This window comes from Panthera onca, chromosome B4, assembly GCF_046562875.1.
Source record: "Panthera onca isolate mPanOnc1 chromosome B4, mPanOnc1 haplotype 2, whole genome shotgun sequence".
Classification (NCBI taxonomy): domain Eukaryota; kingdom Metazoa; phylum Chordata; class Mammalia; order Carnivora; family Felidae; genus Panthera; species Panthera onca.
In genome coordinates, this window is record NC_138345.1 from 776,847 (window position 1) to 921,025 (window position 144,179).

The 144,179-nt window shown below is 48.7% G+C and overlaps 2 protein-coding genes and 2 long non-coding RNA genes across 9 annotated transcripts; 2 read left to right on the forward strand and 2 right to left on the reverse strand.

Annotated features, from left to right (window-relative positions):
• Nucleotides 1-10,125: 10,125 nt before the first annotated feature.
• On the forward strand, nt 10,126-22,038 carry LOC132674626 (uncharacterized). 4 transcript variants are annotated; one of them, XR_014137886.1, is made up of 4 exons: nt 10,126-10,639; nt 11,044-11,331; nt 12,895-17,535; nt 18,402-19,862. It is a non-coding gene; the product is annotated as an uncharacterized LOC132674626 (long non-coding RNA). The 4 variants fall into 4 exon arrangements; XR_013556999.2 differs by lacking the exon at nt 18,402-19,862 and adding an exon at nt 20,223-22,038 and having other exon boundaries at nt 10,132-10,639; nt 12,895-13,194; XR_013556997.2 differs by having other exon boundaries at nt 10,132-10,639; nt 12,895-13,194; nt 17,401-19,866.
• A 4,676-nt stretch (nt 22,039-26,714) lies between these two features.
• LARP4B (La ribonucleoprotein 4B) lies at nt 26,715-120,384 on the reverse strand. Of its 3 annotated transcripts, none has more exons than XM_078450504.2 (18): nt 120,111-120,384; nt 95,147-95,281; nt 94,445-94,504; nt 77,996-78,146; nt 77,593-77,733; nt 64,631-64,709; nt 62,907-63,043; nt 57,055-57,158; nt 53,188-53,298; nt 51,670-51,723; nt 51,376-51,585; nt 48,757-48,863; nt 47,982-48,233; nt 43,812-43,857; nt 36,080-36,244; nt 33,816-33,940; nt 33,616-33,724; nt 26,715-31,109 (listed from the first exon to the last, which is right to left on the reverse strand). In XM_078450504.2, the coding sequence occupies exons 2-18, from the start codon at nt 95,225-95,227 to the stop codon at nt 30,837-30,839; spliced, it is 2,205 nt and encodes a 734-aa protein (XP_078306630.1). In that variant the 5' UTR covers nt 95,228-95,281; nt 120,111-120,384; the 3' UTR covers nt 26,715-30,836. The 3 variants fall into 3 exon arrangements, with proteins under 3 accessions (XP_078306630.1, XP_078306631.1, XP_078306629.2); XM_078450505.2 differs by lacking the exon at nt 120,111-120,384 and adding an exon at nt 119,243-119,374; XM_078450503.2 differs by lacking the exon at nt 120,111-120,384 and adding an exon at nt 82,018-83,686 and having other exon boundaries at nt 95,147-95,200.
• Nucleotides 31,702-32,476, forward strand: LOC132695169 (deoxyuridine 5'-triphosphate nucleotidohydrolase-like). The gene is made up of 2 exons (XM_060659417.3): nt 31,702-32,063; nt 32,282-32,476. Exons 1-2 carry the CDS (start codon nt 31,702-31,704, stop codon nt 32,409-32,411), a joined length of 492 nt encoding a protein of 163 aa, XP_060515400.2. The 3' UTR covers nt 32,412-32,476.
• Nucleotides 120,385-128,527: 8,143 nt separating the features above from the next.
• Nucleotides 128,528-132,657, reverse strand: LOC132660405 (uncharacterized). The gene is made up of 3 exons (XR_013556994.2): nt 132,425-132,657; nt 129,454-129,568; nt 128,528-128,895 (listed from the first exon to the last, which is right to left on the reverse strand). It is a non-coding gene; the product is annotated as an uncharacterized LOC132660405 (long non-coding RNA).
• Between the last annotated feature and the right edge of the window lie 11,522 nt (nt 132,658-144,179).

Genomic DNA, 144,179 nt, shown 5'->3' on the forward strand with positions numbered 1-144,179 from the left:
AAAAACAAAACCAAAACAAAACAAAACAAAAAACAACAAAAAACAAAAAAGTTAAAAGTTGGCATTTTACCTAATATTTTTGTACTTCCTTTGTTTTCCCCATAATGTGGGTATTTCCCCTCTAAAAATGTTTTAAATGGATCGTGGTAAGAGCACATACGCAAGATCTACCCTCTCAGCAGATGCAGGTGACAACGACACAATATTGTCACCTACACGTGGTGCAGCCGACAGAGAAACCGGAGCCCTTGAACAGCGTTCAGTGTGGGAACACACACTGGTGGTGTTTCTTAGGATACTTTGAGTGGATTTGGAAACCCAACTTTTTCTCAGGGTGGAAGGTGTCATCCGCGCTTTTTAAACAGTTACCCGGCCGCTCCTGCGGGAACGGGAAGGAGGGAAAGTGGAGGATGGACGCAGGGCTGCCCCAGGGCCCTGCTGGCCTCCTGGCCCCGCCCGGCGCCCCGAGGCACCCAGGGCATAGGCCTCCCGGCATTCCCCGGGCCTCATCCTCAGCGGGCAGGCGTGCCCTGCCCAGGTGCCGGTGACTCACGGCCCTTGGCCGTGCTGTGCAGGGGGGGCTGACAAAGCCCGCTGTCACTCGGCAGACCCCCACCTCTCGGGGGCAGGTGAGGCGTGCGAGGTGCCTGCCCTGGGGCTCCGGCGGTCCTCACCTGCCCCCTGTGCACACAGAGCGGGAGCCAGAGCAGACCTGCTAGAGGGCGGCCCTGGCGTGGACGGCGGGTCAGAGCCCTGACTGCAGAGCCTCGGGCCTGGCAGGGGTGGCAGGTGGGGGAGGGGTCAGAGCCGGGGAGGCGTGGCTTAGGCGGCAGGTGTGCGGGGCGGGCACAGCGAGGTCGAGCGCCCGAGTGCAGCAGTCTGACGTGACAGGAGCCGCTGGTGGAAGACACACCCGGTTTCCACGACTTTGTGCAAAGAGCAAAGGACATGAATCGTCTCGTTAATAGTTCAGGGCTGAGGGGCGCCCGGGGCCCAGTCGGGGGAGGGTGCAACTCCGGCTCAGGTCGTGATCTCAGTGTCCCTGGGTTCGAGCCCCAGTCGGGCTCTGTGCTGCTTGGAGCCTGGAGCCTGCTTCAGATTCTGTGTCTCCTCTCTCTCTACTCCCCTCCCCTGCCCTGCTCGTGCTCTGTCTCCCTCCTCTCAAAAATAAACATTAAAAATATTTTTTAAAATTCCGTCTTGATTCCAAGTTGAGATGATGTTACGAATATGGTGTGCGAATCAAATATTTCAGGTTAATTTTACCTTCTTTGTGCGTCCTCAATGTGTCTACTAGGAAACCTGAGGCGGCCCACGGGGCCCACATTCTGTTAGCATTGGGCAGCAGGCTGGCTGGTGATTAAGGGCCGGCAGTGCATGTCGGGCGGCCTGGGCCTGCGCCAGGTGTGCTCAGGTAACGGTGTCTGAGCCCAGTGACAGAGAACACCCCAGGGCCCGTCAGGTCAGGACCTGAGCCAAGGCCAGCCTGCTCCACTGACGAATCTCGGACGGGATCCTGATGAGCTGGAGACCCTGGACCGGGGGCACTTACTTCTGTCTGAAGTGAGCTTCTGTGCCGAGGCACCCTGGCCGGCACAGATGCGAGCGGGGGAGGCCTGGGGGTGCTCACTCCATGGGGGGGGGGGGGTCACTAGGGATCCTTGGTGGTGACGGAAAGTATCTGCTGCTCATTGACTGAGTGACCACCGGCCCGTCGGGTCAGGAGCCTGGTGCGCAAGCAGGACACTGGGGGCCCGGGCCTTTCCCAGGCGTGACGTCTGAGGCCGGCCAGGTGCCCCGCATTGCTGAGGGCGTTTAGGGTGTGATCTCCCCATCTCACGGGGCTCCCCCGCCACAGACCCGGATCTGTAGGCAGGAATCATTAAAGGCCAGTCGTGAGCTGCCCCCAGGAGGAACACAGCATCAGGCTCTCGAATCAGAGACCAGAGACGCGCCTCAGGACAGCCACGGCTCCAGCTCGGCCGAGCACCGGGACCTCCACCTTCCACACGATTCTGGCATCTACAAAAAAGCATCGGTTTCCAAATGGTTTTTCAAACACCTGGGCAAACCTGATCTACAATCGACTTGCATTTAAAAATCTCAGGAAAAAGGGCGCCTGGGCTTCTCAGTCCAGTCCGTTGGGCGTCTGACTTCAGCTCAGGTCATGATCTCGTGGCTTGTGAGTTTGAGCCCCACATTGGGCTCTGTGCTGACAGCTCAGAGCCTGGAGCCTGCTTCGGATTCTGTGTCTCCCTCTCTCTCTGCCCCTCCCCTGCTTGTGCTCTCTCTCTCTCTCTCAAAATAAATAATTTTTTTAAAAATCTCAGGAAACATTCAGTCCCCGTAGGTTCAGCTGGAAACTCTGTGAAGACAGAGGTGATCAGGGGATGGCTGGAGAGGCAGGTGAAGGGATGCTTGGCTGTGGCGTCAGTCTTTCTGTGCAATTCCCGGATCCCCTTTCCATGGCTGGTCCCCACCAAGCTCTTCCCATCAGATGGTGGATGGGAGCGGCGAGTTCCCAGTTTCTGGACTGTCTCCTCTAAACTCGGTTCCTTGGTGTCGCGACGGCCACTGGGCCCCGGTGCCGCCCCAGACCCCGCCAGGAAGGCGTCGGGCGGAAGTCCAAGCCGGATGTGAGGGTCGGGTGTCTGGGAACTCTAGGAGCTGGGCGGCGTGGGCACCGTCAGCAGTGCCGCCGGCAGCAGGCGTTTGTGTTCCCTGCTCCCCCAAACCTCAGGCTCACGCTTACACTGCGCCCGGGTGTCAGGTGCCATCTACACCGTAGGCACTGCTGCACAGAAACAGACATCGCCTCCACTTCCAGGCCTGGGTTTCGGTCCTGTGGTAACTGTGCTCTGCAGAGCTGTCCCCCTGCGAACCTGCGTGGCACGTGGGCCCCCATGCGGTCCCCCCCCACCCCGGACTTGGGGGGTGGGGGGCTGCGATGGCAGAGTGAGATGGAAAGTTCCAGATGGGCAGAGGCCACTCTGCTGTAAGGGTCCCACCACGGGGAAGGCAACAGCTGTGCATCGCGTCTGGGGGCCCTAACCCCACCCTGCGCCCTGCGCGCAGGGAGGTGCGGTCGCGCACATTCCTGCCCCGGCAGAGGTGACCTGACGTGTGGCAGGTGGAGGAACCCGCCCGTTCGCGGCGTGCCAGCCAGCCCTGGACACCCCAGCGCCCCGTCCAAGATGGGCTCTGCTCCACCTGAACCCTCGCCCACAAAACCGCTAGAACAATGGCTGTTTCATGCCGCTCGGTTTTGCAGGTGGATGTTATGTAACAATAGGTTACAGCGGCAAGTCTGGCGGTAGAGATAAGTAAAAACTAGTCCGTGGCAAACGTAACAGGTGATCTCGCTAATCATGCAGAAGAGCAGAAGAGGATCCTCTGGGCACGTAAAGTGGAGGTGCCCCTAGTCAGAGAGATCAGGGAAGCCTTCCTGAAAGAAGGGACGTTTGAGATGAAATCTGAAACCGGCAAAGAGGGACATAAGGGGAGAAAACAGCAGGCGCAAAGACCCTGCAATCGGAGACGCCATCGGGTTGGAAAGGTCCTTCTGGTGCAGGAGCTGGGGGCTCAGAGTAACAGCACACCAACACTCTGGGTCACATCTTAGCAGCTGGTGGGGCCTCTCAAGACAGAAGGAACCGAGACGCACAGCCACCCTCCCGGCAGGGCCCTCGGTACATCTCACCCGGGGCCTGTGTCGGCGATTCCTCGTAAAGAAGCACACATAAAAATGGAGGCCAAGTGCTTCTTGGGAAGCACCCCTGCAGCAGCCCCACCTGCCACTGAACAGACACCGTCCTGCAGCGTCCCCAGAGGACCCCGTGCTGGGACAGCTACCCTCCCCCGGGGGCGCCTACCTGCAAGCTGGAGGCTTCCAGAACCGCAAGCAGGTGGGCTCACTCCCAGGTCCAATTTCAATCTGGCTCTGCCGGTGTCATCAGGGTCCCTTCAGAAGGGATCGTCTTACGCGGTGACAGTGTCAGGATGTAAGGAAGGCTCGCGCCCCGGAACCTTCTGCCGCCTAGCCTGGAGTCCCCTTATCTGGTGTGAGTGATGGCAGGTCTGAGAGCCCCCTGGGCTCAGAGGCAGCACGTGAGGCTTGGGTTTCCCTCCAGCTGCGTCCACTTATGCCCAGCTGCAGCGGGTGCACCACACCTACGTCACAGGACCCTCGTGAGGGCTCAGCGAGACAGTGCCTGAAAAAGATGCGGGAAGGTGTCTTCCTCGCTCAGGGGCAGGAAGACGCCAGACCAGCCATGGACCCCGGAAAGGGTGGCGGCCGGGTGGAGCCGGGAGGGCTGGGAGCCAGCGGCCAGCACGGCCAGACCAGCCCAGGGCACGTGGTGCTGACCTGCTCTGCCCAGACGTGCTTTGGGGAGGCGCTTCTGGTGCCCTGGCTTCCCCGTCCAGCCTTTAAAGGGGAAGCTGGCCACGACGGAGACTGCCTGGCTGGCCCGGGGGCTTGAGGGCTACCCCTACCCATAGTTCAAGAGCCTACGGTGGCATCTCCATGGGGGACCCCCACGAGCAGGCCCCGGGGCACAGGGGGCATCTTTAAGCCTCTGATTGAGCCCCGATTCTGATTTTTGGCTCCTTCCTAAAGCAGCGTGTGTGTGTTATAGAGGGTGTTTTTGTACCCTCCTCTCAGAGGATGGCCCGCGCTCCCAGCTCCAGGTGCCCCGGCGGCCGCTTAGCCCTCGAGCCAGGCCTTCCGGAAATAGCCCAGGAACGTGCATCTCAGGGAGCTCTCCCCTGGATTCGAGCGGATCTTCGGCCAGAGCTCCTCACCTGGAATCGGCTTTTTGCCCTCAACTTCGCTCCACGGCAGCAGCCACCCGTCTGGGGCCAGGAGATCCGAGTGGCTCTCCGAGAACCCAGAGCACTCAGCCAGCCAAGTGCTCCCTGCAAGGGGAGGCCCTCCTCTGGGATTACTTTTAAGTCAGGGTGCATGCAACCATCCGGGCCTCAGCAGAGGCTCGCACAGGCCTGGCCAGCAGCCAGGGGGGTACTCGGCCCCCCTCCGTCCACCGCCCAGGGCCGCCGGGGAGGCCGGACGCCCGGAACCTGTCTCACTGGGGAAGGCGGCTGTCAGCCTACGTAAGCCACACGCCCTTCAGAGCCGGCCCCCGCCTCGGCATGCGGACCTGTGGCGTGGGCGGTTTCCTACACTCTTCCTCCGGTTTATTCTCGGGGATCGGCCCCTGGCGCTGCTCAGACACCTTGCTGTGTGGACTCAGGTCAGCAAGCACCTTCTTGTTGCCCAATGGGAAGGAAGGACTGTCTGACCTGAGGGCTGCTGTGATGGCCGAAAGGCACAGATGGACACCGTGTGGCCACCTGGGTCCTATCTCCCACCTGGCATCTCCCTCTGCTCACTCAAGGAGGGGCTCCGACGTGGGGTCGTGGGTAATACCTGGGTAATACCTACCACTGTCCGGGACTGGACAAAGCTCCTGGGGCCTGCTGTCCCCTTCCTGGCTCCCTGACTGGCTCTTCCAGAACCATCTCCCACATAAACCACTCACACTCAAATGTCAACCCCAGCTCTTCTTAGGGGGAGGCCCCAGCCCAAGTCCTGAGAGAGATTTCGGCTCCCTGGCACCCCCAGGGCCGGCTGGCAGGCAGGCCAGCAGCAGGACCGGGGCCCTACAGCTGGGTTGGGCACCTGACCAGCGCATGGGCTGAGGCCGGGGAAGAGCCCGGGGCCTTGCTGAGTGGGACTGGCACCCTAGACACCCCAAGCGTGTCCCTGACCTTTTGGTCAAAGGTGGTGCCCTCTCTGTGACACAGATCAAGGGGTAGCCATGCAGGGAGGGGTGGGCAGGCATGCCAGCCCCTGGAGGCTGGCTGACTGACGGGAGAGGTGTGCTCCTGCCTCTTACCTGGCGCAGGTACCCTGAGTCCGTCCCTCCTGTGAGGCAGGGACACCAGTCCTACATGTTCCCGTCTCAGGGTCGCCCCCACTCAGGACCAGCTCGGACCTGGACTCCGCCTCCCAAGTTAGGTCAGAGGACCTTTCCAGCTCTGTGTGGGAGGGTGAGTCATTCCTTCCTCCATGGCAGGGACAAACCTACCAAATGCCTCCCAACCACTGACTCAGTGCTCCGAAAAGCCGTTTTTGGAGCCTCACTGAGGGCTCGGTGCCAGTGAATCAGAAGTTCCACTATGGAAATAGAAATTGCAGAAGCACTATTTCCCAGCAGGCAGAGCAGGAAGGGAAGGTGCCCACATGCACAGACGAGGCCGCCCACGCAGGCCCTGCCAGCCTGAGGCTCCTCTGAGAGAGGGTCAGGTCCTGCCCCACACCTGGAGCCCAGTCAGCAAAGGAGCATCTCATCCAGACAGGACCTGGGTCTGTAATGGGGGGTCTGCACGGGGGCAGGACCCAGGTCAATAAAAGGGGGTCTACACGGGGACAGGGCCCAGGTCAGTATTAGGGGGTCTGCACGGGGACAGGACCCAGGTCAGTATTAGGGGATCTGCATGGGGACAGGACCCAGGTCAGTATTAGGGGGTCTAAATGGGGACAGGACCCAGGTCAGTAATAGGGGGTCTACATGGGGACATTACCCAGGTCAGTATAATGGGGTCTGTGTAGGGACAGGACCCAGGTCAGTATTAGGGGGGTCTGCACAGGGACAGGACCCAGGTGAGTGTTAGGGAGTCTGCACAGGGACAGGACCCAAGTCAGTAAAAGGGGGTCTACATGGGGACAGGGCCCAGGTCAATAAAAGGGTGTCTACACGGGGACAGGGCCCAGGTCAGTATTAGGGGGTCTGCACAGGGACAGGACCCAGGTCAGTATTAGGGGATCTGCACGGGGACAGGACCCAGGTCAGTATTAGGGGGTCTACATGGGGACAGGACCCAGGTCAGTATTAGGGGATCTGCACGGGGACAGGACCCAGGTCAGTATTAGGGGGTCTACATGGGGACAGGACCCAGGTCAGTGATGGGGGGTCTGCACGCAACAGGACCCAGATCTAAACTAGGCCTGAGCCTGCTTTGAGTGGTGTCTGTACCCCAGGTGAGGAAACACATTGCTTCCCAACAACAAAATCCAGCCTGAGGCCGGATCACCCCTGGGGGTCAGGCCCTGCATCCTGGGCAGCCAGCTGGTGGGGGTGGCTTGTCTGCGTCTCACACGGCAGTTCTTCACTGACCCAGGGATGCCCTGGCTTAGAGACGTGCTCTGCCCCCATCTAAGGCCCTATTCCCCCAAAATGTTACTGAAGTGTGGACAGGTTCCGAGGCGGGAACCCCCCCCCCCCTCAGGGCAGGCATGGGACGGCATGTGAACAGGCGGAGGAGGGTCCTGAGTGGGTGGCTGCTGACCCAGGGACCATCTCTGGAGAAAAGCCGGGGCTCCCTCAGGTGGCCCTAGAAGCACACACCTCCCCGGGAAAAGCAGCAGCGCCGAGGGGACTGCAGATGGCCTCCGCGTCTCTTCCCGCAGAGGGTGACCCCGATCCGGTTTAACTGCAGTACACGCTGCGAACCCCGCAGACGTGCCTGGCGCCAGGTCTGGGCCCCACATGACCCTGTCTGATGCCCCGGTTTGCTCTGAGAAGCTGACAGAAGGAAGCCTCGGCCCCTTGCAGAGCCCACCTGTCACTGCCAGGCCCCCATCACGGGCGTGGGCGTGGGCGCCAGGGCTGGGTGGGCACCTCTGTCCCGGAGACCATTCTGGAACATTCCACCTGAGATCCTCGGTGTCTTGCTGGCCTGTTTCTCACCCCCTCCAGCTAGTGGCAGGTGCCAGCCTCCCTTTCTGGCCAGCTGCTTCGCTGTGGGAGGTGTCTGGGGCCGAGCAGGCAGAGAGCATCTACTGCCAAGGACAAAGTCCGGGGTCAGGATCCGGTTGCATGGGCTTCAGGTGCCCCCAGAAGTCACACCTCGACCGGGAAGAACGCAGGTGATGGTCGCAGTGGCCACGTCCTGCTGGGTAACAAACAGCCCTTCACTCAGCAGCTCCACAGCACAGCCTCTGTGGTGTCTGTGTCTGGGCGTGGCTCAGCCAGGAGCTCTGACCTGGGGGCTGCTGGCCTCTCAGAGGCCTCCCCGCAGGCAGCGTGGAGGGCCCTTGGTGACCTCATCTTGGAAACGATATCCCCGCTCTCTGCTGCGTCTATTTCCTACTCGGGAAGAAGAGCCGCCAGGTCTAGCCCACACCAGGTGGGAGGCCACAGGGCCCCCCCAGGGGCTGCCAGCCACAGCCTGACTTACACCGACAGACCCGCCCTTCGCCTCTGGCCCCGTGCGCGCTTGTCAGGACGCCCAGGGGCCTCACTTCCCCATTCAGGAGAGGAGGAGGGAGGCCCGGTGAGTCGCCGGGGATGCAGCGGGGCTTGCCAAAACCTTCTGCTGCAGACGGGTGTGCAGAGCCTGGACAGGAGGATGGGCTGACCGGGCTCAGTGTAGCCAGGGTGTGGCTCACACCGGGCGTGGCGGGTGGTATGGACAGGAGTCCCTGTGAGTCAGGCAGGGGGCCCAGCTCCCTGTCATACCAGGAGCAAGACTGCGGGCCCCGGCTATGGGGCAGCGGTGGGTCCCTGGCTGGGGTCTCGAGAGGGCTCACTTCCCTTCCGTGGGCTGTGGCCTGTCATACCTGTGCCCAGTCTCAGGGCTCTCGGTGGACGTGGAAACCACTCATGCCACTTAGGCAGAATCTGTAAGCTCGCAGGAGCATCTCATCAACGCAAGGGTAGGGGTACCACCAGGTCTCACAAGGGGCTAGACCAAGACGGACCATCCGGAACCCGGGCCAGACCCTTGCCCGGCCTTTCCCAGGTCTCTCTGTTTCTTCTGTCTCCCTGCCTCTCTTTGTCCTCTGCCTCAGGTGACACATAACCAGAGGTGGCCACTGGGGCACAGCCGGAGAGGTGGGAAGGACAGGGAATTCTCAGAGAAGAAGGGGTGTGTTTGGTGGGCTCTCAGCATTGGTCCCTGTGTGGATCTGGGGGATGACAGACCCTTGGGGACTGGCTGAGCCCGATGGCACATGGGGCAGAGAGGGTGGCCGGGCTCCGGGCTGGGTAGTCCTGGGAGGCCAGGTCAGCCCCTCGTGGTTCTGAGCTCCCAGAACCGAGGCAAGGGAGCCTTGCTCTCACTGCACACAGGGTCCTCCTAGGTCCTGGCCTTAGCATTTTCATGCATGATTTCCTTTCAAAACACCCAGCAGATAGGTTTTACTTCCTCCATTTATCATGAGTTAACAGAGGCTCAGAGAGGTTAGGTGACATGCCCAAGGTCACACCGCTTTTAAATGACAAAGCAGAAGTGGAACTTGCATCACCGGGGCTCCCCAGGCGGGCGGGAGCGGGACAACACACCCGTGCCCCCAGAGCCGGCCACTGCCCTCGGGCTTCTCCCGAAGGAGGTGGGCTGGTGCTCAACCCTGGAGCTTCGCTGTCCCTGTGTCGGCGGAAAGGACTCGGCTCCGGTGGTCCACTCAGGGGTGTGCGGGGAGCCCCTGGGAGCCGGGAGGTCCTGGCCGGCAGCCGCCCCTCTGCGCCCCGGCGCCTCCGGTGCGTCTGCAGCAACATGGGGCATCCATCGGTAAGCTTTGGTATCATCTCTTGAAATGGCAATATTTTTGGATGTGTTGAGTAAATAAGCTATATTAAAATTAACTCAGCCTGCTTCTTTGGTTTACTTTTATAACGTGACTAGTAGTAAATTTAAAATTACTTGTGCGCCTCGCATTCCGTTTCCAGCGGCAGCGCTGCCTCCGCAGACCGGGATCCTCCCGCAGGAGGGCGCTGCCGGCGGAGGACTCGCCTCCACGCCAGTGTGGACGCTTCCGCAGGAAGCGGTTGGGGGGTGGGGGGGGACTGCTCTCCCCGCCCCTCCCCCCTCCCCTGCATAACTGCCCCCCACCCAGGGGGCAGCAGCCACGCCCGCCCCCCCACCCCGGGGCAGATCCAGGGCTCCGGAATCACGGAGTGTGTCCTCGACGCCGAGAGGCGCTTAGAGATGCGGGAGCCACGCGCGTCTGTGCAGGAACGCTGGCGGGCGAGGAGCACCTGCCGCCGCACCTCTGACCCCGGCCGGCAGAGCCCCGCCTGCAGGGGTGCGCGTCACCGGGACACGGCGCGTCACCGGGACACGGCGCCTCCCAGGCCAGGGGCGGGGCGGAGCGGGACGAAGGGGCCGAATCACCAGCGGCCCGCGTTGCCGGGCCGGGGCTCTCGGGCCGCGGTGGACGCCGCGCCGCCTGCACGCGGGCGCATGCGCCGCTGCCTCGGGCCGCGCGTGGGCTCGCTCGCGCGTGCGCCGCTCCCTCCGGCCGCGCGTGGGCTCGCTCGCGCGCCTTCCTCCCGGCGCAGAGTTTCCCGCAGGACCGCAGGAAGCGCGCATGTGCGGCCTCGCTCTGCCCGCAAGCTCTGCACGGGGCAAACTGTGTTCCTTTCCACTTCGGGACTGCAGGGGCTGGTTCGGTTCACGGAACTCGGAGGTTTTCCCCGCCCAGAGCTGATGCGCACAGTTGAACAAGAGCAACTCACGGAAGAGGTTGTTTTTATAATTCGTTGCTGATCCCTTTTCTCCTCATTCTGTGGGATTTACCCAGCTGCTAGCCCCACTGAGCACCCGGCGATAGCTGGCAAACGTCATCTACAGCCGGGTAAGTGGGGACGAGGCGCTGTGGGCGCGGGAAAGCCGGTGGCGGGGGGGGGGGGGGGGGGGGGGCGTGGCCTCCAGAACCGCACCTGACGGCGGGAGCGCACGGAGCCGAGGGGCAGCTGCAGGGGGCCGCGCACACTCCCGGGGCAGCCTGCTTCCCGCCGGCTTCTGCGGTCTTGCGCCGGCTTCTGCGGTCTTGCGGGGCCACAAACCCAGAGCTACAAACGCACTGGCCGCATTCCTGCGCGGTCAGACCTGGCCAGTCTGGACACCGGGAGCCCGGTGTCCGGAAGGCTCCCAGGAGCCAAGCCGTCACCAGCCTTGCAGTCCTGCCCCCGCCCCCACCCCACAACAATGGACGTCTGTGCTGTCCTTCCCGGCCCTCCCCTCCCTCCTTCCTGCCAGGAGCATCACCTCGAAGGGGGCAGGAGGGCTCCAGGTCAGAGACACCTCGGGGAGACCGCCTCTGTGTGCTGTCAGGACGGACTGGCTGTGCTGTGTAACACACACGCCCAAACCCGGAGGCTCACACAAGTCGCCTGCGGTGGCCTCCGACCCCCACGGGCCTCATACCTGGCGCCTGGTCTCAGGCAGGCCGCGGGTCCAGTCGGGAAGAAAGAACGCGGAGGATCAGGAACCGGCTTTTCAGTGTTCGCCCTTGGGTGACACATGGCCCTTCAGATGAAGGTCGCGGTGAGGCGCGTGCCTGCTTCCTTTCAAGGGGGCGGGGGAGCAGACGCTGTGTCACAACTGAAGCAGAAAGGTGCGGGGCCGGGGCTGGGGGCTTCGGCCACGGAGGAGCACGCTCTGACCCTAGAAGGCACGGCGCGGGCGGCAGCTTGCAGTGGTTAAGGAGCCGCGGCGGTATTTGGGGCGGACGCTCATACTGCCCCACAGACGAGGACCCTGAAGCAGGGCGAGACCCCTCGGCCTCGACCAGATTCGATGCCTGGGCTTCCCTTGTGATGGAGACGGTGGAGGAGCTGGGGATGTGGGCGGGTGGGGAGAGCTGGGCTCTGGGCCTGGTGACATCTGGTCAGTGAGGTTGGCTGGAGGCAGCAAGGACACACAAAGGAGGGCAGGAGGGTGAGAGCCAGCAGAGGAGTAACTCCATTCGTGCGACTGGATAACATTTCTCAGATTCTTCCTTTTTAAAAGTGAAGCGGGGGGCGCCTGGGTGGCGCAGTCGGTTAAGCGTCCGACTTCAGCCAGGTCACGATCTCGCGGTCTGTGAGTTCGAGCCCCGCGTCAGGCTCTGGGCTGATGGCTCGGAGCCTGGAGCCTGTTTCCGATTCTGTGTCTCCCTCTCTCTCTGCCCCTCCCCCATTCATGCTCTGTCTCTCTCTGTCCCAAAAGTAAATAAAAAACGTTGAAAAAAAATTTAAAAAAAAAAAAAAAAAAAAAAAAGTGAAGCGGAATGCAATTGATTTTATTTTTATAGGCAAGAAATGTGCACGGCTCCGAGGACCCCAGAGTACCACCTGGTGCTCAGCGAGACGCACAGGTCAGGGTCCATCCCTGATCCTAACCACAGACTCAGCTTTTGCCAAGTCCTCCTGGTCCTGCGGGTGTTGGTCCCATCAGGAATGAGTTTGGACAGCAAGAAAGAGGCCGGCCTTTTTTTCCGTGAGCTCGGTGACTCTTGTCCCGTGCAGGATCTGTTCACACCACACTCGTCCCTCTGGCCCATCACCTGCACCCAGCCTGGGCTGGTCCAGGCTCAGCTTCCGTGTCTCTGGAGCCTGGCCCAGGATGAGGGAGCCAAGGTGTGGTTCCCCAGGTCCCCCGTGCCAGGGACACAGGGCTACGCTCCCCTGGGGGGTCTGGCCCCAGATCAGGAGGACGGGGGGGTGGTTCCCCATGCCCCCCACACCCCAAGAAAGGACACAGGGCTCCACTCCCTGGAGACTGGCCCAGGACCTGGAGGAGGGGGGTGTTCCCCATGCTGACCCACTGGAAGGTGACCCCGCGTGTGTGCTCCGAAGGGCCCTGCCATCTGCAGTGGAGATGGGTGTGCACAGACCCGTACCGACACTTCCCGTTGGCCCTGCTCTGTCATGCTCTGTTGGGACCTCGTGTCCTCCTGCGGACCCAGCGGACCTGTCCCGAGTGCGGGTGTGCTCCCGCCCTTCCCCATGCTTCGCAGACCCCCACTCTCCACCCGCGGCTCACAGCTCCCCTGGTGGCCCCCATGCCCTCTCTGCACCAAATCCAGCCCCCCACACACTGCCTTCCTGACTTCCTCCCTTTTCCCAGCCTCTTTCACCATCCGTCCATCCAAGTGGCAGTGGCCTCCTAAGTGTAAGCCAGTGACATCCAGCTGCATCTGGAAACTCAGCCCCGGGACAAAGTCCAGATCCCCTCAGAGGACCCAGCAGAGGACCCGCCAGCCGGCAGGGCTCCCCGTTTCTCCTGGACACTCTTCCCTCCGCCGCCGACCCTGCCTCCCTACGTCTCCCTCCACCCAGTCAGCGCCTTCCTATTTCCACCGCGGTTGAATGAATACGGCCCCCACAGCCACATCTAGAGATGATGCAGCAGGGAGCGTCTGTGGAGGTAACCGGGGCTAAGGGAGCCAATGGGGGGACCCGCGTCCTCGTGAGAAGACAGACACACAGAGCTCCCCCCCACCCCCACCCCCGGGCACAGGGGAGGCGGGGAGAAGGCACTGTCCCAAGTGACAGCACTCACTTCCGGGACCTGGCCCTGCCCCTCGCCTCAGGTCCCACCTCTGGTCCTGAGAAGTGTGTGGGCTCTGCTGGCTGCACTCCCGAGCACCGAGCACCGTGCAGGTACCTGTGGGGCTGGGAGCTTCAGGGAAACCACACCTCTGCGTGTGTTCTAGGGGGGCCGGGGAAGTGACAGCTGGAGAGAAGCCCCCCACCCAGGGTGTGGCCTGGGTGGGGCGGGGGGGGGGATCGAGGAGGGAAGCCAGAGATGAAGCTGGATGTTGTGTAGAACGAGAGAGGGGAGACACAAAGTGGAGGAATTGTTGAGGGAGAAGGACTTGGAGATTTGGAACATTTGAGAAACTGTGTCCCGGAGGGAACACTGAGCAGGTGGCTGGGCGTCCACGGAGCCAGGGGCAGGCAGGGCTGTGCTGGCAGCCGCGGGTTCACTAAAGGGACACGCAGGTGACACAAAGGGAGGCTACCAGGTCCCCAGACTCTCCGGGTCGGTCGATGGGTACCCTGCTGCCACCATGCCTCACCCTTCAAGCAGAGACTGACCCTGATCTGTGGGTCCTCTGGCGTGGCCACCCCCACTCTTCCTGGACCACGGACACTCCCACATGTGGCTCCATCTACCTCCTCGAGCTGCAGGCCCAGAACAGCACCCACGGCCTCTGGGGGCCCACTGGGCCGAGGGTTGGGGACCCCAGAGACCGAGCCCCGGGGCCTGCGCAGGAAGACACCAAGGAGGCCCTGTGGGGGCAGGGGCCATCTGTGGCTGAGCCCGCCCTCACCGGTTACAGGGAAAGAGGACCGGAGAAATTGAAACAAAAACGTGCCACCAACCCATGGGAGAGGGGAAGGAAAATAAAAAAAAAGAGGTTAGAGTGGAAGAGAGCCAAAGCATAAGAGACTCTTAAAAACTGAGAACAAACTGAGGGTTGATGGGGGGTGGGAGGGAGGGGAGGGTGGCTGATGGGTATTGAGGAGGGCACCTTTTGGGATGAGCACTGGGTGTTGTATGGAAACCAATTTGACAATAAACTTCATATATTGAAAAAAACAAAAAACAAAACGTGCCACCAGCATTTCGGGCAGGCTGTGTTTGGTGAGCACAGGCTGGCCAGCCCTCCGCGGTGTCCAGGCCACTGCTGCCCATAGCTGCCCGGCCAGGATCCACATTACCTGGAAGCTGATTTCCAAACTAGCAGAGCGGCCTGAGCAGGCCATGGCCCCGGGCACGAAGGCCCTGAGGGACTGATGGGGCCCAGGGGCCCACAAGGATAAAGCTGAGACTTGATTCTGTTCCCAGGACGTTGGAGGCCGTGCTACAAAACCTGCAGCCTTCAAGTCTTTCCACCGCCCTCTGGCGCCCTCTGGTGACAGAGTGCAGACGCCCACTTGAGGCCAAACCCCTTTCCTGTTTTGGAGTGAAGACTGACCTGGCCCAGCAGGAGCTGACGTCCTGAGAGGAGGGGCGGGGAGGGGGCACTGTCACTCAGGCCGGGACCGGACCAGGGCAATCGCTGAGTACATGTGCTGGGGGCCAAGTGGAGCTGAGCCCCTGTGGGGGAAGCGACCCTGGCTGGCCCTACTGGGTGGGGCTTCCCCTCCATTGGATGCTCCCCTTTCCTTTGCTGACGCTCAAACATGGCTGCCTGCCCCCCACCCCTCAGCAGCCCGCTCGGTCCCCCAGAAGAGACTGCGTCCACCTCTGCACCTCCTTCCAGCCTCAGCGATATAACAGCCAGAGGGACTGACTCAGAAGTCCATGGAGCAGTCCAGGCCACTGGCTTCAGAGAATCCAGATAAGCTTAGAACCTGTCAGCACACTTGAAAATCACTTAGAAGACTGACGCATGAGGAAATAGACGCTCTGAATACCAGTTACTAGTAAGGAGATTGGCTCAGGGATCAAAAACCTCCAGCAGACAAAAGTCCAGAACCAGATGGCCTCACCGGGGAATTCCACCGAACATCAAAGGAGGGATTAACACCAATCTTTCTCAAAATCTTCCAAAAAATAGAAGAAGGGGTGGGGGGAACACTTAAAAATCCATTCTGAGTCCAGCATTACCCTCATACCAAAGCCAGACAAGGACGCGAGAAGAAAAGAATCCCACAGGCCAGGGTTTCTGAACATAGATTTTAAAAAATCCTCAAATGGTCAGCAAACAAAATTGAGCAACACTTTCAAAGGATCACACACCATGATCAAGTGGGATTATCCCTGGAATGCACGGATAGTTCAACATCTGCAAATCAACATGATACATTAACTAAATGAAGGTTAAAAATCACATCATCATCTCAATACATGTTGCAGAAAAAGCATTTGATGAAACTCAACATCCGTGCATGATAAAAATTTTCAACAAAGTGAGAATAGAGGGGACACACAGCATAATAAAGGCCATGTATGAGAAAGCCACAGCTAATGTCACGCTCAGCTGTGAAAAGCTGAGAGCTCTTCCTCGAAGATCAGGAATAAGACTGGGATATCTGGTCTCAACACTCCTGTTCAATGCACTACTGGAAGTCCTAGCCACAGTAATCAGGCCATATGAAACACACAAGGCATCAAAATTGGAAAGGAAGAAGTAAAACTGTCACTGTTTGCAAATGACATGATACTTATATAGGATACCCTGAAGACGCCCACCCCAAAACCGTTAGACCTAATCAACAAATTCAGTGGTGTTGCAGGTTACAAAATCAATACACACAAATCTGTTGTTTCCATATACTGATATGATAAACAATCGGAAGAAAAATTAACTGTCATTTACAATTGCATGAAAAACAATAAGATACTCAGGAATAAATTTAACCAAGGAGGTGAGATATCTGTACGTGAAAAGCGATAAGACATTGATAAAAAAAAATTGAAGACACAAATGAAAAGCTATACCACATTTTTGCATTGAAAGAATTAATATTGTTAAAATGTCCATATTATCTAAAGCAGTCTACAGATTTGATGCAATCCCTATCAAAATTCAAAGGACATTCTTCACAGAAATAAAACAGACCGTCCTAAAATTTGTATGGAACCACTTAAGGCCCCAAATAGCCAAAGTAATCTTGAGGAAGAAGAAGCAAGCTGGAGGCATCACATTCCCCAATTTCAATCTGTATTACAAAGCTACAGCAATGAAAATAGTATGGTACTGGCATAAAAGTAGACACATAGATCAATGGAATAGAATAGAGATCCCAGAAATAAACTCACACATATACAGTGAATTCACGACAAAGGAGGCAAGAACACATGATGGGGGAAAGGTCAGTCTCTTCAGTAAATGGTGCTGGGAAATTGGACAACTGCATGGAAAAGAATGAACCTAAGACCCCTATCTTCCCCCATACACAAAAATTCACTTGAAATCGATCAAAGACTTGAAAGTAATACCTGAAACCATAAAACTCCTAAAAGAAAACATAGGTGGTAAGCTCCTTGACATTGTTATCTTGGATTTTCTGGATTTGACACTAACAGCAAAAACGACAACAAAATAAACAAGGGGACCACATCAAACTAAAAAGCTTCCGCCGAGCAGAGGAAACCATCAACCATCAACCTACAAAATGGGGGGAAAAAATACTTGTAAATCATGTGTCCAATAAGGGGCTGACATCCAAAATGTGTAAAGAACTTATAAAACCTAATAGCGAGGAAACAAAAATTCGATTAAAACATGGACAGAGGAACTAAACAGACATTTTCTAAAGAAGACATCCAGATGCCAACAAGCACATGAAAAGATGCTCAACATCACTGATCATGAGGGACGTATAAATCAAAACCACAAGGAGGCACCACTTCACACCCGTCAGAATGGCTAAACTCAACAGCACAAGAAACAACAGGTGTTGGTGAGGATGTGGAGAAAGGAGAACCCTCTTGCCCTGCTGGTGGGAATGCAAACTGGTGCAGCCACTCTGGGAAACAGCGTGGAGGTTCCTCAGAATATTAAAAATAGAACTACCCTACAACCCAGCAATTGCACTACGGGGTATTTATTTGAAGAAAACAGTAACAGTAACTCAAAAAGATGCCTGACTCCTCTGTTCACTGCACTATTTACAGTAGCCAAGATATGGAAGCAGCCCAAGTGCCCGCTGACAGAAGAATGGATAAAGAAGATGCAGTGTGTATATACACATACAAACCTAAAAAGAATGACATCTTGCCATTTGCAACGACATGGAGGGGACCTTGAAGGTATTACGCTAAGCGAAATAAGTCAGACAAAGACAAATACTGCATGATCTCACTTCTCTGTGGAATCTAAAAAAATAAAGTAAAATAAACTCATAGATACTGAGAACAGATTGGTGGTTACAAGAGACGGGGGCTGGGAGTAGGCAAAATGGGTGAAGACCATCAGATGGTACAAAACTTCCAGTTATGAGAGAAATAAGTCCTAGGGACGCCATGGTGACTGCAGGTGGTAACACCGTATTGTATATTTGAAAGCTGCTAAGAGAATAGACCTTAAATGTTGTCATCACAAAAACAAATGGTCACCGTGTGCCCAGTGAGGGATGGTAAATAAACTTAGCGGTGGTTATTTCACATATTTCAAATCATTATGTTGTACACTAACTGATACAACGTTTTAGGTCAGTTACTTCGCAGAATGATTTAGCTCCACCTTAAGAAATGTTAGGGCGGGGCGCCTGGGGGGCTCAGTTGTTTAAGCTACCGACTTCAGCTCAGGTCATGATCTCACAGTTCTTGAGTTCGAGCCCCGCGTCAGGCTCCGTGCTGACAGCTCAGAGCCTGAAGCCGGCTTCAGATTCTGTGTCTCCCTCTCTGTCTGCCTCTCCCCCACTTGCACTCTGTCTCTCTCTCAAAAGTAAATAAACATTTAAAAAAAATTTTTTTAAGAAATATAAGGGCTCCAGGAAACTAACGGCATCGCAGACGTGAGTTAGTAGGGGGCGGCTGCAGCCAGGGTGCAGGCTCCTTCTTACCGTGAGCACCACCGGCTCTCGCTGCAACACAGAGCTCGCCCCCGTGCCTCACACGGCAATCTCAAATATGATGCCAGCTCCCCTCACTTTCCTCAACTTTCTCTTCTCCAGGCTGACTCACTGGGCCCCTCCCTTCTGGGGAGACCAGGATTTGGGGGCCTGGGCTGCCCTGAGGCCAGCCCACCGTGGAGAGTGCTCCACAGCCATCCTGTGCCCATTCGGAGTGCATTGTCAGAAGCCCTCGAAAGTAACATTTGCCCCAAGATGGCTCCTTCCTCACCGGCAATGGCGTCTGCATCATCTGGCACCAGACACGGCTCTCGTGGGCCCTGGGAGCCAGGATCCCTGGGGGTCTCAGAAGATGTGCACTTCTCAGCGAGGCTCGGAATCGCTGCCAGGAGGGATTAGCCCTCGGATCCATCTGCGAAGAGCGTTTGTCCTGTTGACCTTCAGTGTGATTGCTGGAGGCACAGGTCACTGGGCCCACCCCCAGGCCCTACCCAGCTGGCCTTGGAAAGCCTGAGAACCTGCATTTTGACAAGTTCCTGGGGACCCTGCTCTGAGAAGGACTGGACGCGGACTCGTGAGGGTCTCACGGTGGGATAAGGGTGTGGCCAGGACTGAGCTCAGCAGGTCAGGAGAGCAGCCAGAGAGGAGGTCCCGGAGGCCCCACCTGGACGGATTCAGGAGGCTCCCTCGTGCAGCCCGGCTCCAAAGTAACCCCAGCTGATTCCTGTCAACCTTGCTGCGCTCAGACTCAGAATTAGATGATCGTGTGTATCGCTGTGTACGTGCACGTGTGCGCAGGCAGTTTTGCTGGGTCACACCTCCTGTGGACGATACCGTGCTGAACAACGTGCCTAAACCTCCACGTTTCCTGCAGCTGTGTTTCCCCGAGTTCCTGATTCCGCTGAGGCTGACATTGGACGGTCCCGGCCAGAACCCCAGGACGCCGCCCTCACTGCACGACCCTATTCAGAAAGCGGGAACACGTGTGGTCCTCGGGCAGGCGGGGCCCCAGACTGGCAGGTTGGGGCATGCCCACCCACTGCCTGACGTGTAGAAAAAACAGAAATGTGTTCTACATACTTAACAATTAATTTAAAAGTTTAAACTTTCGGGAAGCCTGGGTGGCTCAGTCGGTTGGGCGACCGACTTCAGCTCAGGTCACGATCTCATGGTCTGTGGGTTCGAGCCCCACATCGGGCTCTGTGCTGACAGCTGGAACCCTGGAGCCTGCTTCAGATTCTGTGTCTTCCTTTCCCTCTTCTTCTCCCCACTGTGTTCTATCAAAAATAAATAAACATTAAAAAAAAAACCCCAAAGTTTAAACTTCCGTGTTTATAGCTGCAGAGAGCTGCCCAGGGCCCAGGCTCCAGGTTGCTCTGGCGGGCGAATGGGGGCCGCTGTATGATGACAGCCCATGCCACGTCTCAGGACTCACGGGGTGGACATGATACGTGTATTTCCCTCCAGGGCTCCCACGTGGCCCCACTGTCTATGGTTCTCCCTGAAAGTGAATGAGCCTGAGGCGGGGGGAGCCGTGCAACCCAGGGTTTCTGGGCTTTAAACTGTGTGTTTGAATATTTTTAATCTTTTTGTTTTTGTTTTAGAGAGAGAGTTGTGGGGGGGAGGGGCAGAGGGAGAGAGAATCAAAAACAGTCAGTAGGTAGGCACTGGGGGGGGGGGGCAGCGGGGGAGGGGGAGGACCCTCGAGGCCCTGAGGATGCAGGTCTGCACTGATCGCCGTGCTGCCGTCCTGGAGGCTGGCTGGCCTCCATCTGCCTGTGAACAAGCCAAGTCTACACGGGAACAAGGACAGGCAGGAGTGTGGACCCTTGGAAATGAAGGCCACAGGGAGCCCAGGGGTCCAGCCAGTAGGGGCGTCAAAGCAAACCCTCCTGCTGGCATAACGGGCTCTCTCTGGTTCAGTTCCACAGAGTGAGCGAGTCAGCTTAGATGTCTCCAAATACAGAGGTGGGGACAGCGATGCCAGGACCCCTACCTCGGTGTGCCCGCAAGCTGTGGGCCTGGAGCTCTGAGAAGAAGCCCTGGCACCTCGCAGGGAAGAAGGCGGACCTGAGCGGGCGGCCTGAACTAAAATGCATCCAAGTTAGTTGCACCTGTTTCCTTTCATGCTTTTACCTGGCTACCAGGACGCTCACAATGGCAGGCGGGCTCACGCTGCATTTCCGCTGGACAGCACCCAGCTGGGCCCACAGGGGCGTTGGTGGGCTTGCTGAAAAAGGGCCAAGGATGAGGAGAGAAGCCCCGGACCCCTCGGTCCCCGCCGCACACAGGCCGGCACTGAGGCGGAGGACAGGCCTCCCCTGTGACGCCGCTGCAGCCCCGGCTCGTGTGTCCCATCGGGAGAATCAGGATGGACAGCCCTGTGGCCGCGGGCCTCCAGCCCAGCCTGTCGGGGCTCGTGGTCGGGTGTGTGTCCCCCCTGCCAGACTGCAGGACGGACAGCCAGGGAACCCAAGACCGCCGCCCACAGACAGTGGAGAAGGGATCCAAGAGGGAGGGGGCAGGGGAAGGGCCGGCCCACCACAGCCCACCAACCCCTTCGCCCTCGCGATGCTTCTCACGCTGTCAGCCTGGCGGCCTCCTGGAGGAAGCGGGGCCACCCTGTACCCTGAGACCCCACCAGCGCTGCGGCCTGGACCCTCCTAGACCGGCTGTCGCCACACAGGGGCTCCAGGACGGCTCGCTCACCTCCCGCAGGCCTGTGGCGCCCCCCCCCCCCCCCCCCCGCGTCCGCACCCTGTGAGCTGGGCTCCCCCACCCCCCGCAGCCCCGGCGCTCAAGCCGCGGTTCTCCCAGCCTCTGCCCCTCCAGCCCCGCTCCACTTCTCGCGAGGCGGCAAAGCGCGGCTCCTGAAAACGTGAACTGCCTCGCTCAGCGTGTTTGCGGGACGTACCGCCCAGCACGCTCTGCACAGTCCCGGCGCCGGGCAGACAGCGTTAGGCAAAGGGGAACCCCGAGCCGCCCCAGCGCCGCGCCCTCGAGGCCAGGCCATCGACGGCGGGCCTGTCGGGCGGCGACCGGGGCCTCAAGGGCAGCAACGCCGCCCGGGGCTGGAGCCACACGCGACTCCCAGCGACGCGGAGCAGAAGCCGGCAGGTAGGCCTCGCGCGTGAATCCGGGGGAGGTGGGCCCCGGGGCCGGAGAGGGGACCCTGGTGACGCCTGGGGGCGATGAGCCTCCCCGACGTGGGCCGGCCGCGGGCCGAGGAGTGGACCGAGGGCCAGGGCAGCCGCGGAAGCACCTCGAGGGCGTGAGTCGGCCGGTGGCGCCGCGTGGGGTTCACAGCCACGGCGGTGGCCGGCCGGGGCTTCGGAGACAGGGATGGGGCGTGTGGAACGTGAGGTGTGAGGGGTCCGGACACGTGTCCCCAGGGTCCCAGCGGCCGTCTCCCTAGGAGCGTCCCCGTGCGTCCAGGGCCACCCCGCAGGCCCTCTCCAGAGCCTGGGGGGAGGCCCGCTGGTGTGACAGTCGCTGCTCCAGAACGGAGGCGACCGCCAACTCTGGCCGGCGAGGTGAGAACTACCCAGGCGGCTCTGACATTGTGCTAGCACCCGGCGGTAACGTGGGTGCCCACGGTCCTCTGCCCCGCATGAGGAGGTGGGCCCTGATGGGGGGCGTGGACCCCTCGAGGGCACCCTGGGGACACCTTGAGCTCGGCACCGCCCGCTCAGCCCCAGGGACTATGTGTGTCTCCAGCACGTGGAGCCCCGACAGTGACAGTGCGGTCCGGCGGGGGGGCGGGTGGGAAGCCTCGGAAGGGACGGTGGAGGCTCCCGGAGCGCAGAGGTCACCGTGACCTGCCAACACTGAGACCCGATCTGCCCAGCGGCCCCTCCACCCGCACTCATGACCCCTGCGCTCCGTAAAAGCCACCAAACGCCCCCCCCCCTGCCCCCCGCTTTGGTCTGGGCAGCTTTGGGTGGAACCCGCACACGCTGCCCACAGAGGCTGCCGGGACAGCACACGGAACAGCCAGACCCTGCTCCCGGGACAGGTGGGGACACCGGGATGCGGTTCTCCAGGTACAGGATCCTGGTGGCCAGGACCCTATGGACAGACCGGCCGCCTCACATCTGGGTGGTTTCAGGTCACCCACAAGTCTCTCTTAAGACACCTGGGTAGTCACATGTCTACACTGTCCCCCCTGTACACACCGTCCACCCTCAGACACCCAGCTGGTCACTCATCTACACCATCCATCCTCAGACACCCGACTGGCCACTCGTCTACACCGTCCACCCTCAGACACCCAGCTGGTCACTCGTCTACACCGTCCACCCTCAGACACCCAGCTGGTCACTCGTCTACACCGTCCACCCTTAGACACCCAGCTGGTCACTTGTCTACACCGTCCACCCTTAGACACCCAGCTGGTCACTCGTCTACACCGTCCACCCTCAGACACTTGGATGGTTACTCGTCCACACCATCCACTCCCTCAGACGCCTGGACAGTCACTCGTCTACACAGTCCACCCTCAGGCACCCTTGTGGTCACTCATCCACACTGTCCTCCCTCTGTCAGCTGATGGTCATCATCCACACTGTCCACCCTCAATCAGCTGGATGGTCACTCGTTGACTGTCCACGAAACCAGGTCCATGCAATCTCTGGGCTGTCTTGTGTTCTCCCGACCCTGCCCCTATCTCGGACCCGTCCCCCCGACAGTTCCCAAGGGCAGCTGGCTCCGCCTCACGTCTTCTCCCAAAACCATCCACCAGGCCGTGGCTCCTCACTCACCTGCACCCAGCACACGGGCCCCCTGAACTGAACACGGTGGCCGCGGCTCCACGCGCCATGCTTGGTTCCAGCCAACAGGGACATCCCGGGACCCGGAACGTGGGATCAGGCCGCCCGCACCTGCTGGTAGCAGAGGGACGACGTGCCAGGGAACCTGGCCGCCGCTGGCTGGGTCCGGGGCTCAGGCGCTGGCGGTACCACTTCAAGTGCTCGCCGCGTCTTCGTCATCGCGGTATGAGGCGGGCACCATGAAAATCCACTAAGCCGAACGGACCAGGGGCACCGATTAACCTGCTGGTTACCTGTGAGAAGAGACTCCGGAAGAGACCACTCTGGCCAACATACCTGCGGCCACGGAGGCACTGATGTCCTTGAAACGGCCTGTGACCTGGACCTTAAGCAGCCAGCAGGTTAGAAGCCCTGGAAGGCAAGGAGAAAAGGAACAGAGGAGCTCACGGAAAGCACACAGCCCCAGCGCACAGATTCTTTTGTGTGTGAATGTTCTGCGTGCACCAGGTCACAGCCGGGACTGGCAGCTGTGAGCCGAGATAAAGGTGCACCTCACCGGCATTATGGGAAACGAAAAGCAGGAACGGTACACCAACGTCCAATAAAGTAAAATGTCGGAGCCTGGGAACCAAGAGGGAGATTACTGAATGGTCACAGGACAGATCCCACGAGGAGACACGCAATCCTGAAGTGCCCAAACACAGGTGCCCCAAGTACCCCGACCGAGCGCCACCGGAGCTGGAAGGCGCGAGCCCCCGGGAGCAGGTGTGCAGACAGGTGCACCCCTACAGCTGGGGAGGATCCGAGGGCGCCTCCCTGCGCTCTCCTCCAGGCCCCGAGGACGGTCCCGCGGCAGACCGCCGCCAGGTCGCCCATGTCGTACGGTGTTCTCTGACCACAATGGAACCAGACCAGGAGCCGGTGACACAGAGACAACGGGAAACTGCCCCACCACCTGGAGCGAAAGGACACACTTGTACATACTCACCTGGTCAAAGAATGTAAAAGTACAAAGAGCTGGGACTCAGCTCACAGGGACGTTTACAGCAGGGAGCACCTGCCTCAGAAGGGACTATAAATCAACCACCTTCGATCCTAAGGAACGGGAAGAGAAGAGCAAATCAAAGCCAAGCAGGAGGAAGGACAGGTGCAGCGTTACTGACCTACAGTCGTGCCCACCTGACTTGGGCACCGGTCCTGGGGCTTCTTGCGTGTCTGCCTGCTTTTCCCTCGTGACCTGACTGCCCATCACCCACAAGCACCTTTTGACCATGAATTCTCGACAACGACCCTCTGCGTCCTTACCACCCCCCACCCTGAACCCCAAGTTCATGGCAGGAGAGTCAGTAGGAAGAAATCTTCATTTGACTTTGCAGATCAGGCCCAAGCTATCAGAACCTTGTCCCAGGATGAAGTGACTCCTGGTGTGGCTTTCAGCGGCACGGGGCACTCCTGCGGCAGCCTGGTCTCCAGTCTAGCGGCCAGGGGCTGGGATGCCGCCTTTGCCAGGAGGCCACCCAGGGTCCCTCAGAGCCACAGTGTGGGCAGGTGCCGCCAGCCCTGAGGGCCAGACCTAACCCCCCACGTTCCTGCCCTCGCTGTGGCTGCAGGGAGCAGACCTGCAGTCACTAACAAAAGGTGCTACTCTAGCGCTGTGGACCATGGACAGCACTGCTGCCCTGAAACCTTGGCCACGTTTGGCGCTGACGCCCCGCCTGGTGCTGCCTCTCACATCCATTCCTACACTTGGACGTGGCGACTCCAGTCTTTTTGTGAGAGATGCGTGGCAGGCTACGGGGGAGGCCCTTCTCCAGCGTCATTGCTGCTGCAGGCAGCGTCATTGCGTCATTGCCCGGGACAGGCTCTTTATCCTTTTGGTGGCTCCCAATTGTCTGGGAGCCTGAGACCCAGCAATCTGGGCCACACAGCTGGGCCTCTTCAGAAGCCCCGATGCTGCTGGCGCTGTGTGCGTACTGGGCACGCGTCCTACGTCCTGTGGCTGGGGCGGAAGGGCCAGTGCTCTGCGAGACGAATGGCCGCCCCCGGGGGGCACCCGCTTTGCTTCTCAATGTTCTGGAGGGTCCTCGCACACTGCCCCCGGAGTGCGGAGCCTCTGTACTGACGGGGTCATTGCAATGACGAGTCATGAGTTTCAGCTAGGCAAGGTGGCCACCGTGGCTCAGAGAAAATCTGGTTTAGGAGGAATCCAGGCATTGGGGGCCCTTGCCATGCCAGGGACACCCCCTGATGGCTGCATCTCCCCATCTCCTGGACACACAATTGCCAGCCCCTGCTATGGAAAGCCTTTCCTCCCTCGGTCAGCTAGCAGGCGGCCTCTCCTGGTACCACCACCCGAACCCTGAGGGCCCAAGTGACCGCCCTTTCCTTGTGACTCCCCGGCCCCCTTCAGCTCAGAGCAGGACTGTGGGGGCACGGGGGCCAGGCCCACCTGGCGAACACCCAACGCACTAGCCACGCCCCACAGCCTCCGGTTCCGCAAACACGCAGAACCTGAGGGGGGAGGCGGTTGTTCTATTTTCCGTTTCCTCCTCTCTGCCTCTGCATGGTGGGCCAGGAACAGTGTGTCAGAGGGAGGGGCCCCAGAGAGCCCGGTGTAAGACCACGACAGGCCACTAGGCAAAAACAGGGCTCACAGCTCGTCAGGCCCCACAACCTGTGGCCATCTGCTGGTGGCACTTCTTCACCCGTCACTTTTACTCCACGATTCAGGACAACACAGGACTTTAATGTTAGTAAGAGATGTGGATGTACCAAGGAACACAATGCAACAACTTCAACTTCTTGGGGAAGGAGGGCTTAAATGCTGGGGCCCAGCTCTTGCCCCCTCCCACAGCCATGAAAGCACAGGCCTCGGCTGGCCTGCTGGCCCAGGTGAGCAGCACGTGGTGACGAGGTCTGTGTACCCCCCACACATCCACGAGCAAGTATGGCGAGGGTCGGCAGAGACGCTGGGAGGAACCTACATCAGCCAATCCTGATGTGTGATTGTCATTTCAAACCATTGGGTTTTGGGGGGCTAAATGGAAACAGCAAAGCAACTCATTGCCCTATTTCTTCCAAGTTTTCTAGGCCAGTGCTGTGCACAAAGAATACATACTCAATAAATATTTTGTCAATTTAACAGACATTTATTGAGCATCTATTATGTTGCAGACAGTGTACTAAGAACAGAGGGTACAGAGGTGGTCAGGATGGGCTCACTTTCTGCCTTCGTGGAGCACATTCAATCACTGCTGCAAGGAGTTCCATGAAAGCAATTCCTAGCAATGCCGAATGATGGCTGAACGAAACCCTATGGTGTTAGCAAAGAAACAGAACTATAGACAGTGAAGGACAGAGCGCCTGGACAACACGCATGCACCTGCAGGGCTTCTCTAAATAACAAGACTGGCATCACACATCACGGAGGATAACGAGTGACACGGAGAAAAGATACTCTCCGTATGGCGAAAGCAGAATTAGGTTCTTACCCCAGACCATACACACACACACACACACAGGCCAGCAATTCCAAACAGATTGGGCACACGCGCACGCACACATGCACACGCGCACACGCACACAGATTATCCTTACGCCTGCAGAGTAGGGAAATACTTCATAAACAAGACCAAGACGCTAGAACTGTAAAGGAGAAGATTGATAAATTTTACTACATGATAATTAAAAACTGTAAGATAAAACATACTCTAAAAAAGTTAAGACAACTGGTAGAGATTGAGGGGAAAAATTTGTAACATACATAACAGACAAAGAATTAATAGCCAGAACAGATCGAGAACACCACGTCAGTAAGAAAAAGGTAACGCCGCAGAAAAATGGGAAAAGGATATGAACAGGCAGTTCACAGACGAGGAAAATCAGTCCATTAACATCTAAGTAGACCTGTGTGCATCAACTCGGTAATATACTAACACGTTCGTCCATTCAGCCTTGAGCAGCGCTGGCATCACCGGTATTTAGGGATAAGTCAATTACTTTGTTTCTGAGGCTCACATCTGATTTGAGAACCACAAGGACCCATCATCAAGCAACTCTATGGGAACACCTCAGGGGAGACAGGCCATTTAACAAGAAACAAAAGATCCCGACATAGGGTATTTACCTTTGTGGCAAATCTTGGGTTTAATACTCCCCCAAGTGCCTTAAACCACTGCATCTGGGGGTACCCTCACGCTGCAGACGCTCAGTGTGCGAGGCACCATGATGACCCAAACACAAGTTGGAGGCAACCAACCATGTTTCATTCTCTATATATACACTAATGGGAAGACACAAAAAGTATTTCTTAAAAAGATGTATTCTTGAAGAAATTTTTAATTAAAAAAAAATCAAAAGAAAAATTGAACAGTGCCTAAATCTTTATTTTTCATAACCTACATTTTTCAAATTAGACAGTTTTACACTGAATGACACAAAAGGAAACTTAAATTACCAATAGTTTACATGTAAGCTTGATTCCAGTCTTAATGAAAAGTAGAACAAAAACAAAAGCCCTCAAGAAAGCTTCCGTATTACATCCCGCTCTGCTCCTGACTTGGATTGTCTGCTGCGCTCCGGGTGACAGGCCACCAAGTGCACGAGAGCACGACTGCAGCTCGCAGGCGGCAGGCACAGACGTGCACCTTCCTCACCCGCTGCCCTCGGAACAAACGGAGCCGGTGTTTAAATGTAAACCTTGTGCTCCTGGCTAATCCAGCAACAGGAAACATTTCCTGCCACCCGCTAGTGACAATCAGTGATGCGGGGACAGGAGGGCCAGACCAGGAACATCAGGACACCAACTCTTAAAAAGCAACTACTCTACTTGAAATTCATGTCTGGTGAAATGGGGCCAGATTCTCATCCCTCTATTTCCAAATTAGAAGCATCCTCACACAATTTTACAAGTTAAAACGTCATTTGTGATTGCCGTATCTGACTCTACACCCTGAGGTACTGCTGAGGAAAGGAAAGAGTGACGTTTCTAAAAATGGACAAAAGCCTCAGACTGCTGGCTGCTTGCGCCAGAGCGGCCGCCCCCCCGTGCTGCGTCCCAGCCTCCCCTTGTGTGGGCTCCCCTCCTTTTCTGTGAGTGTAAGATCTCACAAGGATCTCAGAAAGATGGGCTTTTTTGGACATAATATAGCTATTTGGCATATCATCTTTGCTTAATTAAAGAGTGCTATAAAAGTAACACTAGAGCGAGGTTGCAAATCTGGATGCGACAGACTCTGGCCACGAGGACAAGAGCTGCAGTACGGTGCAGGCATGGGTGCAGTGGGACGGCCGCCACACTGGCTAGCCGTGCCCCGTTGCTGTCACGAGTGACCACCTCCGTCCCGTGTGCAGTAGATGGCTACAGCTGGCTCTAGCACACACACCCCCCCCGGCCGGGGGAAGGACACGGCACTCCTGAAAACCAGTGTCTCAGCTCCACAGGTCCGCGGCTCGGGGATGATGAAGGCTGACGGCATCCGCTCCCTCCTCCAGCAAAGACCGCTCAGTGTGGACCTCCTGTGGCTCGCCTTTCCAACTCTTCTCACAGTACTCATTAGCTGGGGTGTCAGAGGTCAATTCTTCCTGATTTTTTAAGTCCACAATCCCTCAACTACAAAAAAACGAATCCCCATGTTCCTTTTACAGGCATCTGCAACATACTAGCACTGTTTTTTCTAAGTAAAATCTGAGTACTGGCAGCTTCTCTGAAGGACACGGTCAAGCTCACCAGGGCGTGTTTTCCTCTGGCAGGGCGAATCGCGCGTAGCTATTTATGATTTTAAGTAGATTATCTTTTACGTTCTCCTGAAGATCCTGCCAGTTTCTGCTTCCTACATTATGCTTTCACATTAGCTATGATTAGTACATATTTACAGACTTTTAAGAAGAGCATGAAGACATCGGAAGGCTTTAACAGGACTTTCCGTTTCCCTTCTGCAGCAGCAAAGAGGAGAATCAGTCCAACACACCAGCATAAGAGGAAAAGAAAAACACCTCAACAAATTAAAATAATATTCAAACCACAACATTTAGTTTTATCTACATCCAGCTCAATAGCAACATTTATAATATATCAATAATTTTTATCAGATTTTTCTCTTTAGGGTACCTTTTTAATATGTTCTGATTATTTACAACTGTACAAGCAAAGCACACACTCCCAAGTGCACATATTTAATACAGTATCGACTATTTGCATTTACAGGATTTCTCAACAATCTGAGAAAGGTCAACTGTTGCAGATCTTCAGGGTACATCACAGACACCGCTGCCAGCCCAGCTCCCACACTACGGAGCGCTCACTCAGAAACCCCGGCGGCGGCGGCCCCACGTGACAGAGCGGCTCTGGAGCCCACTCGCGCCCACCCAGGGGCCGGTCTCCGCCAACTCTAAGCTGTCTTCTACAAAAGTTAAGGCAAAGTCATTTTCAAGTTTAAATAAAATTCAAGTCTTTAAATATTGGATGGAAATAATTTTAAAAAAAAAAACACCTCAGTCTTGTTAAATAACATTTTGTGGAATAAACTGTATGGTTACATTTAGCAGGAAATATTTTAATGTCTGCTGCTTAGAATACTTAAAGAAAGAATTTAGGCATTTTAAAACAAAATAATTTATATTGAACTTTATTATCCACTGCTAGCGCTAGTGCATGCGTGTTCTTCAGAGTGCAGCACTTCCGGAAGGGAGTCAGTGAGACCCTCGTCTCGGAGGGAACTGTTGGCCTCACCGCCACGGGCACCGCACACACCTCTCTCACGACTTAAGTAACACTTCCACTGTGTGCCGACACGGAGGTACGGGGGGGCTCCCACGGAGCTAATGCGGGGGAGCCGCGGGAGCCACGGCAAGAGCCACGGTGGCTCCCGAGCCCTCCGGGCCAGCTCGCAGGAGCAAGACAACATCAGGGTACAATTTCGCGGTGATGCGTCGGTGGGCAACCAGGTTTACGTTTTCATGTAGGTTCTATTCACAATGTGCTTTGACTCTATCTTACACAACAGCCACGGAGTCTGGATTGAGAGGCTGGTTACTTGCTTGCAGCACATAAAAACTCACGGTTTCAGGGCTCTCTTGGGTGCATCTTGCCCAGTAGGTCAAAAACAGGCTATACTTAAAAAAAAAAAAAAAAAAAAAGCCAAAAAAAAAAAAAAAAAAAAAAAAAACCAGAAAAAAAAAAAAAACCAAAAAACCCCAAACAACTGCTAGCGTCACTTGCTAAGATTCTGAATGAAGTACAACTCCCATGCCAGCGAGGGCACCACCTGACCCCACCCCTTCTCCAGGCCACACTGACTGTGTTGCCTCCAACCTCGATCCCAGCCGTCTGCAGCCCACCCGTCGGTCTGGACATCTCAGAGATATGCACTTGCTAACCAGTTATTTTAAAAAATGAAGTAGCATAGTTCCGCTTAATTTAGAAAAACTCACTATATATAGAGCTTGCATTCATAGCCACATGGAGGCTTAATAAAAATATCAATTTGTTAGGATAAATGCATTTACTATCCTGAAAAAAATCAGACTTATGCATCACCTCCAGTTAAGCACCAACCTAAAATAAGGTTTATATTAATTAAATCCTGAAAAATAGATTTTTTTTCAAGAGGGGGGAAAATCCGACTCACGGAAGAAACACCACTTGCAGGCACCTCAGCGGCCCGTCTACGCTGCAAGCTCCTAACCAGCGGCTCACTCTCGGCCCCGAGTGGGACAGTGCTGAGTTGTGGCGACCTCAGTTCCTCACAGCCCTCCCAGACCTCGGCGCTCACTGAGGGGACTTGGGAGGGGTGCTCTGTTCTCTGTGTGGACGCTTCCCGGCTGCTGGGGGCGAGGGCCGGCGGCCTGGCGGCCTCCTCTGGTCTTTGGGCGGTCCCGGGTTGGACTTGGGGGCACAGGGCTCTCTCTCGGCGAGCTTCTTTTCTTCCTTCCCACAACCAACAGCATTTGGCTTTTGTTCTTTCGGGGGCTGCAACGGGGAAGACGGAGGCTCTCTACTCGTCCTCTGACAAATTTCCGCATAGCTGGGTTTTCGCAATTCCTGGGAAACAGACACAACAACGCTGGGATTAGGCGCACAAAATGACGTCTCCAAACATGTGAAAACAAGGTCTACTTCAGGTAAAAGTGAACAAAGTTTTCAGCAGTAGCCAAATTCCACATTCAAAAGTACCGTCACCGGTAAAGGTTCATAAACATCAACAACTTCTATTTTCCCGCAACACAGGGTTCCCTCCGAGACACTCTAGAAACATCCTGTAAAAATGGGTAAAACCAGAAAAGGTGCTCAGACACACAGTACTGGCCTCTGCACACTCTCTCGCCATACGGAAGCCTCCAAGGGGGTGTGAGAAACGGTGCCCCTGGAAACAGGCAGGAGCAGCACCTGCTTTCTCTGCCCACGTTTCCTTCCAAGCACGGCACTGCGCATGGCACGGGCTTCCTGGAACACCTGTAAGTGATGCAGCCCATCACTCACCAAGGAACGTCAAATAACGTCTGTGCCCATTTCAAACTACTAGAGGCTGGTGGTGTGGTTTTGGATTCAGGAAAGGTGAAGACAGAGTTAAAAACTTTCTAGAGGCGTCCGCTTGTTCCCTTGGCAGCTGTCTTTTCTCTCGTTCTGCTCTGCCATGCCCTGCTCTGAAGCGACACCCACCATCTCCCCCAGCAAGTGGGCTCGGCCTGCGGAGGACGCCATGCGGCTCTGCTTTGTCTGGCTCTCGGAGCCCGCCACCGCCCCGAGCAAGCGGTCCGTGCAGGCCATGGGCTACGACCTGTACAATGCCTATGATCACACAGTACCACCTATGGAAAAAGCCCTTGTGAAAATGGACATTCAGATAGCTCTTCCTTCTGGGTGCTATGGAAGAGGAGCTCCCTGTTCTGGCTTGGCTGCAAAACACCTCATAGATGTAGGAGCTGGCATCATAGGTGAAGATTATAGAGGAAATGTGGGTGTTCTACTAAATTTTGGCAAAGAAGGGGCGCCCGGGTGGCTCAGTCGGTTGAGCGTCCGACTTTGGTTCAGGTCATGATCTCGCGGTCCGTGAGTTTGAGCCCCGCATCGGGCTCTGTGCTGACAGCTCAGAGCCTGGAGCCTGTTTTGGATTCTGTGTCTCCCTCTCTCTGCCCCTTCCCCGCTCATGCTCTGTCTCTGTCTCTCAAAAATGAATAAACGTTAAAAAAATTTTTTTTTTAATTTTGGCAAAGTTTGAGAAAAGGTGATCGAATTGCACTGCTCATTTGTGAACGGATTTTTTATCCAGAAATAGAGAAAGTTCAGGTTTTGGATGACACTGAAAGGGGTTCAGGAGGTTTGGGTTCTACTGGGAAGAATTAAAATTTATGCCAAGAATAGAAAATGAGAAAACATACTTTTCTTAAAAATAAAGTGTCTCTGCTTAAGCTGTTTTGGTGTTTTGTACTTCTGTAAACTTACTGGTGTTAGCTTCTAAAACTGATTGTTTTAGGATTAAAGAAAAGATACCTCAGTTGGGGTCACAAAGGAACTTACTTCCTCATGTTTTTATATATTTGAAAGTAGTATAAATCAGTGTGGTGACCTAATACAAAGTGTTTCCTTTTTTTAATAGAATGTATATCAATTACAGATCCAAAACTCCCTGTATTATTTAATTCACTAAATGCTGCCTCTCAACTTACTAAATTGCTTTGTAAATTACAAAAAAAAAAAAAAAAAAAGAAAAAAAAAAGAAAACCTTTCTAGAAAGGGGAGTCTGGGTGCCTCAGTCAGTTGAGCGTCAGACTCCTGATTTTGGCTCTTTTGGCTCAGGTCGTGAGCCCAGGGTCATGGGATTGAGCCCCGCATCAGGAACGTGGGGCCCGCCTGGGATTCGCTCTCCTCCTCTCTGCCCCTCCCCCAGCTCACTCTCTTATCTCTCAAAATAAATAAAGTTAAACAAAAAAAACTTTTTAAAAAAAGTTAATTTTTCAGCTTTTGAAGGCTAAATAGTAGAAAAGAAACTTAAAACTATTTCACGTCCATAAGCCATTTACTAACTTAAAAATAATTACAATCTGTAAAAGTTTTTTCTTTAAAGATTCAACCCTGTAGACCTAAGGATTTAACTCTCAAACGTCAATGGCAGAAGTTCACCCAAGATCACACTGAGGACAACACAGATGAGAACAAACAGGGCGAGCGCACCAAGGGCAAAGCAGCAGGGAGAGGAGCTGCAGGGGCCCGTGGCCAGGACAGAGCTGCCCTGGGTGGGGGTAGGGGCAGGGGCGGCCGTGCTTCTGCTTGGTGTCTGCTGTGACAGCAGCGGTCTGAGTGAGCAGAATCCGCAGAGAAGGCGGGGCAACGGTCCAGAGACTTGCAGACAACCTCGCTCAACCAACAGAGAAACAGAAAGGTCCCGGGACAGTGGCAATGAGAAAGAAGCAGGACACTTGGTTGAAAGTTAGTAGCCAATACACAAGGTATTTGGTACAGAAAGCACAAATCAGACTTCACGGCAGATAAGCTGGATAAGACAGACAAGATGCAGGAAAGGAACCATCTTCTCCCCACATCAACGTACCGTGGCAGCGCCATTCACTTGCACCGATTTACTCGCTGTTGTAGTGAGGGCAGAAGGAAGTCTGTCCACATTCGAGGTCTCCCTCTGCTTCTCCACCACCTTGGGATCCCTGCAAAAACGCCACCCACGGTGTGAATCTCCCACACACGACAGGCAAGGGCATCTGACGGCATGGAGGCCTGGCGGCAGGTGGTACTTACTCAGGCAGGTGGGAGGGGGAGGGGGAGCGCCCATAGGCTGCAGACAGGGTGCAGGCAGCTGGCGCTAAGGGCTCTCTGGGGCTCACTGCGGGGAGCGTGTTCGTGCTTGCATCCGCATTCAGGCCCTGAAAACCAAGGGATGACAGTTTAAATTGGGTGAAGAAGCCCTCACAGCTCTCTCAGAATGACCTTAAAATACCAGTAACAGTTCCTGGTCTGAACGACAAGGAGGCTTGCTGCCTTCCTCCCCAGGACCCAGGGTCATTCCACCTGAGCTGAACATACAGCCTCCACACAGGGGAGCGGCTGGAAGACACGCCATCCAGCAGCCAAAGAAGCAAAGCCCTGTCCTCCAGGGAGCCCCCGCTCTGGCCACAAACACCTCTTCACTCCTGTGACATGGGCCACCCTTGGGCTTCTACTTCTCCACAAGCTCCTTTTCTCCAAGGAATAAATATCAGAGGCATCCTATTCCTGACACGCCAGTGCCTAGCACAGCCTGGCACATGATGAACACTCGAGTTCCCACCTAATTCCCACATGGCTCATTTTTGTAACTAAAACCAAGAAAATCAACACTTTAGTACAGATAGAAGCCCGAGGGCCTTGTGGTGAGAGGTGGGTGTGGGCACACTTCCCGCTCGAATGCACAAACCGTCCCCTGGAAGGAGGTGTGTGAATTCCCAATTGAACAGGCGAGGAAACCAAGGTCTGGAACAATTACATTAATTTGTGCGCAATCATGGGGCAAAGACGTGAATAACGCTAGATGCTCTTACTCCAGCCAGTGACCACACACAGCGACACTTCACAAATGCACAGTCTCCCTCCCACTGTGTGACGAGTACGTAATTGGAAGTGAGATTAAGCGCAAATATAACGTTTTCTTATGATTCTATTTTCATAGCAGATTAAAGGTTCAGCAGTGGACTGAACTGAGAGCATGTGGGGGGGCAAGGCGAGCAGGGCAGTGCTGCGGCCCCTGCCGGAGTCCCCACTGCTCTCACACATAGGCACCAGGGCACAGAGAGGGACGCTGCAGGGGCTCCACCTGGGTGTGGCACCCGGCCAAGACTTTTTACAAGTAGCCATTCTTTCTTCAAAAAATAAATGATACAGGGGTGCCTGGGTGGCTCAATCGGTTCCACATCCAACTCTTCATTTCAGCTTAGGTCATGATCTCACAGTTCATGGGATCGAGCCCCTCATTGGGCTGGCTGCTGTCAGTGCAAAGCCCATATCGGATCCCATCTCTGTCTCTCTGCCCCTTGCCCACATGGTCTCTCTCTTTCTCAAAAATAAAATAAACATTTAAAATACATATGTATAAATAATATAAACATTCAGGGGGGAAAAAATAGGAGCAGTTATCATGCAGCAACAGGACAAGGACTGAACATGGGGCTCTGTAAGTCCTGCCCTGAGCCCTGGCCTGGTAACTGAGGGACTCTGTGGTGGCCCTGCAAGTGTCCACAGTCTGGACGTGGCTGCAAGGCGGTGCCTGCCCCAATCCAGAGGCCTTCCATCTGAGGCAGTAGGTGGGGAGATTTCCATTGGAAAAAGACATAACGAGACCGGTGGAGAGCCAGGCAGACAACTCGCAAGAGGACAAATGCTACCATGGCAACTTGACAGCTGTTCCTGCCTCGACCCGGCTAAGCGCTCACCCAGGCACCACACATCACTCCCAGCACAGACCCTCCAAACCTCATTAACAATCGAAGAACCCAGAAGGAGCACTGCAGACTAACACTCTCTGACTTCGGTAGCTCCCCTCATTCTTGGGCCTGCAAACAGCACCGAAGAGTGAGGGCAACTGGTGTGGTAGCCCGTGGAGCTGGCCAAAGCCACTGGAATTACAGTAAAATCATTCTCGGCTTCTCCTTAGTGATATCGATTACTAAAAACGATATCACTTCTGTTATAATTCAGGTTTTTGTTTTATTTTGTGGACTTGTGAAATAAAGTCAGGTCCTGAATAATAACCATAAAAGTGCAATCTGAGTCTGCAGCGAGAGAGAGAGTCTGTGTGGCACACGACACAGGTTTCCACCTCTGACCTTGGCAGGCAGCGAGGGAATGCACTGAGAGGGTCTAGTCGTACGTTCAACTCTGACCCGACTACTCCAAATCCACGTGGCCTCCACAAACCACTTACCCTCTCTGAACCTCTTCCACATGCACACACCTGCCTGTGTGAAGCACCTGGAGAAGCACTGGACTGAAACTCAGCACTAAGCAAACATCAGCAATACGGATCTTACCCTTTCTTTTGATGATCCAATTAAGAAGCTAGACAGCCTGTTTTCAAACAGGTCCTCAGTCTTCAGGTGGCCTGCCGCTCCTGGCAGCGGAGGGAAGTTGGACAGTCCTAATTCAAAGCTCGGGGATGGGGGCTTTGGTGGCGTTGGAGACTGAGTTTGACTCCTCTGAAAGAGAACAACACTGTCATGCTGCAGAAGCTCAGACTGTAAGATATGAAGACACGCAGCAGAAAAGTAAGGCAAACAATCCGTTCCCTAGCCTTCTGATTTCCCCCTCTGCCTGAAAACAACACAGGTCATCCAACCATCACAACACTTCGTCACCTAGTCAAAGATCATTTGTTAGGCAGCAGCAACCATCAGGAGCACAGCTGTGAAGCTCGACCCTCCTGAGGCTGTCATTGGCCGTACAGCCACTTCTCTGAGATTCCCAGACTGTCCACTTCCTGGCCCACAGTCAGCCGACCAGGTGGACACAAGCGTGCAGCTGAGGAAAGCATGGAGACGGTGACAGACAAGAGAGAGCACTGTGAAACAACTTGACCCCACCGATCGAATATCACAATAGCCTGAGTATAGCCCCTGACCTTAGTCCTTTCCAGACAAGGTCTGGGTTATTACAGGAGAGCCTATCCTCTAAATTATAAACAAGATAGTGAAAGAAATAAACCAAAAAATGTCACTTTGAACTCTCTGAAACTTATGTACGAATTTTACACAGATTTCCATTGAAAATGGTTTAACAAGGCAGAAGGGGCTTCAGTTATCTGAAAACTTGATTTACTCAGTTTATATTTTATAATCACTACGGAAAAACATGGTATTTGATGACAGATTTTTATCAGATTCTTTGACTTCAAGAAAATAAACTCAGAATAATATAATTTATAAACCCAAGACCCCGGGAGAAAGGCAATGATGTATTTTTATTGAAAAATTATCAAAGCAACTTGCTTTAACAGGCTAGAAGTCATTCTGTGGGTGTCCAGTCCCTTGGCTGAAGAAGACAGGGAGGAGAACGGGGATAGGAGTTCAGGTGGGAGGTAAGCGTCTTTGGGTAAATATGGGCTACTCTGACTGGAAGCAATGCTTTCATGGGCTCACATAGCTGGAAAGGGCCAACACTGCCCAGCAACTTACAGCAACAGAAAGATTACTCCCTATAGAGACAGAATCTAGACAAAATCTGGTAGAACTCAAGAGACAGCAAGTTAAAGAGTGAAAAGGGACCCACACTGATAAAAATCCCACCCTCTCTCACAGGAATTCATCCCAAATGACAAAACAAGATAAGGCCATGGCCAGAGATGTAAGCAAAACAGATCTGAGTAACATACCTACCTGATGGAGAATTCAAAGCAACAATCATAAGGATACTCACTGGGCTTGATAAAAAAAGGTATCAGGGAGACCCTTACCACAGAGATAAAAGAGTTAAAAAAGAATCAATTGGAGACAAAGAATGTAAAAACTGAGATAGGAAACAGGCTTGATGCAATGAACACAAGGCTGGAATAAACAAAGGAACGAATTAGTGACAAAGAAGACTAAATAATGGAAAATCATGAAGATGAACAAAATAGATTTAGGGGACTCAGTGACTCCATCAAACATAAAAACATTCACATTATAAGAGTCCCCAAAGAAGAGAGAAAAGGGGCAGAAAATTTATTTGAGGAAGGAACAGCTGAAAACTTCCCTAATCTGGGAAAGGAACCAGATGTCCATATCCAGGAAGCACAGAGAACTCCCCTAAAAATCAACAAAAGCAGGCCAACACCAAGACATATTGTAGTTAAATTTGCAAGATACAGAGATAAAGAAAAAAATCTTAAAGGCAGCAAGACAAAAGATGTCCCTAGCTTACAAGGGAAAACACAAAAGGCTAGTTGGAGATTTCTCAACAGAAACTTGGCAGGCCAGAAAGGATATATTCTGAATGAGAACAATCTGCAGCCAAGAATTCTCTACCCAGCAAGGCTATCATTCAGAATAAAAGGAGAGATAGCAAGAGTTTCCCAAACAAAATCAAAAGGAGTTCGTGACCACTAAACCAGCTCTGCAAGAAATATTAAAGAGGACTCTGAATGGAAAGACCAAAAGTGACAAAGACAAGAGAGGATCAGAAAAATCTCCAGAAACAATGAAACAAGTAATAAGACAGCACTAAATACGTATCTCTCGATAATTACTTTGAATATAAATGGAATAAACACTCCAATCAAAAGACATTATCAGAATGGATTAAAAAAAAATCTATATGCTGCCTGCAGCAGACTCATTTCAGACTGAAATGACACCTGGCAGATTGAAAGTGAGGGGATGGAGGGGCGCCTGGGTGGTTCAGTAGGTTGAGCGTCTGACTTTGGCTCAGGTCATGATCTTGCAATTTGTTGAGTTTGAGCCCCATGTTGGGCTCTGTGCTGACAGCTTGGAGCCTGGAGCCTGGAGCCTGTTTCGGGTTCTGTGTCTCCCTCTCCTGCTCGTGCTCTGTCTCTGTCTCTCAAAAATAAATAAAACGTTAAAAACATTAAAAAAAAAAAAAAAAAAAAGGTGAGGAGATGGAGAACCATCTATCATGCTAATGGACGTCAAAAGAAAGCCAGCGTAGCCAAGCTTGTATCAGACAAACTACATCTTAAACCAAAGACTAACAAGACATGAAGAAGGGCACTGTATCATAATAAAGGGGTCTCTCCAACAAGAAGAGCTAAATCAATTAATAACAAACAAAAAGGGACTAATCGATAATAATATAGTAATAATAGGAGACTTTAACACCCAACCTACAGCAACGGACAAATCATCTAAGCAGAAAACCAACCAGGAAACAGTAGCCTTAAATGACCTACTCACCAAATGGACTTAATAGACACATTGACAACATTCCATCCTAAAGCAGCAGAATACACATTCTTTTTAAGTGCACACAGGACATTCTCCAAAATACATTACATACTGGGTCACAAATCAGGATTCAACAAAAACAAAAACAACAAATACAAATACCATGCATATTTTCAGACCACACTATGAAACTAGGAAGTCAACCACAAGAAAAAAATTAGAAAGCTCTCAAATACATGGAGGTTAAAGAACATGCTACTAAAGAATGCATGGGTTTACCAGGAAATCAAAGAAATTAAACACACACACACACACATAGAAATAAATGAAAATGAAAACAACGGTCCAAAACCTTTGGGATGCAGCAAAAGTGGTTTAAAACAGTTAAGTATGTAGCGATACAGGGCTACATCAAGAAGCAAGCAAAATCTCTAATAAACATCTAACCTGACACCTAAGAGAGCTAGAAAAAGAACATACAAAGCCTCAAGCCTGCAGAAGGAGGAAAATAATAAAGATTAGAGCAGAAATAAATGATATAGAAGCTTAAAAAAAAAAAACAGATCAATGAAACAAGGAGCTGGTTCTTTGAAAAAATTAACAAAATGGATAAACCCCCCAGAGTTATCAAAAAAAAGAGAAAGGACCCCAAAAAATAAATTCACAAATGAGAAAGGAGAAATACCAACCAACATCACAGTGATGTTATGAAAAACTATACGCCACGGCTCCTGGATGGCTCAGCTGGTCGAATGTCTGACTTTTGATTTTGGCTCAGGTCATGATCTCACGGTCAGGAGATCAAACCCCGCGTTGGGCTCCATCTTAGTATTTTCTATCTCCCTTTCTTCCCCTTCCCTGATCACAGGTACATGCTGTCTCTCTCGAAAGGGAAAGGGAAAGGGAAAGGGAAAGGGAAAGGGAAAGGGAAAGGGAAAGGGAAAGGGAAAGGGAAAGGGAAAGGGAAAGGGAAGGAAAAGAGAGAGAGAGAGAAAAGAAAGAAAGAAAGAAAGAAAGAAAGAAAGAGAAGAAAAGAAAAGGAAAACTTGTGTTGCCTGAATCGATCAGTCGGTTAAGTGTCCAACTCTCAGTTTCAGCTCAAGTTCGTAAGATTAAGCCCCACACTGGGCTCCGCACTGACTGCAGAGCCCGCTTGGGATTCTCTCTCTCCCTCTCTGTCTGCCCCTTCCCTGCTTGCCTACACGCTTTCCCTCAAAATAAACATTAAAAATGGTGCACCTGGTTGGCTCCATTGGTTAAGCATCCTACTTCGGCTCAGATCATGATCTCGTGGTTCACAACTTTGAGCCCCGTGTCGGGCTCTGTGCTGACAGCGCAGAGCCTGGAGCCTTCTTCGGATTCTGTGTCTCCCTCTCTCTCTGCCCCTCGCCTACTCATACTCTCTCTCAAAAATAAAACCATTTAAAAACAATTTTTTAAAAAACCAAACATTAAAAAAACACCACAAATGCACCAAAAACAGTAAGATACCTAGGAATAAACCTAGCCAAAGAGGTGTAAGACCTACACTCTGAAAATTATAAAACACTGGTGAGACAAACTGAAAAGGACACAAAGAAATGGAAAGACATCCCATGCTCGTGGGTCAGAATACTGTTAAAATGTCCAAGCTACCCAAAGCAATCTACACATTTGATTAAACCACTGTCAAAATAACAGAGCTAGAACAAACAAGCCTAAAATTTATATGGAACCACAAAAGACCCCGAATAGCCAAAGCAACCTTGAAAAAGAAAAGCTAAGCTAGAGGCATCACAATTCTGGACTTCAAGTTATATTACAAAGCTATAGTAATCAAGAGAGTATGGTATTTGGCACATAAACAGACACAGAGATCAAAAGAATGGAATAGGAAACCCAGAAATAAACCAAGAACAAAATAGGAAACCCAGAAATAAACCCACAACTGTGTGGTCAATTAATCTGTGACAAAGCAGGAAAGAAAAGCCAATGGGGGAAAAAAACCAGTCTCTTCAACAAATAGTCTTGAGTAAACTCGACAGCAACATGCAAAAGAATGAAACTGGACCACTGTCTTACACCATACACAAAAATAAATTAAAAATGGATTTAAGACCTAAATGTGACATCTGAAACCATAAAAATTCTAGAAGAGAACACAGGCAGTAACCTCTTTGATACTGGCCATAGCAACTCCTTACTAGATACATCTCCTGAGGCAAGGGAAACAAAAGCAAAAATAAACTACTGCAACTTCATCAAGACAAAAAGCTCTGCACGGTGAAAGAAACAAACTACAAACCTAATAAAAGACGACTTTTGGAATGGGAGAAGATACCTGAAAATGACAAATCCAATGATTTAGTATCTAAAATACATAAAGAACTTATAAAACTCAACACCCTAAAAACAAATAATCCAATGAATAAATAGAAGACATGAACAGACATTTCTCCAAAGAAGCCATCCAGATGGCCAACAGACATATGAAAAGGTGCTCCACATCACTCATCATCAGGGAAATACAAATCAAAACGACAAGGAGATACCACCTCACACCCGTCAGAATGGATAAAATTTACAACACGTGAAACATCAGGTGTTGGTGAGGATGCAGAGAAAGGGGAACCTCTTGCACTGCTGGGGGGAATGCAAACTGGTGCAGCCGCACTGGAGAACAGTATGGAGGTTCCTCAAAAAGTTAAAAATAGAACTACCCTACAACCCAGCAATTGCACTACTGGGTATTTATCCAAAGAATACAAAAATACTAATTCAAAGGGATACATGCACCCTGATGTTTATTATCTACAGTAGCCAAACTATGGAAAGAGCCCAAGTGTCCAGTGACAGATGAAGGGATAAAGAGGCAACATGTATACAATGGAATTTTACTCAGCTATAAAAAAAAAAAAGAAATGAAATCTTGCCATTTGCAAGAGAGTGCAATGCTAAGTGAAATAGTAAGAGAAAGACAAATACCATAGGATTTCACTCATATGTGGAATTTAAGAAACAAACAAGCACAGGGAAAAAAGTAAGAGAGAGAAGCAAACCAAGAAACAGACTCTTAACTATAAAGAACAAAGCTGGTTACCAGAGGGGACGAAAGAAGTGGGGGATGGACATGAGGGCACTTGTCATGACGAGCACGGGCGACATATGGAAGTGTCGAATCACTAGACTGTACACCTGAAACTAACGGAACACTTTAACTCCCGACAAAACTTTAAATACACAAATAAAATGCACTACAAGTTAAAAAAACAATCCCCACTATCTCTTTGGGGCATCCCTACCTGCCTCTCGCCTTTCCTATGGTCTACGGTTCAGGTGCGTTTTGGTGACTCACCGTCAGAACCCAGCTTACGCTTACCATCCACTCAGCTGCTCTGTGCTCTCTGTAACTCCCCAAAGCCCTAAGTTATGCAGCAGCCTGTGACCTCAAAGCAGGTTTCAGAGGTTTTATTGTAAACATCTGCATTTTTCTGAGATGAACACAGGTTTTTAGAAGACCACATTTCCAGGAATTCAGATTTCACAAAAATGTTACTAAATCTTGATTTTGCAGGAGTACTCAGGTAGGCAGCACTGTCTAGATGCGGGAGTTACAAAATGGCAGTGCCTTCAGGTGAGGTCCCGTCTTGAATGCAGTGTTTAACAGTGTTTTAGGATCTGAACAGCTTGAGACGAGGTGAATGAGGCCCTGCTCCCACAACCTGGTTGGTCCAAGTACACATGCGCTATCATAGTCTCTAAATTCCTGAAGTCACCAGAACGTTCCAACGCAGCCACAGGTGCACTCCCCTTAATAAATGCACCTGCATCATGGGCCTGGCCTTCTAAGAGGCTCCCTGGTATGAACACGTGAGTCAGGTATGCAAAATGCAACAGGAATAAATGTCCCCTCTGAAGGCAATTTAGTAACCAATTGAGAGTAATTCAGTTCAGGGAACTAATATCTGAAGACATACTCTGATACCAGTCTTGTTAGTCCAAATGTTAGAAGAATTCATTAATTCCAACTGTAATCAGCCAATTTAAACTGCCTCACCAAAGGGTTCACCAAAACCTAGACTAAATCAACCAACACAACAGAATTACGACTGTTTTATTAACTACTTATCTGTACTTTCTAACTAGACAGAGAAAATGTACCTTGTGTGACAGGAGAGCACATACTCACTGGCTCAGGGGGTGGACCAAGAATCTACTGAAGGTCCTTCCAGTCCTTGAAGTGCAAGGATGGACATCCTTCCATCCACCCACAGGTCCACATGAGCTAAGCTGGCATACTTCACATAGAAAGGTATGGATCCAACCCCACACCAAAGCCCAGAAGCATTATCTATAGGAGGAGCTACATAATCAACCCAAGCAAATGTGGCCATGCCTCCAGTACGCAGCGTTCGCTCGGGCCCACCCTTAGTGGGGTTGTTCTGACCATTAGAGCACAAGGCAGTAATGCTTTCCACATAGGAGATACAAAGTTAAGGGTTTTGAATGAAAAATACTGATGCACTAATTCCTACATAGGAAAGTTTATTCTGCTTGCCAGAACTATTAAATTCAGTTCATTTAACTAGTACTGTCCAGTTATCCACACACAGAAAACGCACAATGTGTGTGTAGACCACCGTGTGTGCACACTGTGGTCTTGGCTGTGCCTACTGCACAGCACACACACTGTCACGGTGTGGTGACATTCCAGACTCTTTAGTGACCAGTATTTTACAGTCGCCTCCAACTTCTCCTCTTTAGGCTGCAATAATGTCAGTTATCACCTGATGCATATCAGATTAAGAGAAAACCTCTTAACCTTCATTCATGTAGTTAAATCTCACATTTAATATGAATTAGGCTTAAGAGTCTTGCAAAAGTGCCACGGACTAGATGTACTCACTGTCAGCTTCTCCTCCCGTTTCTTCCGGTAACCAAAGGAATTCTTCCTAGAAAAGAGGAAAGCAAAAGACTAATTTTTCCCCACCGGGAAGATTTTTCACTGAGCACAGGTACGTGCACACTTATTCAGTCTTTATTCCTTTGTAATCTTTTACAGATGACTTTTGATTATAAAACCCCAACTTTAGGGGCACCTGGGTGCTCAGTCAGTTAAGCGACCAACTTCAGCTCAGGTCATGATCTCACAGTTCGTGGGTTCGAGCCCCGTGTCAGGCTCTGTGCTGACAGCTCAGAGCCGGGAGCCTGCCTCGGATACTGTGTCTTCCTCTCTCTCTGACCCTCCCCCGCTCTCATTCTGTCTCTCTCAAAAATAAACATTAAGAAAATGCTTTTTTAACCCCAACTTTAAGAAATATAAGCAAAATAATAATTTCATAGTAAAAGACTACAAGTGATGTCTAGATAGGAACTTAAAGAAAAACAAAAAGAAAAAAGAAAAAAAACATTTACTGACAAAGTTTTCCTAATACTCATTTAGAATTTTTGTTATGATAGAAATACCTGAACGTCCATTCAGTTGAAATGACAAGATATATAAAACCTGACAATGGGCCATCCAGGTGAACTGTTAAACACTGGTAATGAAATGTATCAGATGAATCATTAAAATGGAAAGACCCCGAAGTAGCATGGCCTGCTCTCCCTCTCAGCCCCAACATGACCCACCGTGTCAGCCCCTCCCACTACCAATGGTCTACTCCAGGGTTTCCAAACCCCAGGCATTGCCTATCCCCAGCAGCTGGCTGCATGCACAAGGCTCTAGGTCTTTGTGGGCAAGCGCCCGGAGTCCATAGCATACTTTCATGCTGTGGATGGGCTTATGTGGCCTAAGAGTTCAGAGTAACTCTCATTTAGAGTTGTCTTTACTTACTTATCCCTTTGTCATTTCAACTGAATACACTTGTACAGTGTAAGCTGGAAAGGAGTTCAAAGAAATAATCTTGACCAATTCCTTTCCTTTACACAAAACCCACAAGCAGCCTTGCCCAGGATGGCCTAGCTAATTAGGACAGGCTGAGAGCCTTCCACTTTTGTGCCGAAAAAGGACATTCTGGGGCCTCTGGCTAGACCCTCTAGGAGAAGCAACAGTGCAAACTTCTAGGACTTCGGAGCAAAGCCACACCCTTTCCTTTAGAAAGTACTCCAGAAAGGTCCTGCTTTCAACTGGCTCCCAGTGGAGACTACATGCCGGACCATGGGACAGCAAGTGACCATGGACTCGAGCTGCCCATCAGAAATGGGGCACTGAGCCCCAGGGAAAAGCACAAACGCCAGCAACAGCTCTCGGTCCACTGCTGAGGCCTCCTCACGGGGAGTCCCTGAGAACAGTGATGGGGGTCGGGGGGGGGGCGGGGGGCAGGGTGGTCAGTTCCAGACTAGCACCAGGGACAGCTGTGCAGCGTGTGGACCCCTCCACTCCACTCCACAATCAAAAGTGCTCCCCAAGACCAGTGTGCAGGGGAATCTTTCCAGACCTAGAACTTCAAGCAACATTTGCTGCATCCTGTGTCTGGAGGCAGAAATAGCTCTGCAGCAGGAGGCTCAGGGTCTGGCTGGACAAAAGCCTCGCAGAGACTCGCCCTCAACGTATGGTGACGAGGAGCCCTTGGGAGGAGGCCCGGGGAAGAGACAGCGTGCACACACCTGCGACGCACACAGCACTTCAGACGAGACCCCGACAGCCGGGAGAGAAGAGGTGCATCTATCTCGGGCCAGGGCCCCAGGGGTGCAGCGATCACGTTGGGGCCCTGCCACCACGCCTGGCCCGTGTGTCCCTACCGGTGGGCCCTGGCTGGCTGACAGCACTGACCTTTTTTTGTCCTGGCTGGGCCTCCACCACTGTGTCCGCACCACAGGCATGTCTGTGGACATGGTGCCCGGGCCACCCGACCAGGGCCAGAGTGTCCTCAGAGGACAGTCCTACCTCAGGAGACGTAACACGGGCTCCAAGGTGAGCGTGGGTGGCACAGGGCTGGAGCGTGGAGCATAGGCGGGAGGACTCTTCGCTATCACACCTGACTTTTCACCAGCACCGTGCTTCCTTCCTGGGCCCACAACTCTGAGCCTGGCAGTCGCTCTCAGCACGTGACACACCTGAACCCAGCTGGCGGTCACTGCCACACAGGGTGGGAGAACCACAAGTGGTCCCAGGGGGCTGCCAGGGCCCCTCATATTGCTCCTTACCACCCAACAAAGTTAAAGGAAAATGAAACAAAACCTAAGAAAAAGAGGGACACCTGGGTGGCTCAGTCAGTTAAGTGTCCAACTCTGGTTCAGGTCACAATCTCACGGTTCGTGGGTTCGAGCCCTGTGTCAGGCTCTGTGCTGACAGCTCAGAGCCTGGAGCCTGCTTTGAATTCTGTGTCTCCCTCTCTCTGCCCCTCCCCTGTTCATGCCGTCTCTTTCTCTCTCAAAAATAAATAAACATTAAAAAAAATTAAAACAGAAAACAAAACCTAAGAGAAAGAGGGTTGCTGGTACAGGGGCACCGGCGGGGGACACAGCCACTTTGGCTTCCCCTCCAGCTGAAGACGCCTAGGCACCAACACCCTGTCTGTTGACATGGCAGGCGTGAGCACCAGGATGTCCCACGGGGGCAGCCGCAGTCTGGAGGGTGAGGGTAGCCCTCCGTTGGGAAAAGCGCAAGGCGGTTCCTGCTGTCCTGCAAAGTCCTACCGCAGAGCAAGAGCACACGTGACTGTGTGGCCAGAGGTGGCCCACATGGGTCAGCCGGGTGCCCCTCAGTTTCCGCGACGCCAGGTGGCCCTGTCCTTCCACTGCCAGGACGCTTCCTGTGGAGCTTTTCCCAAGACGCCAGAGGGAGATGGGGAGGCAGAGAGTGGGCCTATGGACTTGCCCTCCCGCTGGTACTTCCTCTGAGCTGTCTTCTGAGGAGGACAGACCGGCACCCGAGGCATCACCCAGGTGGCAGGCGTGGCCTCCTTCAGGTCTGGCCTCAGCTCCGCAGGCCCTGCTGCAAGCCTCTGGTCTCTGCTGTCCCCCCCCCAGCCCCGTGGCTGGCCGCAGGCTCTGTGTGTCCTCAGCAACCTTCACCTCTCCAATACCCATCGAGCTGACTTTACGGCAAATGTCCTGGTGATGTGTGGCGGCAGGCTGCAGCCAGCCACTCAGTCCCCCGGCCCCACCCAGGCCAGACCGTGCAAACTGACGTGCTACCAATGCAGTGCACTGTGCCTCTGGGCCCCTCACATGCCCCAGAGCGCCAGGGACAGAGAGGAGCCCACACTGCAGGAACCTCTGTGTGCAGACACTGTGCTGGTGTGCAACACTGCGAACATGTGCATCTAAAGTTTTCCAAGTTGGTGAAAGAAATGCTTAGGCGGGCTGAACCCGTGCAGGTTACCTGTCAGAAGGGATTTCCTTCCAGACAGCCCCATGCACAGCCGACCACCGAGAGACCAAATCGGACGACGCACTCACCTCCGCCTCTTCTAACCTTACTCCCAAACAGAGGAGGAAGGGGCAGGAGGCGGGACGGTACGCACGCTGCCTCAAGGAAAAGTACGGAGGTCCTGGGCACAGCCCAACATCAGAGGCACGGGAACGACCAGACACCGAGGGACCCAAGGTGTTAGTGTGTGTCCCACGGACAGCACGGGCACATCTCCACAGAGTGTGGCCAGCGGGCACCGCTTCACCAGTACGGCTTATTTTTCTAAATACATTTAGTACAAATGGTCTGGTCTGCCACAGCCTGGTCTGCCTGGCGCACAACCCACTCACTACCATGGAAATGGAGCAAGGCTGAGATGCTGGGCCCCTACACGGGGAGGTGGGGGGGAGGAGGCCTCCGACCCACAGCGTGGACACTGGTGTGTGCAAAGCTCCAAGTGTCCACCAACAACTGTGACCTAACGTGGTTCCTGTCCACCTGCAGCTCTCTCCACAATGTTATATAAAGAAGAGGAAGCCTGTCAAGTCTCTGCTCTCGAGTGACCCTCTGAGTAATTACATAAAACCTTTGATCTGATGCTGTGTACTGTATCTGAAGAGGAAATGCTAAACCACGCCTGCAGAGATGACACTGGACGACGTTCACAGCCTACTGGGACAGGCCGCGGCTGTCTGATAGCAGCTCGCAAGGACTCACCTCCCTCTCCCTAAACCAGGGGGAGATTCCGCACTGCTCTGCTCCACGCGACCAGACCCAACCTCCCTCTTGGCGTAGGCGGGAGGGTTCTGTATCCGTGTTCTAGGAGGACCTGTCGGCCGTGCCTGTGGGCTCCGAACGCCATTAATTAGACGGTCTGCAGTGAAGTTAAATATCGAAGGGCTTTCTAACAGTCCAGGTCCTCTCTCTGCACTGGGAATGGCATGGCGTAGATGAGATTTGCTAGGATTCCTGGAAACAGAAGGTTTGCACATGCTCAGTGTTAAAGCCATCGTGGCATCATAAAATGACCTTGCTAACATGAAATGACTCAACTAAAAGGTACTTTCTATTTAGAAAAAAACAGTACAAACGTTACTTAAGAAATAGTTAACGCATGCTATGTCCACTAATGCGAATCTACAAAGTATCGACGTTCTGTGTTGCGGCGGCCCAGGTCCAAATTCAAAGCGGGCCCCCACGGCCACAAGCCGCAGAGCACCTGTGCCTTATGCAGGCACTCCGGCACACATCTCAGGGTATGACCTCAGTGCAATTCTAGGCTTCCAGCGGTTTCATCTCCACTGGTCACATGTGTCACAAGAGCTCGTCAGAAAGAGCTTCCCCATGTACTAAACGTGACTCGAGCAAGTGGGAAGGACTCCCCGCTTCAACACGGCTCATTCTGCTCCACTCAAGAGCACAGCACAGCGTGGCAGACCTCTTACCACAAACCCCGGGGAGCCACCACGTCTCCACCACTCGTGGAACTTGCCTGCTTCTTGGAGGGTACTGTCTGAGCGAAGTCAGAGGAGACGCTGCAGGTTTGAAGGTTGGAGACGTAAACCCATTTATAAATCCAGTATTTGGAAATGGAGTTACCTAGATTCATTAAAAACAAACAAGTCAGCAAGCCATAAACAGCCTTCACGCTGGCTAACGGTGCACCTCATGGTTGTTGGAGTTATTTCTCGACTTGCCAAGTAGGCTCTGCTCCAGTTAAGGCTTGAAATATTTCCCGGATGAAAAGAACATGGTGTTAGATTATTGCCAATGACCGATATTTCCTGAACCAGGCTGGGGCTGAGGCCTTCTTCTGGGCCGACTAAGGTGACCTCCCCAGAACAGCCCCCCAAGGAAGCCAACCTACACCTGTGGGGGCTGGAGCTAAGCATACGCTGTGACAGAAAGCAGATGTTAGACACAGCTTAGGACCAAATAAAATTGTTTGCTGGTTAAAAAAAAAAAAAAAAAAAAAAGCAACAGAGGGGAAACTCTGGGGGCAAAAGATACACTTAGAACTTTGTGAGAATCCTCAACATGCCATCTGAGAATAGCTGCCAGAGTGAGACTATTTAAAAATCTATCAATCACACAGGAACTAGATTTTAACTCACGTAAGATTGTGAATCATGGTAAGACCACTTGTGACAAATCATTTCCTGTATGTACTCTTACATACAGAACTCTGGTATTTGAGTAATTCTGCTCAAGAGTTTAAAAATAAATTAGTCCCTCGGGGGCACTCAGGTGGCTCAGTCAGTTAAGCGTCTCACTTTGGCTCAGGTTATGATCTCACAGTTCGTGAGTTCGAGCCCCGTGTCAGGCTTTGCAATAACAGTTCAGAGCCTGGAGCCTGCTTTGGATTCTGTGTCTCCCTTTCTCTCTCTGCCCCTCCCCCACCCATGCTTGCTCACTCACTCTCAAAAATAAACATTTTTTAAAAATAAATAAATAAGTCCCTAACCCAATCATTTGACATTACTTGCTGAGAATGAACAGGTACTATCTCTTCACATCTGCTCCAAATGACAGTGTGCTTTTGAGCAAGCAAAAGGCCTCATTCCTGAACCAGGGTCAAAGGAACCACCTGAAATGGCCAACCGACCCCTAGTGCCAGACAGGCACAGACGCGATGAGAGCGGTCCGAAAAGCCACGTAACTCCAGAGGAAGCAGACAGCATAGTGCGCCGGCTGGCCTCCCCTGGAGAAATTCTTCAATGCCAGAGCTCAAGGACTCTACTCCCCGTTACGGTTCTCTCATGATCTGCCGGCCACATGGCCACTGGTACCTTCAACAGAACATAGCATTTTTAGCATGGGGGGGAGGGGGAGAAACCTTGTCTGCAGTGTCTCCAGACCTCAGGCCCTGATGGTGCCCATGACCACCTCTCCCTACTCCTGTGGCCCCACAAGCCACAGGCACAGAGTGCGCGGCCTCAGGACACACCAGAGACGCCACACAGCCTGGCTTCCCCTCTGAGCTCCCTGCCTCAGCCTCCATTTCAGCTCAGAGACACCCAGCACGCCAGCCGCCCGGTGCCCCCGCACACCCACTGGCTCTCCTACAGCCCCCTTCCTTCCACCTCCTGATGAGCTCAGCAGAGAGGACATCACACCAGGTAAGCCCCCACTGTAAGCTTCACAGTATTCTGTCCACGTCCCGTTTTCCCAGTTCCCGCCCGCCTGCCTGACACCATGGTTTTTCCCAGGCTGCGTGCTCTTAGGGACGCTCATCTGCACGTGTGCGACAGGCACGGACACCCCCAACCCCACCTGAGTTGCTGCTCCTCTCTAACAAGAGCCCCACGTGACGTCCCCACATGGTGGGGCCTGGCTCACAGGCCTCTGCCGCGTCCCCCACGTGACCCCAGCCCCACACAGCTTTCCCCAGCTCAGTCCATAGTCACACCCTCGAGGCTTCCCAAATACAACCTTCCACACGTTGTGCCCTTCCCTGTCTCTGGCCCCACCGACACCTGCCCTGCGGCCTCATGCAAGGAGGGCCTGTCCATCAGCCCATCCCCACTGTCCATGGTGGGAGCCCAACGACCGGGGCTGATCACAGTCCTGATTCTGTCCCATGCCCAGCTGGGGCCCGCCTGACCTCTCTAAGCTCTCCAGCGACACAGCTGGGGAAAACCACCTGGACCCACTACACAGGCCAGTCAGTCTGGGGCTGGTGGGAAGAATAAAGCTATAGGTCTCCTTGTCCTCCACTGTTAGAAGCCTGTTAAAACATCTGTGAGTCCTTAAAAGTGTCTCCCCTGGCACCCCCTGTGCTCAGAAGTAACCCCGTCATCCCAAAGCTCGGACCACGTTTTGTGTTTTACTGGAACTACACGGCTTAGGAAGGTGCTGCTACACAGGAAGGCAGGTGGACCCCGCCAAGAATCAAGATCGGAGCCTTCAACTTTTTCAGTGTACACAGCGGCACACTGATCTCCCGATTAAATTGAGGTCTGCCACAGGACCCGAGGGTCCGTTTCACCACGGCAGACTGTAGACCCGTCCGGTTCCCCTAGAGGCCCGGGGCCCCACCCTTCTGAGCACCTGGTGCAGTGCCCACCGCAGAACCTCCGGCTGCGTAAGCTCCAAACACCGCAGGACTCACCAGCGGCGGATCAAGATAGCTGTGTGTGGCCGACCACGTCTGGGGAGCAATCAGGCTGTACAGGGGGAACTGCTGCTGAGGGCTGTAGACCGGAGGTAAGTAAAAGGAGGCTGTGTAGCGTTGCTGCGCGTAAAGGCTCATGTCCAGAGGTCTAAATCCATTCTTTGGCAAAAATGTGTTTATAGCTATTGCCTTTGCTTTTATCCGTGCCTGTGTGAAGACACAGAAGTGTCTGTGAGAATACTGAAGAAGTGATTTGCAAATACAGAGAGTCTAACGAGTGGTCTTGCTTACCTTAATTGGTTTTCCTTGAAAAGTCTTGACTTCTTCTCGAAGATATTTGTAAGCCTGAGGGCAAAACCATCCACAATACCACTGTGTTATTCATCTTAGAAACACAAGGAACTGGCAGGTAACTCACTACCTGAGCTAAGGAATGGGGTCATCAAAATACGACGGACAGAACCTAGAATGGGGAATCTTAACCTACTCTGGGTCAATGGTTCCTGAAAAGAACCTCTAAGAGTGAGGGAGCCTCCAGCAAACAGTCTCATGCTCAACATGTGACCACGATTCGAGCAGGACTAACAGACACCGTAGAGCCTCCTCCCACAGGCCACCAGCCAAGGGTCCTGACCTGCAGGTAACAATGGATACCAAGTCCCCAGTCATAACCCCAATCTGAAAATGGAATTACACAGTTCAGGAGAAGAAAACACTGAGATTGCAATATTCCGAAGTCCCTGCCTACGTGGCTCCTTATTCTTCTCCCAAGTGCACTCCTTAAGGCTCTGAGCCACCTGATCTGACCTGGGCCCGTCGCACGCGCCCTCCTGGTGAGGACAGCTCGCACCTGCCGCGCTCACAGCTCCTACCTGTCTCCAACTGCCCAGCTCCTCCTCTGTCCTTTCCCTTCCAGCCCATTAACACCCATCCTTCAGGTTTCTCTCTTCTGAACTTCATTGCATTCATGTCACGTAACACGTAATATACACAGCTGACCCTCAAACACGGGTTTGAACCACAAAGGGCCACCCACATGCAGACTGTCGAGAACTACAGGACAGTACTACAAATGCATTTTCTCCTACTTATGATTTTCTTAGCAGTATTTTCTCCAGCTTATTTTATTCTAAGAACACAGTATATAAGAGACAAGGTAGGAGTTAGTCAATTGTTTATGTTATCAGGAAGACTTCAGGCAGCCCAACAGTAGACTAGCAACAGTTCACACTTCGGAGAATCAATCATTACACGTGGACTCCCCACCATGCGGGTCGGCATCCCTAACCTCCACGCTGTTCAAGAGCCACCCGTACTGGCAATCCCTTTAAGCACGTTAACGTTTCCCCCAGCAAGACTCCTCCTTGAAGGGCAGAGAGACCATCATAACTCCCTGCCTCTCCTCCCAGAGGGCCGCAGGGCCGTTTCAACTGTCTTACGACACACAGGGACACCTGGTGAAAGTTAAGGTGGTGTTCCAATTTCCCAAAACACTTTCCAAGTATTAAAACTTTTCTCCGCCGGAGAAAAGAAAACATAAAAGAAAAGAACTCATTTTCACATGCTGCTCATCTTACATGTCCTTAAGAAATAACGTCATACGTTTTACATATTGCTACAAAAACTATCTGCACAAACACACCTATTTCAGTTTCTACAACATGATTTCCCCTGCACTTTATATCATCAAACTTAGCGCCACAATGCAACAGTAATCTCAACACCCACAGTCAGGCCCCCTATGTACAACTTAGGTTAAGTATTAAGTACTGGTAACGCTGGGCTTCAACAGCGGTGGGAAGGACTTACCTGCTGTGCATCAGCTTCTGTTTCAAATGTAATAAACCAATTATCATTATAGGCAAATTCACAGTTTATGAATTTCGGTAAATTGTCTCCTTTGAACAGTGCTTCTACTTCCTACAGGGACAGAGAGGCAGAAATTAATTCTCGGCTACGCCGCATCTGTCCTTACCAAATAGAAACGGTATGGACACTGGAGGACAGATTCTTAGACACAGAGTCCAACATACTGATGGCTAGTAAACCTCTTCCAGAAGAGCAGAGGTGCTGAGTGTGGCTTCCAGAATCAGGTCCCCACTGCCACAGAAAGTAAATCCACTACGTACCAAGTGCTTTTCTTAGGACCAAGGTCCCTTTAAGGTAAATTAACGTGCTGACATCGCTGCACTGCACTAGAGAGCTGGTAACTACACACCTGGGGAAGGAGGGTGGTAACCTGAGAAATTTAAACATTAGCTGAACTTTTGGTTTTGGCCAAGACGGGCCAGATTTATGCTCCCCAAAACCAAAGACAAAATGTAGGAAAAGACAGTTTCAGAAAGCAGAGCTCAGGCCATACAGGGCAGATGAGCCCGCGAGTGCCCAGCTTGGGCCCGGAGTCCCCACGGAGACCCCACAATTCAGTGCCAGGAGGTGAGCGCTGACCCATCCCCACGAGTCCAGGGCTCTCAGTGGGGCTCGGTGTGCATCAACAGCCCCTGAAGTGACCAGAGGGAACAGCAGCAGAGCTTGCCGGGACGGGGGTGGGGGAGTGTCTCCCCACCAGACACAGTGGGAAAAACTCCCAACTCACAGGACCTCAGGCAGTGCACACAGAAGGGCCCGGCTGCAGTGTGCGGAAGAACGAAGAACCGGCCTGGAGTGAAGGCAGCCTGGCTCCCACCTAACAATATGCCTAAAGGGTCAAATTGAACCTCAAACAAAGCTCAAAAATGACTACAGGGGAAGAATGCAAAGACATTCAGGACCCAATAACACAAAATCCAAATGCCTGGCCTCCATTCAAAATTCACCAGATACACAAAGAAATGAGAAAATATGACCTAAGGGAGGGAAGTCCATCAAATTAGACCCCGAACTGATACAGATGACAGAATTAAAAGGCAAGGATATTAAAATAGTTGTTAGACATATATTCTATATTCACAAAAGTAAAGACTGAACATGTTCAATAGAGATATGGAAGAAGAAAGAAAGAAAGACCCAAAATGAACTTCTGGAATGAAAAATGCACTAAGTAGGATTAATGGTTAGTTAGAACTTTGGAAAAAAAAAAAAAAAAAAAAAGAAGGGAGAAGAGAAAAACTATTTGAAGAAATAATAGCTCAGGACACTTCAAGTACAAGAAACTTACCAGCTACATCAAGGTGTATCACAATCAAATTGCCTAAAATCTTCAAGGCAGTAAGAAAAAAGAACAGTCACTACATACAGAGGAATGGAGACAAAAATGAAGGACCCATCCTCAGAAACAACGCACACCAGAACACAGAAGAACATCTTCAAAACGCAGGAAGGATAAACAATCTTGTCAATCCTGGATTCTACACCCAGAGAAAATATCTTTTATAAAGGACAGTAAAATAGACATTTTCTCAAACACACAAAAGCTGAAAAAACTCACTACCAGGAGACCTGCATCCCAAGAAATAAAGGAATACCCAGGCAGAAAGGAAGCTAAAAGGAAGTCTAGATCTAGACGTGGGATGAAAAGCACTGTAAATGGTACATGGTGGATAAATATGAAACACATCTTTCTTATTTTTAATCTCTTTAAAAGAAAACTGACTCGTTTAAAGCAAGCACAACAACAAAGCACTATGTGGTTTAGGACTACACAGAATTTCTGAGCACAGACGGGCGTGAGAAGTGGGAGACCATCCCAGAAAGGTGAACAAGTGGTACTATATTAAGTAAAGGCAGATGCTGATACACTTAGGTGTCGACTACAAACCGTAAAAGCCGCCACTAAAACAAAACAAAGAGTTATATCTAATAAGCCAAAAAGGGAGATAAAAACCACGTTAACCCAAAACAAAGGGAGGCAAGAAAACAAGAACAGTATAGACAAAGAAAACAAGCAGCAAGATGCTAGATTTCAACCCAATCACACAGTTAGTCACTTCCAGGATAATGGCGCCAGCTCCGCACTCAGAAGCAGAGATCTCTGGGGTAAGGAAGGCGCGACCCAACTGTGGGAGGGTCACAAGAAGTGCCCGCTAACCACGAAGACACGGACGGGCTACGTTAACACAAAGATGATGCGCTGTGCCTACAGTAACACAACAAAGCTGCAGCGGCTATGTTAACACCAAAGTCGATTCCAGAGCAAAATACTGCCAGGGAAAACAGGGCCATCTGATAAAAGACAGTTCATCGCCCAAATCAACTATAATTTAAAAACTTTTCTGAGCACCAACAAGCACATGGCTGCTTTCCGAAGACTGCTGGCCACCGGCCCCCAAGAGGGGCTCTCTGCCAACTGTGCTCGGGGCGGCCTCCTGTCCTCTCACTCGGCTTCGCATGACCACATCTGTCCCCGTTTCTTTACTTGGTCAACGTTTAATTTATCATAGTTTCCTCTGAGCCTTCTCTCTTAAAATTTCCATGGTTCAAGTTTTACAACACGTGTAGGATATGCTGTTTGGAATAATATAAATACACCACGATCAGTGTCCGCAGTGAAAAGTAGAAAATTCTTCTTGGTTAGAGTCTTTACAAGTATCTTACAGGACTTATGTCTTAAATACTATTGTGAGTTAATACAGGCACCCAAACTGGCAGGAAGAAACAGGATGATCCTTCATATTTGGAACCTTAAAAAGAGGACCAAAAATTCAATGCAATTTCTTTTTCTTCACATACTATAATACAGAATGAGTAAAAACGAGCCTCAGTTGAACAGAAAGTAAACCCTGCTAGAACAGTGCCATACGCAAGAAGGTGTGATTTTTTAATCCTATCAGAGATTTGTTAGAACTCTCACCTTTGTTACACTCCACCAGGAACTGTCCTTCCTAAGCCTGCACGTACACTACTCTATCTTCCCTACGGAGAAGGTAGAGAATGTCCACAGCATGAATGACCCAGGCCTAACTCATGGAAGACCCAGGACTAACAAAGCAAACTTCCTGGGTCTTGAAGTGTCCGCACAGCAGCCAGCCGGCACGCTCTAACCAGGCCAAGAGCCGCCTCTGTGAGAGCCCCACCTCACGGCTTTTCATCGTCCCAGGTGTGGCCAGCGGGTTCCACTGGCCTGCAGGGTTTACACAACGCGCCCAGCATGAGCATCTGCACGAGTAACACATTTTCCAGCAAAGCAGTGACAGCACGTCACTCTTCAGGACTCTTAAGCTATCAAATACTGTAGTTTCCTAAAATTACCGCCTAAGTCGGTACTACTCAAGTTTTGATCTCCAGGCCCCGTTTCCACGGAAGGGACGTGCCTGCCTCCCCCTGTGCCAGCATCAGCCCTGATGTGGGCAGGCCAGCCGGCCGGTCCAGGCACTCGTTACCGCACATGCTCTCGACAATTCCGAGTTCCCCTCTCATCGTGGAGATGCTTGTCCTGAAAACTTACTTAACATAAAAACCTGTTCCTCGTCTTAACTTGTGGGTTTATTATTTTTAACGAGTATTTAAACCTTTCTCACTTTTAACTTCTAAATAGTGAGTTACCAACCCTCCTGTACTGTGTAGCGTGAAGTACGCAGTGGAGTTCTGGGGCACTATCAGCGTGTAGGTCCCGCGAAGAAAGCATCGCTGTGCATATTCTCAAAAATATACCCCCCCCAAAACACAGAGATACACAAAAATAAACAAAAAACCCACACAAAAAACGTGCAAGCGTGCTTTGGAGGAGAGAGGACTTACTTCCACAGGGGTGGACTCGGAGATTTCACGCAGTATCACGATGCAGCGGTTCTGATTTGGCCTTACTTTTTCTCCCTTCTCGTCCACTTGGACTAAAGGTAAAGCTACAAAGAGAAGAAGGATGAATGGTAAAACACAAATACTAAAGCTGCCTAACCATTTGTACGCTGTCATAAACACTCCTGTGCAGTGTGCTACGTTATATTTACTAAATGCACCGAAGAAACCCGCATACAGTGGGTCACTGTGACACAAACCACCAGAAGTTTTTAAACCCGTCCTGCATGTTACAGTTCTCTAAACAAAGGAACATAGGAATTCAAAAAGTCCTTTAAGAGCTACAGTAAATTTAACACCCTGTACCACAGATTCTAAAGAAAAACAACTAAATGGAGATCACAACTCAGAGTTAACTGGCTTCCTATTTCCACGAGTCCCTATCATAAAATAATGTTCTGTCCTATTATGACTTTCTATTTTAAACTCACAAGAAGGTGCCACATGTGCCTCACCCAGCTTTTTCCAGGGACGATACACCCACCGTCAACACAAGGAAGCTGGTGTTGGGGCAATGGTGTGCACACAGGGACAGGCCTGAATCAGACCTCACCAGTGCTTACATGCACTCCTTTTCGTTATATTTTGTTTTTAAGGTGTCATGTCTACGAAACCGTATTGTGTACGATCAGAATCGGGGCCCAGTGCTGTCCACCCCGACGAGCTCAAGTTAGCAACATCAGGAATGGAAGAATGACTTTACTACAGGTTCTATTCATATTTAAAAGGATCATAAGGAAATACGAAAAGCTCACACTAATAAGTTAGACTACTTACATGAACTAGAAACATCCGTAACAATACACACCACCAAAGCACACCCTAAAAAGACAGTCACCAGAACAGGCCTGGATCTAAAAGAGAACTCAAGGCCCAGACAGTGTCCTTGGAGAATCCTATCAAATATTTAAGAAAAACATAAACCAATCCCACAGGACAACCTCTTTCAAAACACCAAAGGTAACACACTCCAATTCAACCCATGAAACCAGAAGTTCTCTGCTCTCCAATAAACTAAACAAAGACATCAAAAGCAAGAAAACTATGCACCAATACCCCTGTGAATACAGATTAAAAATTCTTACCAAATTTTGCCAAATTGAATCCCACAATATCTAAAAAATGGTAATAAATCATGACAAGCAGGATTTATCTCTGTAACGAAAGGTTGGTGTATTAAGCAATCGAAAATTAAGCAATGTAATTCACCACGTTAATGGAGTAAAAAACAAACATAAAAAGCCATACAATTACCTCACATATACAGACAAAGTATCTGGCAAAATCCAACATTACCCCCCAAAATACTCAGCAAATTAGGAATGGAAGGGAAACCTCACTCAAGAAAAATCAGCATCTAGCATCACACTTACTGAAGACAGGACAAAGCAACACCACTGTCCCCTCCATGCCTGGTCACCACTGTACCAGAGGTTCCAGCAAGGGCAGTCAGGCAAGAATCAGTATATCAGAATGGATATAAAGAGGGAAAACTCTTTATATTCATAGGCCTATATATTCATAGGCCAACAGGCTCATTTCTATGCAGAAAATCTGATAAAATCTCCAAAACAACTAGAATTACAGTTTAACAAATTTGTAGTATGCAAGATCAATATACAAAAATAAATTACAGGGGTGCCTGGGTGGCTCAGTCGGTTGAGCGTCCGACTTTTGGTTTTGGCTCAGGTCATGATCTCATGGTCTGGGAGTTCAAGCCCTGTGTCAGGCTCTGTGCTGACAGCCCGCAGTCTGCTTGAGATTCTCTGTCTCTGCCCCTCCCACATGCGCTCTCTCTCTCAAAATAAATAAAGTTAAAAAAAAAAAAAAAAAGAATTGTGTATCTACATACTAGCTCCAATTGGAAATTGAAATTAAAACATTATTTAAAATTGTGTCCAAAACAGGAACGGTTATAAATCTGGTAAGATATGGAAGTCTCTACACTGAAAACTACAAAATATTACCAAGAGAAAAAACTTAAAACTGTAAACAAATGGAGAGATACTCTGTGTTCATGGAATGTAAAACTCACTGTTGTTATGATGTCAATTCTCCCCAAATTGATGTATGGATTCAGCGCAATCCCAGTAAAAATACCAACTGGCCTTTCTGAAACTGAAATGTGGATTCTAAAAGCCATATGGAAATGCAGACCATTTCGAAGAGCCGAAACAAAGTTAGGAGATTTTGCACCTACTTTAAGACTCCCTATAAAGCCAGAACAATGAAGACACTGGTGCCGGTGTTCAAACCTACAAGCAGATCAAGGACACAGGGCCCCGGGTGTAGGGACAGATGATCCCAACAAGCGCACAAAGCACAGCTCAGGGGAGAAGGGAGTCCTTCCAGCAAACGGCATGGGGACAGTGCACACCCACATGTGCAGGGGCAGAGAATTTAGATCCCTACCTCGAACCACATACAAAAATTAGCTTCAAATGGAACACCTAAAAATGACCTAAAACTGCTAACCCTACAACTGTAAAGCTTCTGGGAGAAACTTTTGTGACTTTGGACTAAGCACAGATTTCTTAGGTACAACACCAAGAGCAAGATCCATAAAAGAAAAAAATTAATCAAGGGACTACACAATAAATTCAAAACTGTTTTTCAAGAGACACTATTATTATTAGAAGAATAAAAATGAGAAGCTAGAGACTAGGAGAATGTATCTGAGCTTCTATCTGGAACACAGATAATACACATCTCAAACGACCCCCCCACCCCCACCCAATCTCCGATATAAGGAAGGTGGTGGGTGGAGGGGGCGTGTGAACAGACACTTCAGCAAAGACATAAAGAGGGCCAACAAGCAGGTAAAAAGATGGCCCGGTGCCACAAGGCAGCAGGGAGACAGAAACCAAAGCCACGATGAGGTGAGCGCCACGAGAACACAGGGCACAGAGGTGCCTGTGCGCAGCAAGGGCCCACACCTCCCACCCTGGGAATGGGCCGACAGTTCACAAGCTGCAACACGTCCAGCTGCTGACCAAGACGGACGGAAGCCTCAGTCCGCACGGAGACTCTCACACCAGTGCTCAAGGCATTTACTTGTAGTCACAACCCAGGAATAACCAAGCCCACAGACTGGGGGGTGACTAATCCAGATGTGCTCTATCTACTGCATGGAATACGGCTCAGCAGTAATCGTGCTGAGTGTCAGAAGCCAGACTGGGGGGGGGGGGGGGGGGGGTTGGGGGATGCTATTGGATGACTGATTCCATTTACATAAAGTTTTTAGAAAATGCAAACTAGTCTGTAGCGACAGCAAATGAGTGGTTGTCTGTGGGGGCAGGAAACTCCCAGGGGTAACAGGAGGGTCGTCATCTTGATTCTGGCAGTTGAGTGAGAGAGTGTGTGTGTGTGAGAGAGAAGATGTGCAGCTTCCCTAATGTACACTTAAAGCATGCATATCTGAGGTCCGTAAACTCTACTTCAATAAAGCCGTAAAAACCAAACCAGCAGCAGGGACCGGCGAACCTCTCCATGCCTCTCATACCCGTCCTATCCCAGTCCATGTGCCCCCTTAAAAGCCCCTTTACCCAGGGGTCAGTCCCGCTCAGGTACGTCCACTCTCACACCTGCACCTCTGAGCCGAGGAGACACAGTTCTGTTCTCCACACCCCTGAACTTTGGATCCACGGGAGCATCTTGTCCACATCTGAAATATGCTTGCAGATTCAGCATTAGAACTTTAACACTGATTCTTACTGAAAACACAGGCCCAGTTCACTTTACTGGTTCTAGTGGCCACGTTGTGGCTCTATCACAATGTATTTCTTCATGCTCTGGTGACAAATATCTGAGTCTATTTTTAAATTAGCAACTTCAACTGCATGAAGTATAAAAAAAAAAAATCTGAACCAGCTTTCTGTACCATGCACTACACACCATGCAGAGTACGATATAAAAACAGAATTTATGCAATTCAATCGACACTAGAGTTCTGGTGTCATAGTAGGAAATATTCAAAATGTCTACAGTGGATCTAACTTTATCTTGGGCATTTTGGGGATAGGGTAAGATTTAAACCGAGATCTCTGCTCACAGAGGCTTATTTACATCACCCTCTTCAGAACAACAACTAACACGCTAAGCACACTCTATTCGTCAGGTTATTACATGTGCACATGCATCGGTAACGTGACAATTCAAGACCCTCTGCCGATACAGTACTGGAAGGGGAGGCGGCGGGGCGTGGAGAGGGTGACAGGGCTGTCTGTCCCCGGAGAGAAACGGCTCCATGAGGCAACCACACGGGGCAATTAAACATCCTCAGGGTCTGCACGAACGACTCCTAGCCAGCATGCGCCAGCTGAGAAATGATCCACGGGGCAGCCAGGCTTCCAAGGAATGCCCGGGGGAAAAAAAGAAAAAAACCTACATCTAGGATTCCAAATAACAGGCAAAGAGCGTTAACAGGGTCACGAGCTTTTAGTTAGGAAAGCCGCCAGCCTCTGCACGTAGGTCGGACCAAAACGCACTCCCGCGGAATCCTGTTCTGAACGTAAGACAAAGAGACACTGGAAAGCATATAGCTATCTTGGGAAACAGTGGTTCCAATTTTCAGAATCCAAGCTTCATAGATGATGTTTGCTAGTTTCTTCACTCCCTGCTCCAATAATTTCATGACGTTATGACATTTTCCTAGGGGCAGAAAGTACAGAATTTTACCTCCAACTAAGTTTGGAGGTAAGATGCTCATTCTGTTCTTCTATTAAGTCAAATGCACGCAAGAAAAAATCATCACCGACTGTTAGCCACCCAGCTAAGCCAGGGAGTATGTAAACACATCTGCCTAAGTGTCTGTGATGGGAAGTCACAGTGGTGACACGGGAAAACGGGGTTTTAGTTCTGCCATGACTGAGGACCAGCAGCCCTGAGAAGGGAGAGTACGGAAAGAATTCATCTGGTGCCTGCAGTCGTGTTACAGAAAGTGACTTTTTGTAATTAAAAACAAGCCCATTTCAAACAGATATCCAGTGTACTGTACACTTAATTTAAAACTCATCCCCAGTGATGCCGTCCTGGGTGGGAGGATGGGAGCATGGGATGGAAGCATTACAAAAGCCGTAAGAGAACCGTGGGCAGTGACGGTCTCACTGATGCGTATCTCCCTGCTTCCAAACTGCCCCAACTGTACCCTTAAATAATACATGCAGCGCACTGTATGTCAGCAACACCTCAGTCAAGTGGTTTTTATAGAAACACGAAACAAAATGTCAGGTTGTAGAAGCCTTCATCTGCAAAGCAAACCAGGACACCAGTGACCACACCTGTGGCATGCCAGACAACACCTGAAATATCCACGTTTCCTGAAGGCCTGCAGGCCTCGGATATAATGTTTAAACCTCCCTCTGATATCGCCAAATGTCCACAAAACAACTTCACGTACAACATCCTTTTAGAGAAAAACAGTAGTATTTCACCAAAATTTCAGCAGGAAGTTAGTATTTAAAGAAACCCTCTTTGTCGGTAGAATGCTAATTAAAACATATTCTACTTTACCCTGAACACCATTATCTACTTTATGGTTCACTAACATCACAGCTGTCATTAACCTCCGCATTAGCCCCTCTCACGCCCACTACCTACGATCTGGACTACACAGGGGGTTGGGTTATGGAGCCCCTCGACGCCCTCGCCACACCCACGAGCCACTCAGCAAGGCCAGGAACATGAAGGAAGACCCCAGTCACCATCAAGTACCTTGCACCCAACGGCTATTGATGTACAAGCTCACACAGCCGTCAAGACCATTTGTGAGCCAGCCCAGACCGCCGTTTACTTACACCTCAGCACTTCAACAATCAAGTTCATGTCAGTACTGAGCTTCTTGACGTGGTCCAGGTTAGCTACCGTGGTGATTGGCACGTACTGATCACTGTCCATCTGCGATATAAGGTACATGTCACTAGCAAGGTTCTCCCTGCAGAGAGAAGACAACAGCTTTGAATTAACCTTCCTTTAAAAGCAAGCTTCGGAAGAAGCAGGAGTGTGGCATGGGAGTCCTTCAGAGTCAGATGGGAGTTCAAACCCCTTCCATCACTTGCCATCTCTCTGACCTTATGTAAAAATTTTTACAGACATTTGGAGAGGCAGGGAGGACAAAAGTATACTGCACTTGTTACAATCACAGGGTAAGCCTTTGGAAACATATTTATAGCTTATTTTTGTTCTAAGAAGTGTTTGAGTAGCTTACTAAAGACACAAACCCACTTTTTTAGGTATGAAAATCCTAAGAAAACTACGAAAAGGCCGGGAAAGGCTGGTCCCCAGAGTGCTCGCTGTTCAGTCTGGAACACGTACCAGAGGAGCTGCAGACCCAGTGGCAGCCAGGTTACAAAGAAGGAGACGTGACCAATGACATGACCCACGGGGTCCCTCCAAGGAAGCTGCAGGTACCAGCAGTTCAGGGGAAGGTGAGCCACTTGCTGCTGTCTGGCCCATGCTGCAAGCTTCTGGTAAGTCTCCATAACCAGGACGGAGTGCTCAAAACCTCTCAGCACAGACACACTGGTTCCGCAGCAGAGGCTGAGGACAATCTCTAAGATCCACGAAGCCACACAGCCACAGACCCGTGGAGGGACCCGCTGCTCCACCCCCACCTCTCAGGTGGCCCAGGGGGGCGAGAGCAGGGCTTGAGCAAGGCGTAGACCCAGCTCCTCCAGCACACGGCCTCACGGCCCAGGCTCACGGCCTGGCTCTCCATCTCAGAGCACGCCCTCAGGCAGGGTGCGGGGTGGGCAAGGAAGGAAAGCTGGGGCCCCACCCGGCCCCACCCCTCCTCTCCCCACCGTGCAGCCCCACAGTCTACGGGGCCCCCATCAGACGCTCTGAAGTCCGAAAGCAGGCCCAGAAAAACACTTTAAAAATCACTATCACTGATGGGAAACTTTACATGTGACACATCAGTTATCTTCATGCTCAAAGAAAATTACACTTAACCCAATCCCATCCTCTTGTATGTATGGTTGTCGCTTTGAACTTTAAAGGTTCTGCTTCATTTGTCAAGAAAAAAGGTATTACTCAGGAGAAAGAACAACTAAAACTACGAGTGGCACACATACAGAACGCTTTGTTACTGCAGAGTTTGGCAGACTATGAGGACTACTAACAGCAAATTGTTCTCAAACTTCACTGTGCTGAAGAATGTCTCTGTGAGGCGATGACCTACGGCCCCGCCTTGAGAGTCTGATTCTGTGGGATGGGGGGGGGGGGGGGGGGGGGGCGCGTGCCCAGGACTCTGAATTTCAAAAAGCAACCCAGGTAATGATCATCACGATGGATCCATGCAGACGTGCGTGGAACACTGGCCTAGATGATTATGTTTGGTTCTCCACTGTGTCAAAGGCTAGGACTACTCCACATTCTCTACTTCCTATTAATAGCTATACACAGACATAGATACCAACAGACATACCCCCTCGTGTGTACACAGTGTCACATCTGTATAGAAAAACCGGCACAGAACACTCCAGACAGCAGGGATGAGAAAAACCACCGGCGTCCTTACCTAGACAAGCAGAACTCCAATGTCTTTTTGAGTACTTCTCGGGGGTCCTCCTGGGTTTCTGGTTGAGACTCATTTCCTCCTACATAAAAGCAATGATCAACTTAGGAAAACAGCCTTAAAATTTGCCAAGCAGATGATTCTGCACAGCAATTCTCATGATTTCAATGTACATGTTAATTTACCTACACTGTGCCTTGATAGTAAGAAACTTGCTATTTTACCTACTAAAAAAAAAGAAATCAGAGGCAAAAAATTTAAAACCCCCTCTCCCCCAAACAAAAACAACAGTTTCAAAAATAATCTGAGGGATGCCTGGGTGGTTCAGTCGGTTAATAACGCATCCTACTGTTGACTTCAGCTCAGATTATGATCTTGTGGTTCTTGAGTTCAAGCCCCACGTTGTGCTCTGTGCTGGCAGCGTGGCATCTGCTTGGGATTCTCTTTTTCCTTCTCTCTCTGCCCCTCCCCATTTCAAAATAAATCAACATTAAAAAAAAAATAATATGAGCAGTAAGATTTATCAGCAGTTTAGAGGTCTTTCCCCCCCCCCACCATCCTGAAAATAAGTGTAAATTATTTAATTCCTTGTCTCAATTCAAAAGGCCTTTCAGGCAGACTGCAAGAACACAGATACTAAAACCAAAATGAAATATAAAGAAAAGAATCAAAGTAAGAAAAAGGCAAATACAGGCCAGGAAGATAAAGGCTGGGGATTACAAGCACACGGGCCATAAGGATGATGCAGTCTCTACACTAGAGCCTTATGAACCTGCTTTTAAATGTCCAAGCAGGCATGGGGCACCTGGGTGGCTCAGTCAGTTGAACATCCAACTTCGGCTCAGGTAATGATCTAATGAGTTCACAAGTTCGGGCCCCGCATCGGGCTCTGTGCTGACAGCTCAGAGCCTGGAGCCTGCTTCAGATTCTGTGTCTCCCTCTCTCTCTCTGCACCTCCCCCACTCACGCTCTCTCTCAGAAATAAACAAACATTTAAAAAAAAAATTTTTTTAATGTCCAAGCAGGCAAAGTTCCAAGTAAGAAGCCTCTGGGCCAGAGATCCTACTGGAGGATACCAAGTGAGCAGACCCTCAACAGGAGACAGACTGGCCCGAGCCTCTAGAGGCGACTTCTTCTAAGATGGAGGATGGTGGGGCGCCTGGGTGGCTCAGTCGGTTAAGCGTCCGACTTCGGCTCAGGTCACGATCTCACGGTCCGTGGGTTCGAGCCCCGCGTCGGGCCCTGTGCTGACGGCTCAGAGCCTGGAGCCTGCTTCGGATTCCGTGTCTCCCTCTCTCTCTGCCCCTCCCCTGCTCTCGCTCTGTCTCTCAAAAATAAATATTAAAAACATTTAAAAAAAAAAAAAAAGATGGAGGATGGCACAGTGGACAATGTCTGAGCGCGTGTCCCATGAGGCACCACTCACGGACCAGGGGGTGAGCTGGCACGCAGGGTGAGGTCCTGGCACCCCTGCACTTGCACACCACAAGAGCAGGATTTTCACACTGGAGTCTGGGGTGATGCCCCTGCCCTTCCCCCAGGACTCTGCACTCCAGGCAAGGACCCCATTTTTAGGTGGCCAGGATATCAAAGGCACCAAAACACTAAGAACAGTTTTCATATACTTCTACATAAATCTGCACACATACTCACGTACGTGGAGTTTTCCCACAAGAGACACCAGTTTAAAAGTCAAAGACTGACAACAGTAAAGACAAAGTGGGGCATTTACTGAACAAGTAAGCGCAAACTCTCTGCTCCCAGCGGGAAAGGCGATCTGCAGCTGAATGAGTCAACATGGAACGTAGCATCAGGTGGAGTCAGACATGAAGGAGACCGCCCCCGTGCACGAGGAGAGACTGCCCGGGCTGCTCCGGACATGGCGGCCACTGCAGCGGTGGCACAAAGCAGAGGCCAATGGAGGAGACGGTGGGCCTGGCGGGGATCGGGGGAAGTGCGTTCTCCAGCAGGGGTGCCGCCAGAGCACGGGACTGGGCGCCTGCAGAGAGGTCGGCACGTCTGGGCAAGTCAACGGGAGCAAACGATGAGGCCACAGAGGCCGGGAGGCGGCAGTCAGAGCCTGCGGGCCTTGTGGGCTCCTGCAAGGAGATGAGGATTCTAACCTAAATGTGATAGGAAAACAATTTTCACCTTGGAGAGATGTCTCCGGTCTGTACTGAAGACGGACAGTGAGGCACAGGAGGGAAGAAAAAAGCCTGGTTAGGACGCCAGTGCAATAATCGAGAATAAACTAGCATTTGGGACAATTCCAGGTAAGGGTGGGACTTCAGCCAAGAATACAGAAGAGCGGTGGTCTAGGACCGACCCCTGGGCAGGCCAATCTCCCAAGGAGAACAGAGAGGGTGTGGCCAAGGAGGGGACATGAAGTCAGCAAGAAACACAGGACACGGCAAGGTCAAGGGACAGAAGAAGCCAGAGTTCATCACTGGAGGCCTGGATAAAGGCAGTCACAGTGCTGTTGATGAGCCTGGGGCAACAGTCTACCTGGATGGGGCTTGAGAGGGCATGGGACCCGAGCACATACAGGCAGCTGGCCCAGACAATGCTTCTGGAGAGTTCTGCTAGGGAAAGACCGGGTGTAGAGGGCAGGCTCATCTAACGTGAGAGAGAACAGCGCTATGTGGAAGGCTCCTCCTATGGCAGAGAAAGGGTCCACGAAGACCCTGAGAGCACAGAAAAGGGTCCCAGACAGAGGCTGAGGTGTACAGGTGTCAGGGTGGAAAGTGTGCTTCTGATGGCTCCAGTCTTCACGTGAGGTCATCTGCTTCTAGGCAAGATGGTGGAACCGGAGGTCCCCCCCACCAGCAACACTTCGGCATCCACCCTCGGACAACAGTGCCCAATGGGAGCTCTGGCGTCCAGGGAGGAGACTGTGAAACCTGGGTACGGTCCAAGGCTGAGCGGAGCCGTTTGAGGAGGCAGGCTCTGCATCCAGGCAGCTGACTTGCCAGAGGCCCCAGCTACAGACCCAGAAATGCTCTGCCTCTTGAGGATTCCACCACACCGTTCGGCTTGGGCCTGTCACCAGCATCATTGCTAAGGACCCCAGGAGGAGCCTGGCCCACCTGAGTCCTGGGTAATCAGCACAAACACCTCGGTCCTGGCTGTGGGCCCCAAAGTGGGCCCAGCTCCAGCCCCCCAGGCTGCAGTCCAGGAGTCCCTAGAGCAAGCCCAACACAGTCAGACTGTAAGTTCCATAAGGGCACCAGAAGTGGGCTCCTGCCACTCTCCACCACAGTCCCTGAGCAGGCCTGCTGGCCAAGGGCCCCCCTGGAAAATACCCACAGTCAGTGCCTCTGGAGACAGGCCAGCCGACCCAACCTCAGGCTGACAGCAGGTTCTGAAACAAGCCTGTGACTTGGCTTCAGCCCCTCCCAGCAGCCCACAAGCAGCTGTGCCCGCCCAGAGACCCAGCAGGAGACACAGCCGTCCCTGTCCCCAGAGCTCCCAGGGACCACACAAGATCCACAGCCAGATTCCAATGTAAAGGAGACAAATGGCCTGACAAAGGGTCCAAAATAATCATCTTTTAAAGAAACTCAGTGAGGGGCACCTGGGTGGCTCAGTCAGCTAAGTGGCCGACCCTTGATTTCGGCTCAGGTCATGATCTCACAGTTCGTGAGTTTGAGCCCCGCGTCCGGCTCCAACTGATGGTGTGGAGCATGCTTGAGATATTTTCTCTCTCTCTCTCTCTCTCTCTCTCTCAATCTCTCTCTCTCTCTCTCTCTCCTCTCCCCTCTCTCCACGTGCATGCTCTCCCTGACTCTTAAAATAAACTTAAATAAAATAAAATAAAATAAAATAAAATAAAATAAAATAAGATAAAGAAATTCAGTGAAATCCAAGAGAACACAGACAACAGAATCAGGAAAATGATGCAAAAACAAAATAGTTTAGTAAGGAAGAAGAAACCATACAAAAGAACTAAACAGGGGTGCCTGGGTGGCTCAGTTGGTTGAGCGTCCAACTCTTGATTTCGGCTCAGGTCATCATGCCAGGGTCGCAGGATCAAGCCCCACATTCAGCCCCCTGTGCTGAGGCTGTTTGAGATTCATATTCACCGCCCCCCCGCCTGCTGGTGTTCTCTGTTTAAAATAAAACAAACAAATAAACAAAAACAAAAACCAAACAGAAACCCTGGAGCTAAAGGACACATGGACAGACCTGAGAACAGAGTCAGACATGCAGAGAAACTTGGCAGATGTGAGATGGGTCATGTGACATTAGCCAGTTAGAGGAGCAAAAAGAAAAAAAAAGAAAAGAAAAACAGTGAGGAAGTCTATGTGAGTACTGGGACACCATCTGCTGGGATTCTGTGCACTAGCATAAACTGTCTGAAAAAAAACAAGAAAACAAACCCATTCATAACTGCATCGAAAAGAATAAAATACCTAGTATTCGAATAAACTCAACCAAGGGGTGACAGACCTGTACCCTGAAAACTTTAAGACACTGATAAAAGAAAACTGAGCAAGACACAAATACATGGAAAGATACTCCATGCCTGTGGATTGCAAGAATATGGTTAGAATGTCCACACCACCCAAAGCAATCTACAGATTCCATGCAGCCCCGACCAAAATTCCAACGGCATTTTTCAGAGCTAGAACAATCCTAAAACTCATATGAAACCACAGAGACCCTGCACAGCCAAAGCAATCTCAAGCAAGAACAAAGGGGGCACAAATGCTCCCTGATTTCAAATTATATTACAAAGCCAAGTGATCAAAACAGATTGGTATTGAAATAAAAAGACACACAGATCAGTGAACAGAATAGAGTCCAGAAATAAACCCACATATATACAATTCAACTGATTTTCAACAAGACTGACGAGAATACTTAGTGGGGAAAAGGTGTGTCTTCACTGAACGGTGCTGGGAAAATGAGGCAGCCACATGCAAAAGAATGAAACCGAACCTTGATCTTACAATACGTACAAAAATCAACTCAAAACAGACTGAAGACTTAAATGTAAGACCTAAAACTATAGAACTCCTACAAGAAAACGTAAGGAAAAAGCCCCTTGAGATGAGGCTGGGCAATAATTTTTTTGGTCTTGCAAAACCATGCAAATGGGACCACATCACACGAAAAGCTTCTGCTCAGCAAAGGACACCATCCACACAATGAAAAGGCAGCCTACAGAATGGGAGAAGATATTTATGGGATCTAGACCTCTTTGATAAGGGGTTAATATCCACAACATGTAAGAAATTCATTCACAATAGCAAAACAAAACAAAAATTTCATTAACAGTGGGCAAAGGACCTAAATAGACATTTTTCCAAAGAAGATGTACAGATGGCCAACAGTCCATTAAAAGATGCCCAACATCACTAACCATTAGGGAAATGCAGATCAAAACCACCATGAGACAACATCTCACACCCACCAGGATGGCTAGTATCAACAAACCAAGATAACAAGTGTTGGCAAAAACGTGGAGAACAGGAACTCCTGTGCGCTGCTGGTGGGAATGTAAACTGGCACGGCCACTGGGGAAGACAGTGTGGAGGCTCCTCACCAAATTAAAAATAGAAGTAAGTACCATATGATCCAGTAATGCCACTGCTGGATGCATATCCAAAGGAAATGAAATCAGTATCCGGTAGAAACAGCTACACTCTCATGTTCGTGCAACGTTACTCACAGTGGCCAAGACAAGGAAACAACCCAAGGGCCTGTCGACAAATGAATAAATAAAGATGGGACGTATACGAACACTGGGATATTACTCAACCATAAAAAAGGAGGCATCCTGCTATCCGCGACAACATGAACGTTGAGGCGCTATGCTAAGTGATACAGTCAGGTACAGAAAGGAAAAAAAATACATGACATCACTTGTATGTGGACTCTACCTGAGGGTAGACCCACGGTTACCACGGGCTGGAGAGTGGGGGAAATGGGGAGATGTTGGTCACAGGATGCAGACTTTCATTATCAGACGAATTCAAGTTCTGTGGATCTAAGGGACAGCGCGGTGACTACAGTCGACAATCCTGTACCGTACACCTGAAACTGGCTAAGAGGGTAGACCTTAAGTGTGAACACACCAGAACAAAACAACTACGTGAGGTAATGGATATGTTCATTATGTTAATTAATTAGCTTGACTGTACTAATCATTTCACAGTGAATACGTAATATCAAATGACCAATGCGGTATATTTTAAATATATTCAATTTTTTTTCAACGTTTTTTATTTATTTTTGGGACAGAGAGAGACAGAGCATGAACGGGGAAGGGGCAGAGAGAGAGGGAGACACAGAATCGGAAACAGGCTCCAGGCTCCGAGCCATCAGCCCAGAGCCCGACGCGGGGCTCGAACTCACGGACCGCGAGATCGTGACCTGGCTGAAGTCGGACGCTTAACCGACTGCGCCACCCAGGCGCCCCTAAATATATTCAATTTTTACTTGTCAATTAAACCTCAATAAACCTAGAAAAACCGTAACCTCACCCCGCCATTTCCTTACATTGTTTCCTTACACTTCTCTTTTCTATTGTGGTTACCATCCTCCCACATGCCCTATCACGAACTTATTATGTGGGTTACTTGTCTGTCTCTGTCAAACAGATATAAGCTCAAGTAAAGCAAGGGCTCTCACTAGTCACATCACTGATGGACCCAAGTAAATGTGGCACATGGTAAGTTCTGAATAAATACTTTCTGAATGGAAAACGAAAACAGTAAACAAGTTTTCCACGTGCAGGAACATCGGCCCCTAAGAGAAAGGAGACGTATGACTTTCCGAGGCCCAGGCTCAGGAAGTGAGAAGCCAGACAGAACTCAGTGGGCATGCTGCGTTAAGGGGCACAGAAGAGGGTGCCAGGACAGGGGGCACAGGGAGGGGCCCGCTCAAGTAGGCAGCCGTGTCACGGCAGCGGTGTGATGGGAGTCCCTGAGACCGGGACGAGCCCCCTGGAAGTCGAGTAGCAGCACGCAGACCTCACTCCCCACGGGGCTGGAGACGTGCCTGCCGCCCCCACTGGACCAGGGTGCCTCCCGCTCACAGAGCATGGGGTCCTGCCTCAGGGGTGGGAAGGAACCGGCCCGACTAAGCTCCACTCCGCTCAGGCCTAACAAATCTTTGAGCAAGCTGTAAAAGTATCAAACATTTCCAAGTAACTTAGATGTACGTTGGAATGATAACCAAAATACTTAAAGAAATACAAAACCATTAAGCGCCCAACCAAGACAAATTCAATCCAACCAAAACTCACCACAAATGTGAAGCAGGAAAATAGGACTCGTTATTAACAGCAACCTGTCCAGAACTAACACAGATGTTAACATGAATTGACAAAGACATTATAATGGCTAGCCTCCACGTGCATAAAAAGTTAGGTAGAAATGTGAAAATATTTAAAAGACGCACAAGACTTCTACAAGTGAAAACGACAATGTCTGATATTAGATATAATGGAAACTTTCCAAAATGAAACTGAGAAATAAGAGTTTTTAAAAAGGACCCAGGACTGGTGAGCTCCGGGACAACTTCAAGAGTCTTATACAGGAAAAACCAGAGATCGTGAAAGAAAAGACCGGGATGGGGGTGGGAGTCACAGATAGAGGAGCATCATTTGAAGAAATTACGGCCAAAATTTTTCCAACTTGGATGAAAATATTTATAAACAGATTCAAGAAACTCAATGAACACCTACCATAAGAAACATAAAGGCTGCTTTTAAGATACATCATAATTAAATCCCCAAAACCACTGACAGAGAAAAACAGCTTGAGGGGCGCCTGGGTGGCTCAGTCAGTTAAGCATCTGATGTCGGCTCAGATCATGATCTCACAGTTCATGGGTTCGAGCCCATGTTGGGCTCTGTGCTGACAGCTCAGAGCCTGGAGCCTGCTTCGGATTCTGTCTCCCCCTCTCCCGCTCATGCTCTCTCACTCTCTCAAAAAATGAATAAACGTTAAAAAAAAGAGAGAGAAAAACAGCTTGAAACAGAAGTCTGTGTGAAGTGCTGACAAAAAAATCTGACAGAGAATTCTACACGAAGCAAAAGCAAATGTAAAACAGAGATGGTTTCAGAGACACCAAAGCTGAAACAACCCATCACAGCAGATCTGCACTATGAGAGAAGCACCGGAGTCCTTGAGGTGCAAGCAGGAGCATAAGCAAAAGGAAGCCTGAGGGGTTTACACAAAGGAAGGAAGACCACCAGAAGTGGCAACTACAGAACAGCCCCATTAACAACAGCAAAATACACATTCTTCTCAAGAAAAAAGGGAATGCGTACTAAGATGGCCCATATTATGGGCCATGGTACAAATCTTAATAAATTTAAAGGGATTCAAGTCACAGTGTGGGCAGGGCAGGGGCAGAGAGAAAGGGAGACAGAATCCGGAGCAGGCACCAGGCTCTGAGCAAGCTGTCAGCACTGAGCCCGACACGGTGCTCGAACCCACAAACCACGAGATTGTGACCTGAGCCAAAGCTGGATGCTTAACGAACTGAGCCACCCTGGCGCCCCTGAACTGAATTTAAACACACACACACACACACACACACACACACACACAATATACCAGAATACACAGAGATTGTGCTAATAAACGAGTATTTAGGAGGAGATTTATAGAAGTAAGTGGCCACCTCAGAAAAGAAATGCCTCCCATCAATGAGCTCAGCTTCCATTATAAGACACTAGAAATAAAAATTAAACCCAAGTAATGAAGAGAAAGTAGATTATAAATATCAGAAAAAAGAAAATGAAACAGGAAGGAGAAAAACGATGCAGAAAAATCAATGAAACCAACTACCACTTCTTTCAGAAGATCAACAAAATTGACAAACCTCTACACAGATTCATGAGAGGGGGGGAAAATAGCTATGAATTACCAGTAATAGTAAGAATGATGCGGCATAGCTACAGATCCTACAGATGATAAAAGAATAAACAGAGTTTTATGAGCAATTCTACACGATAGAGTTGACACTTTAGATGAAGTGGACCAAATCTCTCTTTGTGAGACACAAGTAACCAAAACTATCTCAAGAAGAAATGGACAACCTGAGTAGGCCTACATAAAAAATCAAACTGGGGAGGGCACCAGGGCGGCTCAGTTGGTTAAGCACCAACTCTTGATTTCAGCTCAGGTCGTGATCTCGTGGTTTGTAAGTTTTGAGCCCCACATTGGGCCCCATACTGACAGCATGGAGCCTGCTTGGGATTCTCCCTCTCCCTCTCTCCGCTCCTCCCCTGCTCATGCTCTCACTCTCTCTCAAAAAAAAAAAAAAAGGTAGCTGAAAACTTTCCTTCAAACAAAACTCTTAGGCCTGAAGGGCTTCACTTCCTTCATTTCTTCATCTAAAAAAGAAACAATGGCCTCTTCAAAAAAAATTAACAGAGGAAATACACTGAAAACTATAGACAAACATCCCTCATGAACACAGATATGAATACTTTAAACAAAATTCTGGCCAATCTAATCCAACAACTAATCAAAAGTGTATTACACCATGACCCAGTGAAGCTTATCCCAGCAATATAAAGTGGATTATATACAAAGTCAATCAATGTAATTCATCGAACACACTAAAAGAAAAAAAGTATGATTATCGCCACAGATGGAGAAAAAAGGCATGATAAATGCCAAAAACCACTCCCGATAAAAACTCTCAGCAAATCCTAACAGAAGGGCACCTCACGAACCTGATAAAGGTCATATACGCAAAACCACACTAACATTACACTTACTGGTGAAATGGCACGTTTCACCCCTACGATCAGTCAGAGGTTTGCGCTCATGATCTGTTCACCTTTGTAATGAAGGCTGTAGCCAGGGCAATCAGGCAAGATAAAGAAATATAAGGCACCATATTGGATAGGAAATAAAACAATGTTTTTAACAAATAACACGACTGTCCATGTAGAATATACAATGGAATCCACAAAAAGTTCCTACAACTAGGAAGTGAGCTTAACACATTTCCAGAGTGTATCAATTCACAAAAATTAATTATATTTCTAACTGGTATAAAAATTCCAAATTAAATTTTTTTTAAAAATCTCTTAACGATAGCACCCCCGCCCCCCAAAAAATGAAATACGGATAAACTGGATGAAAGATAGGAAAGACCAGTACACTGAAAAGTAAAAATGTAGCCAAGAAAAATTACAGAAGACCTAACTAAGTGGGGAAGTGTAACAGCTCATGTGCACTGCACTGAGACGTCAAGTTTCTCCAAGTGACCTACAGATTCAGTGCAATCCCAATGAGCATCTCAGCGTTCTGAAGACATTGACCAGCTCAGCCTAACCTGTATGGACATAAAAAGGAACTAGAATAGTTCAAATAATTCTGAAAAAGAAAGCTAACACCACCTGTTTGTAAGAATTATTTACAGTAATCAAAACAGTGGGCACTATTGTGAAAACAGACTTAACAGATGGAACAGAAGAGTGCCCAGAGATGAACCCACACGTAGGGACAAATGATCCTGACGACAGCCACAGACAGCCCAGGGGAGAAGGGGGTCTTTCCAGCAAACGGTGCTCTAACAGCTGCACACCCACACATGAGGGAAAGAAACAACTCTGCTGTCTACCTCACACCATATACAACAACTGACTTAAAATGAGCCACAGACCCCAAAAATGTGAAACTTAAAACTACACAACTCCTGGGGAGACACCTTTGTGACTTTGGATTCAGCTTAGATTTCTTAGATACAAAACCAAGAGCAAGACCATAAAAGAAAGAAGACCTGATAAACTACACTACAGACCAAATTTAAAACTTCTGCTCTTCAAAAGACACTGTTGGGAGAACAAAAGACAAGCCACAGACTGAGAGAATGTATTCACAAATTATACACCCGATAAGGACTTGTATCCAAAATGTATAAAGAACTCCCAAAAGGCAATAGTAAAACCGAATAACGAGAGACAACTTGAACAGACCCTTCACCAAAACAGGCATACGTAGAAGATGTTTGACACCATTAGTCATTAGGAAATGCAAACTAAAACTAAAATAAGATTCAACTACCTACCTTCTGAATGACTAAACTTAACAAGACTGACCACACGCAGCATCGGGGAGCATGTGGAGCCGCTGTGATCTGCTGTGGGCACGACTGTGGACGAGCACTCAGAGGTCCACTACGGACCACAGCTCTACCATCTTTCCGGAAGACAAACCTACCAGGTGACACATCTGTTCCGTTCTTGCGTATCTACCCAAGAGAAATGAAAACATCTGTCCATACAAAGCCTTGTGTTAGCAACGTTCATAGGAGCTTTATTGGTAATAGCCAAAAACTGGCAACAACCCAAATATTCACCACCAGGTGAATGGAAAAACAAATGGTGGCATACAATGGAACGGAATAAATACTGCTCCGCAATAAAAGGAAATGACCGATGAATGTTACAACGTGGTTGAATCTCAAAATGAGTAAGCCAAGTAAAAGAAGCCTGACAAAAAGAACACATGATGTAAAACTCTATTTACATAAAGTTCTAGAAAGTGCCAAGAGTGACAGAAAGCAGATCAGTGGTTGCCTGGGGCAAAGAGAGGACACAGGAAGCTTTCAGTGGTGACGGATATGTTCATGATCTTGATGGTTTTACAGGTGTATACACATCTTACCGAATCTGGTAGAGAAATCAGTGTGGAGTGGAAGAGTCAGCGAATCAACTCGATAGTGCACCCAACACTGCTCCAAACTAGGGAAAATAAAACTTACAGACAAGCTGGGATGCACTCTAAACACGTGATGTTTATCGTACATCAATTATGCTTCATTAATGCCCTACACCCCCAAAAGCAAAGAGGAGGAAAGGGCTGGGGTCTATGGAGAACAGAAGGTGTAAAACAGCCGTCCAGGGGTTCCACCGCACCGTAGCCTTGGCCACGCCAAGGGCTAGCCGGGAGTCTGTGACCCCGAACTGACGATGAGAGCATTCCACGTGCTACCCATTTTGTTCAGCCACCTGCGCCCACCTGCTCAGGGGTCAGCATGTGGCAGGTAGAGAGCTGACGCAAGGAAGTAACCGAGGAGACGCTCTGGGTGCTGCAGGCGGAGCCAGATCACAGCGGGGGCCACCAGCAACAAGTGCCAGCAGCCACAGTGCAGGCGCGGTGTGCCCGGGGCTCACCCTCCCCCGGAAAAATACACACACACACACACACACGCTGCTGGACTACGGAAGTCTGATAAGCAAGACGTGCAATGAGTTGTGTTCACAGATGGCCTCCCGGTAAGAATGCGGCAGCGGCGCCGAGGGAAGGGGGCCCTTCTCTAGCTCAGGTGTAGCTCCAGACAGTCAGCCGGGACACCAGATGCACTCACGGTGCGGTGCGTCTGCTCCGATCTACCAGATTCCCAGTAGATAATCTAGGGGAGTTATTTCTCCCACTCTGGTGGCCCCATCCAATGGTTAGTGAGGAGAGAGCGGCCTGCCCCACAGTCTGCTGGCACTCTGAACTGTGAGTCGTCTCTTAGATGACAGTGGAATCAAAATTGGAGGTGAGCCATCCATGCCCCATCACCCCTGGGTACTTCTACACTGGCCACATCCTGGCCCCAAAGAGAACTGCTCTGTTCCTTCTTCTGAAAACAGCCTTCAATACTCCCTTCCGCGGAAAACCAACTTCCTTTGGGGCTGACTCTCTATTTCAATACTCACGTTCCTTTTCTGTACTTCTACCAACACCCGGACCTATGGCCCATCTTCTGCTTCTCCTGATTAAACCAGACCCACCTTTCAGGAACTGCTCAGATCTTAAATGCCTTGTGGCACCTTGCCAACCAGAACTCATCTCTGTATCCAGATAAGAGGGAGTTCAAAGTAGAATCAAAGGAAGCAGTGAAAGGCAACAACGTTTAGAGGAAGATTTAAGAAGCTAAATTTTAAAAAGCAACATAAAACAGTCCTCAGTGTACATAAAAATGAATTCACGAAAGAGCTTTACCAGTCTCGTTGTTTTCCGGCGGAGATTCATACTCTGAGCGGTCCAGAGCCGACGTGCTCACAGCTGGTCGGTCCGGCTCCTGCAAATCGGACAGCGCCACACTCTCATGACCTTTGTCACCATCACCATTGGCATCCAATCCTGGAATCAGGAATATTACCCCGAAGGGCAGGATTAGAAGAATAAATTTCTCTTAAAACAAAACAAGCAAAACAAAGGCTTAACAGTTGCAGTTACTTGAGTTTTTTTAACTTGATTGTGACAGATCTCTTGGCTCTTAAATACAGTAACAAACCAGGACACAAATCTTAATTGGTAATTTCTTAAAGGCGGGTTAAATGGGAACAAAGACCAAGCCTCGAGGGCAGAGGCCCTCCTCAGCACCAGCAGGCTCCGGACTCACCCTCCTGGCCGCAGGCTGTGCAAGGCCCAGCCGGCTCCTCCCAGCTTGCACTCACACCGCCATCCGCCGCACTGCCCGCTTCCAAACGCAGCACGGGGGTCCCCCACACTTTAGCATTAGGGTTTAGCTCTGAAACCTTGGCTGTCGGTACCTAGGGGAAAACGCAACATATACATTTGTATCCCAATTCTAAACAAACACAATTTTACTCATTAATTTAGAGCTGAAACGCCTCTACATGAGAGAATTACACGTGCAAAGTAACAAAAGTTGAGGCACTGAGCTGGGCCTCATTCACCATCAGGTTCCTCATTTCCTACTAAGTGCAGGCTCTCGAGAAACTACAAATGAAAGACGAGGTCCCCAACTTCATGAAGATTCAATAAATAACTGGGGATCCAACTGTCATCTCTGTTCTAGACAACCCAACACAATTCACAGATTTACAGAGACGAACAGAATGTAGATGGATAAAGTTCATACGTCACAGACCTCACTACCGTCCCTCGGCATTTACATGTTTTCGGTCTGTTTTTTCTTTTGTTTTAACCCCTGCCCGTCTCTCTCCTAGTCCAATGCCGCTGTAAAGCCTGGGTGCCGAGCAGACTCTCCACCGTGCAAGCACACACATCCAGCTTTCCCACATTACTGTATTCAAGCCACCAAACTGGCCCCCTGAGCTCGTGTACACACTGCATGCTCTCTAAGGTCCTACCCCTAACCCGGGTCTCCCCCGCCGGTGGCACCCGAGCAGCTAACTGCACCGAGCGTTCCCAACACAGACCCACGTGGTCCTAGGAGCGCGGCGCCCGGAGGCAACACACTCGCAGCCACTGCGGTGCTCCTCTTGCTACAACACGTCTGTCTGGCCCACGAGCCCACATAAACTCCTGTATGTCCCTTTGGTTGGCCACTGTATCGCTCATATCTGGCAACCCTGACCTCAGGACAGACATGCCTGAGAAATACGCTGAGGAACGAATGTGTCATACGCAACAACACACAATTTGCATGTTCCACTATCCAAGGAATTGTGCAAAGTCTTAGGCCACAACTGAAGGGAAACCTATCCTTATGTCATTTACTACTCCTTAAGCAGTAGAAGCTCAAATCCAAATCAAGTGTTAGGAACTTAGCACAACGTTAAGCAGTTAACCAGTATTCAAGCGATCCTCTTGAGTGACAAGGGACGAAAGAATGGAGACGTGTGATCAGGAGCAGATGACAGGAAGACTACCTCTGAGTCTGCTAGATGCCAGGTGCACTCTATGCACCTTCCTGGGCTTCGTCGCGACAACCCTGACGGTCTCACAAGTAGGAGACCAAGGCAGACAGAGGTGAAGCAACCTGCTCACAAAGAGAGTAAGCAGAAGACCGTCCTAACCCCGGCAAAAACGGAACACTGTCAAGAGTTTATTACCGTCTTGTAATTCACATGAAGAACATCCTGCCCCCGTTGTATGTGAGGCGTGGGGCTTCTCCCGCGGTCACGTGGGACTCTCAGTGCCTGTCGACAACTCACGCTTCACCTGCTTGGCTACCTGTCTTGCTTCTCCACTGAAAATTCAGGGCCAAGCAGTGGTTATTAAAACCAAACGTGAGCTGACCTTAACAGCTGCGTCCTGAGGCGACTTCACATAAATGACCAACACCACTCTTTCCGAGTACAGCATCCACAAATCCTGACGCTCTAAAGAAACTCAACCCCCCAACGCTAGGCTCCATAAAGCAAACCTACTGATTCACACACCTGTGTGTTGTGGACAGGAGAAAGCACGGCCCCACGGATGGCCTCCCGAGTAGGGAGTGAGGGTAACTAGGATCAGAGAAGGGAAAAGGATTGGGGATAAAGTATAAAGTAGGTGACACGGTCGGGGAGGAAAGCGGCCAACCCTTCATCTCAAATTAGCACCGCCCGCTCTTCGATCGGCCGCCGAACCATCACTCGGAGCAGCCCACTGGCTTCTGAAGTGTCTGCCCCTCTGGTTCTTCCACCTGCAAACTGGACCCGGATGAGAAAGACGTGCACCTGGGCACAGAGACAAGACGGTCCGAAGAGAAAGCCCACGTTAAATGTACTCGAACTAGGAGCCCACCCAGACACACGTCACAGCTGAAGAGCCGCTTTGGAGCAAGACACACGGACCTCACAGGAAGGGCAGGCGGCCCCAGGGTCCGTGTGGGCACCACACTGGACCCCGGCACGTGGACCCCAGCAGCTGACCGGCAAGCATGCCCGCTTTCGTAAACAATTGTGTGTGTATCAAAGGCCGAATTTTCTAGTGTTTTGCCTCCACAATTCAAGAAGTGAGCAATTACTTGCATGTAACTCTTTCTGGCAAAACTCCCAAATGTGGGAATGGAAAGGAAAGAGAGAGGGTTAATGGTTAATTCCCTAAGTTGTGGAATTTATTATTTTTTTTTTAGGCTTATTTTTAGCCTATTATTATTTTTAATAAATTATTAAATTTATTCTTATTTTCACATCATTGGCATTAACATTTGAACCACATCTATCTCCTTACTATCATCAATCATTTTTCTTGCCTAATGCAACAAAAATCACTAATAATAAACTAGTATCAAGAAGACAAGTAACAAATGTTGGCGAGGATGTGGAGAAAGGGGAACCTCATGCACTGTCGGAGGGAATGTAAACCGTGCAGCCGCCCTGGAGAACAGTCTGGAGGTTCCTCAAACAACTGAAAATAGAAACACCAAATGATCTAGCAATCCCACTTCTGGAGATTTACCCTGAGGAAAACAGAAATACTAATTTGAAGAAAATACAGGCACCCATGTTCACTGCAGTATTATTTACAGTGGCCAAGATATGGAAGCAACCCAAGTGTCTCCTGATAGATGAACAGATGAAGAGGTTGTGTGTGTGTGTGTGTGTGTGTGTGTGTTGTGTACATACACAGCGTAAAGGGACTCTAACACCCTGCCATCTGTGACAACATGGATGCACACAGAGAGCATTATGCTAAGTGATATAAGTCAGACAAAGATAAATACCATATGACCTCACTCATATGTGGAATCTAAGAACAAACAAAGAGACCGAGCTCACAGAACAAATTGGTGGCTGCCAGAGGTGGGGATGGGGGTTGGGAAAATGGGTGAACTGTTTTTTGTCTCAGTTTAAATAAGCTGAATCTATAAATAAATATACGTAATATATACTTATTTATTTTATAAATAATTCTACAAATATTATAAATTATAAGTTATAAGTATTTTATAAATAATATATATATTGATAAATAAATATGAGATTTGCTGTTAGAAATACGCCTCTCAATTATGCATGTCCAAAAAGACTGCTTTAAGGGCAAGAGTAACTTCATGTTTGTTCAATGTTTGCACTTAGTACAGACTGTCTGAAAGACACTCAAATTAGCTGCCCGTTACAGCAGCTTCTATGAAGCTTCTTCCAATTGAGCAGGGCCTGCCTGGGCACTGTGGTCAGAAAGCCCTTGCAGGTGCTTCCAACTGACAGGAGACAGATTTCAGAGCCAGGTAAAGCAGCAAATTTGACCTGCCTCGTGCAGGTACCATACAAAAGTAAGAGAAAGCATAGGTTTTGAGTCGTCTATACTGTCCAAGTGCGGCCTTTCAGAAATGACGTTAAAATTCAACGGGCAGATGTCTACCCTGCACCAGTCAGGCGGTGTGAGGAAGGACAGAGGCCGCACAGGCTCAGGTGCACACACAAAACATCCACACACAGAAGGGGGGCTGTACCAAGCTGCGACTGATGGCCAGCAGCGCTGGGTTCAGTGCTGACAAGAGCTGATGCACAAACTCTGGCTTAAATACACTGAACAGTAAACTGAGTCACGCTCTCCAGTTTGAAAATGGTTAAGCTGATGCTACAGTAACTCATATCCTCATATGAACATTCAAATGACTGCTCATTGCTTAAAAAAAAACAACAAACTCAGTGACAGTTAAAAGCAATCAAAACAAAACGCTAGCATTTCCCAACACCATAATAAAAACTGCTAAAACATACTTACTAAATGTCCGCCTCTATTCTGCCATCCCCAAATTGCAGCGTCTTCTGCCACTGGTAGCTGATATGGGGGCTTCTCCATCCAGAACAAAGCGACCTCTAAGTCTGGCGGCTTCCTGTGCAGACACTCATCAGGCATCTGTTCCTCTTCTAAAGCGTCTTTCCCAACTGCACGAGCCCACGGACAGCCCTCTGGATAGCTGGTGCAGCCGTCAGCCAGTCCTCCGGAAAACGTCTGACTCGCAAACCCTCCCACTGGGTAACAGGTGAGTCCGCTCGAAAACTGGGAGTACCATCCCTCTGGGAAGCCCTGCAACCCTCCTCTTGCGAGACTTCCAGGTATCGTCACGGCGTCTTCTGTGAGTGACAGAACGTGGTCCCCACAGTGTGGTGCCACCATTTCTGCACCGCCACCTGGGATGGCGGGAATGACCTGTAGCGCCTGGCGAGGAGGGTCTGTGGATCTGTCCACGTGGGCAGGATCAACACCGGTCACACAGGAATATCCCTCAAGAGTCTCACCTAACTCCATTTCTCCAAAAGTCACCTGAGGGCTTCCCACAAAAGCCACTCCGCTGCTAAATCCAGGGCCATCAAACGTGGGCTCGGCACCTCTTAGCTGCAGACAGGGTGCGCACATGCTTGTCCCGCGCCTGTCGAGGCTGCCCGTCTCCCCTCCCTTACCTGCTAGCGCTGGCCTGCTTGTCCCCGACGTGCTGCTACCCGAGGTGTCAGAACCTTCCTCCGCCGACTCTGAGAAACCCTGCTCCGGTCCTGGTCCCGCATCTTCACCGCTGTTAGCAGAGTCCTTCTCTTCTACTTGTGACCTCTGCTCACCTGAACTTGAACTCTGGTGTAGAGGTGGCACAAGATCAAGAACTTCATGTCCGTGGTCCTTCACTCTGCAGGCTTCATCACTTGCTTCTCCGTGGCTGGTTCTGGCACCAGGGCGCTCTGTTCTGTCGGACCTACTATGAGCCCGTGTGTCCTGATTGGGTGCTGCCCTGCATGCTGCTGTACTGGTGTCCCAGTTAAAGGTGGCTTTCCAGTCTGACTTTGCCTTTCCTCCGCCGTTCTCACTGGTCTCTCTGAGACTGGCTTTCAAGGACTCTCTGCCGGCACCTGCTAATCTTTGCTGGTCACTCTCTGCACTCTTCACACACATTTCATCTTCTGTTTTAAAATTCCGGCCAGTTTCACTTTCCTCTTCAGTGCAGGCGAAAGCAAACGCGGAGGAGACAGAGTTACTCTTAAGACATCTGGAGCCATCAAGAGCCTTCCCATCCAGGGGCACTTCCCGGGAGCTTCTGAGGGCCGGGGCGCCCATTCTTTGGAATACTCGCTCCGTGTTTGTGTCGGGCGGTGCACCAGTTAAATCACAGATACGTGCTTCGGCCTTGCCAGGCCCGGGATCCACACGCGGGTCTACCGGATGTGAAGATCTCCGTTCAAAAGCCCTCTGTCCACGACCCTCATCTGCAAAAATGCTCATTTTATCCTCATCCCGAGAAGATGAACAACTCTCAATCTGCAAAGACAATTCTTTATCTGCAAGCTGCATGCTCCCACGTTTCAGGCTGCAGCCAGCCCATCGCTGCCTCTCGACCATCGCTGGACCCGGGGAGTGTTCTGGTCCAGGATCACCAGGTCTCTCAGGGGCTACTTCCTGGAAACTGGCATGAACGGGAAGACACTCATTTCCGAAGCTCAGGGGAGGAAAACACCTGTGTGAACTTAGGTCAACCCTACCTAGACGTGTGGAGAAGAGACTGTCTGGTCTGCCAGCATCGGAGCTGAAGTAATCGTTGCCTTTTAGCAGTCTGACAGAATTATTTTCTCCTTCCTTTTCAGAGTTTACACCCCGACCTCCACGGGCTGCTACAGCCCCAGATCCCCCACTTCCTGCAAGCAAATCGGCATGTGAACCTCGCGTCGGACTCACTAGTTCCTGACTCCACTCCTCGCTCTCTTCGGGGATGGCGTGCACGCGTCCTAGCGAGCCAGTGTGTGTGTCACTACTAAACTCAGTGAGCACGCCCACTTGACGTGAGGCGCTGCTCTCGGTGTAATCGTTAGGGAACCCGGGGCAAGCATGTGCCCTTAAAGACACGGTCAGAAGTTCACGACCAGGGCGAGTACTTCCCTTAAAGGCTTCCTTCATTCCCCCCGGACCTGGCAGGCCCCATGGGGCCAGCTCTCCCCGCGGTGCGTCTAACCGCCCTGGGCCCCGCACAGCTTTCTCTGGAGGCCAGGACCCCCTGCGAGTCCCCTCTGCGGGGACAGCTGACCAACCGTCTTCTACCACAGCTGCTCCACATGCGGGGGCTCCTGGCTCAGCGGCAGCGTCCAGGCAGGCGGGATCTACGACACAAATGCTGTAAAACTCGCTCCCTCTCCAATCCCTGTGTGCCTTGTGACTGACACGCACACGGTCTTCGCCCTTCATCTCCCTACCTGCCCAGCGTGGACGGGCGGCACCACTGCCGATTTCAACGGCCACCACTCCTCTCCCCTCTGGCACCGAGTCGGGCTGGGCGGCCGGGGAAGGGCCCAGACGGCTCCGGTCGGAGGGCAGCAGGGCACCAAAAGGACACTCGTCCCCTTTGGAGCAAACACCTTCAGAGAAGCCCGGGTCGCTGACAGCACCCGCACGGTGGGCATCCGAGACACCGTCCCGGCCCTGCTCGACAGCAACAGTTTCTGAATTCTCGTCACTCCCGCGTGAGCGTCCGCACCGAGTGCGGGGTGGGGACCCCGGGGAGGAAGCAGAGCCCACCGAGCGCCCCCGCAGACCCCGCAGACCGGGCCCGTGGGGCTTCTCCCCTTCAAGGGCATCAAATAATGAGGACAGAGCTGTGCTCCTCTGGCTCTCCGGCTCTGCCTCCTCCACAGATTTCTGCAACAGGCCGGCTTTTTCCCCGTCATTGTCGCCACTGAGTTCCCTGCTGAAGCAACAACCCATGTCCGAAAGCTCGCACGCTCGCATAACACGCCCGGCCTTCTCGCAGCCTCCACAGGCGCGTCTCGGGGAACCTGCTCTGGTTTCCGCCGGAGGCCAACACCCAGATCCCAAAATAGCCCCTTGCGCGACAGTCACATGCCCCTGCCACTCAAATCCAAAATCCTAAGTGCCACAGGCCCTGCCCAGCAGCCAGCCTCCTCCACGCACTAAAACCCAAACAACACGTGGATTCCAAAGATTCAGACTCAGAAAAGCAACAAATAATTTTCACATTATTTTTCCCATTCTCATAAACTCAATTAAAAAAATGCTATAATTGTTATACGAGCCAGAACAAGGCACTTCAGACTCCTGCCTTTTCCAGTGTTTCCACATTCTCTGAATTCTGTATCAGGGGATGTGGCAGCCACAGAGGCTGGCATGCATGCTCCCCAAAGAGTGCTCTTTAGGGTGTACAGGCAGTAGAGTTGCACCTCATTCCCTGCCTCTGAGCCTGAGGTCTGTGGGCGTGGAGGAGATTCGCACAAGAGAGGCACAAGGTTGGAGCTGGAGCGGTGTCCTTAGGGATGCACGGTGCAGTGTTTTTGGTGAAAGACACATTGTCTCGGATTTGCTTTAAAACACCCCAGCAAGTAAAGAAACACATACCTACAATTTTTATAAAGCATGTGTGTGTGTGCGCGTGTGCATGTGTGTGTGGAGGGAAGGAAGAGGTAGCAAAATGAGAGGGGGGAAACTGTTCAAGTTCACAATGGGCACACATGGTTCACTTAATTATTCTTACTTGCACAGAGCTCTAAACATTCTCCTTAAGAGAAAGGAAAGAGCGAGGCACCTGGGTGGCTCAATTAAGCATCTGACTCCGGTTCAGGTCTTGATCTCCCAATTCACGAGTTTGAGCCTCACATCAGGCTCTCTACTGCTAGTGCAGAGCCTGCTTCAGATCCTCTGTCTGTCCCCTTCACACACGCTCGCTCTCTCTCAAGACTAAACATTTAAAAAAGAGAGAGGGAGAAAGGAAAGAGCAAGAGAAAAAGAGGAAAAAAAGAAAACCAACACCCACCAGGCCAGGACCAGGACCAGGAAGTCCCTCAAAAGTTCCCAAAGCCCCTCCTGATTGAGGTATCTGCCCAGGTGTGAAGCGGTTTGTGTCACTACACGTGTAAGCTTTGGCAAGTAATCTGATCTTGGCCTGTTTTCCCACTTGTAAAATGGGACCAAAAGCAATACCTATTTTTTTTTTTTTTTTTTAATTTTTTTTTTTCAACGTTTTTTATTTATTTTTGGGACAGAGAGAGACATAGCATGAACGGGGGAGGGTCAGAGATAGAGGGAGACACAGAATCGGAAACAGGCTCCAGGCTCCGAGCCATCAGCCCAGAGCCCGACGCGGGGCTCGAACTCATGGACCGTGAGATCGTGACCTGGCTGAAGTCGGACGCTTAACCGACTGCGCCACCCAGGCGCCCCAAAAGCAATACCTATTTTAAAGAGCTGCCGTGAAGACAGTAAGTAAAATACTAGGAATGGAACCCTAACACATTCTGGCCCCAGCCCACGTCTACAGTCTCCCCTTTCTCTGCGATGCCACCCTCCTTACCTTCTCTCTCTCTTCCAGAGAACTCACCCAACCAGCCCCAGCATGGCCCGTCTTTCCTCGAACCATCCATCACGGCCCCCACTCCTGTTTCCCAATCTCACCATCCTTCCTAAGGCCAGCCCTCCCAACTACGCAAGATGACCGCTTCCCATCCCCACACGCTGGCCGCTCTTTATGCCTCTAGGAAAGCATTCTAACACAAGTCTTGGTGCCTGTAACATCAGCCACCTCAAACCAGGGTCTGTGGTGGCTGATGCAACCACAAAATTTTATTATTTTTTTTTAAAGTAATCTCTACCTTCAACGTGGAGCTCGAACTCACAACCCTGAGATTAAGTGTCGCATGTTCTACCAACTGAGCCTGCCAGGCGCCCCCTAATACATTCTTCTTATTTTTTAATATTACAAATACAAAATTTTAAAGATATGCTCACGTGTGCACATAAGGTTAGTAGCACACTGGCACTGTGTGACAATACTTAAATTGACCTACTCTACCAGAAAGAGAGTTGGATTTAAAATGTTACAAATTCATTCATGCCTGGTGAGAGCCAAGTAACTCCAGGTATGCCCCAGACACAAACTGGCAAAAGCTATGGGAAAGTCGTTCGCACGGCATTCAGCAGCTCAGGCTGTGGTAAATTCAAAGGAACCCTGGGTAAGCAGACCACAAGTACCCGGTGAAGCAGCTTTAGTTCCAGCAAAACATCACTTGCCACACTAAATGAACATCATAAATTTGCATTTTACTGGTTTGGGCAATTAAGTTTTATATTTGGTAAAAATTACATGCATTAAGAGTTTATCGGTAGTTCTATATATTATTAGAAAAACAATTTAACAACAACCTAGAAAAAATTCTCATTTAAAAGGTTACAAAAAGTCAAGCAAAATGGTGAACTAAGAAGCTCAAAGCTTCTAAACTCCCCTACAGAAATATCAAGAAAACAACCAGAAGCTTCTAAACCAACTCTATAGGGAGCTCTGAAAAAAATCACAGGTTTATGGCAACTAAGCAAACACACAGCAAGAAAAAACTCTCCATGGGGCGTCTGGGTGCTCAGTCGGTTAAACGTCCTACTCCGGATCTCAGGGTCATGAGTTCAAGCCCTGCACTGAACAAGGAAGGAAGGAAGGAGGAAGGAAGGAAGGAAGGAAGGAGGAAGGAAGGAAGGAAGGGAGGGAGGGAGGGAGGGAGGGAGGAAGGAAGAAAGGAAGGAGAAAAAGAGAGAGAGAGAGAGAGAGAGAGAGAGAGAGAGAGAATGCTCTCCTCCACATGGTAGGCATTTCTGTGGCATGGAGTGGTCTTGGTCTAGGGGGCTCCAGACCCCACCCCGCCGGAACTCTGCAGAGGGAACAGAGTAAAACCTTATCTGCAAATTAGTGTGTACATGTGTTCAATCCTAGCTGGAGTTTTCCCTGCCTCACATAACTCAGAACACAAATGGGAAGTGGCAGGCAATGCTCATAAAAGCTGTAAGGCAGCTTCAAAATCACACCCCCCTGGGGCAAGGGGTTACCGGTGGAGACACAACCAGAAACCACGTGAAGCTCAAAAAGACTAGGGTGCAACTCTTTGGGAAATCAGGGCAATCAAAAGCAGCCATGTACATGGGAAATTCTGAAAGCCATGTCCAGTCAAGACATAAGCTCAAAAAAAGTCCTGAGAAGACCTTAGGCTTTCACCTCAGGTTGATCCCTAGTCTCCAACCAAGCTGAACTACTCAGTGACGAACTGTCTCAGAACAGAGGCAGTATGAAGACTGGGAAGGGTAACTGTATTCTCTCTCTTGTTTTGGAGGGGGAAGAAGGTGTCTGGTCTGTTTCAGTTCATGGTATTAAAGGAAATCTGTCAAAATATTAGCTGAACACAAGTTAAAGGAACAGAGACTTCAGCGAACACATATAGTCTCTCCAAATTAGTTTGGAAAAGTCTCAAAACAGTGAGACGTCATACACATTATAAATAAAATCAGGAGTGCCTGGGTGGCTCAGTCAGTTAGGCGTTTGGCTTCAGCTCAGGTCATGATCTCGCAGTTCGTTGGTCTGGGCCCCACATCAGGCTCTGTGCTGACAGCTCAGAGCCTAGAATCTGCTTTGGAATCTATGTCTCTCTCTCTCTCTCTCCCTCTCTCTGTGTGTGTGTGTGTGTGTGTGTGTGTGTGTGTGTGTGTGTCTCACCTGCTTGTGCTGTCTCTGTCTCTCAAAAATAAACATTTAAAAATAAATAAAATCAAACACCCAATTCTCAGCAAGAACAACAAAAAATCACAAGGCATGCAAAGAAACAGGAAAACATGGCTCATTCAAAGGAACAGAATTCACTGTCCCTGAGAAAGCTCAGACAAGGGATTTATTCCACAGACTTTAAAACAATCATCTTGGGGTGCCTGGGTGGCTCAGTTGGTTAAGTGTTGGACTTCAGCTCAGGTCATGATCTCACAGTCAGTGAGTTTAAGCCCCATGTCGGGCGCTGTGGCTGACAGCTCAGAGCCTGGAGCCTGCTTTGTATTCTTTGCCTCCCTCTCTCTCTTTCTCAAAAATAACAAACATTAAAACATTTTTTTCAAAAAAAACAACAATCATCTTAAGGGCGCCTGGGTGGCTCAGTCAGTTGAGCATCTGATTCTTGATTTCGGCTCAGGCCATGATACCAGGGTCCTAAGATCAAGCCCCATGTTGGGCTCCACACTGCTCATGAAGCCTGCTGAAGATTCTCTCTTTCATCTCTCTCTGCCCCTCACCCACTCACACACACAAGCATGCTCTCCCACTCTCTAAATATTTAAAGCAAGCAAATAAAAACATAATCATCTTAAATATGCCCAAAGAGCTGAGGACAAACACGGACAAGGAACTAAAGTTAACCAATAAGACAATATAGGAACAAAACAGGAGTATCAACAGAGAGAGATTTATTAAAAAAAAAAAAAAAAAAAAAAAAAGCAAACAAATATTCTGGAGCTGAACGGTACAATCACTGAACTGAAAAATTCACTAGAGGGGTTCAACAGCAGACTTGGCAAAAGAATCAACAAATCTGAACAGGGGACAAACGGAATTATCTAAAGGAGCAAAAGAAAAAAGAGGAAATGAGTGGAGCCTGAAGGATTTATGAGACACCAACCAGAGGTCCAACACACGTACTGTGGGGGCCCCATGGTGGGGGCAAGAGAGGAAGGGCAAGAGAGCATTTGAAGGAACAGTGGCCAAAACTTCCCAAATTTGATGAAGTACAGGAATTTACAAATCCCAAATCTCAACAAACATAAAGTAGAATAAACCCAAAGAGACCCGTACCAAGACACATTACAATCACACTGTCAAAACACAAAGAATCTTTAAAGCAGCAAGAAAAAACTCCTTGTCAAGTACAAGAGGTCCTCAATAAGAATGTTAGCCAATTTAGCACGAGAAACCTTGCAGGAAGAAAGGCAGTGGGTGATCAAGTGCGGACAGAAAACACTGTCCATTGAGAAGTCCTTATCCAGCAAATCTCCTCAAAACCGAAGAAGAAATTAAGACATTCCCAGATAAACAAAAGTTGAAGTAGTTTGTTCACAGCAGGTCTGCCCTGGAGGAAAAGCCAAAGGAGTCCTTCGGGCTGCAGTGAAAACACAGGACACAGGAACTGGAGATTCTAGAAGACGCAGAGCTCTCTGGTGAAGGAGAAACAAGAACAGGCACAAGAGCCAGGATCACTGCCATTTTGCCTTACAGCTTCACTTTTTATTTTCTTCAGGATTAAAACTATCAATCGATATTGTTGGGCATAGTGACAAAGATGAAATGTGTGGTACCAGTAACATAAGGGAGGGAGAGAACTTGACAGAAGTAGTTTCTGTGTGCTATTGAGGTTAAGGAGAAATCAATTTAAACTAGACAGTTGTAACTTTTGATGTTATATGTAATCCCTATGGTAAGCAGAAAGATATATAGATGATACATATAAAGGTAAGTTTGTAGAATAAATGACTAAACTGTCAATTATGCCATGTTGATGCTAATGAAACTTTTCAATTTAAGTAAAGTATGCCTTGCAAAGTATCAATGAAGTACGTTACACAGTTCATGTCCTTATGTGTCTTAAAACTCCCAAGAGCAAACACATTAAAAAAAATTTTTAATAACATGAAGAATAACTTCTTAAAATATAATCAAATACATAAGTAATACAGATGATTAGAAAAGGATGAATCAATGAAGAGAAAAGTTATAGCCAAGAATGCCCTTGCAGGACATAAAAACCATCAGGATAGGCAAAAATTATGGGGGGGGGGGGGGGGGGGAAGGACTGGATTTGACTCTATTACAAACAATAATTTGGTTACTTTTCAACTGTATACCCTTAATCCATATTTACACTACTTTTTAAGTTTATTCATTTATTTTTGAGAGTAGGGGAGGATCATGAGAGGGGGAGAGAGAATCCCCATGAAGCAGACTCCATGCTCAGTGCACAGTCCAACTTGGGGCTCGATCTCATGAACCATGAGATCATGACCTGAGCTGAAATCAAGAGTTGGACACTCAACCAACTGAGCCACCTGAGCCTCCCCATATTTACAGTAGTTTTAACCGTCTTTTCTATACAATAAACTTATAAAATAAAACATCTATTTGTCTACTTCAAATTACATCTCAAGCGCTAACCTCTCTACTGAGGTCCACCTGGCCCCACCTGCCCACTTCACTGCTTGCTTTAATTTCTAACAAGAGGATTTGCTCTCCACAAACCTTTACTTCTCCAGTTTTTTCCATCTCAAAAAAAATGAAAATGCCATCCATCAAGTTGCTCAATGACCCCTGGTTTATCTTTTCCTCACCCCAACCTCTACATCCAATCCATAACTTGGTATGGTTGAACCCACTTCCGAAATAAATTTGAAATCCACTCGTTCCTAGTCTGACCCACCACCATCACTTACAAACTTTCATTCCTTAGTAGTTTATTTGCTTTCTTTGCTTCCATGCTCGACTCACTGCAACCCATAATATATAAAAATGTAATGAGGCCAAAATAATCTTCCTAAAAGGTAAGTCACACTATTCCCCGCCTAAAATCCTCCATTTTTATTCCAAGTAATTTCATCCACTCAGAAACAATGCAAATTGTGCCACATGGCAAAGAGACGGATTTTGTCTGGGGTATTATTTTCCATGTTTCTCTTTTTCAATGAGATAACAGATGCCAAAGAGGAAGTATCTTTGGATTTGGACTCTGAAGCCAGTTGCCTGGGTTCAAATCATGGTTCTGCCACTCTGCAGTTGAGAAATCTTGAGGAAATGACTTAAGCCTCTTTGGGTCTCAGCTTCCTTTTGTCAAAGATCAATTTCTGATGCTCGCTGATTAGCTAGGGCGGTAGTAAATAGTTACTTCTCAGTAAGGTTTTATTTTGGGGGGGAGGAGGAGGAAGGAGCTGTATAATAAATACGATTAGTATTACCACCGGCTAAACGCAAAGCTGCTCCTGAATTGTTCAGACATTTATTTGGCCATCACTACGGCAATTCTCCTACTCACACCAACTCGGGGGAAAGACTGAACCTTCCAGAGACTGTGACACATGCTCACTCAGCAATCGAAATGACTGCAGACTACTGAGCATCAACATCTGCAGCCACTAAACCCGCCACCACATGCACACACTCAGGTGCACCATGAAGAATGGCAGCCAGAAAGCTTTCAGAGCAACGCCATCTAGAGTAACGGGAAAGAAGTAACCGTACAAATGCCGCAGAAACCAAATGGCTAAAGGAAGAATGGCACCGTAATGTAAAGAAAATATACGACACCGGGTACAAGGAGACACACAGATGAAATCATGCCCTGTGGGAAAATGGGTGAAATTGATGTATGCTGATTACAGCTACATAAAAATGTGTGCACTCTTATTTTCTGTAAAGACGCTCAAGCTTGTTATAAATAAAGCTTTATTAAAGGACACACATGCTGTAAGCCCAGATGTCCCTTATGGCACCTTCCAGCTCCAGTATTTAAGGATTCTGTTAAGGACACGAAAAAGATAGGATAAGTAGGCAGAGAGGGAAAGATGAGGACCTGAGGTCCCTGGATGGGGACACACCTTTCTTGGAACAATGCTGGGAGTGTCTGACTAGGGCCAACCCTGTCAGGCAAAAGGTCCCTCTTCAGAGTGTAACAGACACCACCACCACCACCTCAGGGTCCCCTCAGGAATTTGACAATCAAAATGCCGAACTCAAAAAAGTGGGTCATAAAACTTATGTTATATAGGGGAAGCATGACCCGCCTGACTCCTCACTCAACTGCATCGAGACCATCGGCAGGGACAACCCAGCACCCAGAGCTGCCAAGCCAATAAGGATGGGACCTGAGAAGGAACAAGGGGGAAGGGAAGGGAGACCAGAACCTTCTAAAACGAGGACCCTTGCCTAGAGTCACGGGCATTTGGAAAAGCCCCCTCTCCGTAAAGAGAGCTTTCCTACTATTCTTCCTTTCTGATGTTCTACTCTAATAAACTTGGGCCTGCTGCTCATTTTGAGTCCACCTCTTCATTCTTCAAAGTGGCGAGACAATGAATCCCAGGTATTGTGGTAAAAAATCCTGCAACACTATGAAAACCTAAGTGTGCAACACCCTGTTAACACTGGTAAACAACATATCCACTTTACAAAACCTCAGATCAGAGACGGGATCTGCCCAAGGGACACCGGGGGTCCTGAATACTAATCAGGGCTGGACCAAGAACTTGCCACATGTCTTTATAAGGCGTTAACTCTTAAAAATGACAAAGAACATAAGTGAAGCAGTACTAGTTGCAAATTATTTCTGCACAGAAATGAAATGCTGAGTTCTGGCTCAAGAGTTTCCATTCTTTTCTAGATAGGTCTTGTCTCAATACTTACCAACCAAGTGAAAAAACAGGCAAAAAAACCTCATAGAAGCCAAAATCTAATTTTTAGTCCTGCAATACGTTTTAAAAAGATATCTATCTGAATATTATGTTGGACTGTAAATCAACCATGGGAAGGAGGGAGATTAGTTCTAAAAAAAAAATTTTTTTTAATGATTTCTGTATAATTTCCCTTAGACAACTAAAGGTCTTAAATTTAGAATTTTAATTACTTAAAACATCATAGAATTCATTTAAAACATCAATACAATATACGAAAAAACTCTATTTCATAACAACAATGAAATAATATTTTGGAGGGTATCTTTCATTTTTAAAAATTCTACCTTATTAAAAGTAAATCAGCAATCCAGTCTCCTTCAATTTCTACATGAACTGCTTACAGTTTGGGGAAATAAATGAAGTTTACTATAAAGTTTATAACATTACTTTAAAAGTTTTCCTTTTCTTTTTTAAATTGTGCCTGGTTTATAAGATCACTTGGACGACTGCCAAGCTAAGTGTAGCATGGCTCCAAACACACCTGACACAGGCACAGGAGATTAAAGCAAGACTTAAAAACCAATGGATCTCCATTTCCTTATTCTTTCATTAACCACAACTAAAATGTGAAACCAATTTTTCTTACTAAAAGCTTACTGTAACTTGTGTACTTTAAAAAACACAGGTTTCAAAATGTAGAGCTAATCATATACATTCAGCAGATTATCAGTGAACACTAAAAACAATGTGATGAGTCTCTGACACTCAATGAACACAGGGCACACTGCGTCTAGAACTATACACACAGCACACACACACAAGCCAGATGAGGACGTACGGTACTAAACACTTCCAACCCATGTGGGTCTCTCCCCCACTTCATCCCCCTTTCTTGGGAAACATCAACGTTTTCTAATTCTGTTACAATAAATATTTGTTGTGAGGCAGTATCTGTGGGCCTCCACAGTGACTGATCTCAGAACTGAATTACCTGACTCAAAGCTGGGATGGAGCTGGTCTGAGAAGTGGTTTGAGATATGGGACCATTCATCTGTAAAATTGAAAACAGCAAACACACCATCATTACGATATAAAGCAGCATTTTCAAACCACAGTGATTTAGCAAAAACAAAACCCACTGAGGAAAACACATTTTTACATGACAAAGAAATTCAGTGAGATATTCAGAAAGAGGTAGGAGCCTTGAAACTTAAAATATCTTAAAATTCTGCCTGACCACCGTAATTAAAATTCCTTATAACTTCAGTGGGGAAAATTAAGAAAAATCTGTTTTTTGCTTGACATGATAAAATCTTAAAATAAACAAAAGCAATCAAAATAAAAAATTTATAATTAATTCTTTAAATACATTCTTTAAATTAATTCTTTACATACATACCAGTACAATAGGTACAATGTTATTAAAGTATTTATAAATCACTGCATTTTTCTTAGGAATTTAAAATCCAAAAGCTCTAAGTGTCTAAAGCTATTTGTTTTCTCTATCACCTAAGTACTTACAGCTTCCTCTACTAAGCTACCCATAAACTGATTCAGAATATAACTCCTATATTTAGCTTATAAGATATGCCAGAGTTACTACTTTGATTTACTTCTGAAATCCAACGGAGCATCTGTTATCAGAAGAGGAGAGGAAGACATCAGGCCAATTCTGGCCTCGACCCGCACTCACCAGATGAGCGCTGTCTTTCCCTTCCTGGACTCGCTGGCCCTGCGGTTCAGCCACGACCTTAGTGTCCTGATCAGAAGTCATGAGCTGTTTACTTGGTGGCCGCACTGGGAGAAGCTGAGTGGCCAGCGAAGGATGCTGTGGAACGACAAAGACAGCACATTAGTAACTGGAAGTACGGAACACCAGGGGTTCTTACAATTAAGTGACTAGGAAGTCTGCAAACCCTCAGGTTTTCATGTGCTTATCCCTCTGGAGTCTAAGCAATTCAAAGAAATCTGCCGGCGATTTACACCTTTGTACTAAGCCAAGAATATACCAAGACTAGAAATCATGTGCTAACACATACAAACCCACTGACGCCCACAAAACCATTTTTTTAAAAACGGAAAATTACAAAACTAACAGAACTCCCATTTGTGATCTGATGAATCCCAAATTTATATGTACGTATCATTTCTGACTAGCACCATCAATCTCATTTTCTTCCAGGACAACAGTTATCAAGAACTGAACAATAAGCAGTTGAAAAGGAATCCCACACCAACGGAAAAGCACCTCCAGACAGCAGGACCAGAGTTGTGAAGCTAGCAGCCTTTCCGGCTCAGCTCAACAGCTAGACCCTGAACTTCAAACAACGTATCTCCTTTGATGTTCCCGAACGGCGTACACAGTAACTCTGGTCCATGAGGCGGGACCACAATACCCATGATTTCATCACATCAGTCTGAGAACCAGGGTTCCCAGACAGCCAGGCCTGACCTCCACCGCCTCACAGCACCCCAAGGACTGGATTTAATCCCCGTATCTCTCAGGCACTTCTGAAAACACAGCATCCACATGTCAGATACAGAGACTTAAAAGCTAGCTATCGGTCTCACGAGGTGACCATGCAGGTTTTTGGTTTCCATGATGGCGATGGCACTCCCTTCTCTCAATAACCAGCTTATGAACTTCTCAAAACGCTTGTTATAATGAAACAATCTGATGATCAAAGGCGATCTCATGCACTGGTCAACTCTATCATCAGAAGCACAAAATCACTTCCGTGCTATTAGGCAGGTTTGGCAGTATCAACTACCCAAAGAGAAGAAATGCTTGGGACAAATCCATTTCAGAAAGGTCAGTATTTTCCAAAATACAGGATGAATGACAAAGGTTGAAGTGTAATAGTTTGTAATACTTGTGAAACTGTAATAGAAACTACATCGACTCTCACGAAACATCAAATCCAAAAAATAAAGACACAGGACGGTAACCAGACTGACAAGTCACAGAAAGTACTGTAGATGCTTTACCATATTAACTGCTGGATTTCTAAGATTCTTAAAGAAAAAATGTTTGGTTAAAAACAAGGTAAGATAGATAAATGGGGGGGGGGGGGGGGAATTCAATTACAAAGAATCCTTTATTACATCTACTACCTCCATTTTTTTCCCAGTCAGAAATATGTGCCTCCCGGTCCAGTGTGCCCATGCATGCTGGCAACGCTCCACCACAAAAGGAAAGAAAGGAAGTCGTGGCAGTGTCCTGGGACGACAGCACGGCAGGCCCGGTCTGTCCCAGGCGCCCCAGCCACGATCCAGTGATCCTGACGCCACACCAGTCCACCTCTTCGTTACCAACCCAGCCAGCACACACGGCTTTCCTCAGGCCCTACACCCGGAAACAGGGGTTCCTGTGTGGGCAGCACAGAAGGCACACAGCATTACAACCAGACTTGGTCGAATGTTTCAATCCAGAAGACGGTTTGGCAGGGCAGCACTGATGACAGCTCCAGCAGAGAACAAGCCTCCCAGGCACCCATTGTGAGACCACAGCCGTCCTGAGGCCTCAACGACTGCCTCCAGAAATGGCCACAATGCAGGTCTCGGGGCTGGACTAGAAGGCTGGGGACAGGGTGGGGGAAGGTGCCACCAAAGCAAAGCCTGTGCCGGCCCCAGACCTACCGGTCTGAAGTGGTGACAGTGTCCAGAGGCAGCCTTCACAACGGCCTTCCAGAGCCAAACAAAAGGAGTGATTTCCTTGGTTGGATTTCACCTGTCGCCGTGGAAAAGCAGAAAGACGACACCAAAGGGCCCTTCCTCCTATCTCGTGGTCTCTATGCTAGCCGGACATTTTAAATTTCATCTGTCAAGGCTACACCTGGAAATTTTATCAATCTTATTAAACACTTGGGACGGTACGGTCCTCTCAGATCTATTTCTAAAGAATCCTTTTCCCATATACCAGAAATGTCTGTTTCATAATTAAACATTTGTTAAGGGCTCCGGGGTCCCATCCAGGACCCCACATCGCATTTAGGTGTGACTTCTCGTCTCCTCCACACTGTGACAACTCCTCAGCCTCTCCTCATCTTTCCTCTTCACTTTCCAAGCGTGAAGGGCTCTCACAGCCACACACGGACAACGTGCGGAGCAAAAAGAATGAACAGGTAACAAACACGTTAGGATCCACGACAGTTCAAAATACCACCACGCTGGTCACCTGCGGAGACTGTGAGGATTCCAACTCATTCTCCTGAAGATTCCTAAAGGCAAACAACCGTCAGCCCGCCTTCCTTGGAGGATGGCAGCGGCATAACCGAAGAGCTGAGCAGGGCGAGCTGCTCTCTACGCAGGAAGCACCACTAATAAGCGGGGAACGACTGAAGTAGAAAATCACAATAATGCAACATCTAATGAAATAACGAAGGCAATTACCATCGACGTCTGCTGAAATCGGGCAGAGAGCTGACAGAAAACTTTATAATGGCTAGATCGGACGGACACTGAAGCCACTTTTCAATCTCATGACTGAAAGTGTAACAACCAGCTGTTACACTCTTCTTGGTGTGAGCAAAGAGCACCGTTTATGAAGTATTCTTGCCAAAAAAAAGAACCTTCAGTTAATCAAACCTCTAGATCTGACTCCCAATTTAAAGGAAATTCTGGGGCGATACACGTTAAATAACACCAACACAAAGCCATTAGCTAAATCTAAAATGTGGGGCATTCTAGAAGACAGATGACCTCATTTCTGCACGAAATCTACGACATGAAAAAATGGAAGAGATTTTTATTGCTACGAAATACAAAAGCTTTAACCAAAATAACCTTATGTGAGAACTGTAACGAGACTGAAATAAATTAACTCTAGAATGACATTTTTGACAGGAAAAATTGAATGTTGCCTAGGTAATAAAGGATATTATAGAATGATTATTAATTCTGTTGAGTGCAATCCAGGTGGTGTGGCGGTGGAAAAGTCTTATCTGTGAGATATACAAACTAAAAGACTATGGGTACAATTATATATCCGGAATTTGCTTTAAAATATGCTAAAAACTGTTTTGGTAAATTTAAGAGACAACACAAAACAAAAATGCAAGAATGCAGCAAGTGGCTAACAGCTAGAACTGGATGACGGGTGCACTAAGGACTGCTATACCGCCTGCCCTCTCTACTTCCGTGGTTAAAGTATTCTGTAATGAAAAGTAAAAAGAAAAATCTAATTAGGACATAGTTACCAATATCCATCTGAAACTTCACACACTTACTGTTGTTTAAAATCTGCACTAATACAAAAATATGTAAACTATCTCATGAACAATGTTTAGCTTTAGCAAAAAAAATAAAAATAAAAAAATAAAGAAAAATACAGAAAAGCAGAAACTAACACAATATATTTCAACTATTTAAAAGATTCAGAGATTACCTTAGGTTAAATAAGCAGGATATGAGACTGTGGACAGTATAATTACAAGTATGTTTTAAAAATTCACACAGCTGACTTTGTGAATATTTAAAAGTAATACACTAGATGACTAACAATGTATGACCAAGAGTTAAAACACCAGGATAGTGTCTTACGTTGTTTCATTTCTGTAGTCTCAATTTTCCAAATACCTTACTGTTTTATAATCACACATGCTTAATGAAACTCATCCGGCTTGCTGGTGCTGTGTTTACCAAGCAAGCATCGAACAGTTCAGAGCCCCCCATGCGGTACCTTTCCAACAACAGAAGTACTGATCGGCAGGAAAAGCAACCAGGACCCTTCCCAGTGGGTTGTCAATACAGATTAATAAAAATGCCAATCAGCTGTCACACCATTTTTTTGTCAAAATTCACAACTCAGTCTTGTTCTCTAAGACAGGGGGTCTCAGAGGGTGGCCTGTGCCTGTCAGGGGTCCCAGAGACCTTCCCAGGGGCCTTCAGATCATACCAATTGTCACAACAACTCCAAGATGCTGTTTGCCTTTGTCTGCTCGCAAACTGCCGTGGAGTTCTGGTGTGGTTACAAAGGAGAAGAGTCAAGGTTATGGGAAGGGACTGTTAACACACTCCTCACCGTTCCAGCTATTCATCCGTGTGAGGTCATATTTCCTTCTCATCCTTCAACCAAAATAACAGATCACTAACAGATCAAATGCAGAAACACAGAAGAAGCAACCTGAGATTCTATTAAATTAGACACTGAAGAGATTTATAAAAATACAAAACAATGCCATTCTCCTCATTAAATTATTTTTTTGTTTTGGAAAAGATTGCTACCTTTTCATAAGCAATGATATTTATTTTACATGTAATGGCTTTGCTATTATTGTTAAAGAAAAACATTTTTTTAAATCTGAGTCGTAATTTTTAATGCAAATATACAGATAAGCCCCATAAACAAAAGTTCTTCAAGATCTTCAATAATATTTAGAACTGTAAAAAGGTCCCAAGACCAAAATGTTTGAGAACCACTGATATAAGGCAAAAGGAGCGCTATGTACAGATGCCTGGTTTCCATGGACAGGAGACAGCCTGTGTTCACGGACCGGAAGCCATGGTATTCCTAGGATGGCAACACTGCACGTCTACAGAATCCATGCAATCCCTATCAAAATCCCACCTGCCTTTTTTGCAAAAATTGATGAGATGATCCTAAAATTCCTATGGAAATACAAGGGACCCAGAGTAGCCAAATCATCTTGAAAAGAACAAGCTGGAAGACTCACACTTCCTGATTTCAAAACTTACCACAAAACTACAGCAGTTAAGACAGTGTGGTATTGACATAAAGAGAGCCATACAGAACAACAGAACTTAAAGTGTCCAGAAATAAACTCTCACATTTATGGCCAGTGAATTTTCACAAGGGTGCCAAGACCATTCAATGGGGGAAAGAAAATCCTTTTCAACACATGGTGCTGGGACAACTGGATATTCACATGCAGAAGAATGGAGTGGGGCCCTTATCTCACTCTCTCTATAAAAACTAATTCCAGGGGCGCCTGGGTGGCGCAGTCGGTTAAGCGTCCGACTTCAGCCAGGTCACGATCTCGCGGTCCGTGAGTTCGAGCCCCGCGTCGGGCTCTGGGCTGATGGCTCGGAGCCTGGAGCCTGCTTCCGATTCTGTGTCTCCCTCTCTCTCTGCCCCTCCCCCGTTCATGCTCTGTCTCTCTCTGTCCCAAAAATAAATTAAAAACGTTGAAAAAAAAAAAAAATTTAAAAAAAAAAAAAAAAACTAATTCCAAATGAATCAAACACCTAAATATGGGGCACCTGGCTGGCTCAGTTGGAGGAGCATGCGACTGTTGATCTCAGGGTTATGAGCTTGAGCCCCACATTATGCACAGATATTCCTTAAAAATAAATTAAAACAAAAACAAAACCTAGGGGCACCCGGGGGGCTTAGTTGGATGAGTATCTCACTCTTGATTTTGGCTGAGGTCATGATCGCAGAGTCATGGGATCGAGTCCTCTGTCGGGCCCCGTGCTGAATATGCAGCCTGCTTAAGAGCCGCACTCTCGCTCTATGGGGTGCCCAGGTGGCTCAAGCAGTTAAGTGTCCAACTTCGGCTCAGGTCATGATCTCGTGGTTCATGAGTCTGAGACCCACACTGGGCTTTCTGCTTTCAGCACAGAGCCTGCTTTGGATCCTCTGTCCTCCCCACTTTCTCTGCCCCTCCTCTGCCCTTTTTTTGTCTCAAAAAATAAACTTAAAAAAAGAAAAAAAAGAGTCTCTCTCTCTTTGCCCCTTCCCTGCTCACATACTCTCTAAAATAAAAAACAAAACTACACTCAACTAAACTAAATGTAAGAGCTAGAATTATAAAACTCAGAAGAAACCACAGGAGTAAATCATCTTAAGCCTGGATCAGGCAATGCCTGCTTACATAGGACACCAAAGCACAAGCAAAAGAATTAAAAATACATTGGTCTTCATCAAAATTAAAAACTTTTGTGCTTCAAAGCACACCACTACCAAATTGAAAAGACAGCCCACAGAATAGTTGAAAATATTTGCAAATTATATCTCATAAGGGATATGTGTATATACACAGAAAAAGAAAGAGAAGAATGTGTTCCTAAAACTCAATTATGAGAGACAAATAAGTAAAAAATGGGCAGAGTATGAATTGACATTTTCCCAAAGACATACAAATGGCTGATAAGTACATGAAAAGATGCTCGACATCATTAGTCATTAGGAAATGCAAATCAAAATACAAAATACCACTTCAAACTCATTGGAATGGCTATAATCAAAAAGACAAGTAACAAGTGTTGGCAAGGATGTGGAGAACTGGAATCTTAATACAATGCTGGCGGGAATGTAAAATGGCACAGCCACTTTGGCAAACATTTGGATGTTGAACACAAGGACATCACATAAGCCAGCATTCCCACACCTAGGTATATCCCCAAGAGAACTGAAAGCATTTATCACCCCCAAAACTTGCACGTGAATATTCAAATAGCGGAATAGCCAAAAAGTGGAAATAACCCAAGGAATAAACTGGAAGAGGTTAAGAACTTTATTTTCATACATGTGCTTGGCATACCTCAGTGGATTTGCAAATAACAATGACACAATCATAGTTTGAGAATTTGATAATTTCTACAACAATCAAAATAAAGATAGAGACCTGGAGACTTCCTGACTCCAGAACAACATGAACATTTTTTTTCTTGGTTACAAAAGGGTAGTGTGTAAACATAGATGATTTGTCTGTGGATCAGAAATCCAAAAAGGGAATGAATTAGTATTTGGATCTGTGTCATGCAATGGTTAGTCTAAATGCTTCACAAAGTCACTCAATCAACCTCAATTTTCTTAGCTCTCATGCCCACTTAGCAGCCTGGGAAAATGCGCTCAGACATGACTCAGTCAAGGTCACCAAGCTAGTTGAGTCCAGTGAGCTAGTCCATATACACACACATAATTTCTGCTATTCAAATCTACGTGCCCGTATGGAAATTCAGCCGTGCAGGCAGCTCGCCCTGTCAATCCATGCCAATGGGCGCCCCCACTGTGACAGGACCTCAAAGTACCTGCAGCTTCCTTCATTGGTCTTCATTCCTTCTCCCCCCCTTCTATGGTGACCTTCATATTGCCCAGTGCACACATAATGATTTTAATATTTAAAATAAGCACTTTTTAAGAAACCAACATGGTGCCCAAATATAAGCCAAATTTAACTTCATCTTTTTATACAATAAAACCAGTGATCTGATTCAACGCCAAGAAAAAACAAAAAAAAGCTGGCCGTGTTGAGAGATATGTTGCATCTTACTGGGGAATTTTCAAGCATATAGATTTTTTTTTTTTTTTGCTTTATGAGTTGGCCTTGAAATGTACACATTTCATAGGAGAGGAGATTCTCCTATATGGGGGCCACAGAGGAGACAGCTTTTTTCAATCTAAAAACATTGTTCTGAAATAAGGAAGTCTCCAGTTCTACAAACCACTCTCCATTCTCCATTTTCACCCAGCCATTCAATACTTCCCTGTCTTTCTTTGCACCATTTCTCTTCTCCTCACCTGGGATCCTCCTCTCTCATTGAAGGCCTCCTTCTCTTTCCTCTCTCATTCCTTCTTCATGTACCCACAGCCTTCTGTTCTTTACAGCATTCACCACACCTGTGGTTCTCTCCTACCATCCTGAGTCTCTTTTAGGAATCCACATTTTTCATATATATCCCACCAGTGATACGTTACAATTTTACCCCCAAGGGCTTACAATTTACCTCCAAGAGCTTCCTATTGTCAGTAACACTCAAGTACAGATGGTTTGGCTGCAGTGTTGTGTCAACACTCTATTTCTATATTTGCATCCACAAAATGAGGGAGGAGTCAAGTTTGCTAAGTTTTCTTCTAACTCCTCTGGTCTGTGGCTGAGAGCAAGCAGTCCAGGGACAGTACAAGATGCTATGACACAGACATGTGTTCTGAGAACTCCCGCGTAACTGTTTGGATTATTTTTCAAAAAACAGTGACTGAATATTCAACTGGATAAGTAAACACAGTTTTATCCAAATATGGAAAATGGGCTGTTGAGAACCTTAGAGACTGCCCTAATTAAGTACTATATGATCCCTTTGAGAATCAATTAGAAAAGCCAGAATTTGTTACTTTCAATGTCTAGACATACTATGTAGAAAGACAGTTTACCCATCAGACCTCTGAAACTAAATAAACTCAGTGGAAAAAACAGAAATGGTCAAAGAAGCTAAATCAAATCATTAAAGCACCATCACAATGTTTTGGGATTTGGAAGGACATTTGTTAATAATAGTAACTTTCTTTTAGGGACTCAGTATGCACACCTCTAAATAGAGGTGTAAGAAAATGAAATACCACGATAGGAATTACAGTTCCTCATTCACTCGGCTTGTGCTGCAGGCTGCATTACTGTGTTTATCTCACAGCTGTCAGCATCGCTCTGTACATAATATTTAAACTATATGTTCTGTCTCAGGGAAGAATAATTTGTGAGCAGCTCAGAGCACATTAGTCTATGTACCTACCACAGCATAGATCTCCAGAGATCATATACTCGACTGAACCTTAGGCTCAAAGGTGGGAACATTTATAGAGCAGCAGAACCCTGCTTCCAGGAGAGCAGTTACTCTTTGTTTTTTCCAGATTCAGTATCTACAAGATAGTTTTCCCACAGTAACTGTGGCACTCAAAGACACGGACAAATGAAAGAAAGGAATCAAGCTTTAGTAGAGTAGTTGCGTAATTACACATTTAAACTGGCACCCAGTAGGGAAACAGTCCTAAACAGATGCTGCCAGTAAGCTTCAAGATCAATTTTTTTTTTTAAAGCTAGCTTTAAGATTTTTTTTTTTTTTTAACATTTTATTTATTTTTGAGACAGAGAGAGACAGAGCATGAACGGGGGAGGGTCAGAGAGAGGGAGACACAGAATCGGAAACAGGCTCCAGGCTCTGAGCCGTCAGCACAGAGCCCGACGCGGGGCTCGAACCCACAAGGTGTGAGATCATGACCTGAGCCGAAGTCAGCCGCCCAACCGACTGAGCCACCCAGGCGCCCCAAGATCAATTTTTTAAATTTCCTTTTGCACGTGCACACCTGCGCTTCTACTGAGAGAGACAGCAATGGGGAAGGTGACTCATTTTTTTACACTTCCATCTGATTCTGCTCAAGGGGCAGAAAATCAGACACAAGGCACACTTATTTCTTACCCAGACAGGATCGGAAAAGCATCTACATAAGAAGTATACCCCAAAAGTTACATTTAAATTTTTTCCCACTAACTCCTTTTAACTTAGAACTTATTTAGTAATTTCACACACACAATGAAAAAGGTCCCTTCCAGCTTTAAGACTTAAAATTGGTTCATGGAATGTTATCTCGCCCTGAAGAGGGCAATTATTTGAAAAGATCGTTTTAGCTAAAATTTTCATTAAAATACAATACAAAACAAAGAGAAAGTTTAGGTCATCTCATTAACCCTCTGGTTAAAACATTAAATCTCTGCAAACTCCAAGCAGTCCAACACTTGGTGATAAGGAAGCCTAAATACTATTTGACACAAGTGAAACAATATGAAGATTTAAAGATCGCATCTTCTCACTCTGCTCGCGACTGGAACGGTCATTTTACAAAGGAGGGTGCAAAGCCCAGGCAGGCAGTCATACCCTTAGAGGCAGGGCCCAGCTGCCCTCAAAGTGTGACCTCTTCCTCAGACCAGGAGTCACTCCTCTTCCGGTGGAGGAACATCTCCTCAGGCAGTTACATGCCCCGCCCCCATCTGAAACTCCACCCCCCCCCCCCCCCCCACCTGAGATGAGATGGGAAGGGTGCCCACCACATGGGGCATATCCTTCCAGGGCGCAAGCTCAACTAATCCACACACCTGCCTAAACGCTACCAGAAACCTCCACACCAACGCCGCTGCCTCCACAGGACACGATGCAACCTATTTCATGTAACCTAAAATGGAAGGAGCGAAATATAAGAAATATTTTTCACAAAGATACTCCATTCCAGAGTTGAAAAGCAAGTTGTTCTGAGTGCAGCCTGTTTAGAATGTATTCTGACCTCCGCTTGTCTGTAATCAACATTTTCTCAGGTAGGAGCTGTTTCCCACGTTGCAAACCACAAGCCACGGCCAGCCAGGGCTGCCACAGTAGCTGGCCAGGCGGCCAGCCCACCCTCTTCCCGACTCGTTCAGGCCCCTCACTCCTTGGATCGGCATGCCCACCTACTGTGGGGGGTGCACCCACCTGCTGGGTGGGGTGCACCTCTCCGAACGCCATCTCTTTTCTTAGCCACACATGAACCTCCTGGTAGCAAGTAAAACGTATCTGGAGTCCAGAGGAGGAAAAAACAGCTTACTGCTGGCAGTTCATTCTATGATCACCTTACGGACAAACAGCAGAACTGCTTCATTCAATATCTTTCAGAATTCATTTTTACCCTAGGAAAATGGCATATATGTGGTTCTCCCTTTCTTTAGGACACAGTTTTGTTAACTTCATTTTGAACATGGGATCCTTTTCTTGGGATTACCCACACTCTCCATAAAAATCTTCACTTTCTCTCATTTACAGCTGAACATAAAAAGCGCCGACGAAAATGCAGTACCAGCATATACCTGCACCAAAGAAAAGTCAAGACTCAGTATCATAAAAAAGTCTTTCAAGAGACCCAGAAGTCCTCTTCATAAACGAACTCTGGATAGGACATTGCTTCAAATCTTTTCAAAGGAAAAAGTCTCTATTTCACCTCAACCTTATCAATCTTTCATTTCTTTAAAGACTGCTGATCACATTTTATTACTTTCCAATTTATAGTCCCATAACTACAGCTTTTCAACTGACAGCAGATGCTAGTTAAGTGAGATGGGGGGGGGGGGGTTGGTGAGCAACCTTAGAACTCAGCATTTCAGCAAATAACAGAATTCAGAGCTGGAAAGCGGCTCAGAGCTGACTTAATCCTGTGCTGCTCAGACTGCAGTATGCTTATTATTCCTAGGAGGGCGCCAAAGAATCAGAACTAAAGGTGATAAAATTGTCCAAAGTCCAGAACTATTTATATATATAAAGTGATTAAGTAATAAATAAATAAATTTAATTAGTTTAAAAAAAAAACAACTGAGGCACCTGGGTGGCTCAGCTGGTTAAGCTTTGGACTCTTGATTTCAGCTCACGTCATGATTTCACAGTTTGTGAGATAGATCCCGGATGTTAGCACAGAGCCTGCTTGGGATTCTCTCTCTCCCTATTTGTCCTCTGCTCACTTGTGCACGCGTGCTATCTCAAAATAAATAAATAAACGTTAAAAAAATAAACATTAAAAACAAAACAACCAACACAACAAAAACCTGTACACCCGACACGGACAGAATATCTTCATTCTGTAACAAACACGTAGCTTTCAAGGGCATTAAATTAAAGGAAAAGCTTTGTCTTGGGAAAAGGTACTTCTGATCTGTGTCAACCAGCTAACCAATAAATCAAAACAAAGCAAGAACATCCTGAATGTGTAGTGTTTCTACAAACGAAGAATGAAATTCAGCACGTCATGAAAACATTCCAAAGGGTCTGTAGGACTCTAAATCAGTAAAGAGCTGTTTGATCCAACAGATGGCAGTGATAAAGATGGCAACTTATCTTCCCCAAGTGCTCACTACAGTCCTATAGACATTCTCTAAAATCTTGTTATGTGAATAGGCAAGCCAGCTTCCTTAAAAATTAAAAGCCATTTAACAGCTTTAGAAGTGGTGATAAAATACACCTTATTTCAAGACCTATATAAATGTGCATCCCTCCTTTCTCAAATTTAGTATTCCTAACAGATCTAGATTTCTTAGCACTTTGGTGACAGAGAGTGAAATATCCTGCAACAATTATAATCCTACACAAGCTCTTGAAAATCAGGGGTGCCTCAGTGGCTCAGTCGGTTAAGGGTCATCTCTTGATTCCAGCTCAGGTCATGATCTCAGTTAGCAGGATCCGGCCCTGCATCAGGCTCTGCGATGACATCACGGAGCCTGCTTGGGATTCTCGATCTCCCTCTCTCTCTGCCCCACCCCTGTTTGCATACGCTAAATCAATCAATCAATAAACTGAAAAAAAAAAACTTAAAAAGGAATTCGGACCTCACAAGTCAAAGCAAGGGACCCCAAATACAGCCTGAACGTAACACAACTTAAAAAATCTTCACGAAAACAACTGACTTTTTGTCAGCAGTTTCCACCCAAAGAAGATCTGGAGAAGAAACATACTAACTAAGGGAGCGCTGGTCCTTTATCTGTGCTCGGGACCCTCCTCTCTTCCTGCGTCCTCCCTTCTTCCTCCAGCACTGTTCAAACACGCCTGGCCTAGGTGGTCTCCAAAGACAGAGCACGCGCAAGGGAGGAAGAGCCGAAAGGTCAGAGAAGCAGGGACAGGAAGGATAAAGCCAGGGGGCCGGGGGCCTGTCCAAGCTTTGCGAAGCTCTCTAAGCTCTCCAAGCTCTGCGAAGATGGACCATCACCTGCTTGCTGCTGAGGTCTGCCTGTGCTGGGCACTCTCCCTCCTCAGCCTCCAGGCAGCTGGATCATACTTTCCACTCTCAGCCTTTTTTCCCCCTCCCTTCTCACCCCCACGGATGCTCTTCCTCTGCACTAAGCGCAACACAAGCTCTGGCCCTGTGTGACCGGAAGTAGCCGCGAATTCAAGCAGGCGATTCTAAACACCAACACGTGAACCCTTCACCACTTTAACTCGTGTGTGCTCCGTGGCTTGGGCTTTCTCCTTAGACTGATTCAGTCCACCAGACCCTCTTTTCTTTCTCTCTCACCTAAACCACATCCATAACCCATCACCAAGACTTTCCCTTTGTTTCTTTAAAGTACAACTTAGTTACAAAGTGTGAAAAGCACAGTCCTTCTAGAATATTCTCCAATTTTTATAGTGTCTTACCCATGTACCTAACAGTTTTCCTTGTGATTTGTTTTTATTGAGACACTCCAAAGTTTTCAAAGTCGTGCGCCTGTGTTTCCACACTACTGTACCAGCCCATACTAGTTATGTCCTACAACTGCAGGAAGGAGCGGAGGGCCCTAAGCCCGCGTGGGAACACCCCGAGCTGGCTCCTGAAAGCACACCACCCAGCTGGTGGGGAGAGGAAGTGGGCAGCCCACGCCAGCCCCGCAAGGCCCACAGATGACTCCAGGGGCTCCTCCCGCACCCCACGCCCGGGGGTGTTCTCCCACCTCTGTGAGTACCGCAGGCTGAAGGTCAGTGCAAGTGATCGGCTCCCCAAAATCCATCGTCTACAAAAATCCATTCCCACCACCCTTCTCCTGAAGAGAAATAAAGCAAATCTGACAACCCCTCCATCTCAACGAAACACAGCATATCATCTACCCAGCTGCCCAAACCAGAAACCTACCAATGCATTTTCAACCTCTTCTTCTCAAATTAGCCTGTATCTTCCCATCTCTATTACCGATAACCACCATCTCGGAACCAAATCACTACCTGACTTCTTACACATCTCCAACCCCACCAATTCCTCACAGAACGACCTTCCTGAAACAGGAAACTATCTACTACCCTGCAGTTCACACCCCGAAGGCCTGCGCTTGGCATTCTCCATCTTCCCACTGCCTGGGTTACAAACCCATCATGCCCAGCGGCGCAGCGTGTCAAGAGCACGCTGTCTCTCCCATGCTGGGAGGGCAGGAACGCGTCTATCTTCTCGGCCACTATATTCCTGACACAGTACCTATCAGAGTAAAACCTCAGGAAATACGTGTTTTAATCACACTGTGTCTTTCATGCAATAAACACGCAGGAAGAAATTTTTGGTCTTTAAAACGATGATTCCAAGTAAAAGCCTCTGTTGCTGCAGACTACAAATGATGTGTTAATGTGGGAAATGGTAGTATTTTTAGGTCGGGGCAAAATTATCGTGGGTTCGGTTTCATTTCATCTCAGATGCTCTCAGATTCTGGATGTATGTGTGCATATGTGTATACGTGGAATCTAAACATCCAGGAGAGCCAAATACAAAGCGATGCTGACAATAAAAAATTACATTTAATTATTAAAATAACAAGTTATTTTATTCTTAGGAAGAAGTTCCTAAGTGGCAAACATATGCTAAAATTTTTTTGTATTGAATGTGGAGGTCAAAGATCTTTTTGAAAATCTGTAAGCCGAGTCCTTTCACTGCAAAAACAGACACATACCAGAAATGTTAAACACAGACACAGAAGTTTAAGGAACTCCCCCCCCCCCCCCCCCAACACCACCTCCAGTCCACCGATGAACAACAGGTTGGGCATCTGAGGAGGAGTCAAGAGCAGAGGCTCGAGGCCCGCCCAGCACCCCAAGTCCCCATTGACCAGGTAGTGACGCTGGACACTCCCATCTTACCTACTGTGAGCATGTTTAGGGCAGGTGCATCACAGCGTGTGATTAAACCAACGCAGTCATTACTAATCACTAGGGAGCCAGAGGCTGGACCTGGGGAGACAGGGGCGCCACGGTGACTCACAAAGGAGCAGCCAGAGTCTAAGACCAGGGCTCAAATGCCAGGTATGGCAACTGAACACACTTTCACATTTCCCAACATGACAATGCTAATCAGATGATATTAAAATACAGTGAATACCACCTAGCACGAAGTGTTCCCTGCAAAAGGGATACCACACTTAAAAAAGAATTTAAGTTCTACAGTTGTGATTTCAAAAATATCTACTACTCTAGATAATCTTTCAGTTTGATATTCCAAAGGATATGTATCCTAGCACAATACGATCTCCATTTTATAAATAACTGGATCATGACTCCAAGGCCATTTAGGATTATAATTCAACACGTGAACACCGTAACCGTAACACCGTAAAAGCGAACTATCAGTCAGCATCAGCTCCAGTAATTCTGAATTACTGTCCAGTGAAATAAATGAACTTCTCTCAGTCTTGGGGTATGAGGTACCCCTCACCCTAGTAATACTCACTGTACAGAGCACTATTAAAACTTTCTGTTTCAAACCAGCACTTCTGAAGCTTAACTATGCTGTGTGGCATAGGCTGCAAATGTATCAGGTTACTTGGACCTAACGCGTACATAGGACACCTAACATTTCCAAGAGTTGGGTCCTGTTTGCAATGGACTTGGAAGCAAGAAACTAGATTGGCCCCATTTTCTGCTCTTCATCGTGTGATATAAAACAAACTGTCTCCAGGCCTCAGTTTTCCAAACAGTGAAACAGGTGTTCTGAAAAACAAATTAAAAAAAAAAACAAAAAACAACAAGGATTTTAGATACTCCGAGTCCCAAGCCAAATGCGCGTTGCTGAGGGTGAGGAACTGTGGCAGTGTGCATTCATTTCTCACATCCTGTAGGAACGCTGCAGGCTGTTCCAATCTGAAGTCATCATGCACACAGCAGGAAGCAAGCAATAACAGTTGTTGAGCATGGTAAACTAAAGGCCAAGAGAGGTGGCAGTGCTCACCTAAGTCACCCCCTCTCAAGTCTGAGCCCTCTTTACAAAAAGGTGATGAGTATGAACAGAGGTGGTGACAATTTCAAAGCCTGAATATGGAGCCCGGCACCAGCAGCCTGGATAGCAAGGTTTACAACTGTCTGCCAGTTCAGGAAGGAAACCACTGAATTTATATGAATTTCTCAAAGACAACATGTTAACTGCAATCTGAATATATGATACAAATTGGAAGATCTGTCAGTGCCTTCCTAAGTTGTTTAAATTATCTAAAATGATGAACAACACCTTTAATTTTCTTGAAATGAATGCTTTTTTTTATGTTTCAAAAAATAGAGTTTAATAGCTGCTGTAAGATTCTGCTTTAGAAAAAAAACCCGTAAAACGCCAACTTAAAGTTCTGTAGCATTCGAAAGGTTAACGAACGCTCCCACCAACTTTAGTTCTTTTGTGAAACCCCCCCATCAAGGGAGTACCTCGAGACCACCTTCCGGGAGTTCTGTAACTGGAGCACAAGGCAGGACTGAGCTCAGGGAGGACAGCAAAGGCACCACACCCTCTGCCACCTGCTGACCAGCTGCCCTGCACACTCACTTTGCACTCCCGCTCACTTTGCACTCCCCTGGGCTTCAGGCTGAGTCTTTGGAGCTCCAAAACCCAAGGACTACACCTGCTTATCAGAAACTACTTACCAAATCTCAGTTAATAACAGAAGAGTCTCGGGGAACGTCCTATTTCCAAGTGTTACACCGCTCACATGCAGACACCATGCGAACACTGTCAGAGGCTTCCCTCCCCATCATCCACCTCCACAGTGAACAACGGTGCTGAAAACAAAATTCTCCATGCAACGGAATTTAGGCTGATCAGATGTACTGTATTATTAAACACTTGGTAAATATATGGTTTACAAATTTTCAATACACTTCCCTAACTGCACCGACACACCAAATTGTAAACTGGAAGTTAGTGATCCAGCCCTGCTCACAAAATCACCTAGTAATACAATTAGGGGCCATTAATGATCCTGGGACAATGCCTGACCTGCAGCTTTTTCTCTTGAACTGTCATCTTGCATTTTCCCGAAACTTAGTGAGCTGACAGATCAAAAACCTCCACAGTGACAAGCACGCTCTCAATAGCCTGAACTTCAAAGGAAAAGTGCCAAGAATGTCCCTGGTCTTGACTGAAACTACTAAAACTTACGGTCATTTACGACCTCAAGGCACTGTGTGCAGGGACACACTTCACCGGTAAGTGGAGGTTCACGGGGTCACAAAAGACTTAAAATCTGCAGTTTTTTGTGGCGATTCTATTTTCTCCTCCCGGTCCATTCTCCCTTAGGGTTAACTCTCCCACAGAGGTGGCCTGAAAGGTAATCCTTGCAGCAAAACAAATGAAAACACATCAACATATACAAAAAAGTGTGAAGAGCTGCAAGCACAGACAGACTGCCGTGAACTACTGTACTCATTTCGACCTTTGGTCCTCACGGACTGCCCCCCCCCCCCCCCCACTGTGTAACGGGTGAAGAAGAAAATACCGCTGACTCATCAGTTACTCATTTTGTACGATGGTCTGTACTCAAGTGACCTGCTGAAGGGACACCGGAAACAGCTTTATATTCTGAAAACAAGAATCACTGAAGATTCAGATATTAATCAAAAAGGAACATGAAAACTTCCAATCCCGGGGAAAAGTTTCATCCAAAAAAGTTATTACAATAAACTTCTGCACCAAATGACAACTAGCATACTATCATTTGAACGTTTTTACCTCCTAAAAACACAAGAGAAAATGGTTTACGTTCTACATGTCTAGATTTTTAAAAGGTAACTTTCCACAGGCATTTTGAGTCTACTTTTATTTTTTTTTAATGTTTATTTATTTGTGTTGGGGGGGGGGGTGGAGGGCGTGCTCAGGGTAGGGGCAGAGAGAGGTAGGGGGACAGAGGATCCAAAGCGGGATTACGTGCTAACAACAGCAGGTAGCCCAATGTGGGGCTTGAACTCATGAACCGATCCCAACTCGAGCCGAAGTCCAAAGTCCCTCAAGTCTACTTTTAAAAATTCCTGCTGGGGCGCCTGGGTGGCTTAGTCAGTTAAGCATCTGACTCTCAGTGTAAGCTCAGGTCAGGATTCGTGGGCTCAAGCCCTGCGTCAGGCTCTGTGCTGACAGCGCAGAGCCTGTTAGGATTCTCCCTCCCTCTCTCACTCACTCTCTCTCTGCTCCTCTCTCTCCCCTCCCCCACTTGTGCGGTCTCTCTTTCAAAATAATAAATAAATAAATAAGTAAATGTTCCTGCTATTCTGTGATTCTGTGACTCTGCAGAGTTGGAAAGAGCCTGGCAGCTATACAGTACTACAAGCTCTCTGAGGATACATACGTTATATATGGTAAGGAGAAATTACACAGATGGTAAAATTTAACAATGAAATACAGAGAAATAACATAATTAACAAAGAAAAATGTTCAGAAAGTAATCTTTAAAGAACGGGTTTTAAAGGACACGATATTTTCAGAATAAAATATTTGAAAAGGGGTTTTTTAACATGTTCAGAGAGATATAATCAACTTGTAAACTCAGGCAACTTGTAAATCTGTATCAAACCAGTCACTATGTTTTTATCCTTGTATTTTGAACTTTGACAATAAAACAAAACTTTTCGAAATCTGAAAACAGAATGTTCTCATTCTTCAGAAGTTTCTAAAAAAGGAATCTCTTAATTATTCTGTCTTAATAAAAGCTGAAATAACAAATATACTTTACAACTGATAAACACAAGCAAACTTAAGGCAAATTTTTAAAATATTGTTTTACACATTATGTTTAATATAAATGAAAAAGTTCCTAAACAAGCTAGTCTTCATTTCGCCCAGGGCTTGACCTTTGCACTGTGATAAACACAACATAAACACGAGGGCCCTCCACCTCAGGGCCAAGTAATACCCATCTGTGTGTGCCCTTTCCTTTCTCCCCATGCCACTCTCCATAAATCGGAGTAAGATTGCTTAAAAAGGCAATAGTCATGGAATTCTCCTGCTGAAAACCCTCCAACTGCTTTCTATTGTTCTTAAGACACAGAGCAAAATTCTCACCTATGCGGAGATCTCTCAGATCCCATGTGATCCAGCTGCTACCTCGTCTGACCCCTTCTTTACTCAGCCTCATTCAAATTATTCCTCCAAACGCTGTGCTCATTAATGCTGTGCACCCATCTTGTTTCCATGGCCGGCTACCCCCCCCCCCCCCCGCCCTACTGCACTCTTCCTAAGGGAGCCTCCTGGCCCCTCAAGGCCTACAAGGCCAACACAATGTATGGCTCTCATACGTGCTCATTGGTTATCTACGTCCCTCAGTGGACAGTAAGCTCCAGAAAGGAGAGCAATCCATCCCTTCTGCTCACCATTATAACCCTAAGATTTATTCATAAATTATTCAGTGAATACTCTGTACTGTTCAAAGGTCTAGGTGCATGTCACTGAAGAAAACAGAAACCCTCAACCTCAGAAAGTTAACTTTCAAGCACCATACATAAAATATGAAGTTACAGGGGCGCCTAGGTGGCTCAGTCGGTTAATGTCGGCTCAGTCCGACTCCTGGTTTCAGCTCACATCATGATCTCACGGTTCATGAGTTTGAGCCCTGCATCTGGCTCTGTGCTGACAGCGTGGAGCCTGCCCAGGATCCTGTCTCTCCCTGTGTCTGTCTCTCTCTGCCTTTCCCCTGCTCGCCCTCTTATCTCTCTCAAAAATAAACAAACATTAAAAAAAAAAAAAAAACATGGAAATTACTTGGAACATTACAGTATAATAAGAGCTACAAAGAGAAATAAGGGAACGGAGATCAGGGGGCCGGCCATAGGACCTGCTGTAGTAATATAACAGTAACAGCTAGACTACTCGAGGGAGTGTGTGCTGAGAGCCATCAACAAGTTTTGTGGATGGAAGCTTCAAGAACCCAAATGCCTGCCTGCATTCCTCTAAATAAAACAACACACTTTCCCTTCTAGATCCTTCTAGACCACAAGCCCTAGAGAAGAGCTCTAAAGCTCTGGTATCATTTGTCTTTGTACTGCGCACGTCCCACCGATCAAAACACCTCCTCAAAGAAGGCATGAGCCCTTATCTTACATCCCTACCCGACCCTGCAGCAATGACTCTCCACAGGGAATGAAAAATGGAAAAATCCACTTAAGTTTAAAAATACATTTTCACTATTGTAAATTGCTTTGTTTGGGCTAATATAATTTGTTTTCATTTTAAAGCCAAATAAAGAAGAAACATTTGTTATTAAAAAGGGGGCACATTTCTAAAGACTGAGAAAGAGTACAATCTAGGTCACGTAATTAAATGAGTCCATCTAAAACACGGCAAGCACTAGATAGAGCTATCAAACCACTAACATTTTGTAAATACAACCATGCACTTTCCACTGCATTCATTTCAAGTGAAGATTCTCGTGTCTGTTACACAGGCATGCAACTACTATCCGCAAGTCATTTCCCTACAACCAAGTGAGAGGTGTCTTCAGACACACCTTTTTCCATCCAGTTAGTTTACTAAACATCCACAGAGGGCCCCCAATTTATGTTTCAACATACAAGTTTTCAACTTCACAATGGTGCAGAAGTGATACACATTCAATAGAAGCTGTACCTCAAATTTTGAATTTCCACCTTGTTCCCAGCCAGCAGGCTCCCAGACAGACAGCCCCATGACCGTGAGAGTAACAACTGTACCCACACCGCCATTCTGTTCGTCACTTTCAGTATTCGATGAATGACACAAGAGACAGTCACCACTTCATAATCAAACAGGCTTTGTGTTAGAGCATTTTGCCCAACCGCGGGCTAATGTAAGTGTTCTGAACATGTTTACAGTAAATAAGGCTAAGCTGTGAGGTTCAAGGTTAGGTGTATTAAATACATTTTTGATTTAACAACATTTTCAACTTACAAGAGGCCTACCAGGACATAAGCCCATCCTAAGTTGAGGAAGATCTGTATGGGGGGCCTGGACCTGAGCTTGGCAAAGAGGTTACAAAAAAAGCATCTCACCCACAAGGAGCTTTACTTAATTAGGGGCTGTGCCTAAGGTGATACAGAAACAGAGAGGAACTAAGCACGACTTTAGAAATTAAGGCAAGGATTCTTGAAGGACTCCTGAAATACCCTTATAAGGATGGATTAAAGAGCAAAGTTAAGAAAAAATAAATTTAAAAAAAGACATTCAATTTCAAGCAAAGAAACTATGGGGAGCAGAGGCAGCACTATCTCCAACATCACGGTCCTGAGGTAGAGGCAGTGGTCAGTTCAGGCCAAGCAAAGGTGGCCTGGCCAGCAAGGAGGATGCAGAAATGCCAAGGCCCCTGGAGCCAGGCCCCTGGGCGTTTCTTATTTAGGCAGGGGACAGTCACAGAGGAGTTTTTAAAAAGGGCCTAACAAACAGGATATGCTTTTAAAGCAGCCTCTAGCCATAGTGTGACTAAAACGGTGTGCTGTAAAAAAGAGACATGTTATTTCTGTCACACAAATACTATCCTAATTTATAAGTTTTTAAACCAAAAAATTTGCATATTAGACTTCATAAAGAACATTTTCAGTGAAGACTAAGTCTCATCTTAAGGATTATCAAAGTCTCCCTAAAAATCAAGTAGCATGCTTTTAAATTTGAGTCAAATTATGAAATGTCCTTCACGTTATACAATTCACTCTGTGACCCAGGTCTCACTACCAGGGAAGTAGGACGGACACTAAAGACAAAATCAAACTGCGACAGGAGATGCAAAAGTGGTGGCATCACTCACCTGCAGCCCTTATTAACTAAGTGAAGGCAGCTTACTAGGAAAATGGTGAAAAGTCAGTTTATGAAAGCATTAAAGGGACAAGAGGGCCTTGGGGGTGGAGGAAGGTAAGAAGGGAAGGAGACATGAGCGGAGTTAATACTTTTCTTACCTGTTCCTAAGGTTAAAGACATTTATTTACATACAGGAAAAACAAAGTGTTAGATCGTTAGCAAAAAAAAACCAAAAAAACATTTCCACATTGGAATTATCTTCCTTCTAATAAGAGAACCTAATGGTTTTTCACTTTACAATTCCATATTCTAATAAAGAAATTCATTTTCTAGTCAAGGTAACTCCAGGAGAAGTAGAGTAGCTCCAAAGGTATTAGCAAGTACAACAATTAGCAAACAGTCTGAGCTGAACTAAACTACAATCAGATCTGGTGAGTTTTCTCTCTCTCTCAGAAGGCAGTGCCTCATTTACTGTGTACTCTAAAATTAGCTCTGACAAAAAAAGAGAACTCTTTAAAGGAATAAAGTTTTACAAAAGAGCAAAAGCAACAAAGCCCAGCAAGTTTTTAACTATGTATTTTCTATAAAAACTACCTCAGTGTTTGTTTTCTTCTGTCCATAAGAAAAAGGTTCAGTCAATGGCCTTTTAGGAGGAATTACAAGAACACACGGAGATTTTCTGGCATTTACCAAACTGAAAGAAATACTTAAGTACGAGAGAATTCTTTTTTTTTTTTATTTAAAAATAAATTTTTTTTTAATGTTTATTTATTTTTGAGACAGAGAGAGACAGAGCATGAACGGGGGAGGGGCAGAGAGAGAGGGAGACACAGAATCTGAAACAGGCTCCAGGCCCCGAGCTGTCAGCACAGAGCCCGACGCAGGGCTTGAACTCACGGACCGCGAGATCATGACCTGAACTGAAGTCGGCAATTAACTGACTGAGCCACCCAGGGGCCCCAGTACGAGAGAATTCTAAGAGCACAACCATGAGGTTATGCAAGCGTATTTAAAACTTGTGCCTTTAAGGGGAGGGCAATAACAAACACAACTTAAAGTAACATAGATCCATACTGCTTTTAACAATCTCCAGGGACCATCATAAAGAGACCACATGTTACTAAAATTAGAAGACCAAAATTATGATCCCACTTATCACTATGGAAAGTATGAATCCAGCACTACACTTTGAAATAAAAGTGGAAGGAGTCTGTCAGGCACTTCGCACTTGGTAAATGGGACCACAGGTCTAGCACTACAAAAACTTGTAAATACTGTTGCAAATCTACTTAACAGGAGTTAAACTACCTGAAGGTACTGTTTATTGTATTACTGTTAACAACCTGGTGCTCCCAACTCGCACTTTTCATATTTTAGACTTACGTTTTATATATGAAGACTGCTTCATACAAACAAGTCACTAAAATGTGTCCACAGAGGTTAAGTATGTATTTGTCAAAACTCATGCTTATTGGTGGAAATCATATTAAGTTCAATAAATTCTCCAACTCTCAACTTCCTTTAAAGCACAATCCCTGGGAACCCTAAATAAAATCACTATCTCCCTGAACATGCTGCCATTTAATTTCATCTACTCTTCCACGAAAACACGTTAAAATGAACGCTAGCACTTGCATTATCATCTATTTTCTCTCTGGCTTCTACTCAAACATAGTGTAACTGCTTTCTCAAAATACACATTTTATCCTCAGAATCTGCTTTCTCTGCCCAGATACATGTGATCAAGCAAAAACAAACCAAAACACACCAAAACAAAAACTCTCCAAAGCATTTTTCAATTTTTTATTAAAATTGACAATCACCGAATATTGAAAATAGTAATAAGGTAAACATTTTCAAGTTTTAATAAGAACTTATTATTAATTTCTATTAATAGGTTAATGAATAGTAAAACACCCAACTTGTCACAACAACCCTAAGAGGCTGACATTATTACCCTTCTAGAGATGGCCAGTGAAGCACCAAGAGGGTAAGTCATTTCCAACCCGTAAGACACCATGCCATTCTTCCATGTAAATAAGTCAAGTCACATTAATGTTTCAAAATACAGGATGAAATTTATCTCTAACCACAGGCAAGTTTCAAAGGGAAATACACAAATCAACTTTATGGTTGAATAATAAATTTGCTAATCTGATGCCTCACTTTAGCAACCCAAGCAAACTCCAGTCGAGAGATCTCTCTTATAGCTTGTTTCATCAAACTGCCTGTCCCTATACTAAATACAGAGGAAAGCGAAAAAGACACAACCATTTCAACTTCTGTAAATTACCCTGACTGTAAATTAGAGGGAGCCGGGCAGGTGGGGAAGTATGGAAATTGCACATTGCTCACACAGTGCACCAGGGAACATCTCTTCCCCTCCCCCCCCCCCTTTTGCAAAGGACAACTTAGCACCTATTTCAAGTGCATTTTAAATTCTTAACACAACTTAAGAGACCAACTTTATAAATAGCATTAAAAAAAAAAAAAACTTTCGAAAGGGAAAGTAATTTGTACACTTACAACATTCGTCTTCGAGTTGGCATTATCCTTTTTTAAAACCCTCACACTTACCAAGTAATTTCCCTGCACAGTGCAGCGAAATCGTTCGGTTTCCTCAGTTATCCAAAACTTCAAACTTCCGTTTAAGATTAGGACAAATTACAGTGCAGCCAGGAAGACGGTGTCGAACGCTTAAGAGTTACCCTACGGATAATTTTCTAGTTGCATCTCATCCAAAATTAAAGGCCGTTTTACATAAAAATAAGAAACGAACATGCAACACAAAACTGCGCCGAAATCTTAAGTTTACATTCTGATTGGACACGACTGAGACGCAGGTGGTAAGAGACTGCTGACCTGTCCTTTTCACCACAGTGTACCGTGATCCTAGTTCGAACGCAGGGCATCCTTAGATTTGATTTCTCTCTAATTCCTTCAGAACCCGCCTCTGCTCAAGCCCATCGAGAGGAGAACGGGAGCTCCCCAGACACACCCGGAGCAACAGGATCCCCACTTCCTGGTCCGAATGACCCCGTCCCCTCCCCGCCCGGCCGGCCGCCGGGGCCTGGGCCCGGGGCGGAGGGCAGGGCGAGGCCTCTGCAGTGCGGGCCGGACGGCGGCGCTGGCCCGGCCCCGACCCCCACGCCCCCGGCCCCGACTCCCGGCCCCGACCCCCACGCCCCCGACTCCCACCCCCGACCCCCGCGCCCCGGCCCCGACCCCCGGCCTTGCACCCGGGCCCCGCAGCCCGGCGCGGCCCCGCCACCGCGGCCCTGCCCGCCGCCCGGCCCCGTCCGGCCCGCCCGCCGCCCGCCGCCGCGTCCTCCGGGAAGATGGCGGCCCGTGACAGGCGGGCGCGGCGCGGGTCCGAGGCGGCGGCCCGGCTCCAAGCGGGAAGCGGAGAGGACGGAGCGGCCCGCTCGCCGCCTGCCGCGCTCACCTGTCAGCAGCGCCGCCGCCGCCCGGCCGCCGACCGCCGCAGCCCCGGTGCCCGGCGACCGCGCCACACGCGGACGGGGCCGAGAGGGAGGGGCGGGGAGGGCGCGGCCGGCCCGGACGAGCGGCGGGGGCGGCGCGGCGCGGGCTGGCGGCGGGCGGCGGCGGCTCCTTCCCGTTTCGGGCCCGAAAATGTCTCAACCTCGCGACTCCGGCGCCCCAACGCTCCTTCCCGTTCGCATGAGAACACACAGCTCCCACTTCCGGGGCTCGGCGGAAGTCCCGCCTCGCGCGCCCGCGCACCCGCGCGCCCTCGGACTCAGCGGCCAGGCCCGCCGACTGGCGCTCTACGCCCGGGAGAGCCTCTCGTCATGGCAGCGCGGCGTCCCGATTGGCTGCGTGCGGCGCCCGGCCCTCCCCTCTGCTTCCCGGCCTTTCCGTGCGCGCGCCCCTCCCGGCTGCGCTTGTGATTGGCGCGGGCGCGCACGCAACCCGGCCCCGCCCCTCCGTCCCCTCGGTCCCCACCGCCCCCGCTGCGACTTGAGGAGGCGGCGCCGTAGCGTAGTCCTGCGACCTCTGCCTTGCTAGCAGATGGCCGTCTCCCGGCACCCCGGTCCCCGCCTCCCAAGACCACGACCCCCGACCCCCGACCCCCTCACCCGAGACCGCGACCCCGTCCCCCCCTCACCCCGGGACCGCGACCCCGTCCCCCCTTCACCCTAGGACCGCGACCCGGTCTCCCCCTCACCCTGGGATGGCGACCGCGCCCGCAGACCCCTGCCCCTCAGTGCCTGAACAGACACACCCACACACCACTTCTCCCCCCGCTCCCGCCCGGTCCGCCCAGGCGCAGGTTGGGCCCCAGAGAGCCCCGGGGCGCTGGGCGTCAGCTCCGTGCTGCGGGCTCTCTCGGGTCTCGAGTCACATTGTGTCACCCACCCACACCCGTGGTGCGGGGACGGAAGACAAGTGTGTTCACCTCCTTGAAGCCGGCTCCCTACTGAGCACTGATCGTATGGACGTGGACATTTGAATTAGTCCCTTTGAATTAGTCCCATTACATTACATTACATTACGTACTGAAGGTGTTTTCTGGTCACTGCCCAGCCTGTCCCTGCACCTGTGCTTCCCATTCGTGCTGCGGAGGGACGTGTGCATGCAGGTGTGCGCTTGGACTTCCGCGTCCTCAGGGCCCGGCGCGTCCTCAGGCCCTGGTGTTGGGTGCACTTTGCTGTGTGACCATGTCACCTCCCGGCTCTAAGAAGCTTGCACACTACATAGTGATATTAACGGCAAGACTTTTTTTTTTTTTTTTAATGTTTATTTTTGAGAGAGAGAGAGAAGTAACAAAGGAAGGGCAGAGAGCGAGGGAGACACAGAATCCGAGGCAGGCTCCAGGCTCTGAGCTGTCAGCACAGAGCCCCATGCGGGGCTCGAACTTACAAGCTGTGAGATCATGACCTGAGCCGAAGTCTGACGCTTAACCGACTGAGCCACCTAGATGCCCCTTCATAGCAAGACTTTAAAAATAAAAACCTCCGAGGGCTGAAATTCCCTCCAACACTGAAAGCACTAAGTGTAGCGTTTAAGGCCCCGGGGGCTCAGTCTCGAGCACCCAGCCCTTGATTTCAGCTCAGGTCCAGGGTTTGAGCTCTGTGTGGGGTGTGACAACCAGCTTGGGATTTTCTCTGTCCCTCTGCCCCTGCCCTGCTCACTCATACTCTCTCCCTCTCAGAATAAACTTAAAACACAAAAAACAAAAGCAAAACACGCTTCCCATGAGCACCGGTGGGGCGGGCGGGGGAGCCTTTCTCAGGTGGGCTCTATGTGCATAACTGCTCCTGTAATGTTCTGGACTCAGGCCCCTCCTCTCTGCTGCTGAACTCACCCCTAGGCCCGGTGACGTGGACCAATCAAGAATTCCCTAAAGACGGTGAATTACGCTTTCACCATCTTGCTTATGTCTACATTCAGGCAGACATTACTGGTACACAGATAAGTTCCTGAATTACAGAAAAAACCAGGAACCTAAGTGATACGGGGATACTTCATGTTGACACCATCCTTCCTCGATCAAAATGCTTTTTGTAGATATCACCTCACCCCTGTCAGAATGGCTAAAATCGGGGTGCCTGTGTGGCTCTGCTGGTTCAGCACGGGACTCTTGATCTCAGCTCAGGCCATCATTTCATGGTTCCCGACAGCATGGAGCCTGCTTGGGATTCTCTCTCTCCCTCTCTCTGCCCCTCCCCCGCTCTCTCTCTCTCAAAATAAATAAACAAACTTGAAAAAAAGAATGATTAAAATCAACAACACAAGAAACAACAGGTGCTGGTGAGGACGCAGAAAAGGGAACCCTCATGCACTGTTGTTGGTGGGAATGCAAACTCGTGCAGCTGCTGTGAAAAACAGTATGGAGTTGCCTCCAAAAGTTAAAAATAGAATTTACCCTACAATCCAGCAATCGCACTCCTAGGTATTTACCCAAAGAATGTGAGAACACTAATTCAAAGGGAGATGTGCACCCTGATGTTTGTAGCGGTGTTATCAACAATAGCCAAACTATGGAGAGAACCCAAGTGTCCATCAACTGATGAATGGATAAAGAAGATGCGGTGTATATACACAATGGAATATTACTCAGTCATAAAAATGAATGAAATCTTGCCATTTGCAACAACGTGGATGGAGCTAGACAGTATAATGGTAAGTGAAATAAGAGAAAGATACCACAGGATTTCACTCACATGTGGAATTTAAGAAACCAAATAAGCAAAGGAAAAAAAGAGGCATAGACAAACCAAGGAACAGACGCTTAACCGTGGAGGACACACTGATGGTCACCAGAGGAGAGTGGGTGGGGGATGGGGGAAATAAGTGATGACGATTAAGAGTACACTTATCAAGAAGAACTGTTGAATTATTATGTTGTACACCTGAAACTGATATAACACTGTGTGAACTGTGTTGGAATTAAAAACAAATAAAATTAAATTTACAAAATAAAAGAAAAACTGTTTTTTTGTTCCCCTATGATTTTTTTGACCTGTGTTTCAAAAGAAACATCCATTTTCACCCTGGAATGTGAGGTTATAACCTAAAACACATTTTTATGGCATTTCTGCTTAGAAAAAATCACTTTTAAAAAACATGTTAGCATAAATATCGCAGCCCATGTACCCTCTCACTTCCCACGTCACACCATTACAAGTTCTACCTATCCTACCTAAGAAATAATTCCTCCCCCTTAGGAAGGTTTTGCTTGCTATTACCTCTCTCCTGACTTGTTTCAATAGCACAGTGGCCAATCTTTTTCCTATATACTCACTCTACCACCCATTGTGCCAACACACATCTCCTTAAAGAGCCTCCTCATCCTCCTCCCCTGATTGTCGGCCCTTGAGGGGAAGTCCAAGTTGTGTTTCATGGACCAGCCTCCACAAATTGGTCCCCATACATCTCTTCCTGCCCCAGAGTTAGACACCTGACCTTCATCACATCCACATGACAAGCATTTCTTAAGACACTGGGATGTCACCGGCTGTAGTCATGAATACAGTACAGGCTTTACACTGTAGGACACACTTTACTGACAATCCTGTTAAACAATGGAGGAGGAGGAGCCTGGCTCCCAGGCGTCTGCTGCCTGCAGAGCTGAGCCTGGAGCCTCATTTCACTTCTGGGCACATGGCTTCTTCAGTGCCCTCCATCTGTATGTATTTTCCTCTGCCTGGAGTGTCCCTTGTCTCTTCCACTTCTGGTAAAATCTAGCTTCATTTTCAAGGTACAGCTCAAATGTCAACCATTTAAATCTTTTCCTCTGAGACAGTTGGCTTCCTTTCTGGGTCCTCATAGCACTCTTACTCATAGCTCTATCAAAGCTGCTAGAACTTGCCATTTACACGCCAGCCAACCCCAACAGTGGTCAGTTGCACAAGGGCAGAAACCATGTGTGATATCTAGCCCCATGTGTGTGGGGTGGCATTGTACCTCCTTAATAAATGTCTGTTGAATTAACCAACAGAAAAAAACAAGATACTTTTCTCTTATTAAAGGCCTGAATTTCAGTGAGTATCTGAGAACATTTTTTTCTTTTATTCTCCCAACATTTCCTGTGAAAAAATAAACACTTTTTCTTCATTGTGTATATCATCATTGAAAATTACATATGTTAGCAAGCTCATTGTGGCTTAAGCACACTGCTCAAACTTTATTCCAAATAATTTAGAACTATTCACTTATTCTTAAGTAAACAAGAACTCACCAGGTACCTGCTCCCCATCAGGGGCTGTGCTAAGTGCTGGGGAGACAGCACAGAGCAGCACAGCACAGGAAGCAGGTGAACAGACATGAAAGGATAAAGAGGGAGAAGGTTACTATGTACCCAGAGAGCAAGCACAGAAGGGGCCAGAGACAGCTTGGAGGAGGAATCAGAGAAAGTGATAAGTAAGCCAAGGCCAAAGAGACCAGAGTAGAGAAGCTGCTGATAAGCATCCCAGCAGGGAGCGGAAGGCCAGTCCAGATCAGAACAGAAGTATTTGACCTGACAAAGCAAAAAGCCTAGTTGATAAGGTGGGTGGAAGGCACAAGAGCCTGGAGGGGCAAACAAGGAAGAATCTCAGGGGTCTTTATGGTTCACTTAGGATTTCACAGTGAGTGGAGATTTTATTCTGAGGTAAGAGGGGATTCAAAAAAGGTTTTAAGCTTTGGTGGCTCTCTGGCCCCCAAAAGCCACCAAAATAAAAATACAATAAGGAACTAGCTTAGTCAAATTAGGTGGAACTATCACAATGAAAAATACCGGTAATACATTAGAATACATTGGGGGAAATAAAGAATGCATGAGTTTGTACTAAGAAATACCAAATAATGGGTAAGTAAAAAATATACCAGCAATGAGGAGGGAAAAGGGAAAGCTTTCCTTTATGGTAGAATTCTGACTAATAAAGTGAAACATGACCATGTTGGAGCTGTCATGGGGTATATTCTGGCAGGAATCATCGGTAAAGGCTAAAATCATTGGGGGAAGGTTGTTGAGGAACAGGTTATGTTGCCATTTCACAGCTTATCAATTGCTTACACTTAAGTAATTTCAAAGGGGGAAAGGATGTTCTTATACTGGATACATATGGCGGACCCCATCTGACTCAAGTTGAAAGTTGGCTTTCCCAGTAATGGTGGCCTACAAACTCAAAAATTAAGATGTCCATTATCTTCAAAAATATCAAGGTCAGGAATGACAGCGAGAGGTTGAGGGATTTTCCAAACTAAAGGCAACAGAGGAGATATGCAAGTGAATGCAGTGTGTAACTCTAGGCCAGGTGCTCGATCACAGTGACATTTGCTATGATGGACACAGAACTCCAGTATGGCCTCTATCCCAGTCTTATCAGCAAGGTTACGTGTCCTGAATTGGAATGATTTATTAACTTCTTTCACGGCTGTGTAAGAGAATCTCTTTGGTCATAGGAGATATAAACTGAAGTATTTAAGGGTGACTGGTGAAGGTCTCTGCAAGTTTCTCTCAGATGCTTTAGTGAGATGCACACACACACATACACAGAAATACACCTGGTAAATCTAGGTGTAGAATATGTAAGCGGTCACAACTTGTCTGTGAGTTTGAAACTCTTCAAATGGAGATTTTTCCTTTAGAGATATGGATGCATTGGTGAATGATATGATATTATGTCCGGGATTTGCTTCAAAACCATCTAAAGTGGTCAGTAGGAGTATATAAGAAATAATGGGACAGGCTGGTGAGTTGAAAATTGTTGAAGCTCCATAATGGACGCCTCACGATTGGGGCTCTTTAAAAAAAAAAAAATTAATGTTTATTATTTGAGAGAGAGAGAGAGGGACAGAGAGCAAGCAGGGGAGGGGCAGAGAGAGAGGGAGATGCAGAATCCGAAGCAGACTCCAGGCTCTGAGCTGCTAGCAAAGAGCCTGACGTGGAGCTTGAACCCACAGACCACAAGATTATGATCTGAGCCGAAGTCGGCCGCTTAACTGACTGAGCCACCCAGGTGCTCCAACGATGAGGGTTCTTGAAACTACCCCCCTCTTCTGCATGTGTTTTAAATTCCCCATGATAATAAAAACATGGTGAAGAGATCTTGCATAGTCCATGAACAGGTACTGGTCAAATGCAGTGAAAGCCAAGGACTGCCTCCCGGGGCATGCCACAGCCTTCTGGCTAGAGAAGAGGGTCCTGGGAGAGACCCCTGGGTCTCCAAGCTGGGAAGGCTGGGAGAGTGGGTGGGCATGCCAGCAGGTGCCAGCCTGGAGGGGGGGAGGCCTCAGGGCAAGGAGTGAGGGGAAGGGAGAGTCATACCCCTGAGGGGCCGCAAGGGAGGTGCAGGTTACCTGAGTACAGAATTCTGGAAAGAAGGACTCTCTCTCGAGAAGGTTAGGCAGCATGCTCTGTGACATCCTCAGGCTGGCTCCTGCGTGAAGACACGCAATGATGACCTAGGCTGGCCCTTCAAGGCCTCTGCGGTTGGATTTGGGTCTCCCTTGGAAGTAAGCCCAGGTGGCGGAGGGTGCCGCCTGGACCCACAGCCTAGACTCACGCTATTCCCTTCTGGGACAGCGGCCCCACCCAGTGCTGAAAGGCCCAAGTATCAGTCCAGGCCCGGGAAAAGACTGCACTTCGCCATGATTGTCTGCCTGTGGCTTCATACAAGGAAGGACTTGACGAGACACAGACATTCTGAAGACACTTCCCAGCTTGGATGTTTCAGGCAGAGAACTAGACTTAATAAGCATTTGTTTTTTATTATTAACTTAGGAACATTTTAATCTCGCAGACCTGGCAAAGTAGATGTTCTTTTTAACCCGATATTCCTGAACACTCAACTTCTGAAGAAATGAGAGGCATCCCTCCAAGGGGAGAGAGAGCCACTGTCTAGACAGTGCTGCCTGTGTTCCAGGCAGTCATTCCCCTGCCTCGGTGAGCCTCATCCCGCCTGGAGCTGGGGGCCCCGCCCCTTCACGAAGGCTGAGCACAGGTGGCGCCAGGTGCCCGCGGTTGCGCACACAAGTCTGCAGACAAGTGGGCGTGTCCCCTCGCAAATTTCTCTAATGAAGACTCTCTGCCTCATTGTTTTGTGAAATAGACCCCCCACCCAGTCCTCAAAGATGCCCCCCCTGTTGTGAAGAGGGGAGCCCCCAAGTAACAATAGGCTCCGTTTTTAAACATTAACCACAACCACCTGATGGGGCTTGAAATTTCCCCTCCCCGATCGTGGAACCAGCCAGAGTTTCCCTGAGCACACTAAGCCACCCGCACCTCTGTGTGTTTCCCCTTCTGTCTCTCCCTTCTTCCTCTGGCCAGTACTCATCCATTCTTTCCAAGACGTAACTCAGACGCTTTGACCTCCTCCAGGAAGACTTCCCGGAATACCCGCCTCCAACCCACTGCCAGCTGATCAGGTCATCATTCATGCTCCCGCCCCACGCGGGGTGAACCTGTAACACAGCTCTCACTGTGAGGCACAGAAACCCCACTTATGGGTGCACTTTATCTTTGGCTTATTATAAACTTTGCAAAGGCAGGAGCTTGATCTTAGAATTTGCACCTTCACCATTTGTCACAGTGACTGGTATTAGTGAATGCTTGCTGAACAGAGATCATCCCAACTTTGCTAACTCACTCACCAGCCTCCTATAAGCTTCTGTCAATTCTTAGTGAGCTACCTTTATTTATTTTTTAAGTTCATTTATTTATTTTGAGAGAGAGAGAGAGAGACAGAAAGGGGGGGGGGGAGGGGCAGAGAGAGAGGGAGAGAGAGAGAGAATCCCAGACAGTCTCCACACTGCCAGCACAGAGCCCGATATGGGGATCGAACCCACAAACCGTGAGATCGTGACCTGAGCTGAAGTTGGGCACTTAACGGACTGAGCCCCCCAGGCGCCCCAGAGCTGCCTTTATTTCTAACACCATTCACTACACACAGCAAATGCAGCAGACAGGGAATTCTTATCACTTGTACCTTTTTTTTTTTTCTGGATTCCATGGTGACAGCTATTTTTGTTTCTTTGTCTGTTTGTTTTGACAACTTTATAACCTTAGATACCACATGCCAGAGTTGGGTGAATTATACTTTTCCATACATTGGCATTATCACAATGGTGTTTTCCTCTGGATATATTTTAGTCACTCTGATTAGATGTAGGAAACACTGTTTCCTTAATCCACTCAGTGAAACACTTGGGTCTCCTTGGTGACAGGGACAGTTACTGCAGTTGGGAGCTGCCACCTAGCAGGCACTTTCTGTCCATCGTTTTCACCTTCGGTTTCAAAGGATGACACTTGGTGACCTTCCCCCCGCCCAACTCTGGGGGTGTTACTCTCAGAGCACAACACCCACGTACCCATCGGGTGAACAAATGTGGGACACACACGCACAGACACAAATACGCATTTCAAATCTTTCATTAGGTCAAATATCTGAATTTACACTTTCGTTTAGAATCTTCTCCTCATCTTTAGGTGTAGAGGGTTTCTCTACCACTCGGGTTCCACTGAAGTCTCATAGTTAATGCCCTTCCCATTATTTTACATACATGAAAAGTGAGCTAATGCAGAGTTTTCATGCTTTTTACAAACACCATGACACACAGTAAGAAATACATTTTAGAGGCGCCTGGGTGGCTCAGTCGGTTGATCATCCAATTCTTGATTTCAGCTCAGGTCACAGTCTCGGTTGGCGGGACTGAGCCCCGAGTCAGGCTCTACACTGACAGCACAGAGCCAGCTTGGGATCCTCTCTCTCTGCCTCTCCCTCCTTAAAAATAAATAAATACACTTAAAAAAAAATAGTCTATTTAAAAAAAAGAAATACATTTTATTTTTTTAATATTTATTTATTTTAGAAAGAGAAACAGAGCAAGAGCGGAGGAGGGGCAGAGAGAGAGGGAGACACAGAATCTGAAGCAGGCTCCAGGCCCCGAGCTGTCAGCACAGAGCCCGATCTGGGACTCAAACTCATGAACTGTGATATCATGACCTGAGTCGAAGTCAGACATTTAACCGACTGAGCCACCCAAGCTCAGGCCTCTAAAAAAAAAGAAATACATTTTATATCACAGCCCACTACACACACACACACACACACGCAGCAAGAGTCTCATGAAATATTGGTGATGGTAGCACAACACTATCAATGTGGTTAACGTCACTTCAAAATGGTTAAAATGGCACATTTTATATATATCTTGCCACAATTTTTTAAAGATTCACGAAGTACTATTTATCCTACTTTGTGCACTGTTCTCTGATGTCCTCTATCATGCTTTACTTTTGTTCATTCTAGTTGCGCTATTTAAATCAATTTGTGACTCACCGTGGTCACAACTGCCATTGACTGGTGCACAGCTGAACCGAGTGAGGGTGAGGGAACGGAAGCTTGTTCCTTGGCTTTCACACTGCTCCTGGGGCTCTTTGCTTTTCCAAAGCATCTGAAACAGCATAATTTAAAAAAGTGAATAACACAAACTAATAACTCCCCATACACGCATGTATAATTCACTATGTGTAAAGGCTGAGTTTGGAACCATATTTGGAAAAATATGGCTTAATTGCATAGCTGTAAATTGTATCTTAATTTGCAAATCTTTCTTCCTCGATTTGAAATTTATAAGTATCTGATTCTGTCGGTTCTTGGTTTCATCTGTAGTGCAGACGGTTACCGTACGTGTGTGAACCGGGTGGATTTACTCTGTAGAGACAAACACTCAACTGCTGTGTCCACGGCCTGAGCTGGAGGTCTCTGCCACACACCATTGTTTCGAGACGTTTGGCTGTGACATCACGAGGGGAAAAGAAATGGCAGTATGAGGCAGTGAGGGCAGGGAGAAAGGAGAGAGGTTTCCTCAATGGGGAGGACTGAGCGAGCACCATGAGAGAGTGGGGAGCCCTGTGCAAGTTGGGCGAGCTGCTCTGTGGCTGTCCTCTGTCATTTCTGTCCACATGACAGACTTCTGTCCAGCCATCCAAAGTGCTTTTATGCAATCATATTAATAATTATCAATAGCATTTCTTTGCCACTTCGGATGCATCAGGTGTTTCTCACACGCAGGATCTCCTATCCCCACAAGGACACTGGAGTGTAAGTCACCACATCTATTAAAGGTGAACCCCAGAGATGCACAATCATATGCCCAACATTCCCATGCCAGTGAGTAGACTGCAGACGAGAATTCCAGCGTCTGCGCATTTTCCACAGCCCCAGGGTGTGCAAATCCCATCGTGGAAATTTCATATTTCACTCCGTGGAAACTTATTTGCTGTACCTTCCTTAGCATAACAAAGTGGAAGACAAGTAGTTTTCTACATAAAGAATCAACCAGACGTAGGCACCTGCGGGGCTCAGTAGGTTAAGTGTCTGACTCTTGACTTCGGCTCAGGTCATGATCTCATGGTTCCTGGGTTCGAGCCCTGTGTTGGGCTCTGCACTGACAGCTCAGTGCCTGCTTGGAATTCTCTCCCTCCCTCTCTCTTCCTCTCTCTGCCTCTCTCTGCCCCTCCCCTGCTTATGCACACATGTTCCTTTCTCTCTCTCTCTCTCAAAATAAATAAATAGACATTTAAAAAAATTAACCAGGCTTAATATATTGCTCTCTGATAAAATTCAGTTAGTTGTAATACCTTTACTCAGAGAACAATAGCTTCACTTCTCCCCAAAGACATTAATGTGTTCTGTCAGTACAACTCTGGTTATATAACCTTTACTGATGAAGATACAGGTTATTTTATTTTAAGTTTATTTACTTATTTTGAGAGAGAGAGACGCTCAACCTGCTGAGCCACCCAGGCTTCCCAGATACAGGTTATTTTAGGTCTGCTTGAAATTAGAATTCTGTTGAGCACCTGGGTGGCTCAGTCACTTAAGCATCCGAGTCTTGATTTCAGCTCAGGTCATGATCTCATGGTTTGTGAGTTTGAGTCCCGAGTCAGGCTTGCTCTGTGCTTGTGATTCTCTCTCCCTATGAGAGAGTGCACCACTTGCACTGTCTCTGTCTCTTTCAAATTAAATACATAAACTTAAAGTTTTTTTAATTAAAAAAATTAGAATTCTTTGTCTTGAGATCACCATATCCTAGCATATTTGCTTAAATGCAGGTGGATGTGGCTTTTCTTGATATGCTCCCCCTTCCTCCCCAAAAAACGGGACCATTCGATGAACACCTGTAAAGCCCCTATTTTGATCTTGAGTATGATGTTATTTGTTAAAGGGTGCACAGCAAAATGCTTCTATTTTTGTAGGTAAACAAAAGAAATACTACATATGATACAGGCTATGTTCTCAAAGATATTGCAGTGTTTGGGGGTTAGAGGAGACATTTATGAACCAGACAACGTGTAACAACATGGTAAATAATCAGAAGACAAAATGTGCCAAAAATAAGTGCCATCAATAAGAGGGGTAGACGGAGGGTTAGAAATAAACCTGGTCCCGGTATAGAATTTTTTACAAATGCTGAATTCTATACGGCATTTTGTTACGAAGTTTGGCATTTATATTTACGAGGTCTAGAGGGCTTTGGGGGTTTTGTTGTGTTTTGTTTGTACTGTCTTCGTCTGATTTTGATATCGGGAGGATACTAGCCCGTGAAATACTTGTTTCACGAAATGAATTGAGAGATGTCCCCTCCTCTTCTGTCTCCTGGAAGAGATTATGTAGAATTGGAGTTAACTTGAAATGTTTGGTAGGCTGTGGCAGTGGAAATGTCTGGGCTGGAGGCGCTACTATTTGCTGCAAAGTGCTTGCTTTCCCCATGAGGCTTGATGGCGTGGCAGTGAGGGACGCTGCAGGACCGCATCACTTGAAATTGGTACGGACTAACTTGCTGAAGCTTTGACTATTCTCTGAAGTTCCTGCAGTGAGGTAGGTAGTGTTCGTGCGCACATCTTTCCTTTGCCCATCGTATCAATGCTGTGAAATCAAAAGGGCGGGATTATCCTCACCCGTTAACTGTATTTCAGTTCAAGAAACGGGCTCAAAGGTTGAATGACTCATCCGTGCTCACTTAACAAAGCAGGAAGGAGGAAGGGCATTTTGTTTCATGGTGGGTGACCTCCCTGAGCTGTCACTGGAAGAAGCAACTTCTTAAGGCCCTTAGCGATAACACAGGGGCATTCTGCCGGATGTTTAAGCCCAGTAGCAGAAGCACTCCTAGAGACCCTGGTTTGCCCCCTGGTCGTTAAAATTTTGCTCACATCTCACTTGTATGAGACAAAAGGTCTGGCCTCATCTGCTCCCCAAGACGTTTCCCCTTAGGTTAACTCCCCCTGTAAACAAGGCGGCATCTCGCCTCGTCTGATAAGCAGAGAGGGTCGCCGGAGGCGGGCAGGAGGCGAGCACTCACTCTGTCCACACACAGCCCGCCCTCGCCCCACGTCTGCCGCCCTTGACAGGGACCTGAGATGACGAGTTAGGAACACGAGCAGGATGTCCGCAGTTCCAGCTACGCTCAGCGAAACGAGAGGAACCCGGAAGTACCACCTTACCCCACCTCTCCCCCCACCACACTCCCGGAAGTACCACCTTACCCCACCTCTCCCCCCCACCACACTCCCGGAAGTACCACCTTACCCCACCTCTCCCCCCCACCACACTCCCGGAAGTACCACCTTACCCCACCTCACCCCCCCACCACACTCCCGGAAGTACCACCTTACCCCACCTCTCCCCCCCACCACACTCCCGGAAGTACCACCTTACCCCACCTCTCCCCCCCACCACACTCCCGGAAGTACCACCTTACCCCACCTCTCCCCCCCACCACACTCCCGGAAGTACCACCTTACCCCACCTCTCCCCCCACCACACTCCCGGAAGTACCACCTTATACCACCTTGCCCCCCACCACACTCCCGGAAGTACTACCTTAGCCCCCCCCCCCCCCGCCCGTCGCCCCACCCCACACCCGCCGGAAGTACTGCATTACCCCACTTTGACCCCACCGCACGCGGACGCTCAGCCCTACTTTACCTCTTCAGATTTTCCAGATCTCACCCATCCTTCGAAGTGGCGCTCACACCTTACCTGCCTCTGACCGCGATCGTTAACGTGTTGCACGTGCTGCTTTGACGGTTAGCTCTGGGCTTTGGGGATCTGATCCTTCACGAGTTCATTCACTGCGCAGCGCCGTGTGTTGAACGCAGAAGTTTCACAGGCCAGGGTCAGGCCAGGTGGCCTACTCGCCAGGCCCTGGTCACGCCCAGCCACCCCTCCGCAGCCCCTCTCAGCAGCCTGCGATGGACCCCTTCATATTTAGAACTGATTCCTAACCAGCGCAAAGTGATGTCAGGGAGAAAGGATCCGTTGTGTTTGAGCAATGACTGGCGCTGGCAGGATGGAGGGTGGAAAGTGAGCTGGGGTCTGGGGGCTGCTGGATGGATTCCCTCCCACCACTTTGTATGAACATCTTCAAGTACACGGCCACATGTGCCACCGCCCATGTTCAACTGTGTTTATTCTATACTGTTCTCAGTGGTTTCTACTCACTTCCCCTCATGTGCGTGATTCCTTTTCCACTAAAGCAGCTCAAATGGAAGTCCGTGTGTGAGAAATTCTGGGGCCGGGCCCAGGCCTGGCGCCAAGGCGGGTGGGGTGCGGGGACCCGTGCTCATCTGAGCCCCGCGTGGCAGTGGCCTCGGCCCAGCCTCTCTCTCCACTTCCTGCTGAAGTCAGTCTTGCCCAGAAACCTGGCCTATTTGGCTCCTGCCGCGACACCCTCTGCCAGTCTTCCTCCCCTCCCCGGCCCTCCTTTCCTCCCCTCCTTTCCGGGAACTTGTGACAGCGCCTCCCTGCAGTTTCAAGGACCACACGCTGTCTGTTTTTTGCTGCCCTGACCCATATTCTTGTGGCCCTTTCCCAGGAGGTGTCCGCCTAGGTCAGATCTGAGCACTGCTCACTGGACGCTGGGTCGCACCCTCCTCCCAGACCCTGGTTTCCCCTCGTCCTCAGCAATGCAGGGCCCGTGGCTGTGGCCCCATGTGCTTTGAACTGAACCGGCAGGGGTTTGGACAGGGCAGGAATTCCTCCCAGCGGCCGTAAACATCACGAACGCAGCCGTCTCTCTGTCTCCTTCGTGGCGGTCACCCCAAAATACCTTATTTCCCTTGCCAGACTCGAGCCTCCAGGTGGCATAGAGTGTGTCTTATGTGTTTTAAATCACCCACAGCATCCCACTCATGAGAGGTGTTCGTGGGGTTTCCTGAATTGGTGGACAGGGTTCGCCGGCACGAGTACAGAAGGAGTAGCTGTGGTCACATGATCTTAGAACGACTGAAGGGTTTGTGATGTGGATTTACTTTTGACTAAGAAGTTCGGGGTCTCCCAGCCACAAAGCAAGCAAGGCTTACCTACGGAAAGGTAGGCAGCGTCCAAAGAAATGGGCACAGACACCGTGAAGAACTCGGGCTGCCAATGGAGCCAGGGCCTGGCCAGGCCAGAGAAGGCCCAAGGCCGGATCGGTAGGACGTGGGGACATTTGCCGCGGTTAGAAGCCTCCAGAACAATGTGATACAACCTGATCTGCGGACCAGGGTCTTGAGTGCAAAACACTTCACTGGACTTTGAAAGGAGCCTTTGTCTCTTCTGAGGTGGCCTGTCAGGCCAGGCTCAGGGACCAGGCAGGGGCCAGTTTCTGTCCCGATGATTGACAGGCAGCGCCTGGCTTTGGGCCGACCCTGGTGCCTCAGGCCAGGCCGCGGTGGCGGGCAGGTGTGGGACATCTGTAGGCCCAGATGAAAGCCCGCACAGAACACCTCTGGAGAGCTCTCTGTCCCACACGTCCCCCACCACAGGCACCTGTGCAGCTCAGCTGGGTGGACCGCCAGTGGCCGCAAGTCTTCACAGATGCCCGGGTCGCATGCGGCCACACTTCTAAGACAGCTCAGTCCAGCCCTGTCGAGACAGCAGGTGTTGGGGAAGGACAGGGAAACAGAGCACTTTGAGGCGGGGACAAGCGTGGTAGCGTGGCTGTGATGTGCCACAGGAGGGGTTGGGTCAGAACACTGTCCCACACCCCGCTCTGCGTGAGGGACATGAAGGACCCTCTCTCCCACGGCCCCTCCTCTGAGAGGACCCAGCTGCCGGCCAGGAACGGCTGCAGGCCACCTCATGCAGCCTGGCGGCCAGGCGTGATGGGCCCAGTGGGGGACACACCGCCCTGCCCTAGCTGCCTGCCATGACAGTGAGCTCGACCAAGTCGCTTACCCTTTCTGCACCTGACTTTGCTCATCTGCAAAATGGGGATCCTAACATCTGCCTCAGCCAGCCGCCCAGGCACCCAAACAAGCCACTGGTGTATCAGCAGTCAAAATCCATCATTACCATTTGTTAGATATTTGGTGTGCTTTTCTTTAAGTTTATATCTTTATATCTTTATTAATTTATATATTATATATAATAAACATATATATATATATATATCCTATATATTTATTTTAAAGTCTATATCCACGCAAGTGGAGGACGGGTGGGGCGGGGGGGCAGACAGAGGATCTGAAGTGGGGTCTCCGCTGACACAGGGTCTCTGCTGACGTGGGGCTTGAACTCACGAACTATGAGATCCTGACCTGAGCTGAAGTTGGATACTTAACCAACTGAGCCACCCAGGCATCTCTTGGTGTGTTTTTTTTTTTTAAGTTTATTTATTACTTATTTAAGAGAGAGAGAGAGAGAGCAAGCAAGCACAAGTGCGAGGGGGGCAGAGAGAGACAGAAAAAGGGAATTCCAAGCAGGCCCCACGTTGTCAGCGCGGAGAGCCTGACTCGGGGCTCAGTCTCACGAACCGTGAGATCATGACCTAAGCCGAAATCAAGCATCAGCAGCTTGACCGACTGAGCCCCCCAGGCACCCCTGAACCACTTTGCCCATTAATACACTGAACTCTCATTTTGTCATTGGGCTTTTTTCTTCTGTTCAGAGTTTCATCTTTGCCCGTAGTTGATACGCAGGACCAATAGAGAGTGATCCTCAGAACCGAAGCTCAGACTGCCCTGTAGACTGCAGGGAGGACGAAAGAAGACAGCAGAGTCGGCAGACCACTCAGCTGCACGGAAACCCGTGTCAGCCAGAGAGAAAGAGACCTCACTGTCTGTCTACACACCTGGATGGACCTCCAGCTGCCTCCGAGGCATCTCAGATGCACACAAGCACCGACCCCAGGACTTGATCGTCAGCTGCGGGTAGAATGGCGCTAATTCAGAACTAGGCAAAAGCTTGAAAGAATGTTAACCTAATAGATCCTTCAGAAACATTCAGGACAATATTGCATCCATAAAGCAAAAATAGACTGCCAGTGGGAACGCCAGTACAAGCGAGAGTTACAAGGAACTTAAACACAATTTTTGAAAGACGTAAATTATAACATCCAAGAAACAACTGAGTAACAGGATGGACTCAAATGTAAAACCTCCAGAATGTGTTTGTGGAAATCTCCAGCAAGGAAACATACACTAAAAACACAGAGACAGGGGCGCCTGGGTGGCTCAGTCGGTTGGGTGGCCGACTTCAGCTCAGGTCATGATCTCTCGGTCTGTGCGTTTGAGCCCGCGTCAGACTCTGTGCTGGCAGCTCAGAGCCTGGAGCCTGCTTCTGATTCTGTGTCTCCCTCTCTCTCTGCCCCTCCCCTGCTTGCTCTCTGTCTCTGTCTCTCTCTCAAATAATAAACATTAAAACACACACACACACACACACACACACACACAGAGACAAGACAAGACAAGTTTTCTGCTTCCGGTGATGCTGGGCTGGCTGATTCTGATCGATCCTCCCCCAGACACCTGAAAAGGCAGCAAATTAAAATCTTCTGGAAAACATCTGGAGACTAAACAAGATGTGGGGAAGGATGGGAATTTGCCCCAGCTCTGCATGTACTTGCCACTGTGGAAGAGGTGGCCGAGAAGAAGGGGCTGGCTTTGACCCGGAGCGAGGGGTCCAGGCCTGCAGTCACAGTAAGCCAGGAGCAAATCAGACTTCTGTGGCTACAGTTACTCTTAATATGTTGTCTTTTAACTTTTATATTAGGGTTGAAAATAACTTACACATGACCATGCGGTGTTCCATTGTTCTGTCCGTATACTTACCTCTACCAGTGGGAGTTTTGCTCTGCTGTGCTTTCGTGTTATGCTGTTTAGAGTGTTTCCATTTCAATTTGAGTAACTCCTTTGAGCGTTTTCTGTAAAGCAGATCTCATGGTAATGAAATCCCTCAGTTTTCTGCTTCTCTAGCAGAGACTTTATCTGTCCTTCATTGATCTGTCCTTCATCAGTGTCCTTCATTGTCCTTCATTGCTAAGCTTTCCTTTCCACACTTTAATGTCTATCATCCTACTCTTTCCTGGCCTGGGAGGTTTCTGCTGAGAAATTTGCCTGTAGTCTCCTGGGGCGTTCTTTAAGTGCAACATGTCATTTTTTTTCTTGCTGATTCCAAAGTCCTCTGTCTTCAACTTTTGACAGTTTAATAATAATGTGTCTTGGTGTAGACCTCTTTGTCTTCAATCTATTTGGGATCCTTTGGGCTTCATGAATCTGGGTGTCTATTTGTCCATTTTCTTCCCCAGATTTGGGAACATGGGGCATTATTTCTTTAAATAAACTTTCTACTCCTTTCTCTCTCTCTCCTCCTTATGAGACTCTCAAAATGTGTATACAGTAGTCTCCCCTTATCCACAAGGGACACATTCCAAGACTCTCAGTGGATTCCGGAAATCACAGATAGTACCAAATCCTATGAATGCTATGTTTTTTCCTATACATACATACCTATGATAAAGTTTGATTTATAGATTAGGGACAGTAAAAGATTAATGACAATAACTAATAATTAAATAGAACAATTATAACAATATGCTATAAAAATGTCGTGTGAAGGTACTCTCTCCAAATTTTATTGTACCGTACCCACCCCTCTCCTCGTGATGACATGAGATGATAAGATGCTTACGCAATGAGATGAAGGGAGGTGAATGATGTCAGCGCTCTGACATAGCATGAGGCTGCTACTGCCCTCCTGGCAATACTTCAGAAGAAGGATCATCTGCTTCCAGGCTGCAGTTGACCACAGGAAATGGAAGCTGGATAAGGGGGGTGCTACTGGACTAGTGACTTTGATTGACAGTGTTCCATAAATCCCCTGAGCTTTCTTCACTCTTCTTCATTCTGTCTTTGCAACTCCAAGCAGATGATTTCAAGTGGCTTGTCTTCGAGTTCACTGGTTCTTTCTCTAGCTTGCTCAAGTCAATTGTTGAAGCTCTCTGTTGAATTCTTCAGTCCTGCCATTGTATTCTGCAGCTCCACAGTTTGTTTTTAAATAATTTTTCTCTTTGTCTGCTGAACTTCTCATTTTGTTCGTGTCTTGTTGCCCTAATTTTTTTTTTGAGTTGTCTGTGTTCTCTTAGAGCTCACTGAGCTTCTTTTCTTAAAAAAATATTTTTAATGTTTATTTATTTTTGAGAGAGAGTGAGACAGAGAGTGGAGGAGGGTCAGAGAGAGAGGGAGCTGTGCTCCAGAGCTCCCACAGAGGTGTTATCATCCAAGGATGGTTGTTACGTTGTTCTGGGGTGGGGGACGAGGGCTGTGACCTCCTATTCTGCCATCTTGCTGTCATCACCTGCACCCCTCTCACGTAACCTGCAGGGACTGTGGCCCTTGGGGGAGCCCCACACCACAGGCACCGGGCAGGCACCTAAATGCACTGCCAGAGTCTTTCTCCCCAGTCCTAGGACCTCATGAAATGAGAAGTGTTTTTCTATCACTTGTGTCTTTCCTGAAATTACTTCCTTTTCTTTGGTGTTGATGCTGATTGAACAATACCAGTAATTGATAAACCTCTAAAAGTTTTTTTAATGTTTACGTATTTATTTTTGAGAGACAGAGAGAGAGAGCACAAGCAGGGGAGGGGGAGAGAAAGCGGGGGACAGAGGATCTGAGGCAGGCTGTGAGCTGTCAGCGCAGAGCCCGATGCGGGGCTCAAATTCAGCAAACCCTGACATCACGACCTGAGCCGAAGTCAGACGCTTAAATGCTGAGCCGCCTGGCGCTTCATAAACCTCTCAAGCTTTCCTCATCTGATGCTGTTGTCACTCTTTGTGATTAAATGAGAGCTTTGACCCAGGTCATGGCTTTCTTAGTAGCATATTTCACTGCCTAGGCAACATGTTTCTTTACCTGTTGCCCAGGATGCGTTTCTTACTCCTTCGGTTTAAAAGAGCTTTGCTAACCTGCCCAACTTGCTGTAAAATCTGGGGAGCTTAATCCTCCTGCCTGAAGCCAGAGCAGGAAATAAGCAAAGTAAACACTATGGAACAACTCAAATAACTTGAAACTGCACTGTTAATAATTTTTTAAAAATATAATCCTTTGAAATCCTGGCAAGAAGGAAAAATGTGTGAGGGTGTTTGCAACCTCGGATCTTAATTTCTCTCTCTTAATCCTGCCTGGCGCAGAGTGTTCCTGGCTGGCCAAGAAACCTTCCCCCACCCCTCGACTCAGGCCCCACAGCGTGCCTCTCCCACTTCACATCCTCACCATGCCTACCCGGCAGCCCTGCAGGGAGGGGCTCACACATGGCTCTGCAGGGGAGGAGGCTCCGAGCCAGGTTTCTGGCCTGCCCACCATGCCAGGCCCTCCTTTGTGCAACTGCCCTGGGAGCTGACTCAGACCACAGTTCTGCTTCCAAACTGCTGACCCCATGAACCCTGATGGACTGAATCAAATTATACACACAGCAACCCCGGCTGCTCCGTGTAATGGCAGCTTGGAGCCTGGTTCGCACCACAAAATACAAAGTCTGTACTTATGTTACCAGAGTGCTTACAGAGCTCCCGTCTACATGCCCGAGGCACTAGGCGGCATGGTCTAATGCAAAAGAATCTCTAAGTTATAATTTCATTCAGCCTGAAATGACAAGATCTAAGCAGGTTCCAACTGGACCTGCTTCCCTGTTGATGCCGGGCTGCGGGCCTCAGGTATCTTCAGGATCCCAGAGTTTACATCTCTGGCCTCATCTGTACCCCGAGCTGTATGCACACATTGTCCTTTAGACTCCATCATTTTGTGAAGAGAATAAACTGCAAATCAAAACACAAGCAAGCCTAAACCCCCAAGCCTCCAGACAGTTTGTAAACATTCCTGACAACGGGAGAGTGAAAGCTGGTCTTCCTGGTGAGTCTGGAAATCGCCCTCCTCCCAACCGTTACCTACCGTTCCTCTCTCTCTCTCTGTCTCTCTGTCTCTCCCCTCCTCCACCGCAAATCCGCGCACCTGATCTCCTGTGTAAATCAGCACAGCAGACCGGTCACTGCGACACTTCCTTCCTTACCCTGAAATGCTTTTTAATGGATTTTCCTGATTACAAAGCAGCACATCCTCACCGCCATTCATGTGGAAAACAGAAAAGCCCAAAGCAGAAAATAAAAACTTCCTATATCTACCGCTAAGGAATAAACATTCTTTAGTTGTTGATACAATGACATGCGTGTTTGTTGTCCTGGGCGTTTAATGCTTGCAAAGTGGCCTTTCCACGCTCTGTGATACCTACTGCTCTATTTATTTATTTTTTATAATTTTTTAATGTTTGTTTTTGAGACAGAGTGTGAGTGGGGGAGGGGCAGAGAGGGAGAGAGACACAGAATCCGAAGCAGGCTCCAGGCTCCCAGCTGTCAGCACAGAGCCCGATGCGGGGCTCGAGCCCACAAACTGCGAGATCATGACCTGAGCCGAAGTCAGATGCTCAACCGATTGAGCCACGCAGGAGCCCATACCCACTGCTTTATAAGTGGGACTGGATGTGTGGTAGTTTCTGGAAGCTTTCCTCAGAAGTCCACTTGGGACCAGGACGATGATGCCACCCCTTAAGGATGGAGGGACGTCCGGGTACCTGGGCTCCTGAGGATTTCCTGGAGCAGTGGCACCATCAGGCCTGGACTCCCCACATGCCTGCTTCTCCAGGAGAGGAAATGCCCTACGTGGTTCAGACCGCTCTCGTTCTGCGTTTCTCACTCACTTCCAACCTGATCCTAACTGTTACTCTGCTACACTTGCCTGGCGAACACACGGAAATACCTGCCTTGGCCCCTCAAGTTGCCGTCAGCCTCTTTCTTTTACTTGTGCACACATCCTCATTCGCACGCACTTCTGTTCGCTGCTGGCCAGGGCCCAGGGCAACTGTTGTGAGCAAGGCAGTCGAGGTCCTGGTCTGTGTGGAGTTACACTGCTGAGCAGGGGACGCTGCAAAAGTGAGTCTTTGAGATCATTCTGGGTGGTGGTAAGTCTGTGACGTAACCAAACTGGGGTGCGTGTTATTTTCCTTTTCTGCTGTAACAAATTATCACAATACAAATTTATCACCTTGCAGTTCTGAAGGCCAGAAGTCTATGATAGATCTCCCTGGGATAAAATCAGGAGGGTTCATTAGGAGGCCCTAAGGGAGGACGTGTCCTTGTCTCTCCCATGTGAGGTAGGCCGCCCACACGAGTGGGTTGGCTTGTGGCCCCTTCCTCCTCCTTCGCGGCCAGCAGTGGCGGATGCAGTCTTTCTGACGTCCCATCCCTCCGACCCTGACGATCCCGCCTCTGCCACCCACCGTCAAGGAGCCTGAGGCTGCGTGGGCCCCACCCAGGTATCCTGAAGAGCCTCCCCATTTTAAGGTCAGCTGATTAGCAGCCTCAATCCACCTGCTGCTGAAATCAAGCCTTGCCGCCCACAGTGACATACCTAGGGTTCCAGGAATCTGGCGGAAGATACCTTTGTGGGCATGATGCTGCCTGCTGTGGGGTGTGTGCTGAAGGGACCTGGGCACACGCGTGTCTGTCAGGCAGTGTGGTGACCGGAGGCCCCCGCCAGGAGCCACGCACATTGACAAGAGCAGGCCTTCCAGAGTTCTGCTAGGTATAGGGAACAGAAATGACAGATGCTCTGAGGCTGCAGCGAGACCCTGCTGCCTGGAGGGACAGGATGGAACCTGTGGGGCGGGGAGGAAGCATCCAACGTGAGGTGGTAGGGGCACAGGAGCCCTGGGGGGCTTGGATTTACTCTCTGTAGAATGGAACCAATCAGAGGTTTTGAACAGCAAGGTGAGGTCACGTACCGTGCACTATAAAGATCACTTTGTCGCTGTGTAGACAAGGCTTGTAGAGGGCTACAGGGTAAATAAGAAGACCGAACCAGGAGTGCCTCGGGGGCTCGGTCTGTTGAGCGTCTGACTTCGGCTCAGGTCATAATCTTGCAGTCGGTGAGTTCGAGCCCCGCGTGGGGCTCTGTGCTGACAGCTCAGAGCCTGGAGCCCGCTTTGGATTCTGTCTCCCTCTCTCTCTCTGCCCCTCCCCTGCTTGTGCTCTCTCTCTCTCTCAAAAAAAAAAAAAAAAAAAAAAAAAAAAAGATAAAAAGCTCTTACATGGACCATTCAGCTTGCTTCATAAATTTTCCTTCTCTCACTTCACAAACCATGGTAGACTGCTGCATGTTGAAAATAAAAACCAGGGCGTCTGGGTGGCTCAGCCATTTGAGCATCTGACTTTGGCTCAGGTCCTGATCTCATGCTTCATGAGTTCAAGCCTCATGCCGGGCTCTGTGCTGACAACTCAGGGCCTGGAGCCTTCTTCAGATTCTGTCTCTCTTGCTCTGTGCCCCTCCCCCACTCATGCTCCATCTCTCTCTCTCTCTCTGATCTGTCAAAAACATAAACATTAAAAAAAAATTTTAAAAATAAGAGCGAACCATTAGGAGGGGGTTGCAGTAATGGGTTAAAGAAAATTGATTAGGGTGGTGCCGTGAGATCTGGGGCAATGAGAAGGTTCAGGATGTGTCCTGAAGAGAGAGGCCACTGAACTTGCTGATAAGCTGGCACAGCTAGTGAGGAAAGAGAAGAATTGAGGGTGAATCTTGGAATTTGGGCCGGAAGAACTGATTGGCTGGTCACAGCACTTATTGAAAGGCAGAGAAGTGGGTGGAAAATGGACTTCAAGTGGGAGTCAAGAGTGCACACTGTTTGGGTCAGGTGTGAAGTATCTAGGGTCAGGTGTGAGGTATCTGGCAGGGTCCCGGGGAGGTGGTGAGGTTCATGAGCTTGGCATTTGTGCAAGTCTGCTGGGCTGCTTTACCAGCATGCCTTGGACGGACAGCTTGAACAATGGGAATTTGTTTTCTCAAAGTTCTGGAAGGTGGAAGTCCGTGATAAGGTCCCGGCGTTGGTTTCTGGAGAGCCACCTTCTCTGTGTGTCCTCACACGGTGCTTCCTGTGTGTGCACGAAGAGAGAGCTCTCTGGCGTCTCCTCCCCTTCCTGTAAGGACACCTGTGCTGTCAGAGTGGGCCCCACCCTCTCTTCCAAGCTCCTTCCCAGGGCACCCAGAGCCCTTCCTCACCTGGCCCCTCTTCCCTCTTCACACTCACCTCTTCCCACTTCCTGCTCTGCTCGCAGCGGACCCTTCCCACTTCTCGAGTGGTCACGCCGTAGCTCAACTTCAGACTTACACAAATGCTGTTCCTTCACCATCGTGCTTTCTCTACCTGGGGTGCAGAGTGGAGCCAACAAGGGCCAATCAGTGGGCGGGGTGGAGAGGAAAGGCAGAGGCGGGGTCAGAGCCAAGGTCCTCAGGGAAGGAAGACACCTGCTCAGAGAAGAGCAAGAACAATGTCACGGGACAGGTCAGACAAGGCCGCCAATGCTAAGAATTGGGTCTTGACTGGTGGATGTAGAAAGAAAGGCATTTCATTCATCAGCGGTGACTTAAAGAGGAGGGGTTGGCATGAGTGACGGGAAGCAGAAACCACACCGGGAATCCTGCTGGACCACTCGGGCTAGACACAGACTCTTTCCAGGAAGTACTGAAAGGTGTCTGGCAAGAAGGTCCTCCTTCCTCTTGAACCTGCTTCCACGGCATCTCTTATCTATGAAGGGCATTTGGCATAAATGATACTGATGGCTTTTCTCCACATTCATCTTTCTCACGTATGAAAGAGCACTTGTGCTCCAAACCAGGAAACACGGCACTAAATTACATACTTTGTTCTCTGATTCTTCCTTATGCCTTCGTTTTATTTGTTTGTTTGTTTGT

Coding starts and splice junctions, on each gene's coding strand:
- LOC132695169 (XM_060659417.3), top strand. CDS start 31,702: ATGCCCTGCTCTGAAGCGACACCCACCATCTCCCCCAGCAAGTGGGCT. Junction 32,064..32,281: donor GGCAAAGAAGGGGCGCCCGG/GTGGCTCAGTCG, acceptor ATTTTGGCAAAG/TTTGAGAAAAGGTGATCGAA.
- LARP4B (XM_078450503.2), bottom strand. CDS start 83,622: ATGGTCGAGAGGCAGCGATGGGCTGGCTGCAGCCTGAAACGTGGGAGC. Junction 57,159..62,906: donor GATTGTTGAAGTGCTGAGGT/GTAAGTAAACGG, acceptor TTCTCTTTGTAG/CTTTACCTTTAGTCCAAGTG. Junction 51,586..51,669: donor TTCAAGGAAAACCAATTAAG/GTAAGCAAGACC, acceptor GTCTTCACACAG/GCACGGATAAAAGCAAAGGC.